The following is a 122,389-nucleotide window of genomic DNA, read 5'->3' as shown; positions in this document are numbered from 1 at the left end:
CAAGATAATGGCTCCACAGCCTGCTCCACTTACAACTGTTCCTGATGATCTTGGAACAGAGGAGCCAGCCCAGTTAAGCCTATAGAATCATACCCTAGCCGCAGGTTTTCTGTAAAAAAAAAAAAATAATTGTAGCAACTGGTTCATAGGAAGAGAGTGGCTGGAATACTCGGTTACTGCAGATTACTTCTTGGTCAAAAGCACTCAATGGTCTCAGCATTTGAACTTACATTTTTATTGTGGTATAGCGTGATATAAGAAGAATTCAATATAATTTCAATGCAAGAACCCAAATGGGTATAGCAACATATCGGTATATTTCATCATAGAAATAGATAGCCTACATTCTATTTTTATGGTAGCCTATTGCTTTTCGTGGTTGTAAATGGAACTGTACGTATACTGTACGTATAAACATAATTTATTGCTTAATTGATTACGTTGGTGGGTTGAATTTGATCCACAGAAGTGTATTGGGACATATTACAATGTGTTGCTGAACTAATGAGCTGCATGATTTTCCATGTTTTAACTTTTTTAGGATAGGGGGCAGCATTCGGAATTTTGGATGAAAAGCGTGCCCAAAGTAAACTGCCTGCAACTCAGGCCCAGAAGCTAGGATATGCATATAATTTGTAGATTATATGAAGAAGAGACTTACTTGGGCCAAGAAACATGAGCAATAGACATTAGGCCGATGGAAATCTGTCCTTTGGTCTGATGAGTCCAAATTTGAGATTTTTGGTCAGCTGTGTCTTTGTGAGACGCAGAGTAGATGAACGGATGATCTCCACATGTGTGGTTACATCCGTGAAGCATGGAAGAGGAGTTGTGATGTTGTGGGGGTGCTTTGCTGGTGACACTGTCTGTGACTTATTTAGAATTCAAGGCACACTTAACCAGCATGGCTACCACAGCATTCTGCAGCGATACGCCATCCCATGTGGTTTGCGCTTAGTGGGACATTCATTTGTTTTTCAACAGGACAATGACCCAACACACCTCCAGGCAGTGTAAGGGCTATTTGACCAAGAAGGAGAGTGATGGAGTGCTGCATCAGATGACCTGGCCTCTACAATCACCCGACCTCAACCCAATTTAGATGGGTTGGATCGCAGAGTGAAGGAAAAGCATCCAACAAGTGCTCAGCATATGTAGGAACTCCTTCAAGACTGTGTCGAAAAGCATTCCAGGTGAAGCTGATTGAGAGAAGAGTGCCACGAGTGTGCAATGCTGTCATCAAGGTAAAGGGTGGCTACTTTGAAGAATCTAAAATCTAAAATATATTTGGATTTTTAAACATTTTTCTGTTTACTACATGATTCCATATGTGTTATTTCATTCTACAATGTAGAAAATGGTAAAAATAAAGAAAAACCCTTGAATAAGTAGGTGTGTTCAAACTTTTGACTTGTACTGTATCTCTACAGCATATGCTTCCCTTCTCAACAACACCTGTCTGTTCTAACTTACCACCAATATGCTTATATTCACAATGTCGTGCACCAAAAGGGAACATTGCATTTCTTCAGAGGACTGCAATGTGTGTGCCGATTGTCACAGACCTAAAGGACTCGAGGGCCCACACCACTCTACATCAACCCAGGGGTTCCTCATCAAAGAGTGGCCCAAGGAAATGCCTGAGTGAAAATGAATTCCAAAAGATTTGTCAGAGGCCATAAGAACCCGAGGGTCCACTCTATACATCAACCCCGGAGGTCCACACTCCTCATCAAAGAGTGCCCAAGAATGTGCCTGCATGAAAATGAACTCCAAAAGTTGTTGCTCCAGCTGATACCTTTCTAGAGTCAGCTACTTTGTGACCACTGTGGTTGGGCCACCCCCATGGGATGTGGGCCCTGAGACCTCCCAAACAGCAACTCCATAACAACAGGCACTGTAGGGAGGTGATAGGTTCTGGTATTTGTGTGTGTGTGTGTGTGTGTGTGTGTGTGTGTGTGTGTGTGTGTGTGTGTGTGTGTGTGTGTGTGTGTGTGTGTGTGTGTGTGTGTGTGTGTGTGGTCTCTCTAGGGTTTTTCATGGTTCAGATGCAGGCATGGCTTGACCCCTCACTGACCTGTCTACCTCGTTAAATCCGGCAGTCACAGACGACACATTTGCGCTTCCACACTGTTTACAAGATTCCACGGGTCAAAAGGTGCAGGGGGTTTACGACAAGAACAGCGGACGCAAGTTGCACCACGTCGTGAATGGGAAGTGAGGTAGACATGACTGCCAAAGGCATCAGGCGTTTTACAGTAGTTGGATAGGTAATGGTAGAATAACAGACAACCAATGTTTGTCTGAGAATACCCAGATAAAATGACAAGCAAAGTCATAGAGGACTGAATTAGCTCTGTTAATTCCTGTTTTACCGTTCTCTATAAGGCTAACTCTTATGGCCTCTCCACCCTGTGAACAGGAATGTGATCTAAGAATAGGGTTGATATGGCAACATCTCCAGTACACCTATCAGCAGGCCGGCCGGGCAGCTCTCCGTCCGCTGATGAGGAGATAATAGACCGATAGATCAAAGTGATGTTGCCAAATCTGCACCGCCACTATGTCACCCAGCCCTGCTATCCCAGGAGTGTGAGTGGCATGCCCTAACTCTGACCGACAGGCACCTTTATCCTGCTCCATGTCCATCAGAGCCTCGTAAATCTAACGAACACACACTCTCTCTCTCACACACAAACACGCACAAACACCCACACCGCACCACACACTCTCTCTCTCTCTCACACACACACATACCTTCTCCTCTTTTCACCCTCCATTCTCTGAGAATTCATTCAGCACCTTGGCATTGCCCACTGCCCCGTCCATTACTCATTACTTGTCTGCTGACATCCGCCTAAAAATAGTGCCCCTCACCCTCTAGGCAGCACTATGGGCAAACTGGTTCTTGACTAAGTGGATGAAGAGAGGGAACACACTAAAGCTTGACTATGACTATAACATTTCTATTGAATGACTTTCTTTTATGACTGTCTTTTAGATATGTTTGGGATTTGAATGTGTGAATCGCTATCTCTCTATGACACACACTGTCTTTCTCTGGTTTCGCTGGTAGGCTACACCATTGACTGAGAGCAATGGAGGCTGGTGGGGGGAGCTATAGGAGGACAGGCTCATTGTAATGGCTGGAATGGAATAAATGGAACGGTATCAAACGTATGGAAACCACATTTGACTCCGTTCCATTAATTCCATTCCAACCATTACAATGAGTCCGTCCTCATATAGCTCCTCCCACTGGCCTCCACTGACTGAGAGAGCGGTCTGAGAGAGTGAACATGTGTGGGCAAATGTGATCTGTGGTTTGACACCTCTGTGTTGCTGGGCTGCCCTCTGCTGGGCCGGATGAATACAGCTGTTAAATAGATTTTATAGTGACTATTCTAATCTAAGCAACTGCGTCAGTCGGCTAGCTGTTATCCCAGTGAGATAAGATTTATACGGTTAGATCATGTGCTCATAAAAAGACGAGCCATCTAGTTTATACTCTACAGGGACACGTAACATTCTATCAATATTCACTGATCCAACTACACAGGGGAAGTTAAGTCAATAAGAAAACCATTACGTCATTGTTCCAAGACATGAATCAGGCCATACCCGAGTAACCAAACTGAATGTGATTCAAAGATAGAGAAGAGATTCTCAAAACATTACAGTGACTTCTAAACACACCAGTAGTGCGGGGAAGGTACCTCTGTGTTTGGGGTAATAAGTCAAACATACTTCTCCCTAGCCAAGTCCATTAGTGTCTAGCATTAAGTCATAGTCATTAGTCATTAGACTCGCCAAGGTGCATTAGCAGTTATAAGTCAAATTAGTCAAATGAGAGTTACGCGTGATGATCAGTACTGCATGCGTTTACGTTGGGGAGCGGAGGGACATAAATCGTGCTGGTAATATAGTCCGGCTGCTTTGCAGGGAAAACGAATGGCGAAACAGCAAATGGCGAGCGTTCATCAACATTGTCAGCCCCCTCTCACCACCAGTATGTGGGAGCAGTGATGGGGTAAGAGCATGGGAGGCATGAACACCCACTGGGTTTTGGGAAAAGAATACCAAATTGAAGGGGACAGCTGAGCTAAGTCACTGTACCCCCCTAAAAGATTGAGAGAGAGAGAGAGACTCTCTCAAAACCATCTCCAGATCTGGTTTGCTGGTGGTTGTGGCATTGTATTTTGTTGCTCAGGCTGTCAACAGCGTGTCTAAATGAGTTGGCATTGGACTTTGAAGGCCAGCTTAAAAGGGGGAAATATTTCCTAAATGGTCTACTTGGTGAAACGTCATGCGCTTTGTCCGATTTGTGTGTTTCTGATAAATGACGGACATTAAGAGAATCGATGAGCACATTCAACCTAAACATAGTCTACAGTGTGTCTGTCTTTTCAGCCTGGTCTCGCCAGTTTTTTAACAATAGTGTTTTCTTGGTCGTATTTTTGCTGGTTTCGAGTGTCATTCCAAATCTCATCCATCCAGATTGTGGACAGACTATATACAAAAGACAAGAAAAAAAAAAAATAAATAAGGAAAACTAAACCACAGACTACTGGACAACAATGTTCTCTTTAATAAGACTCCCGATACTCCCTTTGACCCTTCAATACACAACGAAATATATTTATAGCATATACACACACCAGCATTTCATTTTCAAACACATTCGAATCTGTGGAATTTCGATGGAGGTGGCAGCATATCGTGCTTCTTGCTCAGGTTTAGAAAAAAACTAAACTGCATTTTAAAATAGTGGGATGGAATGCCCTTGTGTACATTCTGTTTCAACACTGATTAAACTGAATGGATCACTGATTTGACCCAAGGCTTACCAATCCTGAATCTGGAGTACCCATGCGTGTGCTGTTTTTCGTTCAACTGATCCCTTGTTCATTTCTATAGTGCTCCTTGGAGACAGCTGACGCTGTGCTGCAACAATGTAATTCTTACATTGTCAAAACGTTGTCAAACGTCTTCTTCAGTATTTTGGAGACATTCTATTTGCAGTGTAGCTCCATTTACAGAACATTTACAAATACGTTTATAGAGACCATATCATTACGTTTCCAATACATATTAGTTACTGGGAAAACCTTGAAAGGCAGGAGTTAAGTAAACATTGGGATTCCTTTCATAAATTCACACACAATTTATTCCACAGACCACTCTCCCTCATTTAGTCCAACTCTCAAGTTTTCATTTACATTATTCACATACAACTGTACCCATTTCTCTTAAATAAACTAAACATTAGAAACAAAAAGCCAACTCACTTCTCTTTCAACTCGTCAGCATAATAATAACAACAATTACTCATTTGTGTCAAATGTGTATTTTTCACCCCCAGGGCTACTGAAATCTACCATGGATGATACTGCTGTGGAAGAATTGATGCCGCGATATCTTCTACCATCTACAAATGGTAACACTGATGCACCCTGTCGGGTGGCGATGACGTCATATCCTGTTTTTGTGTTTTGCTTGTGTCTTTTTTGCAGAATGCAGAGTTGTTGCTTCTTCTTCTGCCCTTTTCCCAGGGAAAGTTTATTTTTTGGGGGCCTAGAAAGCAGTCTGTGATTGGTTTGGCACAGATCATAGGGGATGTGCACATTCGGGAAGAGGGGGGCCCTCTACCCGTACGAGTGGAGGCTGGAATCGGGAAGGGGGGAGGCTAAGAATCGCCTTTGTGAGTGGCACACCTCACAGGACCTCTGGAGAGATAATAAACGGAGAGATGAGGGTCAGTTTCAACACAGTGATACACCACACAACAAGAAAAAACACCAGAGATCCAAAATGGTGTCCATTTAGAGCCGTTCTGAATGCGCCATCTGAATGGTGAGCCAAAATGGTCGCCAATTTGAGCATTTGTAAAATGTGTGAGGAGGACCCACCCTCACTGACCATGCTAAAGACGAGGCTTATAAACCCTTGACCTGGCAACATTACTACATTTTAAAAGGTCCTGAGTGCATGTCACAAAGGGCATGAACCCGTAAGGTTTTATAGGCTTGTTTTTATAGGGAAATGAAGAGGCTAATCAAACCAAGCACCAGAGGCTCCAGGCAGAATCCTGACTCCTTTTAATGACGGACCATCAACGACCATTCAGTCGCCCATCATGTGAGTGAGTGATAGCTAGCTGGCACTACGAGTGTGATAAACACAGTGTGATTGATGCTAACAGTAGCAATAGATTGACAGAGGCACCTGTCAGGCAGCTAAACGGTCCACCACACTAGCTCACGAATATCGCCATTTGAACTAGCCCCCGGTGGTATGTTTAGAAATAAACATGTCCCCGATTCCCAATCTATGGAATTACATCATAACATTCAATCAGTGTCGATACATTCATCTCCCCAGTCACGAACCCCCAGCCCCACGGCCATAAACCAAATAACCCCTCCAAGTCATCATGGTAAGAGAGTGCGGGGTATGCAGACAGGGCAGATTAGAAAATGTGATGTTAACTTGTGAAAGACTGTGACTTGAAGGCAGTGTGAGTGGCAGAGTGAATTCACTCGGATAAAAGTGGGTCATATTGTCGGAGCTCGTCTGGCTGCAGCTCTGCAGGCGGGTGACCCTCTTCTGTTTGCTTTGGATATAATGTATGACCTGCTGGCAGGCTGACAGGTGGGGACTAAGCCCTAGGGGGAGGGTGGAGGGGCGAGGGGCAGTAATGCTGACCCCCCCGTGGGGAGGGGGGTGAGGGTGACGGGGGTACATAACTGGGCCGGGGTCCTGTTTCCATTCCTGGCAGCTAGCTAGCTCCCCAACACTCAGGGAATTTGACACTGGGTGTTGAGCCTAGCGACCGGAGCTCTGGGAGTAAAAGCAGTCGGTATTAAGATACCTCACTCCCTCCGCCCCTCTGTGTCACCTTAGGCACTCTGGGGGCTGGAGGATTCCCCCTGCCACCTTCTACCTCCCTTTCTCTCCCCCTCTCTTTCCCTAGGGACACTCACGTACGCACGGGTGACGACTTGCATCTGACACGACACTAAACCGACCGGCTCAGTCGGACGGGTCTTCGTTGCCAAGGACAACACTACGAACCCATGGCGCCTCTTTGTGGCACGTTGTGAACCCTGGCCCTAATGTGAAAAGTCAACCGCCAGAGCAGATGCGAGGCCATTATTACTGCTGTATTTGAACCCCAGCTTAATCTATAGTTAAGAACACTGTCAGGGGTTGAGGATACTCAGATAAGATTCCTTGCTTGAATCCCTGGATAATATTGGCACAGCTGATACAATATTATTAGGTTATGATGTCATTTGAGGGCGGTTTCCAAGACACAGATTCCAAGACACAGATTAAGCCTAGTCTTAGACTGAAAAGCAAGTTCAATGGAGATTCTCTATTCAAATGCATTTTAGTCCAAGACTAAGCATAATCGGTGTCCAGGAAACCGGCCCTTGGAGTTCCCTCTCTCTCTGTCTATGTACCTGCGACATGCTGAGGCTTCATGGGGCCCACTTTTTTCAGGAAGGGCTCATCACTTTCAAAGGCCAGGATTGGTTCAGTGGGCATGTCACTCTCTGATTTCTCCCTCCCCCCGTTGCTGCTGTTGCCTTGATTGGCTAGCTGGATGACCTCCTCAAAGTGTGCGGTGTCCCCCTTGCTAGACAGGCCATTCTCGTGTCTGGCAGGCTGGACACCGTTGACCACATGGACCGTGGAGCTGTGGGAGGGTGAAACATGGTTACAGACAAAAGGACTACGGCCCCAAGTGGTTCAGTTGCAGATTTTCCCCTCGGGCCTGTTCAGGAAGATGTAACATTATACTGTAGCTATAACGTAGAACAGAAATGATTGTCAGATAGATAGAACGATGACAGCAACATTCATAACGTTTCACATCACTGAATACAACCCTGGTCTGCCCTCAGTGGCTAACTGAAGACCTCAAACCTTATATTACACTACCCCTCAAGAACAAAAAACATATTTCAATAGATAAATAAACAATATCTCTATTTTTCTACTGAAAGCCTATGTACTGAGACTCTCTGTTTTCTTTTGTGGTTTGAAACTATACAAATCGGCCCACGTCTTGATTAGAAGGCCACCCGTAGCACGCGCTCCAGCAGGTATATTTCACTGGTCATCCCCAAAGCCAACTCCTCCTTTGGACAACTTTCCTTCCAGTTCTCTGCAAAAATCACTGAAGCTGGAGTTGTATATCTCCCTCTCTAACTTTAAGCATCAGCTGTCAGAGCAGCTTACCTGATCACTGCACCTGTACACAGCCCATCTGTAAATAGCCCACCCAACTACCTCATCCCCATATTGTTATTTATTTTTGCTCTTTTGCACCCCAGTATCTATTTGCACATCATCATCTGCAGATCTATCACTCCAGTGCTAATGTTAAATTGTAATCATTTCGCCACTATGGCCTATTTATTGCCTTACCTCCCTAATCTTACTACATTTGCACACACTGTATATAGACTTTTCTATTGTGTTATTGACAGTACGTTTGTTTATGTGTAACTCTGTGTTGTTGTTTTTGTCGCACTGCTTTGCTTTATCTTGGACAGGTCGCAGTTGTAAATGAGAACTTGTTCTCAGCTGGCCTACCTGGTTAAATAAAGGTTAAATAAAAAAATGTATCAAATAAAAAGGCATCCAATACTGCTGGTTTCTGGTTTGCTTGTTTTCTAGCGCGCATGGTGGTCTTGTAATAACGGTAGTGCACGGCTTGCTATTTTACATTTCTAACAGATATTTTGGACAAGAGGAAATAGAGGACACGGTTTTTGAACCTTACCTGTCTCTCAAACCACTATGGTCGTTCTCTGTATTCTTGTTGATCTCTGGGCTTGGCTGGTAGTCAGCAGAGGCTGCGGAAACAAATAAAATCCACTGTAAAACACACGCACGTGCAAGCACACACACTGTTCGCAGGGCCACCCTGAAGCAAGCACAGACAGTGCTATGACAATATGCAGGATGGATCCAACCAGTGCTGGATTCATGATTACATCCTTGGGCTGTGGCTGTGTGAGTGTGTGTGTGTGTGTGTGTGTGTGTGTGTGTGTGTGTGTGTGTGTGTGTGTGTGTGTGTGTGTGTGTGTGTGTGTGTGTGTGTGTGTGTGTGTGTGTGTGTGTGTGTGTGTGTGTGTGTGTGTGTGTGTGTGTGTGTGTGTATTAGTGCGTCCGTATTTGAGCATGTGGGTGCGTGCGCGCACGTGTGAGTGTGTTTGTGTGAGTATGTCCAAAGGCCTGATTGAAGAGGAGCAACGCCAGCCAACTTGCCTGGACTCCCCACCACATCAGTGCCTCCAATAATGGTTTCCACCATACGGGAATCCTGGCCACATGTACTCAAATCCCCTATCCCCATTTCCTTCTCATCTGAAAATGTTGTGTGTGTGTGTGGGGGGTCAAATGGGGATGGGGGTTGTATAAGTAGGAGTAATATTTGTCTTATGTACATCTGGATGCACAGTGACTGTCCCTGCCGCGACAATAAAGATAGAATAAAACGAAATTAAATTGACGGGCTAAATGTGGTGAGTGGTCCATTTACAGTCACTAAGCCAACCCTGCAATGCAATGCACAGCCATAAGATATTCCCAGAAACTGAAAAGCCCCCAGACTGGGTTTGGACTGCAAACAATAAGCACACACATGAGTTATACTGTCCTAAATGAAAGCAGTGGGGCTGGGATTCTAACAATAGTATTAAATAGTCTTCATATGAAAAGGGAACATAATGCAGACGGCGATGAAACCAAAGACAAACATTCTAAATATCAGGAGGGAGGACAGGGACTGTTCATGGACCCTTTTTATCCGTTTATCCATTTTGTCCGTAACTATAGCACTTTACGAGCAGCACTACATATTTATTTAATTCATGCTTTTAGCCTAGTCTAATGAGATAATTGTGCTGCATATTTACAGTGACTCTTTTTGACTCTGCATGTTCACATGTATGTTTATATTGTTTTACTGTTTGCGAGCTCTTACGAAACGGGTATTTTAGTAGCTACAAATGGCTTAGATGAACTTGACTTGACAAAGTACTGAAGCTAAACTGTAGGGGTGAAAAGTAGAAGTTCAGTCCCTCCATTCTAAATCAATAAGATTCCTATTATATAGGAAGAGGTAGGGAATAGATCAGTGAGCTACTTCTCTTAATCCTATATATCGGGCCTAAACGTAAACAACACACAGTCAGCTAAATCCTACTTTAAGTTATGGGTGTGTAACTTGGAATTTGGCAATATAGGCAATGGGGATTTGGATTTTTATTTTGAGTGAACAAATGTCAAAGTTAACATTAAGACTGATACAGCCATCCAATCAAAGAAGCCAAATTATCCCACTGGGCACACACTGGTTGAATCAACGTTGAACGAACGTGGAATAGACGTTGAATTGACGTCTGTGCCCAGTGGGATTAAACTTCTCCATTAATGTGGCAGTGAAACACAGGCCGGAAAAGGACCAGGGACACAGCACACTGATGTTTGAATACGTTCCCCCCAGATATCATTGATGATATAAATGAATACATTTCCTTTCAGCATTAATTGAGACGAATTGTTTGACTCCGAGTCCAAACAGCAATTTCCTGAACACAAGAGCAATATAATGAACAAAGATGGATGCCGGTTTACGCTGCATTTCATTTTCTGCTTACCTTTGCTGCTCTTGGCCTCTTTCCCATTGACTTGGGAGGGAGGTGGGGACATGGTGTCTTTCTATAGAGAGATAGATTATCACGTGTTACATGTATTTTAAACCCGAGCCAATGTTGCAAAGGCATTGCCACTGTGCCTTTTCAACAAAAGTACCTTTTCCCCTCCGTCTGTCTTGCGTGTCCTCTTCATGATCTGCTCGAGACGCTAAGGAAGAAGGCACAAAGGTGACAATGGTCAGAGAGAGGGAATACACTGAGAATGTTAACAAGGTGGAGGATGCAGATGATGTACTCAAGTCTCCATGGGTTGAATCACAGAGTAATACAGTAAATGTGCAGTAACTTAATCTCAATGGACTCCTTGTTGGCACCGAACAGCTAAAACAACACCCAAATCCTACCTGGTACAAGATAACCATGATGCTAAGGGAAGAACTACCTGCCATAAATCAAGTAAACCATACAGATATGCCAGATGCGGGGTCGTAATACGTGCTATTGGTAAAGTGGAGAGTTAGGTGATCCGTGTGTGTGTGTCACAGGAGGTTGGTGGCACCTTAATTGGGGAGGACGGGCTCGTGGTAATGGCTGAAGCGGAATTAGTGGAATGGTATAAAATACATCAAACACATGGTTTCTATGTGTTTGATGCCATTCCATGTGTTCCGTTCCAGCCATTATTATGAGCCGTCCTCCCCTCAGCAGCCTCCACTGGTGTGTGTGCGTCGGTGTGCGTCCATGCATTCATGTGTGTGTGAGCGAGCTTCCACAGAACACAGAATCCATACTCAGTCAGGTATGTAAGAGCAGCTGTGGAGCAGTGTGCAGAGGCGTGTGACTAAGCAGGGGTTTGGGTAGAGGACATACTGTTCTTGTGCAGTAATACCACTAGAGCCTGGCTCAACACACAATGTGGAGCTGCTTTGGCTGGCAGCCTCAGATAAGAGATGGGAAAAAAGAGGGAGATGAGGAGAGAGTGAAAGAGAGAGAGAGAGACGGGAGAGAGGGAAAGAAAGAGGGTGAGGGAGATAAACAGACAGAAAGAGAGAGGGGTAGAGAAATAATGAGAATGGGAGAGCGAGGGATGAAGTTGGAGGACAAGAGACAGACAGAAAGGAAAAGAGAGGGTGAGTAAGAGCGAAAGAAAGAGCAAGAGGGAGAGAGAGCAGACTTAGCAGGTTGCAGCATTGTGTGACTGCGGGTGGTACACCAGGTGAGGGCAGAACACAAAACCCTGGGCTGCATACTGAACTGGGCCAGTTAGGACTCACTCTCCATCATTACTGTTAATATCTAGCCTGGGGTCTTGGACCTAGTATATAGTCTTCTGCTCACACAAATAGAGACTGTAAGCCCTATAAATCAAAACAAGTAGCCAGGAAAAGCCAACAACGTCATTCATTTTGGCGGCAAGAATGTGAAAGTCGATATTATCTTCAACAAATCCTGGTCTAAAGAGTGAAACAAAAATAAACGGAATTAGAAGCAAAATCAAGCATGCTTTCCTGTTGCTACTAGAACAATGTTATTTTTGACTGATCCCGCAATAATAACAGTTTTGATTGAATAAGGCCCCGTGTGAGCTTACTGTAACGTACACTCAACATTTCACTCTGTACCTTTGGAATATGTACAGTACAGGCAGCACAGAAGAAATACAGTAGTCTGCCAGTCTGTTTGGCATGACAATTCCATAAGGAGATGGCAATAGCGCAGAAACAGTCTGTTTGTGCTGTCTTGCCAACTCCTTTGGCATGACAATGGCTGGAATTAAATAGGAGTTGGCTACACAGCACAGATGTGGATACCAGGGTAGAGAGGACGCTGGTGGGGTACACTCATGTAGTAGAATGAATGCATTGGAACTTTTCTTACCTTCTTCCTCTCCAGTCTCTCCTGCTCCTCCTTCAGGAAGTGTTTCTCTCGGTCCAGACGCTGTTTCTCGGCCTCCTCCTTGGCCTTAGCCTCAGCCTCCTCTCTCTGGAAAGCATACAGATTACAATGTGGTATGCTCTTCCCTTACAGAAAAAAAAATAAATAATCACATGTGTTTTTGGAACACTTTACACGTGGTCACATGTTTACACGTGTGTGGTTTCATGTTATCACACGTTGCTTTACATGTTGTCACGTGTTATCACATTAGCTTCACATAAGATCACATGAAAGTGTGTTTTTTGGAACACTTCACATGGGATCACATGTGAAATTCATGTGAAATCCGTAAGGGTTACCATAGAGATACATTATATTACTGACCAAGATGACAACCCTTTTAGTCACACTGCTGGGATGCCAATGTCCATTCTAGTGTTCTATTTAATTGTATGGATTTTACAACGCTAATAACATGCTACTACCACCAATAGTGTTGTTGTATATACGTTATCCTGAGGGAGATAGTGACTGTATAAAACTACAGGAAATACTATCTTTTTGTAGTAGTAGAAGTGAACATTTTCAGCATTGTGAGAATTTTGTCACTGTATTATACACCTGTCATTGAACACAATACCCTTTCTAGGCTACTGTATTTTTTAAATACATAACTTTTGAAACGACGAAAGACACTTCACTGACAACGCACGAGACGGTATCATAGGGTCGCCAGCCAGAGAAAACAACCACACAAACCCAGGGACAGAAACCACACAAACCCAGGGGCAGCTCCTATCTCCTATCACACAGTCTATGTTGACACTGCAAACAAACACTTCTGTGAATCACAGTGTTTCCCGGGTAACTGACTGACGTCTGTTCCCCGGGGTCCTAGAGCTCGACTGCTCCTGAGCAACAGCGGTAAAACCATTGGTAAATACAGGAAGTCGACAGTGAGTCAAACAGAGTCAGGCCTTTTGTGCTGATTTCCAAAAAGTGAAAGGGGCCATTCAATGTGCATTAATGTCAATGTCTGTGGCCATTAGGAAAGTATTGACCGATGCTAATGACAAATCACATTGGTTGAAAGTGATTTGAACAAATATACGAAACAAGGTTGATTATGAGATATGCCTTATCAAATGAGGTCAGGTAGATGACAAACTTGGCTAAAGTAGTGATATGGGACAGAGAGGGTGTTAAATACAGACAGGGTTACAGAAGGCTCTCTGTCACAAAGCAGGTGGACAATAAGAAAAGCAGACGGACAGAAAGATGGACAGACACAGCCCCCTCTGTGTGTGTAGACTAGCCTCCCTCTCCCTCTGTGTGTGTAGAATAGCCCCCCCCCCTGTGTGTAGACTAGCCCCCTCTGTGTGTGTAGACTAGCCCCCTCTGTGTGTGTAGACTAGCCCCCTCTGTGTGTGTAGACTAGCCCCCTCTGTGTGTGTAGACTAGCCCCCTCTGTGTGTGTAGACTAGCCCCCTCTGTGTGTGTAGACTAGATCCCTCTGTGTGTGTAGACTAGCCCCCCCCTCTTTGTGTGTAGACTAGCTCCCCCTCTTTGTGTGTAGACTAGCCCCCTCTGTGTGTGTAGACTAGCTCCCCCTCTGTGTGTGTAGACTAGCTCCCCCTCTGTGTGTGTAGACTAGCTCCCCCTCTGTGTGTGTAGACTAGCTCCCCCTCTGTGTGTGTAGACTAGCTCCCCCTCTGTGTGTGTAGACTAGCCCCCCCTCTGTGTGTGTAGACTAGCCCCCCCCCCTCTGTGTGTGTAGACTAGCCCCCCCTATGTGTGTGTAGACTAGCTCCCTCTGTTGGCAGTTGTGGGTGCTTGTTCACCTGTTTCTGTAGGCGCTCATTCTCTTCCTGCTCTGCCCTGGCTCTCTCCTGCGCCTCCTTCTCCTCATCCACACGCTGGGCCTCGTCTCTCAGGCGCTGCTCCTCAGCCATGAGGCGCGCCTCCTCCTCTCTGCGCTTGCTCTCCTCCACCTCCCGCAGCTTACGCTCCTCTCGCAGGACCCTGAGCAAAGGATGACAAGCATTTTGCAATCCTACCTATAATACAGTCTCTTCCCCACCTTCGCTGTGTCGCCATGAGTATAACGAGCAATACAACCTATTATGTATCGACAACCACTATACCAATCAAAACATAGGCTCATTTACAAATGTACAGTGCCTTCAGAAAGTATTCAGACCCCTTGACTTTTTACACATTTTGTTATGTTACAGCCTTATTCTAAAATGTATTTATTTTTAATTTGGGGAAAGGCACACACCTGTCTATATAAGGTCCCACAGTTGGCAGTGCATGTCAGAGCTACAACCAAGCCATGAGGTTGAATTAATTGTCTGTAGAGCTCCGAGACAGGATTGTGTCGAGGCACAGATCTGGGGAAGGGTACCAAAACATTTCTGCAGCATTGAAGGTCCAAGAACACAGTGGCCTCCATAATTCTTAAATGGAAGAAGTTTGAAACCACCAACACTCTTCCTAGAGTTGGCCGCCCGTCCAAACTGAGCAATCGGGGGAGAAGGGCCTTGGTCAGGGAGGTGACCAAGAACCCAATGATCACTCTGACAGAGCTATAGAGTTCTTCTGTGGAGATGGGAGAACCTTCCAGAAGGACAACCATCTCTGCAGCACTCCACCAATCAGGCCTTTATGGTAGAGTGGCCAAATGGAAGCCATTCCTCAGTAATTGGCACATGACAGCCCGCTTGGAGTTTGCCAAAAGGCACCTAAAGACTCTCAGACCATGAGAAACAAGATTCTCTGGTCTGATGAAACCAAGATTGAACTCTTTGGCCTGAATGGCAGTGTCACGTCTGGAGGAAACCTGGCACCATCCCTACGGTGAAGCATGGTGGTGGCAGCATGATGCTGCGGGGATGTTTTTCAGCGGCAAGGAATGGGAGACTAGTCAGGATCAAGGGAAAAATGAACGGAGAAAAGTACAGAGAGGTCCTTAATGAAAACCTGCTCCAGAGAGCTCAGGGCCTCAGACTGGGGAGAAGGTTCACCTTCCAACAGGACAACCACCTTATGCACACAGTCAAGTCAACGCAGGAGTGGCTTCGGGACAAGTCTCTGACTGTCCTCAAGTGGCCCAGCCAGAGCTCGGACTTGAACCCAATTGAACATCTCTGGAGAGACCTGAAAATAGCTGTGTAGCAACGCTCCCCATCGAACGTGACAAAGCTTGAGGATCTGCAGAGAAGACTGGGAGAAACTTCCCAAATACAGGTGTGCAAAGATTGTAGCGTCATAATCGCTGCCAAAGGTGCTTCAACAAAGTACTGAGTAAAGGGTCTGAATACTTATGTACAGTGACAAGAAAAAGTATGTGAACTAGAGGTCGACCGATTATGATTTTTCAACGCCGATACCGATACCGATTATTGGAGGACCAAAAAAGCGGATGCCGATTAATCGGCCGATTTTAAAAAATGTATTTATTTGTAATAATGACAATTACAACAATACTGAATGAACACTTTTATTTTAACTTAATATAATACATCAGTCAAATAAATTTTGCCTCAAATAAATAATGAAATATGTTCAATTTGGATTAAATAATGCAAAAATGGTGTATTCAATATAGACAAGAAAAATACAATAATTTGTGTGTTATTAGTTTAAGCAGACTGTGTTTGTCTATTGTTGTGACTTAGATGAAGATCAGATCAAATTGTATGACCAATTTATGCAGAAGTCCAGGAAAGTCCAAAGGGTTCACATACTTTTTCTTGCCACTGTAAATGTGATATACGTTTTAAATGTTTTATAAATTAGCAAAACATGTGTGTGTAAAAACCGATTAAATCAATTTTAGAATAAGGCTGTGACCTAACAAAATGTGGAAAAAGTCAAGGGTTCTGAATACTTTCCAGAAGGCACTGTATACATCTAGATTTAGAATAAATCAGTTAACATGTGCTCTATCTTAAAGAGTGAATCTTTGTCTTTGTACAACATTGGCAATAGCTGTGTCAGGAAAATAAAAAGTTGAACACAATCAGGAAATGAAACTATTTTAAAAGGAAATAGTTGCCTGCTGATAAAATGGAGAGGAACAGAGAGTAACAGGAGCCCATTGCCCAGCCTGACAGCTGTCCCAATATAAATACCCAGTGGTCACATAGTAACTGTGGTCAACATGGCACAATAGGCTGACGCGGGAAATCCTTTTTAGCTCATAAACCTGAGCGGAGGGGGGCAACTTAAGCCGTTACACAAATGTCAACAGCTCCACACCTCTGGGGGTAACACGAGCACCACACATACTGTATCACAGACAGAGCTGAGTGGTCTAATTCTGCCATGCATATGATACGGTGGAGAACTGTACTGTATTCCATATGTTGATGAAATTATTCAAATTGTGATGTGCTGCCATGGTTACTTCCACCTTGTCCCTTCAAGCTGGTAAGAGATAAGAGATAGGTTGTCTTTACAGTAGATAGGATAATGGATATAAGGTGTTTCTGGAAGACCTGGGAATATTGGGGAAATTTCAGGAATTTTGCAACCCGACTAGACACTGCTCTGGCTCTCTCCAGTGTGGGTTTATGTACTGCAAATGAGGATAATATGATTCTCACTTCTCTCTCTCCTCCAGCTCGCGTTTCTCCTGCTCCTCCCGCTCCCTCTGCTCCCGGGCCTGCCTCCTCTTCTCGGCCAGGATCCGGGCGGCCTCCTCTGGGTTGTTGGTGCCCGCCATGGGCTTGGCTGACGACGAGGCTGGGGCTGGGGACGATGCAGGGACACTGGGGGTTGATTGGGCAGAAGGAGGGACCTCAGAGGGAGTGGCGGTGGCCGTCGTGATTGGTGTACTCAGCGAAGGAAGCGTGGCCGGAGCAGAGGATACCACGATTGAAGGAACGGGGGAGCCTGGAGAGAGAGTTGAACAGGAAAAGAGGAGAGGAATGGGAAAGTCCAATAAAACTATTTTTCTATAGACAAATCACTGTTCACACTATCGTCTTCTTTAAGCTGAAACCTTGATGAAACTGTGTAATTACACTATGACAAGTACACTAGACCCCTGGTCTAGATTCGTCTTGATTGATTCAAACAGTGGCAAAGCATGGAAACTTTGGCCATTTTTGGATTCTGTAAACTTGGGAGACTCGTAATTATAGCATTTTTCAGTAATTAGCACCACCTCTGCTGGTCTCAATGTGTGTGAAGGAGAGAAAGACAGAGAAGCTGTGTAACTCACTTAACGAGCTGGCATTGCTGGCGTGCCTAATTAACTACGACGGTAATCATCCTCTGGCTGTGCCGACGCTACTGCGCACCGACACGCGCGCGCACACATTCACTTTTTCCAGTTTGAGTTTCAAGTTCACTCTTCTCAGCAACGGGAACAACTGAGCCAAACCACAAAGAACTAAAGAAGCAAAGTATGAATCAGCCGTGGCAGGCAATGGCCTACAGGAAAGAGACACACTAAAATCCAACTTGTGTCAGGGGGAAATTAAATGGTACTGAATTGTATGGGTACACAGTGTTCTCTCATCCCCGTAAGAGAAGTACACTGTACTAACACATAACCCTCCACCTGGGGGTACTAACTAGCTACTGCATACTCACTCTTGCCTTTGGGCTCCTCGGGTGTGGCTGACCTACGGCCGCGGGTCTCCCTGGCCCTCTCCAGGGGTACGGGGGAGGAGGTGCGCCCGTGGTCCACCCGGGCCGGGGTCCTAGCCCTCTTGGGCCGGGCCTTGGGGGTGGAGGGACTAGCCCGGGCTGAGGAGGGGGGTTTGGGGGAGGCAGCAGGGCTAGGAGAGGAGGAGGAAGGTCTTGCTCTAGGAGTAGTGGCAGGTGAGGCAGCCCGCTGTCTGGATAAGGGACTAGGACTGGAGAGAGGGAGGGAGCGAGGGGGGGGGGGGGGGGGGGGTGTGAGAGAGAGCTATTATGAAAAACATGAATACATACAGTATGTCTGACAAATCATTAGAAATCCTTAGAAATATGTAAATAATAATAAACAAACAACAGTTAAGTAAAGTTTAGTCGAACATTTAGTCATATCCAGTCCTAGGGATGAAAAAATTGTCCGTCTCTATACACAATCAAGCAAGGAGACTACCACTAATACATCCATTGAAGTAATACTATTGAACTGTTTCTGTTACATATGTGCCTCCCTAACCTCAAGTGTCAGACAGCAGTCAATAAACATGACCTCACCAGGTAGCAAGGGTCAGACACGACACAACACAACATAACACGGGTAACATTGTGTGGACTGTGACAGAGCATTATGGGATGGTTTCCCAGCAGTAGAGAGTGTAATAGTCGCCGCTCGGGACGGGAAAGTTCCATTATACCAGAGTGATGTGTGTGTGTGTGCACTTCTCTTCTTCCTTACGGCATTTGGCATTCTCTCTCTCTCTCTCTCTCTCTCTCTCTCTCTCTCTCTCTCTCTCTCTCTCTCTCTCTCTCTCTCTCTCTCTCTCTCTCTCTCTCTCTCTCCCTCCCTCCCTCCCTCTCTCTCTCTCTCTCCCTCCCTCCCTCCCTCCCTCCCTCCCTCCCTCCCTCCCTCGACCCTTTTTTAAGTCAGAGCACTCATTTTTGTCTCTCTCTTCCCCTCTATCTGTCAGTGAGCCCATCTATTTCCATGTCCCGCGGCCGGCTATGCTAAACACACTGGATAAATATCCTTTGGCTCAGGGGCCTCATGCCTTTAAGTCTTAGCTCGAGTTCACTTAAACACACAGACACGCTGGTTTTACCATCTGCACTCACAGCCATGGTATCTTTGTCTTTTACTGTATCCCTAACCTCAGGAAACACTCTAAGCTCTAATTGTAGTATTTTACCCTATTCACACTATAATGTCGACCCAATCTATGTATGCTGTGCTGTCCTGTATATGTTCTTTACACATGATCCTTTCCAGCAAGTTTTCAACAACTATGGTGGATGTGTAACCAGGACAATACAGTACAGCCTTGGCTTGACTTGGTTCGACTCGGCTCAGTAGTGGATAAAGGGTGTTCAATGCTTTACTGTGCCAAAGGCAGATACAGTAGATCTGTGTGAGGGCAGGTTACCTGGGGTCCGGTTTGTGTCTCATACTGGGTAAGCACGGTCTCTTCTTCAGCACCGTGTCTTTGCCGAGAGCACTCTTCTCCTTCTCGTTCTCCCGCTCCTTGTCCTTCTTCTCTTTCTTTTTCTTCTCTATCTGCAGAGAGACAAGGGCAAAGACACAAACCGTCAGAAAGGTATAAATGATAAAAACATCTCTCGCGAAACCTAAAAAATATACGGTACATTCTAGCTTATTCATAAGTGCCAAACAGTGTTGCATTGCATTTAAACGGTAAGGGATGGTAGTAGTCGGCGCTCCAGATTTCGGACCACGCAGGCCTGCAGGCGACAGGTGTCGAGTCCTGTCTGTCTGTGCCCTTCACTGTCTAGGACCCTCTTCGTTTTGTATCTCTCCATCTACTCTCCTCTCTATCCCGTCAATGAAATTGAAAAACACGAAAGGAAAGAAAAAGGGGTGGTTGACGTACCGGCGTGGAGTCGCGTCGGCGCTGGGTGATGTCGGGCGTGCTGGACGTCACCCTCCAGCGGTCGGAGCAGCGGTGGTGAGGCCGGTGGGCACACAGCGTCAGCGGGCTGGCCGAGGCCGAACGAGGGCATAGGGGCGACTCTGGAGGGACGGGAAGGAGAGGCACATAGAGAGCAGGCAGGAGATAGAGAGAAGGGCGGGAGGAGAAATAAATACGACACCCATATCTAAAAACACAAGCAGAGCACAGGCGACAAAGGTATTCATTGCCGCACATCACGTCACATACGCTACATCAGAGTTCCTCAAACCTCTTATCGTAGATCGTAAGCTCGTTCAAGGGCTTGATGATTAGTTGACAAGTGGAATCAGATGTGCTAGCTCTGACTGGAGCAAATTGATCAAATACATGGAACTGCTGGGGGCCAAGAGGATAGGTTGGAGAGATGCTGTTCTAAATGACAAAGATCCCCACTAATAGCAGGTCTCATCTATCCCAGTGTGACTGTGCTAACTACTTACGGTCTTTACCGTTGCTGAGCACGCTGGCGACGCTGCGACTACGGGCCAGAAAGGACAGGGTGGGCGTCATCAGTCGGTCCACAATGCTGCTCTCCCACGGGCTCAGCTGGAGGCTACGGGCTGCTGGAGGGGCCAAACATTACCAATGTTAACGCATATATTCAAAATTCTACGGTGGCCCAAAGAGCAAACCAGCTTCATTTCCAAAGCTGGTTTGCCTCTTAGAGCCACCGTGAATGTCTCCACTTCTGTATCGCTACGTCAGACGACGTCAGTGTTCAAACAGTATTAATATGCACCTTATACCCACTAACTGTTTGATAACTATTGCAACCCAATTTTAGTAAATTACTCAAATGTAATGATCCAATCTCGCGTTCACATCACAGCATCACAGAAAGGCCTTTTGCTTCTCGTTTTATATAAAATAGTGACAATGAGCTAAGCTTTGCTCAGTTAGCTTTCCCACCTTATATATTATAATGACAGATCAAATAACACTATATCACCCGCAAAAACCCTTATGTCTCTAGTAAACATGCTCTATGGGGAAATGGTGGGTCCCATATTAGACTGGGAAAACGTCCAGACACATAATAACATGAGAGGGAGGAAGAACACAGCCTATATGCCAGAGCAGTTCAAAGTAAGCACTGCCAGAGTTAGCAACATCCTTTATTTAGAAAAACACCTCTGGCTGTGGAGGCAGCTGTTCAGAACATTGACATTGAAAACGAGGGAGGAGAGAGATGAAAGAAGTCCACTGCAGAGGTTTGCTCGGGGTCGTTTATGGTACACCAAATCACGTCCCACTTCCCTATTAAACCTGCCCTGAAGGATAATAAGGTTATCCAGCAGAGCGGGAAAGAGAGAGAGAAAGTCTGAGAGAGAGAGCGAGAGAGAGAGAGAGAGAGAGAGAGAGAGAGAGAGAGAGAGAGAGAGAGAGAGAGAGAGAGAGAGAGAGAGAGAGAGAGAGAGAGAGAGAGAGAGAGAGAGAGAGAGAGAGAGAGAGAGAGAGAGAGAGAGAGAGAGAGAGAGAGAGAGAGAGAGAGAGAGAGAGAGAGAGAGAAACTGAAATAAAGAAGAGAGCAGAGTGAGCTTTTGATAGACAACGAGTGAAACAAAAGTACAGGGGGTAGAGGAGAAAGAAGAGGAGTAGAGATAGGGAGGAAGAGACGAGAGAGAGGAAGAAGAGAGAGACGAGAGTGAAAGATAGGGGAGGTAAGAGAGAGGGAGAGAAGGAGAGGAAAAGAGGGAGAGGGTTTACGCTTTCACCAGAGTCACCTTAATCTATTTTCAAGCATCACAGTTGTTCCTGTGGAGTTTTCAGAATGCATTATCTCTCAAAACGCTGACTCATCCCTTAGTGGCTGACTTTTTACAATTTGAAACACTAAAGTTCCTATGTGTTCACACCGGTACACTGCAACCTGAAAGAACCCTGTACCTGCAGTGGTGTTCTAGGTGCACTGAAACACCTCTGACTTGTGTGAGTAACTCTGAATATGAGTTGCTAGATTCAGCTTAGTACAGTGTAGTTATTTCGGGTTAGCATAGGCCTGATAACCCATTCATCATCATCATCATCTCCCGTCACCATCACCATTCAAGACATCCTCATCACCGTCACCATTCGAGACCTCATCATCACCATTCAAAACATTGACCAAGACTTTCCAACGAGTGAAAAAAACATCTACTGACACACAACCCAAAGAGCATGAAATGACCATCACCAGCAAATGAATAACCCAAGAGAACACCAAAAAACGCGGGACATAAAATATAAAGACAGCGTAAATGAACCCATATATTCACACCAAAGTATGAAGTATATAAATGCAGGGACTGAACAAAATGCAGAGGGAGGGAGAGAAAGCATAACCCATGAACCACAGAAGAAAAAAAACTAAGGTGGATTTGAATTTGGAAGGTGAAAATGATACGGTAATCAACCATCGAACACAGACAGGCGATTGGATTGGAGACGGCGGTGGGGAGAAAAAAAAATGTGGAGAAAAAAATGTGAGAGAACGAATATGAAAAGGGGGCGTTCCCGGAAAAGGGGGCCTGACGTGTCTTACTTCTGTTGGGGGAATTCCAAAGGGTGGCGGAGGACTTGGAGAGTCTCTTGTTTATAACCGAGTCCACGTGTTTGGGCAGGTTGACCGCCGACATGGAGCATCTGCCTGTGAAGCCAAGAGAGTAGTCCACAGAGATGGTGGGTCACACTGTTTCACACAGGGGAGGGAGACCTCCAGGATGTGTCACGGTGATATCTATCCCCCCCACACACGCATACATACACACAGCAAACATCCAAATACCAAAATGGTGTATTTCCAGAGGGCAACTATTTCTGATTCAATAAAGAAACAAAATAATAAAATATCTGTATTGAACTTTTCTCATCTGACAGTGTTATTTGACATTCCTTTTGACATGGAGATAACGGGAAACAGAACTGAAATTCAAACTGTCATGTCAAAGTATACTTTGAGGAGCCTCCACCAAAAATCGAATACAAACTGAAAACAGACAATTGATGGTAGAGGGAAATAACACAGCTAGGGGGCTTTTTGTACGCACGGAAAAAATATATTCAAAGAAATATTGTGTTGAGTCTAGTGGGTCATGCATCATTCAGTTAGATCTTGATGTTCAAAATAGATACACTTGACAGTAGAAGTCAAAAGTTTGGACACACCTACTCATTCAAAGGTTTTTCTTTATTTGTACTATTTTCTACACTGTAGAATAATAGTGAAGACATCAAAACCATGAAATAACACATGGAATCATGTAGAAACCAAAAAAGTGTTAAACAAATCAAAATATATTTGATATTTGATACTCTTCAAAGTAGCCACCCTTTGCCTTTGTCACGCCCTGACCTTAGTTCCTATTTTATGTCTCTATTTTGGTTTGGTCAGGGCGTGAGTTGGGGTGGGCATTCTATGTTTTTGTTCTATGTTTTGTATTTCTATGTGTTTGGCCTGGTATGGTTCCCAATCAGAGGCAGCTGTCTATTGTTGTCTCTGATTGAGAACCATACTTAGGTAGCTTTTTCCCACCTGGTGTTTGTGGGTAGTTGTTTTCTGTTTTGTGTGTCTGCACCAGCCAGAACTGTTTCGGTCGTTATCTTTGTTATTTTTGTTATTTCAGTGTTCATTTAATAAATATGGACACGTACCACACTGCACCGTGGTCCTCTCCTTCCAACAGCCGTTACAGCCTTGATGACAGCTTTGCAAACTCTTGACATTCTCTCAATCAGCTTCACCTGGAATGCTTTTCCAACAGTCTTGAAGGAGTTCCCACATATGCTGAGCACAAGTTGGCTGCTTTTCCTTCACTCTGCGGTCCAACTCATCCCTAACCATCTCAATTGGGTTGAGGCCAGTTCATCTGATGCAGCACTCTATCACTCTCCTTCTTGGTCAAATATCCCTTACACAGCCTGGAGGTGTGTTGGGTCATTGTCCTGTTGAAAAGCAAATGATAGTCCCACTAAGCGCAAACCAGATGGGATGGGGTATCGCTGCAGAATGCTGTGGTTGCCATGCTGGTTAAGTGTGCCTTGAATTCTAAATAAATCACAGACAGTGTCAACAGCAAAGCACCCCCACAACATTACACCGCCTCCTCCATGCTTCACGGTGGGAACCACACATGCGGAGATCATTGTGAAGCAAAATTACAAGATTATATTATAATACTGTTATTGCATCAAATGGTTGTTTTATAGAATAGAATAGGGTTCTTAAAACACTCTCATCTGTGTGTGGTCTTCTGAGTTGTGCCTCTGGGGCTTAATGCTGACAGTGGATTTACGATGCCTTTGGTGATTAAAAACCTAAAGACCGCATTCCATAGCATGAGTTGGTGTTTGTGTACTGGGAGGTACCAGGGTAGAGATGGCTTGGGTATGGATAATGATGAGGGGAACCTTGTTTTGGGGGCCAGACCCTGGTTTCCACACAATGAGAGACGTCTTTACAGCAGATACTATACTGGCTGCTGTGAATGATTATTTTCTTTCATACGAAATCCTAACCTTGTGCCCCATTCCACACATCTGTTGTTTGTCATGTAAACTAAGGGGGTGTATCTTTGCCATATAAAAGATCTTGGTATTCTTTGTGACAGGGCTCTCAACACAACAGTCAAGAGTGTTGTGTCATTCACTTATGTGTGTGGTGTGACGTTTAAGTATAACTCTGACTTGTGTGATAAGTTTGTCTCTCCTCATTTGATAATAAAGAAATAACCACCACAATCATCCGTTCACCTACTCTGTGTTTCACAAAGACACGGAGGTTGGAACCAAAAAGCTCAAATTTGGACTCATCAGACCAAAGGACATATTTCCACCGGTCTAATGTCCATTGCTCGTGTTTCTTGGCCCAAGAAAGTCTCTTCTTATTATTGGTGTCCTTTAGTAGTGGTTTCTTTGCAGCAATTTGACCATGAAAGCTTGATTCACGCAGTCCCCTCTGAACAGTTGATGTTGAGATATGTCTGTTACTTGAACTCTGTGAAGTATTTGGGCTGCAATTTCTGAGGCTGGTAACTTTAATGAACTTATCCTCTGCAGCAGGTAGAGGTAACCTTGGGTGTTCCTTTCCTGTGGCGGTCCTCATGAGAGACAGTTTCATCATAGTGATTAATGGTTTTTATGACTGTACTTGAAGAAACTTTCAAAGTTCTTCAAATTTTCCGGATTGACTGACCTTCATGTCTTAAAGTAATGATGGACTGTTGTTTCTCTTTACTTATTTGAGCTGTTCTTGCCATAATATGGACTTGGTCTTTTACCCCCAAATAGGGGTATCTTCTGAATACCACCCCTACATTGTCACAACACAACTGATTGGCTCAAGCGCATTAAGAAGGAAAGAAATTCCACAAATTCACTTTTAACACTACCTCATGAAGCTGGTTGAGAGAATGCCAAGAGTGTGCAAAGCTGTCATCAAGGCACAGGGTGGCTACATTGAAGAATCTACAATGTATTTTGATTTGTTTAACACTTTTTTGGTTACTACATGATTCCATATGTGTTATTTTATAGTGTTGATGTCTTCACTATTATTCTACAATGTGGAAAAAAGTACAAATAAAGAAAAACCATTGAATGAGTAGGTGTGTCCAACGTTTGACTGGTACTGTATGTCTAACCTGCATTGATATGATTAGAATGTAAATGTAAAAGAGCATACGTCCCGTCTTTGTCCCAACCTGAGCCTGCTGTACACAAAGTAGTAACAGTGTTTTTGTTACCACAACCTGCTGTACTACACAAACTAATACCAATGTCAGTCAACACAACTGACACAAATGTAACACAACTGACAACCAGCGGAGTGAACTACTGAGACAACCCACTGATTAAACACCATTCCCCTCCAGACCCTCTAATAGAGACTAATCATGTGAACATTGTGCCCTTTAAATTAAATGCCACCAGACATACGAAAGTAGTCTGATGTTAATGGGGGAATTGGATGTCTCTGTCCTAAATGTCCCTCCTCAGATATGGGTCTGCTGTTGTTAGAGATGGGCAGGGAGAGGTTCTTTGTCTGCAGGCCAAGATAGAGTTCTGCTGCCTTTTCCTAAATAACTCTGATGGATTCTCAGTAGTCCACTGTATCCTGTTTGTTTACGCTTGTTACCGTTCAGTCTTTCTTTTCCTTCTTCTTTTTTCTACCTTTCAGTCTTTGACAGCACTGGGTCTGAAAGAGGAGGCTGGGGGCAGGTTGATTTGGCAGACAACATTTGCCATTACTCATGGCTCATAAGGGACGTAGTCTGGTCCCAGATCTGTTTGGCTGTCTTGCCAACGTCTATGGTCATTGTGAGCATAGACGCATAAACAGATCTGGGACCAGGCTATTAGTGATTCCATGACTTAAGATAATATACTGTATATGAGACCCCCTGAGATTTAGACTTGCAAAGGTGGAGAACAGCTAATGACCCTGAATTAAACAAGCAGTCAAGCAGTAGCCTACACTATGTGCCTGAGGTTGGTTGTGCGGATAAGGCCATAACCCTGCTTGCGTGGGTTCGAATCCCGGTCAAACCCAGGACTTTTCTTCACACTACGTATATTCATTCTATCTCTCCCCTTCATTCCTTTCAATAATATAAAATCCTTTTTTTTTTTTATTGTACACTGTAGAATCACCAGAGACCGTACAAAAACAGGGGGAAAGAAAATAAGGGGACGACTGTTGAGTATGTCGCACAAACGCAGACCGGAAAACATTGGTCAGAATTGTTTGTCTCTCGCAGGGCATCACTACATATCTAACACCATCACAGCCCCACCCCCCACCCCCCACACCACACATATACACCTCAACCATGCCTGGACATCTCATATTCACCTCAGCCTTGACATTACCCATCTATTTCCTCACGGAATGAAGCCAATGTTCCCTCCCTCTGCAGGGAAATTAGACTACTGTAGTGTAGCACATCCCAGCAAGAGCAGATAGGGATATCAACCCACCTGTCGTGTGTGTGTGGGTGTGTGTGGTATCTCAGAGTGATTTAATTCGAGATAACGATGTATCTGTGATGAGGTTGAGAGGAGCTGTTCAGCAGTGTAGGCTGTTTGATGCCAGACTGAATCATGGAGAACCACCTCTGCTTAATAGGGTTGAAGGTGACTGGAATTCAAGTTTGACTGTCACTAATTGACTATATACTTTAAAGTGAGTGACCTAATTTATGGTTTACTTTAGTGCAAAACAACCGAAAGATTGTGAAAATATGTAGACTGTGAATGTCTGCACAGTAGTACCATTTTCACACTACTGAAGCGAGCCAAAACGAGCTGTACTGCACTGGCCTGGTAACGCATCCACCAAAGTTGCTGGAACTGTGCTGGGAAGGACCATGTGAAAAGAAATGATCCAAGCCAAAACAGTTGTTTGGCTCAGCAAGATAGTGTCAAATGAGTATAGATGAGGCAGTTGTCTTTGAAGGAAGGAGAGGCTTTGGCCGTGTCTGGGTCAGTGGGCTCTAGTTCTGGGTTCCTGTTTCAGCGGTAGGTACTCACTTTCTCTCTGGCTGGAGTTCTGGCTGAGGCCTCCGGCCCAGGACAATCTCTGCTGACGGATCTCAGCCCAGGTCTTCTTAGTGGACCGCTGGAGGGCAGCCTCATATCGCTCCTTCATACCAAACATGGAGAAATACTAGGTTAGCACTAGTTAATAATTCTCTTACCCAATCTCTTCACCCACCTTATTCTCTCGTTTTGTTACAGTGAGTGGAATTTAACCTCTCCTTCAGTATTTTCTAACCTTCATTAAGACAGTGTGGAAATAGATATGGGAGACAAATCAAATCAAATTTTCTTGGTCACATACACATGGTTAGCAGATGTTAATGCAAGTGTAGCGAAATGCTTGTGCTTCTAGTTCTGACAGTGCAGTCACGCTTTCAGTTTTGCGCGAATGCTGCCATCAATCCACGGTTTCTGGTTAGGGAAGGTTTTAATAGTCACAGTAGGTACAACATCTCTGATGCACTTGCTAATAAACTCGCTCACCGAGTCAGCGTATACATCAATGTTATTGTCTGAGGCTACCCGCAACATATCCCAGTCCACGTGATCGAAGCAATCTTGAAGCGTGGAATCCGATTGGTCAGACCAGCGTTGGATAGACCTGAGCACGGGCGTTTCCTGTTTTAGTTTCTGCCTATAGGATGGGAGCAGCAAAATAGAGTCAGGGTCAGATTTGCTGAAGGGAGGGCAGCGGAGGGCTTTGTTTGCATCGCGGAAGTTAGAGTTGCAATGATCCAGAATGCTACCAGCTCGTGTCACGCATTCAATATGCTGATAGAATTTAGAAAGCCCTGTTCTCAGATTAGCTTTGTTAAAATACCCAGATACAATAAATGCAGCCTCGGGATATATGGTTTCTAGTTTACATCGAGTCCAGTGAAGTTCTTTCAGGGCTGTCGAGGTATCTGCTTGGGGGGGGATATACACGGCTGTGACTATAATCGAAGAGAATTCTCTTGGGAGATAATGCGGGCGGCATTTGATTGTAAGGAATTCTAGGTCAGGTGAACAAAAGGACTTGAGTTCCTGTATGTATGTTATGATTACACCGTGAGTTGTTAATCATAAGGCATACACTCCCGCCCTTTTTGCCAGAGAGATGTTTGTTTCTGTCGGCGCGATGCATGAAGAAACCGGTTTCCTGTACCGACTCTGACAACCTATCCCAAGTGAGCCATGTTTCCGTGAAACAGAGAATGTTACAATCTCTGATGTCTCTCTGGAAGGTAACTCATTCCCTAATTTAGTACACCTAGAGATTGGACATTGGCGAGTAATATGCTCGGAAGCGGTGTGCTCGCCTTCTAAGTCTGACCAGTAGGCCGCTCCGTCTGCCTCTCCTGCGGCGGCCACGTTGTTTTGGGTCGGCCTCTGGGATTAGATCCCATGTCCAGGGTGGAGGTCAGAACAAAGGATCACGCTTCAGGAAAGTCGTATTCCTGGTCGTAATGTTGGTAAGTTGACGTCGCTTTTATATCCAATAGTTCTTCCCAGCTGTACGTAATAACACTTGAGATTTTATGGGCTAACAATGTAAGAAATAAAACATATATATATTAAACATAGTTTCCTAAGGACCTGAAGCGAGGCGACCATCTTGGTCGGCGACATCTTGCAGGGAAAGCAGGAAAGGTGGACGTGGGGATTGAACCCATGATCATCAGGGCTCTAATATTGGCTTGCTGTGAGGAGTGCTACCCCCCGTTCTGGGGTGAAGTTTTTCCTAGGTACAGATCTAGGATCAGCTGCCCCTCCGCAAATACTAACCTTTGTCATTAGTTAAGAAAATGCTAAACTGACCTAAGATTAGCATCTAGGGGTACTTCACCCTTCTCCCTCACAACCCACCTTGTTCTTTTCTAGTTTTTGTTTCTGCCTCTCCTCCAGGGCAGAGCGACGTTTCTCTGTCTTGATCCGCTGCTCCTCCAACTTCCTGCGCCGCTCGTCCAGCTGGCTCTCCCTCAGCTGCCGGGCCTTTTCCTCTTTCTCCAGCCATTGGGACTTCTTCGCCGCTACGGGAAAACCACATCAGGAGGGTTAGAGAGGCAAGATAACAAAATTGGGATCAAGAGAGAACTCTCCCTCTCTCTCTTTGAGGCCCTGTTCAAATGTCTCAAAAGTGCATCGTTCATTTCTCCCTTCCTTGAGACAATCACTGATTGGAAATGACTAGACAAGTGAAAGCCATGTGGGGGAGCCCTCTTTCCTGTCCACTTATTTGAGAATCTTCTATTCTCTCTTTGAATACAATACCCTTGCAGCTGATAGGCAGAGCCCTGTTGCATTGTTAGATGTTGACCAACATTTTAACGTTGTGTTTTAAACTGTTTCAATAAAAAACAGTACTTCTTCCAAAAGCAAATCTGTGGTAAACAGTATTTTAAGTACTTTTAAATAAAACACAAAATGTCTCTTCACTCTGATCTTGACTGTGCTTTAAAATCTCAAATCCCTCTGAAGTGCGGGTGCGTGGAGCAGTGTTTCTTTTCAACAGGGAAATTCCACTTTCCCTCAGATATAAATTGAATTACTTCACTTTGCACAAAGCGACACAGAGGCAGCATTATGCAAGGTTCAGCTGATACCCCTGGACTGACACTTTACCACGTTAATCGCATCATGCGCCGGTTTCAATAAACCGCACGCTTTGATATGGTAAGCGTCCCCACCCCCTGAGCCATTCAAAGAGGGTGTATAAGGTGGTATTATGCCACCAACTCTATGACTGCTCCTGCATCTTAAATGGCATCTTATTCCCTACATAGTGCACTACTTTATGACCAATGCCCTATAGGGAAATAGGGCACTAAATAGGCAACAGGGTGCCATTTGGGACACAGAGTGCTTCTCTCTCTTTGAACATAAGCCCCCATGAACGATCAGCTTCTTTGGGGGGGGGTACTTGCTGGAACAAAAACGACTGGTGGTTATCAGATTACGTTAGGGGAAACTGGGGTAACATCGGAGGCAACCGCTTAGATTTATCGCAAGGCGCACAGCTGTGCTTTTATTTGAGAGAAGTAGGCTCAAGAAGCACCAGGAAACATGCCACGGCAGGCCAGTGGGCCCCAGCACTAACAAAATGAGTTACTACGTCTTATCTGCTACAGTCAGTGTGCATTTCGGTTCAACGTAATTACTTTTAATAACAGTACTTTGAATCCAGTAAGGCAAGGGCATGTTTGAGGTCTAGCAGTAGAGGTAATTGCATGCAGACTGTCTCGGGTTTCAACCTTGTGGAAATCTGAAGTATGGGGAGTGAGAAGGAGGGAGTGTGGGAGAAGGGAAGAGGAAGGAGAAGCAAGGCTTCGAGTGTCCACAGAGGCTACATTACATTAAGGGCTGACTATGGATGGAGAATTATACAGCTCTCGCCTCCACTGACTCAAAGGCACACTGACAAGGCCCAAATGAGATCTTGGCACATTGGCAGGGAGCAGCACAGTGGCCATGCTAATTTAGAACATGCATAGCATTGAGGAGTAGGAAAAAGATAATGCTATAGGGAACTTTTATAATGCTGGTGTCAAATAGACAATTATTTTGTGCAATAAACGCATACTTTCAGTTAACAACTGATCTTAGGTCATTTAAGTCATTTAATAAATGTTCCCAGTGATCTTATTTCAGTTTTGACATCCGTCGTCGTTTGAATAGGATGGTGTAGTGCCAGTTGTGCCAATTAAAAAGTAAGTGTGTGTGTGTGTGTGTGTGTGTGTGTGTGTGTGTGTGTGTGTGTGTGTGTGTGTGTGTGTGTGTGTGCATATTGAAGAGATCAACGGCACTACATTCCCCTTGTGGATGTGACTTAAATATGGTCCTCCTTCCCTTCATCTCCCCTAATGCTTCCCTGCGTTGACACTCAACATCCTGGTCTGCTAGGCAGCAACTAGAGACATTAAATAATCATTAACTGAGTCATGTTCCCTCCCTGTCCACATTAAGTATGCATTACACTCTACAGAGAGCCAAGAACGGACAACTCATATGGTCACAGGGCCAAACACGTCTTCTTGGGCCAAAGAGGACATTTCATGCAATACTCAGCAGAGGCCTATCAAAATACTAAAACATACAGGGAGAAAATCGGATCTCGTTTGAGGAAAAAAAAGGAAAACAATGGAACAATATAGCCTACATTTGAAGAAGACACGGTACGCGCCAGCTTTTGATACTTCAAAAGACTGGCCTTCTTAGCCCGGGTTTTCCTTCATAACTGGGATTGCAAACACAAATATAGATTGCATCTCAGTGAATGAAGGAATTAGATCCGGGAAAAACCCTCTGTCTGGACTCCTGCCCCAGTGGAATGACAATTACACTGATCCATGATGGTATAACGCATTTATCCCAGATGTACTACACTTTACTATGATGATGAAGGCTGGATTTAACAGAAGGCATATATATTACTTCTATGAGGTTCTTTACTTAAGCAGCTCCCAGCTTTGTACTCCAATTGTGACAATGGAACATATAGGACAATGAACATGACCTTTATAGTAAAAACTAGTCTCTCATGACAGACGTGTGACATAAATGTTTAGAAATGAAGAAGCTGGCCAGGGAATGTGAAAATTCGATCTGGTTTCCGAGATTAAGTATAAACACATTTGCCATTCAGCAAGGGTGACGTGACTTTTGATTCCTATCCCCTCTTTATAATTCCTGTATAAAATGGCAAAATAACTGCATTTAGTGGTAATAAATGATATATTATATGGTTATACAGGTAACTGACAAAATAAAGGAAACACCAACATAAAGTGTTTTAATAGGGCGTTGGGCCACCACGAGCCAGAACAGCTTCAGTGCACCTTGGCATGGATTCTACAAGTGTCTGAAACTATTTTGGAGGGATGCGACACCATTCTTCCACGAGAAATTCCATAACTTGGTGTTTTGTTGATGGTGGTGGAAAACGCTGCCTCAGCCGCCGTTACATAATCTCCCATAAGTGTTCAATTGGGTTGAGATCTGGTGACTGAGACGGCCATGGCATATGTTTTACATTGTTTTCATGCTCATCGAACCATTCAGTGACCACTCGTGCCCTCTGGATAGGGGCACTGTAATCCTATAGCCATAGCCATGGTAGCCAAAATGATGGCAAAAATAATGGCCTGCCCAGCATTTTTATACATGATGGGATGCTATAATGCTTAATTAACTCAGGGACAACACCTGTATGGAAGCACCTGCTTTCAATATACTTTGTATCATTTACTCAACATGGAAGGAAAACATGTGATGGAAGTAGACACTGGGCTGACGTCCTATGAAAAAAAGGTGCACACACACAATGTGGGGCTGGTACAATTACCGTATATCCGTGTAACCGACGGTTATGGATGAAGACCGCCATGAAATTAAAATAACCGTCATAATTTGTGGAACGAACAGCTGACTGAAGACCGACCGGCCGGGCATTCATGCAGTTGAGTCCCTTTATGCGGTAACATGGACTCTTTACAACGTGATGAAACTTTGTAGCTCTTTGTTGAAACAAGCAGGGTCTTGTACCAAATGAGTCGTCGGTTGGCTAGGCAACGCCCCCCCCCCCCCTGGCAGCAGCAGCACACATAGAAATAGAATGAATAGAACAGGCTTGGATCCTCTAACCCTGGCAATTTGACTGATAAACTCATTGGTACTCTCACAATGGCGGCCTGGTACTGTGATGCAATCATTTCCATGGTAATGTAGAAAGTTCATTCAAAAGATTTTTTGTAGAGAGTGATTGAGCGACAAACAGACACAGGTCAAAACTGCAGGTCATGACAACAATAATTCTCACCACTACCACCACCACCACTACCACCATGGACACATCGGTTGTGACTTACCTTGTATCTGGCCGAGCTTGTCTGGAGGGGGGGGGGGTGGGCGAAAGAGAAGACAAGAGCAACTGTCAATCATGCAAAGCAGTGCACGTCGCCAGTGTGTCACTAGAGCCAAGGACAGCGTGACTTGTGAAATAAACAAACAAAAAAACTCAAGCAGGTGACAGGCAGCCATTTTGACTGACAGAATAAATAGAGCCAGAGAGTGTTAAGGCAAGTGGAAGCAGGGCATTGACATATGCTACTATCAATTGAAAACGATTCTTTATCAATTGACGTTGGGTTAAACATATAAGTTCAGAGCTGGGGATCTTTAAAGCATTTGTGAGTTCCAAACAAAAAGGGGTTGGCTAGGCTATTGTTTTAATAAAAAGCACATGAACATTTATTTGGCGCATGCACGTTGAAAACTGTGTCTTGAAAGCCAAATACTAAATCATCATTGGCTTGGTTTTCGCTCTCATTGAAGTGCTCGGCTTGAGCTTGAGCCACAGTCCAGGTTGGTTTGACGTTCATTCAACGTTTCCTAAATGTTTCTGTGATACATGTGCACACCATATGTAGGCTTGAAAACAAAGCCAATGCCGACACAACCTAAAACAAAATCTGCCACCACCCTTTACCCCCCAACACTAGGGGGCAACCTCTCCCTGTGTACAGAGTTTCCTCCTCTCAACCCCCCCTCTCAGCTTACCCAGATATTTGGCCTTCTCCTCTCTCCGCTCCTTGGCCAGCTTCTGTCTGTCCTCTGACTTCACTGTGTCTAGGGTGAGAATGAGAGAACAAGAGAAAGAGCGAGAGAGAGGAAGTGAATGTGACAGGTCCTTGTACAGAGAGAAGTCCCAATCCAGCCCCGCATCGGCAGAGCGATGAAACGCTGGAAGCTGGCAGTCAAATCTGGCAACTATATCAGAGCCAGATAGAGACTCCACTCTAGTATCTAATAGATGTGAATGAGCAATGTGGAAAACACTCTGATTAGGACTGATGGTTAGTCACACCATGGCTACTGTGTCCTAGTGAGGATTCACGAGTGAACATGTAATTGCATTCAGTTAAGTAATGCACCTAATCCTAGACAAGATATGGCTAAAAACAGGGTTTATGTTCTTTCAGCATTCAATTTATCCGTTATTGACTTATGAGGAAATGCATACCACATAAACAATCATGCTTGAAAGGCAGAGATGGTCTTTGTCCAACCTCGAGTCAAAAACGTTGTACATCAGAACAATCCGTTTCTATAGAGGTCCTCGTCGATCTTCAAGCAGAGCTGTCTTGCAAGTTATTGTATGTGTTCAAAGTCCCTGATGGTGCTGACTGGAAAAAGGTGTGTGTATCTGTGTTACATTACTGAAAAAAGGGAGAGGAGTGTTGATCTTTTCCTACTGTAACATCTCTGGTGTCTGCATTCCTCTGAGCACCTTAACTCATGCCTGGGAAGCATAGTCCTACTGTTACAGGAATTCTACTGCACCCCTTTGGGTTGTTTGGTATAGATTCTTTGTGGAACATTTCCCCTGACCCATAACCAATTATCAATTTAACCCCAATTGGTTTTGAATGATCATTTAAAAAAAGATTATGTAATTAGATGATCATGTGATTCTCTGCATAATTATGACCAAGGCAAAACTCCCTGAATGAAAACACCATACTGTAATTATTACGATGTAATTCTCAAATGCCAAGCACCATTTACTACCTTTTCATGACAATTGATCGGCATTTAAGCGGCCAAGTTGAATTCTACTGTCACGTTCCTGACCTATTTTTATGTTATTTTGATTATGTTTAGTTGGTCAGGGCGTGAGTTGGGGTGGGCATTGTATGTTGTGTGTGTTTTGGTTAGTCTATGGGTGTTGTATGTGTATGGGATAGAGTATTGTTAGGTTTTCTAGTTATGTCTATGGCTGCCTAGATTGGGTCTCAATCAGAGACAGCTGTCATTCATTTGTCTCTGATTGGGAGCCATATTTAAGGTAGCCATAGGCAGTAGGCTTTTGTGGGTAGTTGTCTTGTTTAACGTTTGTTGCTTGTCTGGGCACTTGCGTTATTTAGCTTCACGATCATTTGTTGTTTTGTTTGTTTGTAATAGTGTTTTCGTTTCATGTTCATCTTCGTTCGTTTAATTAAAAGAAGATGGCTTATTTTCCTCATGCTGCGTTTTGGTCCGTCTCTCCTCCACACGATCGTGACAGAACTACCCACCACAACAGGACCAAGCGGATTGAGGAAGGAGGGAAGGAACTAAAGCAATGGAGAGAAGAGGAATGGAGTTGGGAGCAAATTTTCAATGGAGAAGGACCCTGGGCTAAGGTTGGTGTGAATCGCCGCTTGAGGGAGGAGAAGGCAGCCACAGCCCAGGAGCGCTGGTATGAGGAGGCAGCACGTAAGAGAGGCTGGAAGCCCGAGAGGCTCACCCAAGAATTTCTTGGGGGGGGGGGGCTAAAGGGGAGTGTGGCGAAGCCGGGTTGGATACCTGAGCCAACTCCCCGGGCTTACCGTGGAGTAGGAGGGCGTCGTACTGGTCAGACACCGTGTTATGCGGTAAAGCGCACGGTGTCCCCAGTACGCGTGCTTAGCCCAGTGCGGGCTATTCCACCTTGCCGCACTGGGAGGGCTAGGTTGGGCATCGAGCCGGATGCCATGAAGCCGGCCCAACGTATCTGGCCTCCAGTACGTCTCCTCGGGCCGGTGTACATGGCACCAGCCTTACAGGTGGTGTCCCCGGTTCGCCTGCATAGCCCAGTGCGGGCTATTCCACCTCGCCGCACTGGCAGGGCTACGGGGACCATTCAACCTGGTAAGGTTGGGGAGGCTCGGTGCTCAAGAGCACGTGTCCTCCTTCACGGTCCGGTATATCCGGCGCCACCTTCCCACCCCAGTCCAGTACCACCAGTGCCTACACCACGCACCAGGCTTCCAGTGCATCTCCAGAGCCCTGTTCCTCTTCCACGCACTCTCCCTATGGTGCGTGTCTCCAGCCCAGTGCCTCCAGTTCCGGCACCACGCACCAAGCCTCCTGTGCGTCTCCAGAGCCCTGGACGCACTGTTCCTTCTCCCCGCACTCGCCCTGAGGTGCGTGTCCTTAGCCCGGTACCTCCAGTTCCGGTACCACGCACCAGGCCTACAGTGCGTCTCAGCCGGCCAGAGTCTGCCGTCTGCCCAGCGGCGCCTGAACTGCCCGTCTGCCCAGCGGCGCCTGAACTGCCCGTCTGCCCAGCGGCGCCTGAACTGCCCGTCTGCCCAGCGGCGCCTGAACTGCCCGTCTGCCCAGCGGCGCCTGAACTGCCCGTCTGCCCAGCGGCGCCTGAACTGCCCGTCTGCCCAGCGGCGCCTGAACTGCCCGTCTGCCCAGCGGCGCCTGAACTGCCCGTCTGCCCAGCGGCGCCTGAACTGCCCGTCTGCCCAGCGGCGCCTGAACTGCCCGTCTGCCCAGCGGCGCCTGAACTGCCCGTCTGCCCAGCGGCGTCTGAACTGCCCGTCTGCCATACGCCGTCTGAACTGTCCGTCTGCCATGAGCCTGCAAAGCCGCCCGTCTGCCATGAGCCTGCAAAGCCGCCCGTCTGCCATGAGCCTACAGAGCCGTCCGCCAGACAGGAGCCGCTAGAGCCGTCCGCCAGACCGGATCAGCCAGAGCCTTCCGCCAGACCGGATCAGCCAGAGCCTTCCGCCAGACCGGATCAGCCAGAGCCTTCCGCCAGACCGGATCAGCCAGAGCCTTCCGCCAGACCGGATCAGCCAGAGCCTTCCGCCAGACCGGATCAGCCAGAGCCTTCCGCCAGACCGGATCAGCCAGAGCCTTCCGCCAGACCGGATCAGCCAGAGCCTTCAGCCAGCCATGACCAGCCAGAGCCGTCAGCCAGCCATGACCAGCCAGAGCCGTCAGCCAGCCATGACCAGCCAGAGCCAGCCAGCCAGGATCCGCCAGCCAGTCCGGAGCTGCCGTCCCTCAGCCCGGAGCTGCCGTCCCTCAGCCCGGAGCTGTCGTCCCTCATTCCGGTGTTGCCCCTTATCCCGGTGCTGCCCCTTATCCCGATGCTGCCCCTTCAGTTAGGTGGGTTTAGTTGGAGGGTGGTCATTGGGGGGGGGATACGGAAGCGGGGAGTGACTATGGTGGTGTGGGGACAGCGTCCAGAGCCGGAGCCACCACCGTGGACAGATGCCCACCCAGACCCTCCCCTAGACTTTTGGTGGTGCGTTCGGAGTACGCACCTTGAGGGGGGGGTTATGTCACGTTCCTGACCTATTTTTATGTTATTTTGATTATGTTTAGTTGGTCAGGGCGTGAGTTGGGGTGGGCATTGTATGTTGTGTGTGTTTTGGTTAGTCTATGGGTGTTGTATGTGTATGGGATAGAGTATTGTTAGGTTGTCTAGTTATGTCTATGGCTGCCTAGATTGGGTCTCAATCAGAGACAGCTGTCATTCATTTGTCTCTGATTGGGAGCCATATTTAAGGTAGCCATAGGCAGTAGGCTTTTGTGGGTAGTTGTCTTGTTTAACGTTTGTTGCTTGTCTGGGCACTTGCGTTATTTAGCTTCACGATCATTTGTTGTTTTGTTTGTTTGTAATAGTGTTTTCGTTTCATGTTCATCTTCGTTCGTTTAATTAAAAGAAGATGGCTTATTTTCCTCATGCTGCGTTTTGGTCCGTCTCTCCTCCACACGATCGTGACATCTACTGTATGTGTGAAGGTTTCGGCATCATCTTCCATCCATTCCTTCCATAAACATAAACAGCATATGTTCCACATCCATGTCACGATTCACACCTCAGGGGATTCTAACACATTATAACAATATCATCACAGTGCTGAAACAATCCACCAGATACGGAAGAAAAACAGCAGCCTCCCTAAAACATCCTCTGACCCACTTTCTTTGACACCACGTCTGATTCTGTATAGTGCTGTAAAAAGCTCTAGCGTGTGCGTGTGCGTGTGTGTGTGTGTGTGTGTGTGTGTGTGTGGGCCCTGACCATCACGATGAGTCACCCACAGGAGCCTCAGAGACCGAAACAGAATCAAGTTGACCCAGAAACACTGCAGCGTGTTTGGGTTCCAGACTGTTAGCAGCACACTCCTCAAATCTCAACAATATGGTCCTCTCTCATCTCTTTTACTTGCCTTTTTGAAAGGAATAGAGGAGCAGTTTTATACATAGCTCTCATGGCAGACTGTAGTACTAGCTAACGTACACAGAATTTGGTTCTGGGGTCCGAGTTTTAATGCATAGGGAACTTTTGTCTGGGCAAATCCAATGGGTATCCTTTAAATGGACCACTTCTCTCATTGGACGAAGATTTGACAGAGGAACTCTGCCTAGAAGGCCATCATCCCGGAGTCGACTCTTCACTATTGACATTGAGACTGGTGTTTTGCGGGTACTATTTAATGAAGCTGCCAGTTGAGGACTTGTGAGGTGTCGGGTTCTCAAAATAGACACTCTAACGTACATGTCCTCTTGCTCAGTTGTGCACTTGGGCCTCCCACTCCTCTTTCTATTCTGGTTAGAGCCCGTTTGTGTAGTACATAGTGTTGTATGAGATCTTCAGTTTCTTGGCAATTTCTCGCATGGAATAGCCTTCATTTCTCAGAACAAGAATAGACCTTTGAAAGAAAGATCTTTGTTTCTGGCCATTTTGACAATGTAATCGAACCCACAAATGCTGATGCTCCAGATACTCAACTAGTCTAAAGAAGGCCAGTTTTATTGCTTCTTTAATCAGAACAACAGTTTTCAGCTGTGCTAACATAATTGCAAATGGGTTTTTTAATGATCAATTAGCATTAAAAAATTATAAACTTGGATTAGCTAACACAACGTGCCATTGGAACACAGGAGTGATGGTTGCTGATAATGGGCCTCTGTAGATATTCCATAAAAAATCAGCCGTTTCCAGCTACAATAGTAATTTACAACATTAACAATGTCTTCACTGTATTTCTGATCAATTTTATGTTATTTTAATGGACAAAAAATGATATTTTCCTTCAAAAACAAGGACATTTATAAGTGACCCCAAACTTTTGAACGGTAGTGTAATTATTTTCAAAATGCTTCAAGCTCTGTCTAATTGGTTGTTGATCATTGCTAAACAACCATTTTCAAGTCTTACCATAGATTTTCAAGCAGATTTAAGTCAAAACGGAAACACGGCCATTCACTGTCTTCTTGGTAAGCAAATCCAGTGTAAATTTGGCTTTGTGTTTTAGGTTATTGTCCTGTGTACAGGCTTCCTTCTCTTCACTCTGTCAATTAGGTTAGTTAGTATTGTGGAGTAACTACAATGTTGTTGATCCATCCTCAGGTTTCTCCTATCACAGCAGGTTGCCTGAACGCCGGTCTTATTTCCATCACTACCTCAAGCAGACCATAACATGTATAATTCACACAGGTTTCGCTGTGTGAATTATACATGTTATGGTGTTAGACTAAACTAAATATACATGTTAGACTAAACTCTGTAACTGTTTTAAAGTCACCATTGGTCTCATGGTGAAATCCCTGAGAGGTTTCCTTCCTCTCCGGCAACTGAGTTAGGAATGACGCCTTTGTAGTGTGTAGAATGTAGATCTTTGTAGTGACTGGGTGTATTGATACACCATCCAAATTGTAATTAATAACTTGCTCAAATGAATATTCAGTGTCTGCTTTTTTATTTTTACCCATCTACCAATAGGTGCCCTTCTTTGGTAGACATTCGAAAACCTCCCTGGTCTTTGTGGTTGAATCTGTGTTTGAAAATCACTGCTCGAATGAGGGACCATACAGATATTTGTATGTGTGTGGTACAGAGTTGATGTTGTCATTGAAAAATCATGTAAAACACTATTATTTCACACAGAGGGAGTTCACGCAACTTATTATGTGACTTGTGCTTACTCCTGAACTTATTTAGGCTTGCCATAACAAAGGGAATGAATACTTATTGACTCAAGACATTTCAGCTTTTCATTTTAAATTAATTTGTAAACATTTTAAAAAATATATATATAATTCTTCTTTGACATTATGGGGTATTGTGTGTAGGCCAGTGACACAAAATCTCAATTTAATCAATTAAATTCAGGCTGTAACACAACTAAATGTGGAAAAAGTCAAGGGGTGTAAATACTTTCTGAAGGCACTGTATTTATGTTCATGGGAAATCCACAAGAAAGTGTTAGAGTAAAAATGAAGTCTCCATAGCAACAAATAACAAGTGCCATGGAGAGGGGTTTGGGGGAGCTGTGTGTGCGACATGCGTGTGTTGGCTGAACTGAAGCAGCAGGGCCCCCTGACAGTGATAGTGAAGAGTAAAATCCCTGGTCTTTTAAAGATCTCTTGAAAACACAGGGACCCTGAAAACCTCCCAGGAGGCAAGGGACCGCCGGTGGCCAAGTGCCACGAGCTGTCAGACCCGAGGCTGTGATGTAACAAAGTTTAATTAAAGAGGACATTATGGAGGTAGTGCTCCCAAATGCATGACTTGCCATTTCATTTAGCTAATTAAGAGCTGCAGAGTGTTTCTCGTCCTTTTCCTCTTCCTCCTACCCTCAGGGTAAGATTAAACACAGAGGTAAGCTTGCATGACTGAGCAGGAAGGCAACCTGAAGGAGAGGAAGTGACAGAAGTTGTTTGAGAATGTGCTGTCTCAGAGGTTTGTTGACTTATTGGTGCTCAAATGCTTCTAACAGACCTTCCAGAGACGCTTATGACAGGTTATAAAGCATTATACCTGTAGGCTTTAAGTAAAGTCTTACCAATATCTTTTACATTACAAAAGCTGATCTGAGATCTGTTGTCTACTGAGGGATCCTGCAGTTCAATTAGACCGTCACTAAAATGAGCTCCTTGATCTGACTATCTGATCTGGCACACCAAAACCAGTCTTCTACTTTGGAGTTACTGTGATATTTTCGGAAATCAGTCAGTAGAACTATTTTGGTTCAGCTCTGCCACCTCACGCTACTGTTAAATAGACCATGACCACAGTCAATAGATTACTGGGCAAAGAATAAAATGGGCAGAGAGAAAATAAGATTATGTTCACAAAACCCCCCAAACACATTTCTTAGTGTTTGCATTAGCCAGCGCTCGGGGCAGGACAAGAGTGGCATTGTGGAAACAAACGTGGTGGTGGTCCAACAGCGGGTCAAGCTAGTCTAAATGACCCCCTGGCATCACTCAGTAAAAAGTGATGCCCAGTCTGGTTAATTCCTCTAACTTTCATTAGACCGGAGGTGATTAGCAAGCAGGCTAGCTATAGCCCGTAAGCGACTAGCCTGTTAGCGAATAGCATTAGCCATCCACTCAACATTACATCAGAAATTACCCAAAAAATACAATTTTGGCTAAATTCTATAAACCCATAGCAACACAATTCTAGCTTAATGGATTTTGTCAAGTGAGCTGTAAGCGCTGTAACTAACCACCTGCACCATGTCTATTGGATTTATCCCCAGCACTGAAAGCCTGTGGTCTGGATAATTCTGGACTGAACCATTTTGTTTTCCCAAAGGGTCAGATGACATCATCTGAGCGCTGAGGTAATTGCTCAATACTCACAGGGCACTGCTGAAGATAGCCTTTATTACACAACCATGGATATCTAATGCTGTGTTCCTACCCCTGAAAATGGTCATAAACTACTTCAAATGCTCTATGGTAGATAGAAACACATACTAATGGGTAGCCATTTTCACACCATTTCCTTTAGTACCGGTAACACCACAGTATAGGGAGACTTACCTTTATTACGTTTGGGGCTAGAACTTGAGCCAGGCATGGGCGATGTCGGTGTAGCAGGTGACTTCGGGATGACGTCCAGTTTCGTGGGGGTCCCCACTCTCCTTTCTTTGTCTTTTTTCGTGTAGGTTTCCATTATCTGGGCTGAGCCTGTTTTCGGGTGGCTTGTCAACCCCTCAGTGTCTTCCTTTGTGGGGTTTGGGTCCTGAGCCGGGTGGGGAGCTGGTCAGAGAAAGAGACAAAAAGAAGCCAGGTGAGAAAATGACGGAGTGAGAAGCGTAACACACCACAGTATAGAGATGGAATTCAACCTGTCCTCATTCCAAAGCAACTGCTTGTCTGGAGGTGGGTCTGAGTGACGTTGTATTGCTCTACTTTATATTCTAGAATGTAACAGAACAGGTGCAACAGGTGGAATCAAGGTCTATTAAGGAACCCCTTCTCCATGGAAGAACTTTATATAGCACAATACCTATGATCATAAAATGCTTAGGATCATAATATGCTAATGATCATAATTCACATACCTAACAGTATACTGTACATACATACCGTACCAGCAAGTCATAGTACGAGATCAACAGAGAACACAGGCATTGTGCATTGTGGTCTCCGTTGAGCTACTCAACTAACTCTCAGCCTCAATAATGTAAAACTATAAACACACAAGAATGATAAAGCACAACATGACAAGAACGATACATCTCACCCACTGGCAAACCTTAAAGTCTAGCACTCTAATACAAGATCTCGGTTCTCTGTTCTCTGGTCTGGTTCTCTAACTTTAACCCACACTCCTCTCCCAGAACGACCGGCTGATTTATCGACAGTCAGGGCTGAGTGAATTCTCTCCCTGGCAGAACAAAACAAGGTAATTGCCTCTCTGCCTCTTGATGATTCTACCAGGGAGGAACGGATTGATTTAGTGAGAGAAGAGGGAAAAAATAATTGCAGGTTCCTCTCTTTATGACAAAGGTCATCATTAATTTAGCCCGAAGAACATTTTAAAGGCGTACTCTGTAGTTTCATACTAAAAAAGTCGTGTCTGGTCTTTTTGAGTATCTTTTTGAGTAAATTGAATACGGACTTACGTGGCACTACGTTTGTTATTGTGTGTGTACAGTTTCATTGGGCCTTGATTGTGTGTGCATTTCATCCTGTGACCACATAAGACAATGGAATTACAGGTTGCACCTGCAAAAAACCTATAGGAATAGAAACAGTTGGACAGGGTGTTGGTTACGAGAGCTCTACGGCTGGGTCAGTGTCTCAGTGGTAGTGTGACTCACACTTGGCAGCTTGAGCCTGAAGCTCCCTGCTCAAACATAACTTTGCCCAGACTTTGGAGACCTCACAAAGTCCTAGGGAGAAATGTTTGGCTCCTTTGTCCACTCAGCACTGTCGCCCTACATTCCCTATGCAACATTCAGCATTGAGCCGTGTTTCTTCCACATAGTCTCTCAGGGTAAACACTGGGGCAACGTGCTTTAAATGATTCATCCAGGGCTAAAAACAATGACGGTGGAGCAGGTATGTCACAAAGGACCATTGACAGGAGATTTACTCTCTTCTGTGCAACACAGTGGCAAGTATGATAATGCCACACAGTGCAGCAATGCTGGAAGAAGCAAATAGTGTATGACATTGGAAAGTCAATATGATGTACTTAGTATCGGATCTAGCTGCATGTAGCCTATACAGTATAGCTATACTGTTTTGAATAGTACTCTGATACTGAACAGTAGGTGTGTGTATAAAAATTGAATGACTAGAACGGACACGCCCATCTAGACATTCTATTTCTATGGGAACAGGTCTCCTCCATATTGACATTGTCGTTCTCAGTCACCTGCCATCTGTTGTACAGTCTACCTGGCACAGAGAGACACACACACAGCTAACCAGACCTCCTCCATCACATACACTATGCATTTTTGTGGGAAGCCGGCAGGCACCTGGCAGAGCGAAACCTGTGTGAATATAACATGTTATGGTCTGCTGGAGGTAGTGATGGAAATAAGACCGGCATTCAGGCAACCTGCTGCTTACCTCCACAAAGAAGAGAGAGTGGGTGGGCATGGGTGGCCAACCAAGTCAACAGGGAGTACCAATGCATTATTACCACAAAAAAAGAAGGACCCACTCCATGAAGCATATTGTATATATATATTGTATATACACTGCTCAAAAAAATTAAGGGAACACTTAAACAACACAATGTAACTCCAAGTCAATCACACTTCTGTGAAATCTGATTTCACAGAAGTGTGATTGACTTGGAGTTACATTGTGTTGTTTAAGTGTTCCCTTTATTTTTTTGAGCAGTGTATATTGTCTTATATATATATAAGACAGCGACAGAGACATCGATGGAAAGAGAGAGAGAGAGAGAGTGCTGGCATGCGAGGTGAGCTGAGACGAGTCTACGAGGGAAGCTCAGCTGAGACGAGACAGATACACAGCGGTCCTCTTCTCAAAGCCTGCCACTGTTAAATAAGTACTGGGCCAGCGAGGTGGATGAGCTCAGTGATGCACTCAGAGAGAGAGGAGCCATTGTTGGCGTCTCTGTATGGCAACGGGCCTGCTGCCAGACACACTGCAATGACAGGGAGAAGTGTCAGAGGGGAAGATATATAGAGAGGGGGAAACAGGAAGAGGGCAGAGAGAGTGTGAGAGAGAGAGAGAGAGAGAGAGAGAGAGAGAGAGAGAGAGAGAGAGAGAGAGAGAGAGAGAGAGAGAGAGAGAGAGAGAGAGAGAGAGAGAGAGAGAGAGAGAGAGAGAGAGAGAGAGAGAGAGAGAGAGAGAGAGAGAGAGAGAGAGAGAGAGAGAGAGAGAGAGAGAGAGAGAGAGGAGATATAAAAAGGGGGGATATATGGAGAAAGGGAGAGAGAAACAGAAAGAGGGAGAGAGAGAGTGTGCAGAGGATGGCAACTAGAATCTATGACTAGGGTGGCTGGATGGCAGGAAGCTTTTCCCCGGTGATGTACTGGGCCGTACGCACCACCCTCTGTAGTGCCTTGCAGTCGGAAGCCGAGCAGTTGCCATACCAGGCAGTGAGGCAACCCGTCAGGATGCTCTCGATGGTGAAGCTGTAAAACCTTTTGAGGATCTGAGGACCAATGCCAAATCTTTTCAGTCTCCATAGGGGGAAAAGGTTTTGTCGTGCCCTCTTCACGACTCTCTTGGTGTGCTTGGACCATGTTAGTTTGTTGGTGATGTGGACGCCAAGGAATTTTAAGCTCTCGTCCTGCTACACTATAGCCCCATCGATAAGAATGGGGGTGTGCTCCGTCCTCCTTTTCCTGTAGTCCACAATCATCTCCTTTGTCTTGGTCACGTTGAGGGAGAGGTTGTTGTCCTTGCACCACACGGTCAGGTCTCTGACATCCACCCTGTAGGCTGTTTTATCGTTGTCGGTGATCAGGCCTACCACTGTTGTGTGTTGGAGTCGTGCCTGGACGTGCAGTCAAGAGTGAACAGGGAGTACAGGAGGGGTTCTGAGCACGCACCCCTGTGGTGCCCCGTGTTGAGGATCAGTGTGGCAGATGTGTTATTACCACCTGGGGGCAGCCCATCAGGAAGTCCAGGATCCAGTTGCAGAGGGAGGTGTTTAGTCCCAGGGTCCTTAGCTAAGTGATGAGCTTTGAGGGCACTATGGTGCTGTACTCTGAGGGAGCATATCATAGCATACTCATTAACACCTGAGGACTATGGTCATAAAGAACACAACGGGTAGCAGTGCTGAGTGCGACCGCTCTGATAATCTGCATGATATATACAGTGTAGTGTCTATGATAGAAATTTGCAAGAAAGCCCCGTCTGGAGGCACATTGTGTATGCTGAATACAAATTAAACCGTATACTACTAAGCGTAAGAGTTGGAGGAAATGAGAAGAGGTGTTGTTTTGTGTTGTGGTGCAGGCTAGGGGAGGTTTGGCTGATTAATATTCCATGGTGTTTTGGTGCAGTGGAGAGAAACGAGGGTCATTATGGATGTAATATTGTGGCTGCCTGCAGCCCTGCACTTTCGGACAACAGAGAAGGGATTGCTAATACAAAGACCAAGAGAATAGACACTCTATTTGTCTCACTGAATAATATTCTATGGGTTATTGACATTTAGTCATCTGTGCCCGTACTCTCAGAGTAGGAGTGCTGATCTAGGACCAGTTTGGACTTTAATATGATAATGAATAAGATGACATGGACAAACAGGACCTGATCCTAGATCAGCACTCCTATTCTGAGATGCTTTATGAATACGGTCACTGAGCAACAAGCCTGGTAACCCCATGCCAGTTACCCTGACAGGATTGGGGCACAGCACAGCACAGCAACAAAATGTTAACACGCTAGCTGCAATTTAACACACTGTGGTTTTCAAAATGCAAATCTGATATTTGCACAGATGTACTCAATGAATTCCAACACTTACTGTCGAATAACCATTCAAATACTGCCTTCTGGCGTCGAACAGTGACCCAAGTCATCTGAGTGTAAAAACGTCTAAAAACAACTTCATTCAAAAAGTGAATGCAATAGGCATGTTATGAGGTAGACACTGCTATCCAGCTGTGTGTATATTCAAGTGCAAATTGTCTTAGAAATAACTGTTTCACAATCATTCAGTCACATTATTACTCACAGAATAAACTGGAACTCTGTTGAGTGAGCAGTAGGCACGTTCTTTGTTTGGTCTCTACATTTTGAAGAGACCAATTGCAGTGCGCATATACACATGCAAGCACACACACCGACTTAATGTGTTTTTATGCTTCTTGGAGTGTTCCTACCACTCTAAATGCCGCCTTGCACAGACCTTGAAAAGTGCCACTAGAATCAATCTAAATAATGAACACTATGACACTGCAGATTTCCATGTTGAAGGGTCGCTACTTTCTATCAAACCTGGGTTCACATACTATTTGACATTTTTCAAATACTTTGAGAATTTACTTCAGCCTGCCTGGAGCGCAAGATGGGCAGCGTTTGCACTGTTGCGACTATTCTAATGGTCCCATTGTACCAGACAAGCTCAGTAAAACACGGATAAAGTATTTGAAATACATAGTATTTGAGCCCAGGTCTGCTGTGGGTATATAGAGACAAACAGTGAAAAGCAGAGGGTTGAACAGGCCAGGCCGGGGCCCAGAAAGTGGGACAGACAAGCATCGGTAATCTGAGGCATGCTGGTCCTGTACACTGTCCAGTTCAGTTATTTTATTGTTGCTCTTTAATTATTTGTAATTGTTATATATATATATTTTTTTTTTTATAAATTTCTTTTTTACTTAAGTTTATTTAGTAAATACTTTCTTTAAAAAAAAAAATTCTTAAAACTGCATTGTTGGTTAAGGGCTTGTAAGTAAGCATTTCACTGTAAAGTCTACACCTGTTATATTCGGCGCATGTGACAAATAACATTTGATTTGATTTGTATTACACAAACAACCTCACAGTAGCCCCGAGACTGCTGCCCGGGGACTGCCGTGCAGAAGAAATATCAGCCCACAGAGGGAAGCACGAGATTGAACTACACTCAACTTTCTAGAGCAGTGGTCACCAACTGGTCGATCGCGATCTCCAAAGAATTCCTAGTCGGTTGCCAAATATTTATGTAAAAAACCCAATGATAAGGCCTAGAGCTAGAGGACTAAAAGTCGTATCCAGAGATGAGACCTATATTTCAACGGATGGTTGTGAGATCTCGATAAAGTTCTGTTACCAAAACTAGAATCCGTTATGAACAGAGTGGACAAAGATTTGTGGACTTTACACTTTTCCAAGGTTTTTTAAAATTGCGTTGTTTAGAAGGAGTGCAAAGGCGAATTGAGTTATTGTACACGGGCACTTCATAGAGTAGGTGTTTCCTAACAGAAATATGCACACGCACGCTAGAACGTGCCAATAGGATCTCAGTAGATCGTGCTTGGCTCTGCCCACCTCTTTGCTTGTTCTGACCACTATGATTCACTTGTTCCCATTGGAAACGACATACTGTGGTCTATCTTTGGTTAGTTATAAAAATCTCAGTCGTATCTGTCCCATTATGGCGTCTGTGAGAGCATGGGCAGAGCCATTGAGGCCATCTCCATTTTGAAGTAGTCCATTTTCTTCTAATACTTCTATGAGTTGGCAAACAAACTGAAAGGGAGCTTACTGCCACCTTGAGTGAATTGTTTAAACAGTTATATAGTTGGCGATTTACTGTCACCTGCAGTTATGTTTGCTCATGACACGAGTATAATTAATTGGCTAATCCCTCCTGGTGAACTGGATGGAAGTATGTGATCATTCCTTAACTCATAGGAAATCCCACCAAGTTAACTATTTAGAAATGGTGAAACTCATCAATAGCGCTGCCCATGTTAAGAGAGGATGGATTTTAGTAAGGTAGGATTTCTTTCGTATATTGCTAAGGTCATTAATTGTACTGCACAAATAGAACAGGAATCTCAGAAGATTGATTTGGTGGTAGCAGCAGCAGAGAAGGGTTTGGGTGTCAGAGATTTTAGTGCAGAACTACAGGGGGTTTTGAGAGAAGGGGTCCCATCCTCCCAGGCCGACGGCCAGGTGTTGGATCTGTTAGGGCCAAAGTAGTGGGAAGGGGTGATGGGTTTGTTGGGGATAGTGGCAGGGTTACCATGTCTGAGATTTTCTCTGAAAATTGGGCTACTTTGAAAACGATCGCGGGTGAAAACGTTTTGGACGTGGAATGCAGGTTTTTGGACTACACTCATTTGCACTGAGGCCGCCATCAGGCAGTGAGGCAACCTGTTGCTGTCCTACTTTGAACTGGACTGTGTTTACAGCATGAGCGGTCGTGAGTAGATGAGCTTGTTTTGATCAAAGCGAAAGCTGCATTTAGCCACATGTGCACATTGTGTTCATATCCTTTGCTAGTTAGTGAGTTATTCGCCCAGTTATAGAGCATTTGCAGTCAGCAATAGGGGAGTGATTGCTTTCTACAAGAGCCCAAAACGTGTACATTTCTAGACATCTTTGAAAAGTGAGTCAGGTAAAGAGCTTTTTTGTCTTAAAGGGGCAGTATAGTATTTTAAGACAGGCTTGGATAAGCTAAGTAGCCATTAGGCAGGGGGCAGCATGATTTGTATGATTCTCTGTAATAATGGTATGGGAGTAATAATGCATTTTATTTTGTAATTTCTTTTTTGCATCAAACAACACAACAACAAATCTGAATGACAAGTGGATAAACAGGTTAATATCAAGCCCTGCAAGTTTTAAGGAAGTCTTAAGGAATGTAAGGCCAATATTGAACACCACACATTGGCTGCTGCTAAAAAGCTGAATAATAGAATGTTATGGGATGTTAAAATGTAAAATTTTTTATGGGAGGTATTTTCTCCATTGTTTTTGATGGTAGGCCACTTTGGAAGCCCTACATTATGATCGAATAGCCACAGTAGCCTACTTGGCCACTGTTAAAACTGTAACTTATTCAGCCTCAGTGTTCACAGTAAACGCATGCTGGAAATTGCACAGAATTTTCACAACGTTCAAGTTTTTGAGCTAAGCAGACCTGAAATTTGCTAAGTGCCTAAATTGTTTTGAGCGAATATTGCTCTGTAGCACCTTGCAGTCAGATGCCAACCAGTTGCCATACCAAGCGGTGATGCAGCCAGTCAAGATACTCTCAATGGTGCAGCTGTAGAACCTTTTGAGGATCTGAAGGCCCATGCCAAATCTTTTCAGGCTCCTGAGGGGGAAGTGGCGTTGTCATTCCTTCTTCACGACTGTGTAGGTGTGTGTGGACCATGATAAGTCCTTAGTGATGTGGACACCGAGGGACTAGACGCTCTCGACCCGCTCCACTACAGCCCCGTCGATGTGGATGGAGGTGTGCTCGACCCTCCGTTTCCTGTAGTCCACGATCAGCTCCTTTGTCTTGCTGACATTGAGGGAGAGGTTGTTGTCTTGGCACCACACTGCCAGGTCACTGACCTCCGCCCTATAGGCTGTCTCATCGGCGTTAGTGATCAGGCCAACCACCGTTGTGTCATCAGCAAACTTAGGTGTTGGTGTTGTGCGGAGGGAGGTGTTCAGACCCAGGGTCCTTAGCTTAGTGATGAGCTTGGGGGGCACATTGGTGTTGAACTCTGAGCTATATTCAAAGAATAGCATTCTCATATAGGTGTTCCTTTTGTCCAGGTGGGAGAGGGCAGTATGGAGTGCAATAGAGATTCCGTCATCTGTGGATCTGTTGGGGCGACATGCAAATTGGAGTGGGTCCATGGTGTCTGGGATGATGGTGTTGATGTGAGCCATGACCAGCATTTCAAAGCATTTCATGGCTACAGATGTGAGTGCTATGGGGCGATAGTAATTTAGACAGGTTACCATGGTGTTCTTGGAAACAGGGACTATTGTGGTCTGCTTGAAACATGTAGGTTTTACAGACTGGGTCAGGGCGAGGTTGAACATGTCAGTGAAAACAATTGCCAGTTGGTCAGCGCATGCCCTAAGTACGCATCCTGGTAATCCGTCTGGCCAAACTGCCTTGTGAATGTTAACCTTTTTAAAGGTTTTACTCACATCGGCTATGGAGAGTGAGATCACACAGTCGTCCAGAACAGCTGGTGTTCTCATGCATGGTTCAGTGTTGCTTGCCTCGATGCGAACATAGAAGGAATTTAGCTCATCTGGTAGGCTCACTTCACTGAGCATCTCACGGCTGGGTTTCCCTTTATAATCCGTGATAGTTTGCAAGCCCTGCCACATCCGATGGGCGTTAGAGCCAGTGTAGTAGGATTAGATCTTAGTCCCGTACTGACATTTTGACTGTTTGATGGCTCGTCGGAGGTCGGATTTCTTATAAGAGCCCGGAATAGCGTCCCGCTCCTTGAAAGCGGCAGCTGTAGCGCTTAGCTCAGTGCTGATGTTACCTGTAATACATGGCTTCTGATTGGGATATGTACGTACGGTCACTGATAGAGTTATGATCAGATTTGCCAAATGGAGGGCGAGGGAGAGCTTTGTATGCGTTTCTATGTGTCGAGTAAAGGGGAACTTGAGTTTTTTGACCTCTAGTTGCACAGGTGACATGCTGGTAAAAATGAGGTAAGACAGATTTCAGTTTACCTGCATTAAAATCACTGGCCACTAGGAGCGCCGCCTCTGGTATCAGAATACAGCGATATGGTCTGTTTAAAGAGGCTGAGGACGTCAGGGCTTTGCTGCACTGCATCTTCTCCAGGTCCAGAGGTAAACTGTAAATTCACTGCTCTAGCTCTTCTAAGTGGCTTTCCATATCATGGTCTGAATGGAAATACGGCTGCATATAGTAGGTGAGGAGGCCACTGAGATAAGTGCAAATGGCAACATTGCAACTGAAAATGTCAGTAATTAAATTTTCACACAACATTAGTGTTTTGTTTCTCAGAGGAGAAATCACTGCTTTTTTCGTAATCAATGTGCTGCTCCCAACTTGCTTCCTGGGGTCTGGTGAGTCATACCAAATAAATGTCTCAAATCAAAGCACTTTACATAAAAATGACTGATGTGAAATCTTTGATTAAAAATTAAACAAAAAGCCCCACGGCCTGATAAAAATGAAAATATAATTGTATTATCCCAAAAATTTGGCAGCCTGAAAATCAAAAAATACAAAATACATTTATGCATGCATGCTTCTATTTTCAAAGCCCAAAATAAATATGAAAGCTGTAAATGCCATCAAACCGGAAAAACATGTTATCATTGTGTCCTTGATAAGTTGATCCCATTAGAATGTAAGGTATGTCATATCTCAACACTGTTCACTCAGGCCTTAAGTAACTGCCTAAATGTGCTGTGCCAGTCTGGTTGCCTGATACCCTGGCAGTCGTGAAAATTGGGGACTGTGTGTGTTTGTGTGTGTGTGTACAACACCCCTTTCTGTTGGCTACCTGTTCTTCAAACTCCGACTCATGTGATTGTGAGATTGTGAGGCGGTGTCATCATACAGGCATTGAGGAACAAAGAGCGATGAGGTTGTCTCATCCACAATGCAAACATATGACTCAAACGCCAAAGTATGACTAAACATTACTCAATTACACCTGAGAAGGGATTTTGTCTTTGGAAGCAAACCATCAACTAAGGCAATGGGAATGTGAAACTCATATGGTCATTGTCACGCCAAACAATGACCATAGGATTTAGCAAGAAAACAGATATCGGACCAGGCTTGGATTCCCACTATCCACAGAAAAGCACATGGGTAAAACCCATGTAGATCCTGGTCCAAGGACATCAACCAATTAGATCAGATAAACACAGTGAGTCACTCAACTGCACCCAAACATAAAATCCTGGGTATTAGCATTGGCACTGGCATGGCCCAGGACATGATGGAAATATAGAACAGGGAGGGAATGAAATATTCATAGAGCAAAGTATTGCTCTCTCAAGCACATCTCTCTTCCCGTCTCCTGCCAAACCAGGCAAAAAAGGACCGAGCACAGCAAGACAACCACTGGTAATAGTGGCTAGTGATATGTGGACTTGGAAGCCCAAGCATGAAAATAGACTTCAAACTGAACTTGCCAGAAAAAGATCACTGAGTAAACAGGGTGGGAACTCTCTCTTGGTTCTCTTGCAAAATGGAAATGAGACAAACAACAGTCTAGGAAATAGCATCGGGTCCCGAGCTGTGAAATCAGAGAGTGGAAAGGGAAAAGGGCTGCTCCGACAAAGAGTAAAGAGGAACTCGGGAGGCCGAAAGAGAATAGGTCTGCATCTCATTTGAGCGGGACAGGGAACTAATTAATTACCTCACCGTCACCCCCCTCGCTCCTCTCTCGGCCCTCACACTCTCACCCCGGATGGGGTGATGTAAGGGGCTATGGTGGGGCCTCAGACACACTGGAAGCGCAGTGTAAACAACAACCACCAATTCTGCGCCAAAAGGCTCTCACTGTGTGTATTTGTGTGTGTGTGTGTGTGTGTGTGTGTGTGTGTGTGTGTGTGTGTGTGTGTGTGTGTGTGTGTGTGTGTGTGTGTGTGCGTGCGTGCGTGCGTGCGTGCGTGCGTGCGTGCGTGCGTGCGTGCGTGCGTGCGTGCGTGCGTGCGTGCGTGCGTGCGTGCATGCGTGTGTTTGCGCGTACTCATGCCGGGGTTTAAGAGTTCCAACTATCGGGCTTGCCAGCCTGCGAAATGAGTGTATTTGTACTTTGTTTTCAAGTTCCTAGAGTTCAAGCGACGACGGGTGTGAGAGAGAAATAGATAAAACAGATAAATCACTAATTCACGTGTACACAGTTTCACTCCGCATTAGCACAATCAACACAACATTGCAGGTTACCTTTTAACTCCACAAAATATAATTGCTTGCTTGTGAGCATTATTACACATACAACAAATGAGAGAAGAGATGTGTGCAGGGTTTACAATGTAACTAAACTGAGGTTGAAACATTATTGGGCATCCAACATCTAGAAATGGAAATTTATGACCTAGTTAAGCAACATAATTCTGATTTGGGGCCGAAAACAACTTTTAAAGGCGGTGTCACGTGTGCTCCCTCTCCGGCCTCTAGGTCAGTAGTCTGCTCGTTATGGCGCACACCTGTCACCATGGTTACGCGCATCTGCGCGTCATTAGACTCACCTGGACTCCATCACTTCCTGGATTATCTGCCACACTATTATATGTCACTCCCTTTGGTTCCGTCCCCAGGCGTCATTGTTTCTGTTTCATGTCTGTGCGTTGTTCGTGTTTGGTATTATGTTACGTTTACTTATGAAAACACTCACTCCCTGATCTTGCTTCCCGACTCTCAGCGCACATCTTTACAGGCGGTCTCTCATAGCATATAAATGCGCCTGTTAATAGTCATGTCTCTGTTAGGGTCTCTGCCACGGCTTTTCTACTGTCACCTGGCCTGGATGTGGAACAATGCCTGGCATTTTGCTAGCCGCTTTCCTCCCAAGCGCTGTCATCCTTTTCAAAGCCATCGTGGTGATGAAATGCCCAGCGGACGCACACGCACACACAAACAAACACACACCAGTATTTCATTGGTTGAGACGCCCAGCAGTAATAGGGAGTGATAGGACCTTCACACACAAGCCACCCTCAACTGGATATCTGGGCCATGCAGCTTGGCTGCCATCCATTCATAACTGAGCACTCTATCCGGCATACCGACCAGTCAGCCGTGGCAACCTGCTCCACCTCCCCTTGGGGGTTGGGAGCAGCAGCCCAGTCTAATCCTCCACTGGTCTATGCGAGGTGGCCTCATGGCACTAAATACACCCCTGTCACAACGTGTTTACACGGCGGCAGGACGGGGCATTAGCTAGGAGGAGTAACTGTTTAGTAGCTGTAAATGGTGTGGATTTAAGTTTCGATGTGTACAAACCCTCTACAAACAAACTCAACTGATTGTGCCAAAGTCCCCTTAATTGAACTATCAATATTTAATGGAGCATTTGTAAAACAGTCCTCAAGATGTATCTGACTAGCAGGGATTTCATTGACAACTTCACTGTTCTAGGAAGTGAGTAGTGACTGGCTGGGTAATGGACACATCCAAAAACAATACGAAAAATAAATGAAAATGGAAAGAAAAGGAAAAACCAGTAACAAAGTGCAATGCAATCGTGAAATTACCGTAACATCACATTCCAAGACCAACACAGCCCTAGAAGAGTAGATAGAGGGGGTTTACATCCGATAATCAGATACAGTTTAAACAGTCATGCTTACAATGGAGAGACTTCAATCGCATGACCTTGTTTTTGGCCAGATGCCCATTACAAAACACAGCTGTGTCTGGATGGCTGGTCAGTCATGACAAAACCACATTGAACATCTCTGCTATCTGCTATTCCTCTTCTCTCTGTACATCACCGACGAGTGACACAGCCAAAATTCCTATACTCTCCCAGAGGGTTAGGTTTCTAACTCAGCAGTGATTTGGCGCCAGCAGACAGAGAGATGAACAAAAGAGCTGGTTTCAAAAGAGCTGGTGGAAAACCGAACTACAACGCCAAATTCCACAAGCTCGCATAAACTGTAGCTAGATCATACATTGATGAAAACCAGGCACCACTAGTGGTGTAATTTTGTGTCATTATGACTTTGTTGACAGTTTCTGGAGATAGGGATGTCTGGGACTGTGTGTGTTCCCGCGTGAGGTACTGTAGGTGGGAGGATGACGGAGGTTGTTTTGTCAAACATAGTCATTTTCAGGGCCATTACTTCAGGCAAACAACATCAGGTTCCAGCAGTAATCATGTGAACAGTCTCAACACCAAACATACAATTAAGGAGAGTCCCAAAGTCCTTGTTTGTTACTGTATAGTGTTTGGGTTTTTAAGGTCCCACCCAACCGTTCAGAGATTCTCTGCATAATGACAAGAGCTCTAATTATAGCTTCTACAAGAACACAACAGACCATAAGAGTCATCTCTCAAGGCCTAGACTCTTAGAAAAAAGGGTTCCAAAAGGGTTATTTAGCTGTCCCAATAGGAGAACCCTTTTTGGTTCCAGGTAGAAACCACCTCAAAAGGGTTCTAACTGGAGCCAAAAGGGTTCTACTTGGAACCAAAAAAGTTTCTTCAAAATGTACTGCAAAAAATGTGAGGTTTAGTGCCAAAAGGAGTAGGGATGCACGATATATCGGTGAACATATCAGAATATGGCCTACCTGGTTAAATAAAAAAATTATAATCGGGAAAAAATAGCTAAAAATGCCAACATCGGTATCGGCCGATGACTAGTTTAACGCCCGATGTGCAAAACCGAAGTCAAAGCTGACGTGCATACCTATATAACGAAGGTACATGACGTAATGACGCCACGTTGCGATATACGTGCAACACAGCATTCCGAGGAGTCGAGGAGTCAACAAGTCCAGCAGTCATTTGAAAGAGTAAGGACATTTCAGCGAGACAACTCAAAGGGAAAATCCATTAAAGCCAAGATAATGGAATTCATTGCCCTTGACAATCAACCGTTCTCTGTCGTGGGTGATGTTGGCTTTCGCCGACTGGTTCGAGCACCGGTTAACACTACCAAGTGCGCTATTTTTCCAATGTTTCCCTTCCGGAGTTACACAGTAATAGCTTCACTGCTATTAGCTTCACGACATACATACTATGGAACGCCGTTTGGGTCTTTGCGTGTCAAAAAAGATTCAGTAGCACTGTCAAAGCTGCACAAAAAAGTCAGCAAACAAGCAAACACCGGCCACGAACGATGTGTTTACAATACCGCGTTGGTAATAAAGCATCATTTGTTCGACCACAACTTCTGGGGTAGCTAGCTTTAGCTTTGTACCTAGCTAGAACCAATACAACAAGCCTGAAAACAATGACCAGTAAAAACTGCAGTAACTTTCATTATTCTTAGCAATGATTTAGGATTCCTTGTGAGTAAGTATTAGCTAGGTTGCCACTTGTTGTTCGCCTATTGAAATTGAACTTCAGTTCATGAAAATAAATAGCTAGCCAGCTACTTAACCCTGTTGCCCAAAGCTAACGTTATAAGCAGCCAGCTAGCTTCATCTGGCTAGTGAGGCTTGACCGGACTGGGTTATGTGTAGCCACAATAAGGCACAAAAGTGGAATTTGTGGTTTGCCTTCAAAATAAAAGTATGTCATTGACATTGATGCAAATGAATACAAATAGTAGAATTATGCCATACTTTTATTTTGAAGGCTAACCACAAAGTCCACTATTGTGGCTAGCTTCACATAGCTGGTTCATCACAACAAATCAAATCAAAGTTTATTTGTCACGTGCACCGAATACAATACTTACAGGCTCTAACCAATGGTGCGAGAAAAAAAAAGTATGTGTGTGTGTGTAGGTAAGTAAAACAACAGTAAAAAGACATTTGAAAAAAGAGTAGCAAGGCTATATACAGACACCTGTTAGTCAGGCTTATTGAGGTTGTATGTACATGTAGGTATGGTTAAAGTGACTATGCATATATGATGAACAGAGAGTAGCAGAAGTGTAAAAAGATGGGTTGGCGGGTGGTGGGACACAATGCAGATAGCCCAGTTAGCCAATGTGCGGGAGCCCTGGTTGGTCGGGCCAGTTTCGGTAGCATGTACATGAATGTATAGTTAAAGTGACTATGCATATAAGATAAACAAAGAGTAGCAGCAGCGTAAAAGAGGGGTTGGGGGGGGCTCACAATGCAAATAGTCCGGGTAACCATTTGGTTACCTGTTCAGGAGTCTTATGGCTTGGGGGTAAAAACCGGTACCGCTTGCCATGCGGTAGTAGAGAGAACAGTCTATGACTGAGGTGGCTGAGGTGCTTGACAGGCAGCTTTGCCCCAGTGATGTACTGGGCCGTACGATCTACCCTCTGAAGTGCCTTGCGGTCGGAGGCCGAGCAATTGCCGTACCAGGCAGTGATGCAACCAGTCAGGATGCTCTCGATGTTGCAGCTGTGGAACCTTTTGAGGATCTCAGGACCCATGCCAAATCTTTTTAGTTTCCATAGGGGGAATAGGCTTTGTCGTGCCCTCTTCACGACTGTCTTGGTGTGTTTGGACCAATCTAGTTTGTTGTTGATGTGGACACCAAGGAATTTGAAGCTCTCAACCTGCTCCACTACAGCCCCGTCAATTAGAATGGGGACGTGCTCGGTGCTCCTTTTCCTGTAGTCCACAATCATCTCCTTAGTCTTGGTTACATTGAGGGATAGGTTGTTATTCTGGCACCACCCGGCCAGGTCTCTGACCTCCTCCCTATAGGCTGTCTCGTCGTTGTCGGTGATCAGGCCTACCACTGTTGTGTCGTCAGCAAACTTAATGATGGTGTTGGAGTCGTGCCTGGTCATGCAGTCGTGGGTGAACAGGGAGTACAGGAGGGGACTGAGCACGCACCCCTGGGGAGCTCCAGTGTTGAGGATCAGTGTGGCAGATGTGTTGCTACCTACCCTCACCACCTGGGAGTGGCCTGTCAGGAAGTCCAGGATCCAGTTGCAGAGGGAGGTGTTTAGTCCCAGGTTCCTTAGCTTGGTGATGAGCTTTGAGGGTACTATGGTGTTGAACGCTGAGCTGTAGTCAATGAACAGCATTCACACATACTGTAGGTGTTCCTTTTGTCCAGGTGGGAAAGGGCAGTGTGGAGTGCAATAGAGATTGCATCATCTGTGGATCTGTTTGGGCGGTATGCAAATTGGAGTGGGTCTAGGGTTTCTGGGATAATGGTGTTGATGTGAGCCATTACCAGCCTTTCAAAGCACTTCATGGCTACGGACGTGAGTGCTACGGGTCTGTAGTTATTTAGGCAGGTTGCCTTTGTGTTCTTGGGCACAGGGACTATGGTGGTCTGCTTGAAGCATGTTGGTATTACAGACTCAATCAGGGACATGTTGAAAATGTCAGTGAAGACATCTGCCAGTTGGTCAGCACATGCCCGGAGCACACGCCCTGGTAATCCGTCTGGCCCCGCAGCCTTGTGTATGTTGACCTGTTTAAAGGTCTTACTCACGTCGGCTACGGAGAGCGTGATCACACAGTCGTCCGGAACAGCTGATGCTCTCATGCATGCCTCAGTGTTGCTTGCCTCGAAGCGAGCATAGAAGTGATTTTGTTCGTCTGGTAGGCTCGTGTCACTGGGCAGCTCGCGGCTGTGCTTCCCTTTGTAGTCTGTAATAGTTTGCAAGCCCTGCCACATCCGACGAGCGTCGGAGCCGGTGTAGTATGATTCAATCTTAGCCCTGTATTGACGCTTTGCCTGTTTGATGGTTCGTCGCAGGGCATAGCGGGATTTCTTGTAAGCTTGAAAGTGGCAGCTCTACCCTTTAGCTCAGTGCGAATGTTGCCTGTAATCCATGGCTTCTGGTTGGGGTATGTACGTACAATCACTGTGGGGACGACGTCCTCAATGCACTTATTGATAAAGCCAGTGACTGATGTGGAGTATTCCTCAATGTCATCGGAAGAATCCCGGAACATGTTCCAGTCTGTGATAGCAAAGCAGTCCTGTAGTTTAGCATCTGCTTCATCTGACCATTTTTTTATAGACCGAGTCACTGGTGCTTCCTGCTTTAATTTTTGCTTGTAAGCAGGAATCAGGAGGATAGAGTTGTGGTCGGATTAACCAAATGGAGGGCGAGGGAGAGCTTTGTACACGTCTCTGTGTGTGGAGTACAGGTGATCTAGAATTTTTTTCCCTCTGGTTGCACATTTAACATGTTGATAGAGATTTGGTAGAACTGATTTAAGTTTCCCTGCATTAAAGTCTCCGGCCACTAGGAGCGCCGCCTCTGGGGGAGTGGTTTCCTGTTTGCTTATTTCCTTATACATCTGACTGAGTGCGGTCTTAGTGCCAGCATCTGTCTGTGGTGGTAAATAAACAGCCACGAAAAGTATAGCTGAGAACTCTCTAGGCAAGTAGTGGCATGCAATCTATCACAATATACTCTACTTCAGGCGAGCAAAATCTAGAGTCTTCCTTAGATTTCGTGCACCGGCTGTTGTTTACAAATATGCACAGACCGCCCCCCCTCGTCTTACCGGAGTGTGCTGTTCTATCCTGCCGGTGCAGCGTGTATCCCGCTAGCTGAATATCCATGTCGTCATTCAGCCACGATTCCGTGAAGCATAGGATATTACAGTTTTTAATGTCCCGTTGGTAGGATATTCGTGACCGTACCTCGTCTAGTTTATTGTCCAATGATTGCACGTTGGCGAGTAATATTGACGGTAACGGCAGCTTTCCTAGTTGCCTTCTGCGGGTCCGGACGAGGCATCCGGCTCTTCGTCCTCTGCGTCGCTTCCTTTTGCGAATAATTGGGATGTCTGCCCTGTGGGGTGTTTGGAGAATATCGTGTGAGTCCTGTTTGCTGCTGTTGTTGTTGTTGTTGAAGAAATCTTTGTCTAATCCGAGATGAGTGATCGCTGTCCTGATATCCGGAAGCTCTTTTCTTCCGTAAGATACGGTTGCAGAAACATTATGTACCAAATAATTTACAAATATTGCGAAAAAAACAGATAACAGATGAGATCATTACACTGCCTGATACACCAGAGCGTTCTTTGCGCTTAACTCAGCGGTGAGTAAAAAAAAACACCATGGACTCAGTTATGGCTATCATAAACTTTATGCAGTCAACATCTAGCTTGCAACATTGCTTGTTGCTTAGTCTGCTGAGCACCATGATCTACTTTTACGCAATGATGCTCGGGGGCTAAGCAAGGGTAACAATGGTGTCAAGAGAGCAGCCCATGTGAACTTAAGGAGGAGATAAGTTTCTTTTCGCCGTGATTGCCGCCACAAGAACGCCAACACATATCTAGCGAAAATGCTTGATGAGGAGTTTGAATCAGATGTTGTTGTTTTTTGTGACATCTTCAAATCAATTGGATGCACTTCATTTGAGACTACAGGAGAGGGATAAAACAGTCATTGACATGATTGACTTGCATTTTTGTATTTTCTCCTTTGATTTGAGCCCTCCCCCCAAAAATGCTCAAATTCTCTACACTGCGCAACTACATTCAGTCATCATCAGTACAAATCACTCCTGTGATGTCTGAGTTTTTAGATAAACTGAAAGATAACTTTGCAACGAAATTTGAAGAGTTTAAGTCCCCACAGAGGTTGTACTGTTTGTTATAGAGACCAGTTCTCCACTGATGCGGAGGTAGAGAGACTTCTCCGCAAAAGCTAGTCAACTGAGATATGCCATGCATAAAATGTTTCTATATGTAACAAAAAAACATCTGGACAAAGAAAAGAACGAAATGATAAAGAAATAGAAAACAGAACAGAACATGATGCTGGTCAACTGAGATATGCCATTCATAAAATGTTTACTATGTGTCAACAAAAACAAAAGATGAAGCTATGTATGTAAAACGGACGGGAAAGTAGAAATTATTTAATGTGATGCAGGTCAACTGTGTTATAAGTACAAATGTGTTCCATTATTTAAACAATTTGATGCACTGAATAAGGCTAATCTTAAATCACTTAAAATGAACTTTTAGCATCATTTAATTTGAATAAAAGTGCTTTATAAGATTATAATTGTGTTAGTGCATAGTTTGTTATACCGGTTTTAGGAAGAGTAATCTCATGTAGAAAATATCTGTCCCCCTTGTAAAAAAAATTAACGTTTTCAAATCTGTCTCCTGTAAGAATATGGTTGAATAGCCCTGGTGTACAGCCTCCATCATCCACAACATGGGAGGCTAGTGAAACTCGTGACTATTTTAGGACAGTTTACTGCAATGACAAGCTTGGCAACTATCTTCCATGGAGCCAAGGTTCAGGACTATGAACCTGTGGATCAATAATACAACAGGACACTTGGTGGACAGTCAGAGGTTGAGTTCAAAGTGCTTTATTAACCAATAAATGACTACCACAACATTTGGTTCAAGATATTTCTGACAAGATGGCCACCACCATCAAGTGATCTTTCTGATCGGTGCAGAGGGGAGAACACATTGAGGTGGCCTATAAAAACAGTACCAATTCCTTTAGCTGAACAGGGCCTGGCTCTAATGTTAGCTGATGGGTCTGGTGACTGGGACTTTAAGAAGACCAAGAGAGCATAGAGCAGCCTGTCTGGGCTATTTTGAGAGGAGTGGAAATGGCAGGATAGGAAGCAGCTATGGAGTTCAGAGCTAGTTTCCTACCATAGCCCTTCACATTCAGCAACGACCTAGTCCGGGAAGTGGAGTACAGCTGTTTGGTGATATAATTAGGGCACGGCACCACGCCATGGGCTCAGAGTTATTCTGAAGTTACAGAGGAGTGACAGAGACAAAGAAAGATAGAGAGAATGAGAGAGTGGGAAGAGAAAATAAAAAAGAGGAAGGTTTGTACATAGCTGATGTGTGCGTTTCAGGGGCCCTCGTGTTTTGAGAGTGAGGGGTCAGGCGGCTATTAGACAGCATGAGGCTCTGGTATTCGGTCACTTCCTCTCTGTGTCCTTTTGGTTTTAAATTCCTGTGTAGCACTCTGTCGAGACCCTACTACGGTGTTTGTCCAATGTTTTGGATGACAAATTCATGAATGGATGAGCTCTTCAGACGATCTACATTTACAAACCTGGGTGTATACAGCAATGACCATTACTTTATAGGGAACCACTCCGCCATAAATTAGCTGTTGGTATTAGATTATATGTTACATTTAACTCAGCCACTCAACTTATTTCAAAGCACTTCGTTGTCATCTGCTATTAGCCTTTAATCACTATACCTGGAGCTTTGGAGTTACAGGTCCACATAAAGGAATTATAGGTCTGGAACCATCTGAAACATCAATGGTCTCCTATTTCAGAAGGCTAATATTAAGTGGGGAAGACCAAAGAGATTGAAGAGGCTACCGCAACTGCCAAGCCCCGTTGAAAGCGTGACTAATAACATATTTAATGGAGCTGTGAATGAGCATGAATATGCATACAACTTAAGTGCTTAAGAGACCAAATTAACATCATAAGCATGGTAAAATCATAAGCAAAAACGATCACATTCATTTTAAAAGCAATGATCTTGCTCCTTAAGTAACATAAACAATGACTGGTTATAGTTCTGACAGCACATTTCCGAGCATAAAAGGTTGAAAGGTAACTAACTATTTCCCCCGTTTTCTGTCTAAACATTAATGTTTTTGTTTACCTTTGAGCGTGTCTGAGGCGGAATTCCACAAAGGTTCTTCAATAAAACCTATTATCAGCTAAATTTAACGACGGTTAGTCATTACCTTAAGTGAGGTCAAAAGTTCACAAAAATAAACAGAAACTGAGTCTGATTAATTCAGTCAAAACATTTCAATATCCACACACAGCCTGATAAAATAGTAAGAAACCTTAAGAGTTTGCACACTTTGAGTGCCGGTTTCCAGTGAGGTGGGCTGGAGGGCTGCCTCCACTCCCCTGTGAGAAGTCAGTGACTGAGGTAAGTGTGAGTGGTGTGATTTACACCAGCTGGGTGCTGTAGAGGGGACCCTAGCTGACATGATGCTATCTCTATGTGTGGGGATTCGGAAGGTTAGCCCTGGGGAAGATATCTTTTCACTGAGCTCTCCTTCATCTCTTTACCTCGTCTCCCCATCTCTTTGACTCGTCTTTACCTCTTCTTGACCCTCACTGAAACTCTTCCTCTGAGGGAGAAACACCCCGCTGAAAACATACACATAAGCACACACACATGCCCGCTAGCACGCACACACACAGACAGGGAGGCCCCTGCACCAGAAGAAAGAGAGAAATGCCACCCAAACATTGTCAACATTAGCCTCTCTAGCGACACAGACTTGCCTGTTGTTTAATTAAAGACCTGACTCCAAACACTACGAATCTGGCATGACTTCTGTCACTCTGTGGCCTCTCCCTCTCTTTTCTTCTTTCTCTCCGGTCCTCATTCAAAACCCACCTCGGCTGCGCAATACACTGAGCATGGACTTTTTGAACATGTGGGAGAGGAGGACTACTTCCTAACACTCTATCCTTCTGAATCATCCTCCCTCCTGCACCAACAACATACCAGCATTACTAGGGCCCAGAGCTTTCCCTGGTTAGGTTGAGTGGTCTGGAAAACTCCTGTTCCTATACTACAAACTTAGAAGGGTAACCCATTCCGTCAGCATTTGAGCAACGAGCCATACCTCTTAAATAGGATAGCAAAGAAAAGCCTTCTCCTTATTCTGCTGATTTTATTTCCAAATTCTATAGAGGATTTAGGATTTGCCTAATCCTTTTAACCATGCAAATGCTTTTTAATTCTTCCCAAAAAGTCAACCGGATTAATATGTTGGGAAACGAGGCATTTGATTGGCAACATAATCTTGGGTAGAAGAACCATACATATGGAATTAACTGGATTATACTGGATATAGAGCCTTCATCCTTCCGGTGGGTCTTCCTTCTGCACTGTAACCGCTAATAAATAAATTAGATTATAAAACAGAGGAGTGAAATTATGAATTAGAACAAGACTTTCTATTTGCTCGCCGTCTCTCCCGTCCTCCCTCAAATCAAGAGATAGAAAATGGGCCCCCTTTTGAAATCTCACTCTGCGAGCAAATTGAAATCTTCAGAGGATGAATTATTTCTGTGCTAGCCGGAAGCTCGTTGACACACACAGCAGTAACAACACGTCTTTTCTAGGCCAGCTTTGATGTCGATGAAGCGAAGGAACACTGCAATCACTAGGCTATAGTAGGATGTACAGCCTACATAGTCTCACCCACTCACTGACTCATTCAAAAATGTGGAGGGAAAGAGTATGGTCATGTCCATATGTCCAGTTGAAATAAAGTATTTTCTTTAGAAAGTTATGCAAAACAATTTGATTCAACAATGACATTGTTAGAAGCTCAAGATGATCAGTAAGATGATCACATTGCCACAAATATTACCCCATATATCAAATCTGACAGAAGACCAATCTTAGGCTACATCTCTATACGACAGCAATGTTTACATTTGTGATCACCCTTACAAAACAAATACTACAAAAAAATAACATTAAAAAAAAAATCATATTAAAATTTTGGTGGATTTCTTTCTCCCCCCAACACATTTATTTTTCACATTTTCACCACTTTAAGCTACATCTGGTCTCTGGTTCAGGGCTAACCAGAACCAACCCTGTTTAGCTTCAGAAGCAAACCAGTAGTGGGATGCTATGTTGCTGGAAGGAATGTTCCAAAACAGGGAAAGCAAAGGCCAGGGTAACATAACCAAAGATAAGTCAAATTGCAGGGAAGAGGGAGGCGTTTTATTTAGTTGCGCATCATTTTTCTTTTAACTAAAATGTAAAAAAATTGCATCCATTTACAATTCATTTGCTCTCGCATTTAAAAAGTATTTCCTTGCTATACTATACAGTGTTTGTTTACATTTACTTTGTTTACAAACATTGGAGTTTTCTTACATGTGAAACTGGAAATTGGATTTTCACTTTCTCATATGGAATTGCAAGTTCACATGTGAAAAGCAATCACGTGTAAAAATCGAACTTGCAGTTTCATATGTGAAAAACTTTCACATGAAAATATCACTTTCACATGTGGAATTGCAAGTTTGATATTTTATTTTTGTGAACATGCGAAAGTGAGGTTTTCATGTGAAAGTGAGGTTTTCACATGTGGACTTTTCTTACATGTGAACCTGAAATTTGCTAAATCCGCCAAATCTTAGACGGCATTTGTCTCCAGTCCACGAACCTCAATTTCCGTCTTTCTCACGTTCCTTCTGAAATAGCTGAGCCTGGAAAGAGTGTCAACTTTCCAATTTGGGGGGCTCCTGAGTGGCGCAGTGGTCTAAGACACTGCATCTCAGTGCAAGAGGCGTCCCTGCAGTACCTGGTTCAAATCCAGGCTGCATCACATCCGGTCATGATTGGGAATCGCATAGGGCGACACACAATTGGCCCGGGGTAGGCCGTCAGTGTAAATAAGAATTTGTTCTTAACTGACTTGCCTAGTTAAATAAATAAAAATGTGAGACTCCTAGCACTAATTCACTAATGCAGCTTTCTCTCCAGGACACTGGCTTCACATAGTCTCCTAATTATGTAAGAGCTGTGCCTGTGTAGCTAGCTGAGTGATCCTGTTCACTGCAGGGGTGGTGCTTGGCTGGTGGCTCCCTGACTGGGTTACACAATAGAAAAAGTCCTGTCAAATGCTACAATTTGTTTCCCTGTCAACTCTGCTAAGACTCTTTATCCTCCGGATACAAACGAGCGTGTTTGTATAAACTAGGGTTAGTAACAGTAGGCTACAACATGGAACTCAGTGAGCAAGCTATGAAGCTTTAGGCAGAAGACACTCGCTCAGCTAGGCTCAAATATCTCCATAACAATGCAAGGACAGTCACAGCAATATTTGCTGTTGATTAATGAGGCAGCTTACATGTATAGTGCCATTTGGAATAAACGCACAACAAACAGTATTGACCTTAAAGATCATTGATCTGTTGGTTAGATCTATTGACCATTACAGTGCATCAGCAAGTGCGTGACCCAATATTACCCAATATTACACACGTTGTCAAGATTTAAAGTAGGCCTAAACTGTGATACTATGGCCAACCCTCAATTCGTTTAAAGGCAGTTACCATTAGCTGTGCAGTTACACACTTGACATTTACAGTAAATATCAGAACATGCCAGTACGAAACACATCAATATTCACATGATCTGCCTCCAGAGTTCACATGTCAAGATGGCTTCTCTTCACTTTGCTCCTTACAGGTACCTGACAAGTTATTCAGAAGGCCTGAATTCTATATGATATATCCTGTACTGTCTGTGATGTCTACAGTAACCATTTCAGACAAGTGTTATTTTTATAGCCCTCTCTGATGGGTAGAGCATACTCTCTGTCTGTGTGTGTGTGTGTGTGTGTGTGTGTGTGTGTGTGTGTGTGTGTGTGTGTGTGTGTGTGTGTGTGTGTGTGTGTGTGTGTGTGTGTGTGTGTGTGTGTGTGTGTGTGTGTGTGTGTGTGTGTGTGTGTGTGTGTGTGTGTGTGTGTGTGTGCACGTGTTCGTGCGTACACGTGAGTGAGTACACGTGAGTGCGTTCGTGTGCGTTTGTGCGTGTGTGATGGTTAGAGTGCACTAGCAATGGTATAGCTAGCCTCGAGAGAGAAAGAAAGCTCTTGATTCCAGTCAGCCTGCCTCAGATTTTCAGGTTAACAACAGAGAACAGATTAGATCGAAAGACCAAATGGTTGCCGACTCCAAGGGCATGGAACGAGTGGCAGACTGGCGGTGCAGAAAGAAGGAGAGCTCAGAGGGGCGAGTGCCTGAATACAAATCTAGGCTGCGTCCCAAATATTCCCTGTATAGTACCCTACTTTTGACCAGAGCCCTATAGTGCACTACATAGGAAATGGGGTGCCATTTGGGACACAGCCCTAAAGAAAATAAGGATTAGAAGATGTTCTTCAAAAGTCCTGACGGAGGCAGAATTCCACAATGCCTGGGGCGGACTAAAGAGACTACTACAGCAGCTCCACTGCAAGGGCCTCTGATTCACAGTTCACACCGATGAGTGGATCCTATCAACGCTATTCTACGCTACTTGCTTGTTGAACGTAGTAGCGTTAGCAGTCATAAACAATGCACTCCAGAGGCACACTGTGCTAACACGAATGGGTAACTCCCTGATTCTTCTGAAGTGATGACACAGAAAAACATGTCTGGCTTTGGTTAGCAACAAAGCTGGTCTGTCCTCCAAGGTGTGAAAGAATGACTGCCCCAACAACCTATTCAAAATCCTTAGATATCGAACAATTCTCCAACCAGACCAATATAAACAACGATGGCATTAAAATATTGATTAAGTGTCCCACTGAAGAAAATCCCTTCTATAAAATGTTCTCACATGACAACAGAGTTCCGCTAAGGCTTGACAAATAGGTCACCCTTCATGCTTGAGGAATGCGACGGTGAAGATTGACTAAGATCATTAACAGGACCTGCCGGTCAGAGAGGGCTGCATGCATGAGCCGTCGCTTTGGTACATTTTTAGCCCATGTAACATGTTCCACGTGAATCCTTCCAGACAGCTTCAGAAACAGCTTCTGACCGTTGTCAAAGGGGGGCGGAGATCAGAGAAGAAGAACACGGCTACAGTGCACATAATGAAGATGGCGCGTTTCCTGGACACGGCCTTCAATGACACAGCCCGGTTCCAGATTGGTGTGTGCTGTAGCCAACTCCTATTGTCATTGTCATCCAATGACCGTATGAGTTGGCAAGACCACACAAACAGATCTGGGACCAGGCTATCAATGGCATAGCTGCTCGATAGACACAGCAGAGTCTGGTCAAGGTTCCCACGGTCGACAGGGTGGCGCTCCATTCTTATGAATCTCAGCCAGAACAAGTAACAACCCACCCATCCAGCAGCCCACAAGAAGTAGGAAGGAAGCTCTTGGTTGGACATTGTTGTCCATGGTGTGTGTGTGTGTCCTACTAGCAGAGCGGGGTAATGGGTCAATGCAATGGTTCTAGCTCTTAGACAACCTCAGTTCTAACCAGTGAACACCACCTCCCCTGCATTATGACACAACTACATCCTCTCATGAATTGCCTGAGAGTTCCATCTTCCTTCTGGGGAGGATTTGTTTTGAGGAGCTTAGTTATCCGCCCCCCAGCCGCCCCTATTCATTACTGGGAGTATTATTACTCACACAGAGGTAATTGGCCAACAGGCTATTGCACAAAATAGCCCTGTTGATTATCAGGTATGTCTGATTCAGAGAGAAAGTGCACTGTCTACTATTTCCCAATAAACCTATCTTCATGTATTCAAATAGAGCTGCTTATCTGGCTGTGTAAAGCGCAACATTTAAATAGCCACTGACACTCTCTTAACTGGATGACATCCATGGCTGTGCTCTGGTCGACGCCAGGTCAGCGGAGTCAATCACCACCTTCCGGAGACACCTGAAACCCCACCTCTTTAAGGAATACCTAGGATAGGATAAAGTAATCCTTCTAACCCCCCCCCCCCCTTAAAAGAGTTAGATGCACTATTGTAAAGTGGTTGTTCCACTGGATATCATAAGGTGAATGCACCAATTTGTAAGTCGCTCTGGATAAGAGCGTCTGCTAAATGACTTAAATGTAAATGTAATGGTCTTCAGTCAAAAAGTCCTCCACTCGCTCATAAGTATACTTCATAATAGTCCTTATGCATTATGATGACACATGAAAAGCCATCGAGGCGAGGAGGCATATCCTGAACAATGCGACAATCCATGCTACTCTGATCATCTCTCATCTGACAAATAGAGGGTTATGGTGTGTGTGTGTGTGTGTGTGTGTGTGTGTGTGTGTGTGTGTGTGTGTGTGTGTGTGTGTGTGTGTGTGTGTGTGTGTGTGTGTGTGTGTACGGCACTTGTGCCTGAAGGGAATGCACAACTGCACTCATACTCCTGCCACATCCGTTTTGACTGGTCACTGTTAAACACTCTTATGCAAAAGCCCACTGACAGAATGACAGCATACTGCTTATGATATCTAGTGGATAACTTTGTCCGTGAACACTAGCTCTCCGGGACAACACAGTCACAGATTGTAATTGCACATATGAAATCATAGCACTTCAAGAGTAAATCAATCAATCTGGCCAGATGATGAAGATGGCACCTGCCTGCACTTTGGCTCTGCACTTCTGATTAAAGGGCATCTGATCTCAGTAGGCTAAATCACAGTACTCACCTGTGTATCTATTTACCGATCAGAAGGCACCTGGATTAAAGATATATGATCCATGAATCGCTGCATTAGAACTAGGCTAGTCAATATCAAATGGCACAGAACAGAAGCCGATCATTATCCCGGTTGATGAGTGCTCGTGTGATATGCCGGTTGAGGGGGAAACGGAACGGATGCCAGACCGGTGACCGCATAATGTAAACATGTGAGGGGGAGGGGACAGAGGTTACCTCATCAAACGCCGCTGTATTATTTATTATTAATTCCGTTTTGATCGAATGGGCAGTGTTTGGGTCAGGCTTTTAGAGACACTCGTCATACATTTGTTGAGAAACCTGTTGAGGAAAATCCAATGATTTAAACCAAGCATATTCCCATGTGCTGTTGTTGTTGTCATACGGATTGGATTAGAGAAGAATTCGCAGTGTGGCAGTAGACTAGGCTGTACTGTGAGGCTTTTTGGACGGAAGTCAATCCGGACAAGTCTATGCTATTATGGATTGTTTGTGACTGTGGTGAATGTATAGCTCTGCTTCCTTCCTTTTGACCTGGCTAATAATCAACATTTAGACAAATAATCGACATGTGTTATTACACATTTATAGCGTGGAAATAACCCTTATTAGACTACTCCACACATAGCCTAACAATGATACAGATAAGAAGAAATGAAGCTCGTTTGATCTCAAACAATTTCACATTCACAACAACCGTGCAAATTACCGGTATGATGATCATTCGATAAAAAGTTTGTCGGGAGATACGTGAGAATGGCCACCAGAAACTCCTCGAATGCATTGACAGATCGAACAACAAACGTTTCAACGCGCGTGACATTTTTACGAGTTTCAATAAAATAATAGGTAACTTACATGTTGCTTCAGGCAACACATTTCCCACCAAATCGGTGTCGAGGTCTTTGCTTTCCATTTTATTCATTCAATCATGCGCTTTTCGGCTCGTCCTCTCCCCGGCTCGTCCTCTCCCGACCGTATGTATACTCATTCCTCAGACAGAAGGGAAACTTGGTTGAGTCACTCTAGTTGTTCACCAGCGCGCGCAGTCTACCCCCATTTCCAAATGGAAAACGCTGGAAACGCACCGGGTAGGTAGCGCTCTTTCAAAAAATAAAACCGGTGCCACACACAGAGCAGCAATGTGTTTGGTTGGAAACTATTTTGGCTGCAATGCCATCAACGTTCACAAATTGCTTAGGATCGGAAAGATATTGAGGGAGAGGAGAATGGGGAAATAAGTTAAACCCACACAACAGCTGACGGTATGCTCATTGTACGCACAGTCAGATGCTGACCTCCGGATCGGACTGTTCCATAGCCAGTAGGGGTGTGAATATGTTATGGAGCACATTTATTTTCAATCTTTATACCGCATTATCTAATTCACAAAGAATAACATATATTTGTATTATTATGTTGTAATTACTTATATTTGAATATGTACATGTTTAAACGTGTTTAATCAAATACTTCACATATGATACAAATGTATACCCCTTTCATACCCCCAGCCATCCATCTATAAAATAATACAACCTCTGGTCCATTCCAGTGTAAAGTAATTCAATGCTTTTCATGTGTTGAATTCCTGACCTCTGCTTCAACGATGCTATCAAATCAAATGTATTTATATAGCCCTTCGTACACCAGCTGATATCTCAAAGTGCTGTACAGAAACCCAGCCTAAAACCCCAAACAGCAAGCAATGCAGGTGTAGAAGCACGGTGGCTAGGAAAAACTCCCTAGAAAGGCCAAAACCTAGGAAGAAACCTAGAGAGGAACCAGGCTATGAGGGGTGGCCAGTCCTCTTCTGGCTGTGCCGGGTGGAGATTATAACAGAACATGGCCAAGATGTTCAAATGTTCATAAATGACCAGCATGGTCAAACAATAATAATCACAGTAATTGTCGAGGGTGCAGCAAGTCAGCACCTCAGGAGTAAATGTCAGTTGGCTTTTCATACCCGATCATTAAGAGTATTTCTACCGCTCCTGCGGTCTCTAGAGAGTTGAAAACAGCAGGTCTGGGACAGGTAGCACATCCGGTGAACCCAAACAACATTGAAAACAAATGTTTTCAAAGGCATTTTTTTGGAGTCACATATGGTAGCCTAATTATTAGTGCATCCATCACCTGGTACACACACACTTCATACTCACACACGCACAGGTAACGCTGCTGTCCCATGTCATATAGAGAGACATTGAACCACTGGTCACTTCCCGTTTCACACTGAGTATTTATTAACTGTATTCGCGACATAGCTCATTCTTATATTTATACCACTGTACTTTGTATTCAGTTACATTGTTTATGCACACCACATATATATTAATGTAATGGATTATTGACATAGCTCACTCTAATATAGCCCAGGAGGAGTATTTCTGTCTGTAATAAACTAATTCCAATTGGCTGCGTCTGGCTCCCCAGCGGCTGGGATTGTCTCCCAAGTGGCTGCGCCCCTGCCCAGTCATGTGAAATCCATAGATTAGGACCTAATGAATTTATTTCAATTGACTGATTTCCTTCTATGAACTGTAACTCAGTAAAATCTTTGCAATTGTTGCATGTTGCGTTTATATTTATGTTCAGTATATTTTGGCACACTTATTGTCCTGCTATTGACCACAAAAAAAGTATAACCTAAAGTATAATTCACTCTCCCCAAGTGTGTCACGATCGTCAAAGGGACTGAGAGAGGACCAAGGCGCAGCGCGTGGAAAGTACATCTTCTTTTTATTTAAAGAAGGAAAAAACAAGACAAACCAACAAAACAGACGACCGTGAAGCTATACAAACATAAGTGCTGACACAAAACACTTCGACATAGACAATTCCCCACAAACAGCTAAAGCCTATGGTTGCCTTAAATATGGCTCCCAATCAGAGACAACAATAACCAGCTGTCTCTAATTGAGACCCAATTCAGGCAACCATAGACTTTCCTAGATACCTACACTCAACCATAGACACAGCTAGACTTCTATACTAAACATAAACCCAACTACTCTAATAAACCCCCTAAACCTTACAACCACCCTAGACACTACAAAAACACATACATTCCCCATGTCACACCCTGACCTAACTAAAATAATTAAGAAAACAAAGAATACTAAGGCCAGGGCGTGACATAACCCCCCCCCTTAAGGTGCGAACTCCGGGCGCACCAGCACATAGTCTAGGGGAGGGTCTGGGTGGGCGTCCGTCCACGGCGGCGGCTCCGGCACTGGTCGTGGTCCCCACCCCACCATAGTCACTACCCGCTTACGTAGCCTCCTCCAAATGGCCACCCTCCACATTAACTCCACTGGATTAAGGGGCAGCACCGGACTAAGGGGCAGCACCGGACTAAGGGGCAGCACCGGACTAAGGGGCAGCACCAGGATAAGGGGCAGCACCAGGATAAGGGGCAGCACCAGGATAAGGGGCAGCACCAGGATAAGGGGCAGCACCGGGATAAGGGGCAGCACCGGGATAAGGGGCAGCACCGGGATAAGGGGCAGCACCGGGATAAGGGGCAGCTCCGGACTGAGGGACGGCAGCTCCGGACTGAGGGACGGATCCTGGCTGGATGACTGCTCTGGCGGATCTTGGCTGGACGGCTCATGGCTGGCTGACGGATCTGGCTGCTCATGGCTGGCTGACGGATCTGGTTGCTCATGGCTGGCTGACGGATCTGGCTGCTCATGGCTGGCTGACGGATCTGGCTGCTCATGGCTGGCTGACGGATCTGGCTGCTCATGGCTGGCTGACGGATCTGGCTGCTCATGGCTGGCTGACGGATCTGAACGCTCATGGCTGGCTGACGGCTCTGGCAGATCCTGTCTGGTTGGCGGCTCTGGCAGATCCTGTCTGGTTGGCGGCTCTGGCAGATCCTGTCTGGTTGGCGGCTCTGGCAGATCCTGTCTGGTTGGCGGCTCTGGCAGATCCTGTCTGGTTGGCGGCTCTGGCAGATCCTGTCTGGTTGGCGGCTCTGGCAGATCCTGTCTGGTTGGCGGCTCTGGCAGATCCTGACTGACGAATGGCTCTAGCGGCTCCTGACTGACTAACGGCTCTGACGGCTCGGGACAGACGGGCGGCTCTAATGGCTCGGGACAGACGGATGGCTCAGACGGCGCTGGGGAGACGGATGGCTCAGATGGCGCTGGGGAGACGGATGGCTCAGATGGCGCTGGGGAGACGGATGGCTCAGATGGCGCTGGGGAGACGGATGGCTCAGATGGCGCTGGGGAGACGGATGGCTCAGATGGCGCTGGGGAGACGGATGGCTCAGATGGCGCTGGGCAGACGGATGGCTCTGGCCGGAATAGGCGCACTGTAGGCCTGGTGCGTGGTGCCGGAACTGGAGGCACCGGGCTAAGGACACGCACCTTCAGGCTAGTGCGGGGAGAAGGAACAGGGCATACTGGACCCTGGGGACGCACATTAGGCCTAGTGCGTGGTGCCGGAACTGGTGGTACCGGGCTGGGGACACGCATCTCAGGGCTAATGCGGGGAGCAGCAACAGGATGCACAGGACTCTGGAGACGCACAGGAGGCTTGGTGCGTGGTGCCGGAATTGGTGGTACCGGGCTGGAGACACGCACCATAGGACGAGTGCGTGGAGGAGGAACAGGGCTCTGGAGACACACTGGAAGCCTGGTGCGTGGTGTAGGCACTGGTGGAACTGGACTGGGGCGGGGAGGTGGCGCCGGAAATACCGGACCGTGCAGGCGTACTGGTTCCCTTGAGCACCGAGCCTGCCCAACCTTACCTGGTTGAATGCTCCCCGTCGCCCTACCCGTGCGGGGAGGTGGAATAACCCGCACCGGGCTATGTAGGCGAACCGGGGACACCATGCGTAAGGCTGGTGCCATGTATGCTGGCCCGAGGAGACGCACTGGAGACCAGACGCGTTGAGCCGGCTTCATGACACCTGGCTCAATGCCCAATCTAGCCCTACCAGTGCGGGGAGGTAGAATAACCCGCACCGGGCTATGAACACGTACAGGAGACACCATGCGCTCTACTGCGTAACACGGTGTTCGCCCGTACTCCCGCTCTCCACGGTTAGCCTGGGAAGTGGGCGCAGGTCTCCTACCTGCCCTCGGCCCACTACCTCTAAGCCTCCCCCAATAATTTTTTTGGGCTGACTCACAGGCTTCCTACCGCGTCGTCGTGCTGCCTCCATTCGCCGGTATCCCTCCTCACACTGCGCCAGAGAATCCCAGGCTGGCTCCGGCACTCGCCCTGGGTCGATCGCCCACCTGTCGATCTCCTCCCACGTAGTGTAGTCCATATTATGCTCCCATTTCCATTCCTCCTTGCGCTGCTCCTGTTGCCGCTTTTCACGCTGCTTGATCCCGCATTGGTGGGGAATTCTGTCACGATCGTCAAAGGGACTGAGAGAGGACCAAGGCGCAGCGCGTGGAAAGTACATCTTCTTTTTATTTAAAGAAGGAAAAAACAAAACAAACCAACAAAACAGACGACCGTGAAGCTATACAAACATAAGTGCTGACACAAAACACTTCGACATAGACAATTCCCCACAAACAGCTAAAGCCTATGGTTGCCTTAAATATGGCTCCCAATCAGAGACAACAATAACCAGCTGTCTCTAATTGAGACCCAATTCAGGCAACCATAGACTTTCCTAGATACCTACACTCAACCATAGACACAGCTAGACTTCTATACTAAACATAAACCCAACTACTCTAATAAACCCCCTAAACCTTACAACCACCCTAGACACTACAAAAAACACATACATTCCCCATGTCACACCCTGACCTAACTAAAATAATTAAGAAAACAAAGAATACTAAGGCCAGGGCGTGACAAAGTGTTTAAATTTTATTATCTCTCGCCAGGGGTGCAACTTTGGTTTCAGAAGTGGGGGGAGACATAATTATTATATTTTTTTATCCAGTCGGATAAACACTTCAAACAGACTACCCGACCACTCTGAGGCGTCCGCATGGGCCTAAAGCACACCATTGCCTCGTTTTCTATCATATTCCAATTAAAAAACTTTGGGGGACAAAAATGCAATTTCACAATGTCGCCCCGTCCCCAGTGAAAGTTGTGCCCCTGTCTCTTGCAGAAATGAAAATGAGACTGCTGTCTAAACTCAGTTGTTACTTTATGTTGGCATGGCCAAAAGTCAGGCCAGGGTTTTACCCTATGATTAATGCCTTGGTCTTAGTCTGTACAATTTCAACACAACATCAAGACACCACAGTGACCACACTCTCTGGGACTACACGTTTGTAGAAGTTTGTGAAAGGCCCCACCAGTTCAGGGCCATCATCGATGGTAACTAACCATATACAATGCAATATTGTACCATGTGAGAATGATATTCTCTGAACACATGTACTGTTCAAAACTCTCATGTGTGCATCTCAGGTAGGCCTAGACTGACCCTAGTCCCTAGGAATTAGGTTGCCAACATGCACAACCTTTCACCCCTAAATCTCTTGACCTTTGACTCAGGAGTGGGATGTACACTCACTTTAATTAGGATTCTCATCACAGTGTGTAAAAGATGCTGATTCAGTCGACCATTCCAGTCTGAGGGATTAGAAATTAGCTGAGGATTTGGACTGTGAGGGTGCATGCAGTGATAACAAGAGAAGAGGGTGCACAACAGCACAATTATTGGCACATGGTTTGGCATATCAAACACAATAATTGGCATGAAACATGTTTCTCCTTTATAGTAAAATAAATGAAAATTTCAGCAAATTATATGATAAAGTTATCCTGCATACATTGCTACGATATATATAAACTCAGCAAAAAAAGAAACTTCCCTTTTTCAGGACCCTGTCTTTCAAAGATAATTCGTTGAAATCCAAATAACTTCACAGATCTTCATTGTAAAGGGTCTAAACACTGTTTCCCATACTTGTTCAATTAACCATAAACAATTAATGAACATCCACCTGTGGAACGGTCGTTAAGACACTAACAGCTTACAGACGGTAGGCAATTAAGGTCACAGTTATGAAAACTTAGGACACTAAAGAGGCCTTTCTACTGACTCTGGAAAACATCAAACGAAAGATACCCAGGGTCCCTGCTCATCTGCGTGAACGTGCCTTAGGCATGCTGTAAGGAGGCATGACGACTGCAGATGTGGCCAGGGCAATAAATTGCAATGTCCGTACTGTGAGACGCCTAAGACAGCGATACAGGGAGACAGGACGGACAGGTGATCGTCCTCGCAGTGGCGGACCACGTGTAACAACACCTGCACAGGAACGGTACATCCGAACATCACACCTGCGGAACAGGTACAGGATGGCAACAACAACTGCCCGAGTTACACCAGGAACGCACAATCCCTCCATCAGTGCTCAGACTGTCCGCAATAGGCTGAGAGAGGCTGGACAGAGGGCTTGTAGGCCTGTTGTAAGGCAGGTCCTCACCAGACATCACCGGCAACAACATCGCCTATGGGCACAAACCCACCGTCACTGGACCAGACAGGACTGGCAAAAAGTGCTCTTCACTGACAAGTCGCAGTTTTGTCTCACCAGGGGCGATGGTCGGATTTGCGTTTGTTGTCAAATAAATGAGCGTTACACCGAGGACTGTACTCTGGAGCGGGATCGATTTGGAGGTGGAGGGTCCGTCATGGTCTGGGGCGGTGTGTCACAGCATCATCAGACTGAGCTTGTTGTCATTGCAGGCAATCTCAACGCTGTGTGTTACAGGGAAGACATCCTCCTCCCTCATGTGGTACCCTTCCTGCAGGCTCATCCTGACATGACACTCCAGCATGACAATGCCACCTGCTATACTGCTCGTTCTGTGCGTGATTTCCTACAAGACAGGAATGTCAGTGTTCTGCCATGGCCAGTGAAGAGCCCGGATCTCAATCCCATTGAGCACGTCTGGGACCTGTTGGATCGGGAGGGTGAGGGCTAGGACCATTCCCCCCAGAAATGTCTGGGAACTTGCAGGTGCCTTGGTGGAATGATGGGGTAACATCTCACAGCAAGAACGGGCAAATCTGGTGCATGAGGAGGAGATGCACTGCACTACTTAATGCAGCTGGTGGCCACACCAGATACTGACTGTTACTTTTGATTTTGACCCCCCCCTTTGTTCAGGGACACATTATTCCATTTCTGTTAGTCACATGTCTGTGGAACTTGTTAAGTTTATGTCTCAGTTGTTGAATCTTGTTATGTTCATACAAATATTTACACATGTTAAGTTTGCTGAAAATAAACGCAGTTGACAGTGAAAGGAAATGTATTTTCTTTGTAGAGAGAAAACTCTATTCAGTGTTCTTGTGTGTGAATCTGACCTTTTGTTTTGCTGTGATGGATCTGATTTATATCAGGACTTGTTAAACAAGCCATGTTCCACCCAAGATAAGAGTTTTTACTGCAGTGTTTATGCTTACAGAAACACCATGCCAATCTGTGCCAAAACAATGTTGGAAAAGTATAACAAAATGATTCTTCTTCACAATTCTTTAATATGATCTAATACAGTATTCCAATAATATTTGTTACGCAGTCTAATGGGCCTCATAAGGTAAATAAGCAAACGGCGACTGCATGCCAAATAGAAGCAGAGTAGAAATCCATGGTTTGATTTCTTGATTTCATTAGTTCATCATGCACTGAAAATTATACAAAGTGTACAAGCTTCTCCATAATGGATCTCTCCACTCATTCCAACTGAAGCACGCTATCCCCCACCTGTGGATTTCAAGGAGCATCTGCCAAGGAGGGGGCTGCGATGGGGGGTAATCGGCACGCTTGAGAGGGGACACCCCCCCCAAAAAAGACCCAGTGGGGCTCCTTTGTGCAGCTGTTCAGCCATTTTAGCACAAACCCCCAAGTGCCACCTATCACTACAACTCGAAAGGAGAGAGGCAGAGAGGGGGGGTCTGTGTGTGTGCTGGGGAGCAGGGGGCTTGTGTGTGTCTGTGCACATGCTTGATTGTTAGTTTGCATATCTGACACTTAATCTTTTGAAGAGGGAATTTCAAATGAAAACGGAGGAGACAGAGATATTCAGTTGGACTTGGCTTGGGATGAATCCAGAAACCTATTCAACAATCTTGCATTCATTTTATGATTTGGTCCCAGTACTATACCCAAGAGCCTTTTTACAAAGATAGGAGATGAATAGGAGAAAATGAAGCACTTTCTATTGCCTGTGGAGGTCTTTACCACACATACGAAATGAAGATAAAATGAAGACTGATGTGGAAAAAAACTTCTAATAGGATCGAGGGAAGAGCATGACATTTCATTTTCAGGAGATGAGTAAATTAAGAATTAATATCCTTCTGCCTTGCAGTCAGGCATAGATTCATGTATACTGGAGAGCAATAAGCTTATAAACATGTGAGATTACTATTAAAAATGGGGGAAATACTTTACATTTGGTGTTATCAATTTGATATAACATAAGAGCTCATGTTACATAGACTGGGTTGGACATGCTCATAGCTCAATGTTGCATAGTGCAGCAATAACATTTACATTTTACATTTACATTACATTTAAGTCATTTAGCAGACGCTCTTATCCAGAGCGTCTTACAAATTGGTGCATTCACCTTATGATATCCAGTGGAACAACCACTTTACAATAGTGCATCTAACTCTTTTAAGGGGGGGGGGTTAGAAGGATTACTTTATCCTATCCTAGGTATTCCTTAAAGAGGTGGGGTTTCAGGTGTCTCCGGAAGGTGGTGATTGACTCCGCTGACCTGGCGTCGTGAGGGAGTTTGTTCCACCATTGGGGTGCCAGAGCAGCGAACAGTTTTGACTGGGCTGAGCGGGAACTGTACTTCCTCAGAGGTAGGGAGGCGAGCAGGCCAGAGGTGGATGAACGCAGTGCCCTTGTTTGGGTGTAGGGCCTGATCAGAGCCTGAAGGTACGGAGGTGCCGTTCCCCTCACAGCTCCGTAGGCAAGCACCATGGTCTTGTAGCGGATGCGAGCTTCAACTGGAAGCCAGTGGAGAGAGCGGAGGAGCGGGGTGACGTGAGAGAACTTGGGAAAGTTGAACACCAGACGGGCTGCGGCGTTCTGGATGAGTTGTAGGGGTTTAATGGCACAGGCAGGGAGCCCAGCCAACAGCGAGTTGCAGTAATCCAGACGGGAGATGACAAGTGCCTGGATTAGGACCTGCGCCGCTTCCTGCGTGAGGCAGGGTCGTACTCTGCGAATGTTGTAGAGCATGAACCTACAATAACCTAACAACTGTGTTGGCAAAACAGGTTAACTTCGTATGTTCTCTTTCTGAATACTAGAATGTGCTACTGTGAGTGCTGCAAAGCTGGAGTCCTAGAACATTGTACAGTTAGACCTTTCAGCATGACTTCCCTGCATGCAGTATTTGGAGAGATGTGGGGGTTTAGTGCAACAGTTTGAAAGGATAATTCACTACCTCTTTCGAGCTCCTTGCTTTGGCTTTGTCATTGTAATCACAATGTTTCTGCCAATCTAGCAATGTTGCTGTACTCGCACAGAACAGTGAAGAGCAACTTGCCATGGGTAATTTAATGAGGAACACTGCTTTTCTCAATTAGCCCTCTCCGTGATAAACTACTCTACATACTTTGCCTGTGTTCTAACTACCCATGGCGGAGCAGGGATGAAATGGCAATGTGAATAATTTGATCAACAATACAAAAGCACTCTTTTCTTATTTCATCCTGTTTATTCAACTTGAGAAACCATTTTAACATCCTTGAATGTTTCACATGGACTGTAGCTGAACAAATGCTAAATGCTAATCCTAACCCTAACTATTATTTTGTCACATGCTTTGTAAACAACAGGTGTAGACTAACAGTGAAATGGTTACTAACGGCCCTTCCCAACAATGCAGAGAGAAAAAAGAGAAATAGTAGAAGAAAAAATAGATTTTTTTAAAGAAAGGAGAAGATTAAAGGATCAGTGTAGAGTTTAGCACACAGAACAACGTTGTGTTTATGCCATTTCAAATGTGTCAATTTTTTGCAGAGGAAACAAAGGAAATCCGGTCCCAGATCAGTTTGTGCTGTATAACCAACTCATATGGTTGTTATCAAGGCTATACAGCACAAACAGATCTGAGACCAGGCTAAAGTGAACTCATTGGTTTGATCACACATTTGTCATGTTCTGACCTTAGTTCCTTTGTTATGTCTTTATTTTAGTTTGGTCAGGGCGTGAGTTGGGGTGGGCATTCTATGTTTTTCTATGTTTTGTTGTATTGTTCTATTTCTATGTGTTTGGCCTAGTATGGTTCTCAATCAGAGACAGGTGTCAGTCGTTGTCTCTGATTGGGAGCCATATTTCGGTAGCCTGTTTTTCATTGTGTTTTGTGGGTGATTATATTTTCTGTTCTGTGTTTTGTTTCACCGTACAGGAGTAAACGTTTGTCGTTTTATTGTTTTTGTTTAGTGTTCTTTATTCGTATTAAAACAATATGGACACTTACTACGCTGCGCATTGGTCCTCCTCTTCTTCCAACCACGACAAGCGTTACAACATTTTTATTTATCTCAGTTCTGATGACAAGAAAAACACGCTTTTAAAGAAAGGTTTGTAGATTGGGCCAATCTATAGGCTCATAATACATAACTGTGACAATGACAGTAAAAGTAATATACATGTTTTAGATAGTAAGCTTTTAATTTCAAGATACTTTTTCTACTGCCCTCTCAAACCCAAGCTTGAGGGAGAAAAGCAGTCTTGCACCCTTTCATTCTATGTGCTGGAGCTCACTTCTTTTTAAACCCCCTTTTCAAGAGATCTGCATATGCACCTAATCTTTTGTACCCCCTCTTTCCAGGGTATTCAGACCCCCACCCCTCCCCCATCATTCCATCTGTCTCTCAATGACCCCACGCGCGCAGTCAAACACAGGCTTAATATTTTGGATAAATCTTTTGAAAAACATGCATTTGCTAATGCCTGAAGTGCCAGTGAACTTATTTCAACTGAAGGATCTTGATTGCGTCATGCACTCGGTGTGCAGTGGCTCTAAGTCCTCACCCTATCTTAAAAAATATGGGTATGACTTTCTCTATGCGCTGAAGTAATGGTTGGTGATAAGGCCACACAAAGGAGTCAGTGACACTTGTTATAAAGTTGTCCTCCAAAAATACAGTACCAGTCAAAAGTTTGGACACACCTACTCATTCCAGGGTTTTTCTTTATTTTTACTATTTTCTGCATTGTAATAATAATAGTGAAGACATCAAAACTATGAAATAACACATATGGAATCATGTAGTAACCAAACAAGTGATAAGCAAAACAAAATATATTTTACATTTGAGATTCTTCAAAGTAGCCACCCTTTGCCTTGATGACAGCTTTGCACACTCTTGGAATTTTCTCAACCAGCTTCATGAGGTAGTCACCTGGAATGTATTTCAATTAACAGGTGTGCCTTGTTAAAAGTTCATTTGTGGAATTTCTTTCCTTAATGCCTTTGAGCCAAATAGTTGTGTTGTGACAAGGTAGAAGTGGCATACAGAAGATAGCCCTATTTGGTAAAAAACCATCAAGCGATATGATGAAACTGGCTCTCATGAGGACCGCCACAGGAAAGGAAGACCCAGAGTAACCTCTGCTGCAGAGGATAAGTTCATTAGAGTTTACCATGCTCAGAAATTGCAGCCCAAATAAATGCTTCAGAGTTCAAGTAGACACATCTCAATATCAACTGTTCAGAGGAGACTGCGTGAATCAGGCCTTCGTGGTCGAATTGCTGCAAGGAAACCACTACTAAAGGACACCAACAAGAAGATGAGACTTGCTTGGGCCAAGAAACACGAACAATGGACATTAGAGTGACTTGATTCAGGAAACTAGGCGTATGTCACAAGACAACTTCACAGGAGAGCCGTTTCAACGTAAAACGATTTTTTAAATCAAAATGCGTTTCTTGACAGAAATGCCTTCTCAAACATGTGAACTTCCATGTGCCTTAATAACAAACTTGTATGCCATCTGTCAATACAAATATATTTTTTTAAATTACTAGAGCCTTGTTGGTTAAGCCACAGAAAAAGTTAGCAACCTTTCCACTAGCCATGATTGATAGAGATAATGAGTGGGCTGGACATGCCGAGAGAGGAGTTCGGATTGGTCTGCCATATAGAAGGCTTCTGTCTATTTGAGCTTGTCAGTCTGTGTTGGTGATCCTGTCGAATGCGGCTTTTAAAAAATGTATTGTGTAGTGGAGCTGCATAAGTGTTGCTCTCCACTTTCTGGAGGATCAAGTTTTAAAGTCAGTGGAATTAGAGTATGATAGCTAAAGAGATGGAGAAAACACCTGTCTCCGGATTACATCTTTAAACTAAGGGCAACCGTGGTATGGCATTCCTGACAGGGAGACACGTCCATCATGCATGATGATGTATACAGGTAAGATAGTCTAGCGTTAGCTAGCTACCTTTTTAGATATTACACATTTCTAATTTTGACAAAGTGGTTTCAATTCAAGCTAAAGTGTACTGTTAGCTAGCTAGCTAATGTTAGCTGGCTGGCTCCCTAGCTGATGTTATTATTCGTTTCACAGAGCTGTATGCTTTTCTAGTTAGAGCCTGATGTTTGCTAGCTAACATTGAACCTGGTTGATTAGCTCCCAGCACTGTGGCATTGTTGGCACTTTGTTCATTGTTGTTTAACTAGCTAACGTTAGTTGGCTGACCCGTTAGCTAACATTACGTGATATTTAGGCTGGGAGGCCAGTAAATATAAAAGTAGTCATGACATTACTTTAGTTTCTCACTCAATCAAACATACTGACAAGCTTTGTCATTCACCCATTGAATATGACAGGTGTCAGTAAACGTCTGCAAAAAAGCGTAATGAAATTGTTGCCAGCGGAGCTGGTTAGGCTGTTTTATCAAAAAGGTCTGCAATGTATTTGTCTGGTTATTTACACTAAAATATTACTGTTCTGGATCAGTCACTCAATAAACTTGTACTGCTTTGTACATAAGCTATGTAGATTAGGTTTTAATGTATTGGGGGTCTGTCCTTAATGCCTACAGTTGGACACTCATTCTCACCGCTGTACCATAGCAATATAGTCCTCATTGAAAGGCCACTACACAACACAATGTTAGGTAAATGTTTTGAGGTCCTAGCCTCCAAGGAATATGACAAACTAAAACAACAAGGATGAAGGGACTGTCATTATGGTCCTCTTTATTGTGATTTGTAAAGTGTGACTAAGAAAAACAGCTAAACCAAGTGTGTAGCTCACAACATGATATATATAAAACAGTCATCAACCAGACGAAGAGAACACATGTGTGCACATATTTTCCAAACCACATTCCAACATTTACTGTAGGGTGCCACGCGTGACAGCAGCAGCATCCTGGAAAGACACTTTGACCGTTGTGGAGCACGTCTATAGCAACTCTGGTTGCCCTGTATGCCGACATGTTTCTTGGGTCCAGGAAGCTGGTGTCCCCTTTGTACCAGTTGTCTCCAATCTCCTGTCCCCAGTGGGTGTGGAGTGGTCAACAAGCGTGGGGGCGAATGAACCGTGTTGATGACTGTGTTGCCAGTGTCTACAGTGCAAAGGTAATTGTGGAGTGCCACGCAGGACTTCACAATGGTCTCAGCTTTCTCCGGGGCAACCTCAAGGGCTCGTTACAGGATCCTCCACCTTGCAGCAAGGATCCCAAAGCAGTTCTTTGAAATTGAGAGTGGTGGTAATTGTAGATATTCTTGGCGTAATAACCGTGTGGCCTATGCTTTGGACATAGGCCTTTATCCTCTTACTGGGATGCCAGATCACTTTTATGTGAGGCATATAATTACAACATCTATAATGATATAATTTTCACATCATACTGTATGTATAGTCACATGTATTTAGCATATCTTACCTGGATATGGTCGCATTAGGTTTACCATCAGAGGGAATGCTTCGTCTCCCACGAAGACATATGGGTCCATCGGCAAACACTCTGGCCTTGATAGCGGCAGCTGGCCGAACTTGCTCCAGACTATGCGGCAACGTCGATCATGGTGAAGCCCATTTTGCCAAGGAGGGATCAGCAACAAAATCCTCCTTCAGGACATGCCAGATGGCACGGCACACATCCGTGACGATGACACAAACTGTTGAGATTCCTAGCTTATAACTCACAGCAATACTTTGCTGTTTGCTGCCAATCGCCAAAAGCTGAAGGGTCACAGACAGCCTGCATCAATTACGGGCAAGCTGTGAGTTCTCTCGCATACACGATGTGAGGGGCAACCCGCTGAAGCAAGCCATCAGATCTGGCAACAGACAGCCGAAAGTATTGAAAATGTCTTTCCTCGGTAATGCTTTGAATAGGTTGGACAAGAGACGTGTATTCTCCATCGTCCCCTCTTGTAGGGTTCAGTTTTGCAATTGCAATTCATAGGGAGACATGTTTGCTTCTGTAGCTAGCTAGCTTTCGTAAACAGACATATGACACCGGGTCCCGAAGTTCAAATGTTGCTGCTAGCTAGAGTCAAAAAGAGTGCTCCGGCCCCTCTTGCTTGGTAAGCTACACTGGCTTATCCCAAGCCCCCTAGTGGATATATACTACACAAGGCAGACTTCTTCTCTGGGTGTAACGCAACGAAAAGAGTCTATGCACATAAACCATGTAGCCTGCCTTTAGACTTCATTGCATTGCACACACTTCACTGCACACAGGAAGCGGGGTCCCACCCTCCCCTCTCTCATCCCTCGCTTATTCACTCACTGCTCAAGAAAGGGCTTGATTTGAGAGTCGCAGCTGCACTCTCTTCACCCAACCACTCAAAGAGAGAGGGAGAGGCCCTCAAACTCAGACACATTCATAATCACTAATAGGAACAAGTGCACAAGCAAGCAGGACAGTAAGCAAGCCAAAACACACACATGCAATCACACGTCGCTCATTAAATTGCTACTGATTGCTTTGAGTGGCGCAGACCTGAGGCCCAGCAGTTAATTATGGAAATTGGGGAATAGGGGGGTAAATAAAATGGCACTGAGATTTTCAAACTATCACTGAGGAAACAAATGAACAACAAACAAACAATAGGAAGACAATAGAAAGAACGATAGAAAAGCAGAGGAAATACAGATGATACATGATGATAGCAGACAGACAGATCACAGATCTTGCCATAAAATTATGGAGAGCCTTTGCAGGGAGACTGAAAAGCGACTGATACCACAAAGAATGAAAGAAAGCCACACAAGATAACTTATCTACAGACAGATAACACTCAAAACTCGCCTGATCTGATTATTTCTTTGTACAGGTCCCTTTTGAGCATTATACTCTTTGAACATATTGGCTATGGTTGTCCCTAATGGGTAAAGATATAGGCCACAAGTAAGGTTGGTTAGGTTACTTTCTAAATGTAATCTGTTACAGTTACTAGTTACCTGTCCAAAATTGTAATCAGTTATGGAACTTTTGGATTACGCAAACTTAACTTAATTTTTCTTTCAGTTCCTTTTGGATTACCTAGAAGACAGGGTTCCAACAAACGCATTTGGTGTGCCATCATAGTCGTCTCTGACTTGTGGTCAGACTCAGGTGGAACAAATTTAAAGTTGCGCCTTTTTTCAATGCTGAATTGAATGTCATTGAGGAAAGAGAAAGGTGTCATAATGTATTTTTTCACAAACATCCTTTCTGAATTTAAAAGTAATCTAAAAAGTAATTATCTAGTTTTTCAAAAGTATCTGTAATCCAATTACATTTTTACTGGTAACGAAACTGATTACAGTTACATTTTTGGGGGGTCAGATTACATGTTACTCCTCAACCCTGGCCAGAAGATAGTTTAAATGCTGTCATTTTGTAAAAAAAAAAAAAATCTGATAGCTGTGTGTGTCCGTGTGCGTGCGTGCGCGCAAGTGAGTGAGAGAGCACTCGTTTTAGAGGGTGCAGTGCAGTGGCCACAGACTTGTTCTGGTCTCTATTCCACGGAGCCTAGTGTCCACCGCCACAATGAGTTTGGACTCTGGAGGTCAGCTGCTGTGAATGGCCGAGGTCATCCGTGGCCCCTTAATGGAATAACAATAGCAGGAATGTCCAGAATGTCCCAGGAGAACGTACGCCGAGCCAGCTCGTATAGTCTACTGAACATGCTATCTCTGACTGTTGCCAATGCTTTCTGTGATGCGTGGGTAGAGTAGCATCAAGGAAGCTTGGTCAAGACAGTAGTTAGCTGTCAGCCTAAATGCTGGATTTCATGGTGTCTGAATTTATTTTCATGCTAACCTGAAAAGCACAAATTGCACAATTATTGCTATACAAAACTATTGGTCAGAAATAAGTGTTTCGTTCATGTTTTTTATTATGTGTTATATCCTATAATACAACCCTGAAATTACTTACTAGCAACAGACACTGGTGTTTGTACAATGCCTTCGAAAATTATAAGCATAATTACACAATAGCAGCACATTGAGCATGTTAAGACCTGACAGATACGTGCGAGGTGAGCCATCCAAACACATGAGTTTGCTTTTAAATGACAGGTCTGGACGTGCAAAAGACCCATTTTGCTCTGATATTGTTCTGGCTGCCCACCTCTGGAACAATCAAGTGCAACGCGTCTCTAGTAATGTTAACTATTTATGTTGTGAGAGGATAGCCTAAATATCCTGTAATTAACATTTTATACTATGTGTAGGAGGCAGGGGTGGGCAACTCCAGTCATCGAGGGCCTGATTGGTGTCACACTTTTTTTCCATCCCTAGCAAACACAGCTGATTAATCAAATTGCAATTGCAGATCATGATTAGGTGATTATTGGAGTCAGGTGTGTTAGCTGGGGCTGGGGCAAAACTGTGACACCAATCCAGCCCTAGAGGACTGGAATGGCCCACCCCTGGTATACAGGGAGTACAGGAGGGGACTGGTAACTCACCCTTGTGGGGCCCCCGTGTTGAGGATCAGTGTGGAGGAGGTAGTGTTCTCTCCCTTCACGACCTGGGGGCTGCCCGTCAGGAAGTCCAGGACCCAGTTGCATAGGGAGGAGTTCAGACCCAGGGCCATGAGCGCGGGGATGATAGTGGACATCTTTTTCTTTTTTTATGTTTTTTTTTTTTTTGAATATTCGAAACATACAATATACTTGCAGTGAAGCCGCTCAATAACTACATCATACCAGTCATCCAACAGATTCCCATTCAGAGCGACACACAGAAGCATCCAGGGTCAATGCCCTGCTCAAGGCCAAAAACGTGAACCCGAACCCTCCAAGATCCCCCCACAGTTCCCCAATAGCTGTCCCTCAACCATTCGAGACCCCTCCCACAGTCACCCCCTCCAGGAAGAAAAAATGAATAAAAAATACAATTAATTCCATTCCGCACCCCGAAGAACCCCCCAATGCACCAACAACCAAGAGAATGAACTAAAGAGAAAAAAGGAAACGACAGAAGAAAACAGCAAACAACAATGCAAAAAAAATAAAAAATAATAATAATACATTTAAAACAAAGAACATCAAGGACAACTAGAATCATAACAGCAATGCCAACTGTATATGTTTGTATGCATGTCTGGCACTATTACATGTATGTGTGTGTTCTTTTATGTGTTTATTTGAATGAGAGTGTGTGTGTAAATGCATGTGTACAAACACCTGCACGGCATCAGCCTCAGGCAAACCGGCATTAGTTGTAAAAACACTGCCACTTAGTGTCATTCAAATGTACTTTTTATTATGTTTTCTTTTGACTTATGTTTTTAAAAACTTTTATCTTTTACCATCATTCTATCTCTGACACAGCAACTCCACTCCCACTTGTCTCCAATTCCACATACCAACCCTCAGCTTCCCTCAGCCCATCCCATCTATCTCTGCTGGCCACCCACTTCGGGTTTCTACGCAACACATACCTTTCAACAATGCTGTGATGTTTAATGTACAATTTCAATCTATCTAATCGAATAGAATCCAGATTGCGAGTTGAAGATAAATACTTTACTAAGAGTATTAGTAATTGACTGACCCGGTCTCTCCAGATCTCCTAACAGTACTATTTCTAGGGTCAATTTTATATCAATGCTATGCATTTTCAGCCATTCCTGAACCTGAGACCAGAAACAGGCTACCTGAGGGCAATACCAAAATAAATGGTCTATTGATTCTGTATCCTCACAACAAAATCTGCAGAGCTTCGATGATTTCATGCCCCAAATATTCAACATTTTGTTGGTGGCAAAAATTCTATATAATAATTTTAGCTGAAAAGCACGAAGTCTTGAATCTTGAGTTGTTTTATACACTGCTCAAAAAAATAAAGGGAACACTTAAACAACACAATGTAACTCCAAGTCAATCACACTTCTGTGAAATCAAACTGGCCACAAGTGGCTCAGGTAGTGCAGCTCATCCAGGATGGCACATCAGTGCGAGCTGTGGCAAGAAGGTTTGCTGTGTCTGCCAGCGTAGTGTCCAGAGCATGGAGGCGCTACCAGGAGACAGGCCAGTACATCAGAAGCCGTAGGAGGGCAACAACCCAGCAGCAGGACCGCTACCTGTGGACAACCCCCACCTGTGGACGTCGGGCTCTCATACCACCCTCATGGAGTCTGTTTCTGACCGTTTGAGCAGACACATGCACATTTGTGGCCTGCTGGAGGTCATTTTGCAGGGCTCTGGCAGTGCTCCTCCTTGCACAAAGGCGGAGGTAGCGGTCCTGCTACTGGGTTGTTGCCCTCCTACGGCCTCCTCCACGTCTCCTGATGTACTGGCCTGTCTCCTGGTAGCGCCTCCATGCTCTGGACACTACGCTGGCAGACACAGCAAACCTTCTTGCCACAGCTCGCACTGATGTGCCATCCTGGATGAGCTGCACTACCTGAGCCACTTGTGTGGGTTGTAGACTCCGTCTCATGCTACCACTAGAGTGAAAGCACCGCCAGCATTCAAAAGTGACCAAAACATCAGCCAGGAAGCATAGGAACTGAGAAGTGGTCTGTGGTCACCACCTGCAGAACCACTCCTTTATTGGGGGTGTCTTGCTAATTGCCTATAATTTCCACCTTTTGTCTATTCCATTTGCACAACAGCATGTGAAATGTATTGTCAATCAGAGTTGCTTCCTGAGTGGACAGTTTGATTTCACAGAAGTGTGATTGACTTGGAGTTACATTGTGTTGTTTAAGTGTTCCCTTTATTTTTTTGAGCAGTGTATATCAACTCATACACCCTGTACCATGGAATCGGTACATCAAAAATCTCTTCCCAACTATTTTGCAATCTGTATGGCACAGTTGTCAACATCCTGGTCCTCAAATGAAACTAGTATACTTTTCTATTTATGCTATTTTTATTCCTCCGCCAGTTTTGATCCTTTATAAATGGGCAGACAGACCAGTTCCCTACCAGTTCCCTACCTCCTCCCGCTGCCACCCGCCTCCTCCATTTTTGGGGCAATGCTGTAATCAATTGGTTGTACTCTTGGATTGAGCAGACCTTTCCGCACAATTCTGATAACTCCATGAAGGACATTACCATTCCAATTTACAATATCATTTAAGAACAAAATGCATTTTTCAAACATCTTTCCCATAAATACAGGTATTTTATCAACCAGCACATTTGAGTTCAGCCATAATATTTGTTGTAATATAGTGGACATCTTGAAGCAAGTGGGGATAATGGCCTGAGTTGAAGACTGATTGAAAATGTCTGAAAACTTGATGATAGCTGGTCTGCGGCTATGTTGCTGTCTGGGCCGGCAAGGTTAACAAATTTGCTATCAGTTATTTGTAATCTAACTATTTAGTTATAGAAACGTGATACCATCAATGCAAGTTGTAAAATGACTCCCAATTTAGAACACAGCAACCTTAGTAATATGCAGTGCCTTCAGAAATGTATTCACATCCCTTGACTTTTTCCACATTTTGTTGTATTACAGCCTGAATTAAAAGGGTTTAAATTACAATTTTGTGTCACTGGCCTACACACAATACCCCCCAATGTCAAAATAGTAAAAAATAAATAAAAATGTGGACTTTATAATAGTGTTTACCATGATTTTTAAATAACTACCTCATCTCTGTACCCCACACATACAATTATCTGTAAGGTCCCTCAGTCGAGCAGTGAATTTCAAACACAGATTCAACCACAAAACAGGGAGGATTTCCAATGCCTCGCAAAGAAGGGCACCTATTGGTAGATGGGTAAACATAAAAACAAGCTTACATTGAATATCCCTTTGAGCAGAGTGAAGTTATTAATTACACTTTGGATGGTGTATCAATACACCCAGTCACTACAAAAACACAGGTGTCCTTCCTAACTCAGTTGCCAGAGAGGAAGAAAACCACTCGGGATTTTACGATGAGGCCAATGGTGGCTTTAAAACAGTTGCAGAGTTTAATGGCTGTGATAGAAGAAAACTGAGGATGGATCGACAGCATTGTAGTTACTCCACAATACTAACCTGAAAAGAAGGAAGCCAGTACAGAATAAAGATATTTCAAAACATGCATCCTGTTTGCAATAAGGCACTAAAGTAAAACTGCAAAAAATGTGGCAAAGAAATGAACTTCATGACCTGAATACTAAGCGTTATGTTTTGGGCAAATCCAACACAAAACATCACCAAGTACCATTCATATTTCATGCGTGGTGGTAGTTGCATCATGTCATGGGTATGCTTGTCATCGGCAAGGACTGTCAAGCTACCAACCCAATTTGCTAGGTTTGTGTCACAACCCAACACACTGGGTTGATTTAACCCAGTAATACAGTCTAATTTACCCAGCAGTTGTCAAGCCCTCAACACAAGGCACTGGGTTGAATTAACCCAATTCTGTGTTTGTCCGATATTGACCCAGCGCTGGGTTGTCGAAATTACCCATATTGGGTTATTTTTAACCAAGCATTTTTTAAGAGTAACAATAAAAAAATATATATATAATATGAATTGCCATATAGGCATAACTAAATTTGTACCTTTTAAGACGCCAAAATATACAGATTTTTCAGTAGTTGTTTTCAGTATCCTACTTTTGTTTTGATTGTTTCAGTGCATGCATTCAACAAGCTTTGGATGAAGGACTTGGCCTTCATCTCTCCTCTACTCTCTGAAGTTCACTCAAAAAGACAATAGTTCTGAAATGGGTTTGATTCAGTTTTTGTTGTTTTAGTTATTAATATTTTGTTGATTCTCTTTTAAACTTCCATTGGTTAATCTATTGCTCAGTTATCATTTGGCTCATGTAAATAATTCTGTAGTTGTCCCTTTAAACATCCTAAGGTCAACATCCCCATAGTGTTCACACTTCTCTCATGTAAATGTTGAAGCTACATAAAAAGATGAAACCATTTATTTGTCTTTGCTATTTTCTTCATTACCATGCTGCTGATTTCAAGTTGTATTGGATTTATTTTTTATATGTTAAAAGACATTGAATACATGTTGTAGTAAATATATACAGTATATTTACTACATTTAGTATGTTTCGTTTTTTTATTTGAAGTAAGTTCATTTAAAGTTATGTGATTCGATTTATTGAGATATATTTCATGTTAAACACACAGTAACCAAAAACCTGGTTCGCAGTAAGTGGAAAAAATTACACACATTTCAGACTAATGTGACGCCAAACGTGTTTTCTGTTGGGCAACAGGGCACAGGAGGCTAACTCCAGACCACTCCACAACACGTGGGCCTGCATGGCTCTATGCACTCAGTCCACCTTGCCTGCCCTCAGGGTCCCGCGCCATACTCCCTTTCCACACCCTTTTTCCTCCTTCTGCTTCAGTGCACTCCACGTTTATATGACTGCATCGCTCCATTTCACCGGACTCCCCCCCTTCACATGCACACAACCCCCCTCAGCAGCAGCTTAAAGAGCCTCCCTCAGTGCCTTCATTACCATGACAAACCAGAGAGAAAGAGAGAGAGAGAAAGAGGTAGAGAGAGGGAAAAGTAAATGAGAGAATGGCACCTCCTTCCCTTGACCTCTGGTTGCAGCTGAATACTTGGATTCTCCCTCCTCTCCTACTGGCCCTAACAGAGTATTCCTTAACCTCCATTGTTCAGCACATTTATGAATTGTTGTGTGTCAAGAAATGTAATTGCGTGTATTTAGATACACTCTGAACAAATCATTTAATTGGAGCGGGAGTACATCAGTGCTTTTCATTTACAAGGATGATCAAGAGAAGGACAGATTCATGCTGTTAGGAAAGACAAAATGTTTTTTAAGGAATGTATTCATGTAAATAATTGTCATTAAAAAAGAAAGAGACAAGGAAGCGTGGTGCACTGGGTTTATAGACTGAGCTATTAGGTAGAAATGCTCACATTTGCTTTGCCGTCTGAGGCCAACTGTTGGGCTTAGGTCACTGTTCTGTGAAAAAATGTATTGATTAGATGTCACATGGGCAGACAAGTGTAAAAGTGTCACACAGGCACAGCAGGTTGCGATAACTAAGGGGAAAGGTTAAAAGGTCAAGCCCTGGTGACTGTGACGCTCCATTTCCCATTAACCTTCACACACACTGTAACGGCTCTCTTTCGGTGAGTGAGTAGACCAAGGCGCAGCGGGTGATGAATACATAATGACTTTATTGTAAGACGAAGACAGACACGAAATACACTTGACTAAATATACAAAATAACAAAACGAACTAGACAGACCTAAAACTACGAACTTACATGAAACGAAGAACACATGAACAGGAACGGCCGAGACGAGACAGTACCGTGTGGTGCAACAAACACAGACACAGCGACAATCACCCACAAACAAACAGTGAGAACAACCTACCTTAATATGACTCTCAATTAGAGGAAAACGCAAAACACCTGCCTCTAATTAAGAGCCATACCAGGCAACCCAAAACCAACATAGAAACAGCAAACATAGACTGCCCACCCAAAACTCACGCCCTGACCATCACACACATACAAAACAACAGAAAACAGGTCAGGAACGTGACACACACACACACACACACACACACACACACACACACACACACACACACACACACACACACACACACACACACACACACACACACACACACACACACACACACACACACACACACACACACACTCTACGGGTACATTTGGACAGCTGGCAGATGAACAGCTTTTCTTATGACAATGTCTGTTACAGTAAATAATTATCTCTCATCATTGTCCATATATCATACCATTGCCGCCAACATGGTCATTAAAAAGTCCCATTCCCTATTAACTGGCCACCACGAGACCCAACTGAAATATAGGCCAACGTCCCTTACCCACGGGAGTAATCACATTCTTATCATCAAAAGGGAATGACGACACTGTGAGGAGTGAGCTCACACGCTGCCTGCTATATGCCCTCGCTACACAGTTATAGCGTACACACTCAGAAGATAAGAGTCTGTGCTCTGTGTAGAATATGGTGTCCGTATTAGGACATCTTCCACCTTGGGATACGATCTCATTAGGAGTAAAAAATAATGAGGATGATGTCCCTGACCTGGTGTGCACCACATACACACAAGATCTCAGTAGAAGCAACACAGCATTTTATTGATTTTGAAAATTGTCTGTAGTTTGCAGTATGATTAGGCAGATGAGTTGGTTATTTACCAGCTGTGCCCCTCAATATGACCCACGAGGGGTATGTACTCAAGAGGATGCAGTCTTTAGGATGCAGTCGTACAGAATACACTCTACTTTTATACTATTAGTCCAAAGAGATGTTTACAAGCAGTACACCAGAAGGATCTATTTTAGCATAATCCCCCCCGTGTTAGTCCCCAGTGGTTTAGACCGGACTCTTAAAGAGACCCCAATCCCCTTGACATAGATTCTCATTATTCGCCTATCAATGGATTAGCCCCACCCTCCAGCCAGCACTGCAGAGGGGGAGGATGGGGAGAGAAGAGGATTGAGGAGTGTTATAGCTATAGGTTATAAGCAATGAAAACAGAGCTAACTGTTGTCCTTAGTTTACCTATACACTTAGAAATGCAAACAGTACTGTCCTTGAACATTTTAATGGGATACATAGTGTATCAAATATGAGAGCAAGAAGAACGCTGCAGGCTTAGTATTCAGTTTTCAGTAGATACATACGGTCAATTGGTCCTGTCCAACATCCACTGGTGCAGTGTTGGCAGCTAAAATGAGTTTATAGAATGTTCCGTCACTCAGAGTAAATAAAAACCATTGAAAAAGCCGCACTATCAACCAACCATCTCACATTGAATTTCCTCTCCACTTTACTGTCAATTAGTTTTCTGCCCCACATCAGATTGGACGCAATCATGTTTACACAGAGAAACTCAACATACAGTGGGGAGAACAAGTATTTGATACACTGACGATTTTGCAAGTTTTCCTACTTACAAAGCATGTAGAGGTCTGTAATTTTTTTATCATAGGTACACTTCAACTGTGAGAGACGGAATCTAAAACAAAAATCCAGAAAATTACATTGTATTGTATGCATTTTATTGCATGACATAAGTATTTGATACATTAGAAAAGCAGAACTTAATATTTGGTACAGAAACCTTTGTTTGCAATTACAGAGATCATACGTTTCCCGTAGTTCTTGACCAGGTTTGCACACACTGCAGCAGGGATTTTGGCCCACTCCTCCATACAGACCTTCCCCAGATCCTTCAGGTTTCGGTGCTGTCACTGGGCAATACGGACTTTCAGCTCCCTCCAAAGATTTTCTATTGGGTTCAGGTCTGGAGACTGGCTAGGCCAGATGAATCAGCATATAAAAATTGGCTTAATTATTTATTTACTAACTAAATAATAACACAGAATACACACACACTTACATGAGATAAAAGTCCCTAGTAGACTGACAAGATATGATGGCTTTGGAGAGGGAGGGGTAGGTAAAGAGAGGGAGAGACAGAGAGAACACTTAGATACATTTGGAACCTATGCTCAAAGGAATAGTAATACTTTGTACAGGAACCACAGCTCATTCGGATAAGAAATACAATATATATATTTACGCGTAGATGTCTTTCTCTGTCGTCTCTCTGTTGAAACCAATCGAGCCGTCTATGGGGAGTGGCTCGATGTAAGGCTCTGGTTGTACACTAAATGTCATAAATGCCTTTTAGGTTGTAGAGCTTCTCTGGTAGTGAAGCGTTTGTTAGGACAGATACTTCAGATGTACCAACGGTTGTCGGATGGGATTCTCCTTCCCACCTTGTGTCTTTAGGCAAAATTCTAGATTACTTTACATGCCAGCTGCAGACTGATATGATAAGGTCTAGTGAGTTCATCTTCTTGTGTAGAGGTTGAGAGCTTCAGAGTTCCTAACCATTTCAACCTGTGGACCACAGCCTCACGTCTTTTGGTCTCGTAGTGGTCTCAATGATTGATTATTCAGGGTTCAGCTCCCGACCACTCTACACGCCAGTAGTAACCCGGCAATGTACTGGTCTCACCATTTTCAGCCACCGCTCCACGCTTTCTGGTCTTGTTGTTTTAACCATTCGTGATGTCCGGCTTACACCGTCCGTCTGCTTGGTCGCACTGTACATCGGCTGGCCTTTTATCCTCGGGTAAAAAGGGGACGTTCCATCACGCCGACACAATGTCTGTACTCACTTGGGCGTGGTTACTGACTGGGCACAAGTTTAAATGATAAACTATCTAATTTAGAAAACTAAAATCACATTGCTATCTTCACAAAAGTATTCTCATATTTAATCATATATTTTATACAATATTTAAATGTAAAGTTGGTACACTTTCAGAGTTACAGTTACTTTGTAATACCATCCTTAATGACATCACAAAATAATAAACAATATGATATGATTATCCTTTTGATCCCCACCAACGATTCTTAACATTTGGATGTCAGGAATAATGTTCCAATGTTTCCCTTTTATTGACGTAAATGTTTTGGTGGCAAAGAGTCTCATTATTCCTCAATCAAACTTTACAGTTGGCACTATGCGTTCTGGCATCCACCAAACCCAGATTCATTCGTCGGACTGCTAGATGTTGAAGTGTGATTCATCACTACAGAGAACGTATTTCCTCTGCTACAGAGTCCAATGGCGCCAAGCTTTACACTACTCCACCCGATGCTTACCATTGCACATGGTGATCTTAGGCTTGTGTGCGGCTGCTCGGCCATGGAAACCCATTTTATGAAGCTCCCAACAAACAGTTCTTGTGCTGATGTTGCTTCCAGAGGCCGTTTAGAACTCAGTAGTGAGTGTTGCAACCGAGAACAGATGATTTTTAAGCGCTACATGCTTCAGCACTCAGCAGTCCCGTTCTGTAAGCTTGTCTGGCCTATCACTTCGCGGCTGATCCGTTATTGCTCCTAGACGTTTCCACTTCACAATAACAGCACTTACAGTTTACCGGGAATGGTCTAGCAGAGCAGATATTTTACCAACTGACTTGAAGCAAAGATGGCATCCTATGACGGTGTCACGTTGAAAGTCACTGAGCTCTTCAGTACGGGTCATTCTACTGCCAATGTTTGTCTATATAGATTGCATGGCTGTGTGCTTGATTGTATACACCTGTCAGCAACAAGTGTGACTGAAATAGCCGAATCCACTAATTTGAAGGGATGTCCACATACTTTTGGCCATGTAGTGTATGTTAAGAATCCAATATGCCCACCATAAACACTCAAACACCTTTGTCTGGATATATAAAAAGGCAGCAGACTGCTTGGCGTGGCAACACCAAGTATTCCAAGTCACAAGTCCTCTTTGAGGATCAATGAGGCAACAGGGAGGCTCCAACGAATGGAAAGAGATTCCCTAGCTCTACAACGAATGGAAAGAGATTCCCTAGCTCTACAACGAATGGAAAGAGATTCCCTAGCTCTACAACGAATGGAAAGAGATTCCCTAGCTCTACAACGAATGGAAAGAGATTCCCTAGCTCTACAACTTGCCCCTCCAGGATTGTTAACTCTTAAGTCACCTCCTGATCATTTAGAAGTGAGCTTTGATTTATTTATAGTCCAATATTTCTGCCTGAATCCATGACCTTCTGCTGGCTCACTACAATTGTGATGCACATTTGGATGTTCTGGTGCACTCATCTTGTTTGGGTTGAGCTAGCACATTGCTTCTGCCAGACAATCATGTCCACCACCCTGGCTGTTTTATGCTGGGGTGACTCATACATTGGTCTGGGAAGTAATCACAACATCCCTATAAGGACAAAAAAAGAGGTAAAATGTGCTTTATGTGATCGTTTCTGGTGGCTGGGGATTGACTGTGAGATAGTGGTCTTTGGGCACCATGCTTGGTCAGCTCTACCTCCTCTGCAACCATTTTACTGTCCATTAAAGCCAATTGATCATCTTCAAATGTATATATGTGTGGAGCTGTGCTATGCCCTTACAACCAATGCTTCTTAGGTCATAGTCTTTGACCTAACTACAGACTAAATAACCTCTAAGTAACTTGAGGTCACCCTCACAGGTTCTGCCACTCTCAACATCTCCTGCTGGGCGAGCCCCAGTCCATAATCAATGCCAACCATCCACAGTTCATATCATCATCATATGTAGGACGTGACCTGCACGACTTTTTGCAACATTCAACATAAAGTACTCTACCCACAGGCCAATTAGGCGTTGGAAAGATCTAAAGGCAAGTCTGTTTTGACAGCCCTTTTCACAGACTTTCCTTCACAAACAGACAACCAACCATTCCACCCCTGGAGTGTCCCCGGCATCATTCAGGCTTGGATAACATTCCAGTTAGTCAATGGGTCTCTTTGGTATGCAAGATGCATCTTCTGACTGCTTATAGCAAACTGTAGAAATGGAAACTGGTCACCCCACAGCCCCAATACCCTGCCTGTCATACAGGAAGGATATTACCCTTGTCGCTGCAGCTTGCCCAGAATGACCAGTTAGCTGTGCAAGCTGGTCAGGTCCCAGAACTACAACCACCACTGTCTATTTAGTCTCCTCACCCTTTGAGGACACACTCATGTCCTGGTCACCTCAAAGACCTTGAATCAACCTTGCACACTTAGTTTAAGTGGGGAAAAGAGGGGCTGTACATATACACTACTAGAGTAGCTGACTGTTGTATTACAGGTTGCTTTCCTGTAACATGGTTACGCTACTGTGTGCTTGTGTCGTGAAAGGCTTGTATTTGCATTTTGTGGAATTGCCCATTGTTGATATGCTGTGTGTGAATGAGATTAAAACATGAACACACATTGAAAAACTAGTTGGCTTCGGCTATTCAAACACAACAAAGGTATGGCAGTGCCACTCATAGTCCTAAATATACCAAAATATGTATGAAACCATTTTAAAGACAGAAAAACACAATAGAAAATGAACAACGGCTACTTATATGCAGGCAAAGGTGTTGGGAGTGTAATCACATTGGCTGTATTGGATTCAGAATAAAATGCATTCACACCAACAGTCTTTATAGGCATTGTTGATATTTCTACTATAGTATCTGTGTGTTTATAGGTCTATATTTCCAAGGTGCATGGAAATATCCTAATGCTGTTTGTTTCTGTATGTAGGGCAGACAGCTGACTACCTGTATTTCCCGAATTTGAGCAATATGAGAGATTGCAGTATTGGGCTACATTATTCTGCACTTTTGAATTAATGGGGTGTGTCACAATATTTATCAATTTAACCACTTTTGCATGAAAATATTTCTAATCAACCACATTGTTGTGTTTGTTATACCTCGGGTAGGGGCATCTCAACATTTTGGGGGCCTTGCCACTATCCTAAATGTGAACTAATTCCAGATAATCAAAGGAAATGTATGCCATTTCCTAAACACTCTCTACCTTCTTTTTGATTATCTTCCAAAGCCTTCCTTTTTGTACTTGGTTAGGCTGAGGATAGGCTGGGATCGGCAACGGCCTCAACCCTGGAACCACTGGGCTGGTCATTTGGGTTGGGATCAGAGTTCTTCTCCTTGGGAATTTTTTTGAGAACTGGGTTAGTGCAATTAACAGTTTCTTTACAGCTCTCATTGATGGAGGAGAGGTACAATTCACCAGTCAGCTTGGCATCAGGAATCAGAAGCACAGATGTCTGAGACAGTGTCTCTGCCACATTTTTAGCTATCACTTGCGTGAAGAGAGATTGACTACTCCTGGGCAGATCTTGGCTTAGAACACCGTGACCTGGCCTGTATGTGAATATGAAGTGGGTGTCAGACTCGCAATGGGTCTGAGAAAGGGAACACAGAAGGCCACATCAGTATCTCCTGGTGGAAGGAGGAGGTATTTGAGGAAGTGCTCTAGAAGGGACTTGAGAGACGGCTCTGTGAAGGTATAGACTATCTCCCAGTATCCCTCTGTCGACAGCTCCCTCTGGATCTCACCTGTGTGCCTTCTGCTGGGCAGAGCGGATTCAGAGTTGAACCTGCAGGTCACTGAAGACAACCGGGTGCTGTTCTGCAGAAGGAAGCTGCAGATCTGCTCCACCAGGTGGTCTATGAATGGCCGGATGATGCCTGTGGATAGAAGGGTCTGAAGGCTTCTCTCAGCTGAAGCTGCATCCTTCCCTGTAGCCAACATATTTGCCATGAGGTTGGATACTGCCATGTTGGCCTTGTCTAATAGCTCTGACTGTGAGACTGAGCTGATTGTGCGAACTTCCTGCCCTTATCTCCAGTGCTTCAATGACCCTAAGGGTTCTATCCGTGAGTGAGGGTCTTCCCTGAGTCTTGAAAGCTCTGCGTGTAACAAATACGGTATCAGGATAAATAAAAAGCAAGGTCTGCTAACTTTCTTTAATTATGTTTAATTAACGCAAACAATAAATGGCAAATGCAATTTTCGTATATACGGGTTCACTGTAGGGTAGAACAGGGAACTGGCAGGAAGTACGTAAACAGCTGTTCTTATACCGTGATGATGTAGTTCCAATGCGTCTGTTGGCCTATCACAGTAGAGGCTGAGCGCGGTTTAAACTTTGCCCAGCCTGTGCTGGCACTCGGACTTGTCCAAGTCCCTTAGTGCTCTCCTCTGTCCGCATCTGATTGTTGGGTAGATTAGATCCGTCTTGTGTCTTCCCGTCGATTCTACACTCAAACAGTTCCTAATATGGTATTGATCAGTGTTCTAACCTCCCTGGTTGGCCTAGAGGTATGCACCCCTCCCCTCTCCAGATTGACCACAGCTTTTATGGCCTGTGTTGGTCAGTCTTTACACACCTACACACACACACATCTGTACTGTTTGTGTGTGTGTAACAAAACAATATTCATCTTCAAACAATATGGTAGCAGGCTATAGTGCATAAACATAAATCCTAACAGTCTTACAGATGAGGATGTGCTTTAGATAGCCTGGAGAAGGAGCTGTCTCTACTCATTGTATTGTCACAAAGTCCAACACTAGCTTTCTCTGGCTTAACGGTCAGGCTGCTGCTGCCATTTTGAGAAGTGGCAATGGCCTTCAGGGTACCATCAGAAGAGAAGATAGCAATGGTGGATGTTGGCTGGTCATATGGGATTATGGGCATGGTGGAAGAGGTTGTACAACTCATGATAGATTTACAACACTTCTGAGGCCACTGTGTGATCAGACACACTTCTTGTCTCATTCGGATGTAACACAGGGGAGTTGTTCAGTGGTGCTTTTATGTATTTCTCAACAGAGGCATCATTGTTGAACACCGTTCCAACGCTGTAGAGCATGGAACCCAAACCACTGTTTGTGAGCAGGGAACGATCTGAATCTCTGCCTTAGTCTGAGGTCAATCGTGTTTTGATCCACTTGTCTTTTTTGGAGGTCATACTGTAGTTGCATCACTCCTGCATCTCTGCAGACTAGCAGCAGGTGCAACTACCTCCATTGAGTCAAAAGCTGAGGATTTATGGGGACGGATGAACTTGTCCACCTTGACCCTCACTTTGCTATAAAATCAAGCAGCAGAGCGCAACCAGTCCTTTGGGAACTCAGGCCCAGTCTAGGGGTGAAAACATATTGAGCTCTTGGAAGGCATGAAAGTGGTCTCTGAGATCACAGCTTCACTCTGGTCTGCACTGACAGGTGTGGGTACAGACTTCTTGAGCCTGCGCAGGCGGACTCCTCCTCATGCTGTATGGCCAGTGATGATGGTGCAGCTGACAGAGTATCACTCTGGTCACTAATAAAGAAATCAGAGTCTGTAGAAGAACTAAAGAGAATCTCGCTTACTGCTCTTACAGCTTTAGCCTGGAAGTTACAGTGATGCAAAATAATAGGGAGACTCCAAGAGGACCCAGTTCTAGCACTAATAGTGATATCGTCAAAGTACGTCTCCAATCTCACAGAGTACCAATAAGTTGTATCAGAGGAGGATTAATCCTTCATGTGGGACAACAAACTGTTCAGAAATATACTGACCTCCATGGAGGTTTCAGATTTTCTCTCCCAAAGATTCCTCTGTTGTATTCTCTGATAAGTAAGAGAGGACAATAGTTCCAATAACCGTTTTGGTCCTCGTGTCTGTGTGGCCTTGGTATGCCTCCTGGCCATTGGCAGACAGGGAATGAGAACTCTTGCTGAGTTTCTCACAAAGGGCCCAATGCCTTTACCTGGGTCTCTGAAAGTTTATCATTCTCCCTGGATGGAAGTATATAATTGATATATAAACAATGGTAATGGCAGCATGGTTCAAGTCATCCTGAAGCTCCTCGGGTGTGCCTGTGTCTTCTTGAACTGGAAAAGGCATCTCTAAGTCCAAGACTTTATCTAGTCTCAACATTCTGGGAAACTGATGACAACATTTGGAGTTTGGAGTGTCATGGGGCACTGATCTTGGTGGTGAGTAAGGCTTGTTGAGGATCAGACAAGGACCTCACTGACACCACTAATGGCCACGGTCAAGTCCTCCATCGATGCCTGTTGTGCAACATGTTGGTCAACAAGGGAGCTGAACAGTGACTACTGCCACTGGCTGAGCAGCTATCTGGGCATTAGCCGTTCTAGCCATGTTGCCCTAAGCCCACCAAGGTTGGCCAGGGTCTGCTGTATACGGTCCGATATAAAAGCATTGATCTGCTTCACCACAGCTATGAGCGGTCTGATCTCCCAAAACAGATCTGTTTCAGCTTGGAGAAGTGTTGTACTCACCATCCTGTCCACTATATACTCACAGCCCTGGCCTTAAAAATGTGTCCTTGGTGACTTCGAAAAGCTTGTTCAATGGGTCGGCCAAAGCTCAGACGCAAATTGCTTTGCTCTCCGAGTTTCCAACATCCTAATTGTGAGCCTGGTCTTCTTCCGTAAGTGGTCTGCAACAGACATTCAAAATCAACATAGTTTTGTTTTGGAATAGGTTAGGTAGTTTAGACAGCACAATACAGCTCAGTACCACACTCAATTCTCCCAGGGGGCAGGAGCAACCTGGTCCAAGTGCTGAGCCTGGTTGATAAGCACATCAGGTGCTTATCAAAATGCCCCTGGTGGCATGTCTGGTGGGGTGTGTGTGTGTGTGTCAGAGCTGTGTGTAAGGTGTGTGTAAGGTGACTACGCAAACTATTTGGGATTTTTAACACATTAATGTTTCTTCTAAAAAGAAGAAGTGATGCAGTCAGTCTCTCCTCAGCTCTTAACCAAGAGAGACTGGCATGCATAGTATTTATATCAGCCCTCTGATTACAAGGAAGAGCAAGACGTGCCGCTCTGTTCTGGGCCAGCTGCAGCTTATCTAGTCTTTCCTTGCAGCACTTTCCTTGCACCACACGACAGGACAATAATCCAGATAAGACAAAACTAGAGGCTGCAGGACTTGCATTTTGGAGTGTGGTGTCAAACAAACAGAGCATCTCTTTATTAAGGACAGACCTCTCCCCGTCTTCACAACCATTGAATCTATATGTTTTGACCATGACAGTTTACAATCTAAAGTAACGTCAAGCAATTTAGTCTCCTCAACTTGTTCAACAGTCACACCATACATTACCAGATTCAGCTGAGGTCTAGAACTAAGGGAATGATTTCTACCAAATACAATGCTCTTATTTTTAAAGATGTTCAGGACCAGTTAATTACTGGCCACCCATTCCAAAACAGACTGCAACTCTTTGTGATGGAAGGTCCTTTACATGGGAAACTATCCAACATCATCAGGACATCTTCGGACTTGGCTCCTCAAGCCTCTACTTAGAATTTGTATTCTGAGCTCCCATTGAGGTACAATAGGACACTGCAAATGCAAGGGACACTATCTGTATAAAGAGCATGATTTATAACTCTTACATTGGTCCTTGTCCGTCATTGACTGAACACTTTGTTTACTCAAAAAAGTATATGTTGGTTTGTATTTCTAATACGGTTATTCACCTGACTCGAAACTTGATGTGAACCCGAGCAACAAACCCTAGAGACACTATTGACCTGGACCTATCAGAGAACAGAGGGACACATTTTAATTGTGCAATAACTTCTCAACTATACTCTGTGCAGTCCTTATCTACAGAACACTTTTGGGTGACATTGTAAAAAAGAACGTATTGGGTTTGAGAATAGCCTGATTAGATGTGTTTGCTGAAGGCAAGAACAACTATTGGAATCCAACATGATTATTATTTGTTTTCCTCAGTCACCTGTAGCGCCAAAACAGTAAAAGCTATCAATACCAAAACAACCTTAAAACATGAAGACGGACACTGCTACTGTTGCTTGAAAAAAACTCACTCCCCAAGCACACATCAAAATCCAAAAAGAAACGGTTAATTGACCATAAAATCATAATTTTGCAATGGTCATCTCAGTCTCCGGACTTGAAACCTATTGAACACCTGTGGTTTAAAAAGAGGGAATTCTATAAGCGCAGGCAAAGCATATCAAGGATCTGGAAAGATTCTGTATTGAGGAATGATCTAGGATTCCTCCCAATGTGTTCTCCAATCTCATAAAACACTTTAGGGAAAGGCTCCGGCCGCCCAGAGCAGTTATCCTTGCAAGGTGAGGTATAGAAAACTATTGAAAACAGGGGTGCTAATCATTTTGACGCCTATCTTTTTGAGAGAAAAAAATATTACTTGTTAGAAAAATCTCTGAGCAATTGTATTAATATAAAATAATAAATTCCCCCCCCCCAAAATATAGCATACAATATAGCTTATTATTTGTATTATTTATTTTATACAGTACTTTTTGCTCATCTTCATCAAGGGTGCCAATAATTCTGGACCTGATTGTACATATTTAGACATTGGGTCATATAATTGACGTCCCACGAGCGCTCTGTGCAACAACCCCTGCGCCTTGTTTTCCAGTGATGATGAGTAATTCTATGTTCTTATTTCATTTCTTGAGTAAGACTTAGGGTATCATGGGGTTTGCCACTTAATTGGGAGGGAAACCAAGGGTTAGATGTTGACACCTGAAAAACCTGGGGAACCCCAAGATGTGCATGGTGTACAATCCTAAACAATTCAGCACTATGGACTGTGACGCGACCATATACAGTTGAAGTCGGAAGTTTACATACACCTTAGCCAAATACATTTAAACTCAGTCTTTCACAATTCCTGACATTTACGTCCCTGTCTTAGGATCACCACTTTATTTTAAGAATGTGAAATGTCAGAATAATAGTAGAGAGAGTGATTTATTTCGGCTTTTATTTCTTTCAACACATTCCTAGTGGGTCAGACGTTTACATACACTCAATCAGTATTTGGTAGCATTGCCTTTAAATTGTTTCACTTGGGTCAAACATTTCGGGTAGCCTTCAACAAGCTTCCCACAATAAGTTGGGTGAATTTTGGCCCATTCCTCCTGACAGACCTGGTGTAACTGAGTCAGATTTGTAGGCCTCCCTGCTCGCACATGTTTTTTCAGTTCTGCCCACAAATTTTCTATGAGATTGAGGTCAGGGCTTTGTGATTGCCACTCCAGTACCTTGACTTTGTTGTCCTTAAGCCATTTTGCCACAACTTTGGAAGTATGCTTGGGGTCATTGTCCATTTGGAAGACGCATTTGCGACTGAGCTTTAACTTCCTGACTGATGTATTGAGATGTTGCTTCAATATATCCACATAATTTTCCTGCCTCATGATGCCATCTATTTTGTGAAGTGCACCAATCCCTACTGCAGAAAAACACCCCCACAAGATGATGCTGCCACCCCGTGCACGGTTGGGATGGTGTTCTTCGGCTTGCAAGCATCGCCCTTTTTCCTCCAGAAAATAACGATGGTCATTATGGCCAAATAGTTCTATTTTTGTTTCATCCGACCAGAGGACAATTCTCCAAAAAGTATGATCTTTGTCCCCATGTGCAGTTGCAAACCGTAGTCTGGCTTTCTAATGGCGGTTTTGGAGCAGTGGCTTCTTCCTTGCTGAGTGGCCTTTCAGGGTATGTCGATATAGGACTCGTTTTACTGTGGATAGATACTTTTGTACCTGTTTCCTCCAGCATCTTCACAAGGTCCTTTGCTGTTGTTCTGGGACTGATTTGGACTTTTCGCACCAAAGTACGTTCATCTCTAGGAGACAGAACGCGTCTCCTTCCTGAGTGGTATGACGGCGGCGTGGTCCCATGGTGTTTATACTTGCGTACTATTGTTTGTACATATGAGCGTGGTACCAAGGATGAACCAGACTTGTGGAGGTCTACAATTTTTCTCTGAGGACTTGGATGATTTCTTTTGAGTTTCCAAAGATGTCAAGCAAAGAGGCACTGAGTTTGAAGGTAGGCCTTGAAATACATCCACAGGTACACCTCCAATTGACTCAAATTATGTCAATTAGCCTATCAGAAGCTTCTAAAGCCATGACATAATTTTCTAGAATTTTCCAAGCTGTTTAAAGGCACAGTCAACTTAGTGTTTGTAAACTTCTGACCCACTGGAATTGTGATACAGTGAATTATAATTGAACAAATCTGTCTGTAAACAATTATTGGAAAAAGTATTTGTGTCATGCACAAATTAGTTGTCCTAACCGACTTGCCAAAACTATACTTTTTTAACAAGAAATTTGTGGAGTGTTTGAAAAACAAGTTTTAAATGACTCCAACCTAAGTGTATGTAAACTTCCGACTTCAACTGTATCACTGATTCAGCTCCACGGTCATAGACAGCGCCGAGTACAGTTTGGCCAAGATAGCTCGCCTCTTTATTGACACTGCTGCCAGTTCCCATACCGCTTCCACCTAAACTTAGGTTGTAAAATGGCGACACGCATCCCTACGTGCCTGGCAGATATCTCAGCTTGGATGTTGGCCCATCACCTCAAGCTCAACCTCGACAAGACGGAGCTGCTCTTCCTCCCGGGGAAGGCCTGCCCACACAAAGACCTCTCCATTACGGTTGACAACTCCACAGTGTCAATCAATCAATCAATCAATTTTATTTTATATAGCCCTTCGTACATCAGCTAATATCTCGAAGTGCTGTACAGACACCCAGCCTAAAACCCCAAACAGCTAGTAATGCAGGTGTAGAAGCACGGTGGCTAGGAAAAACTCCCTAGAAAGGCCAAAACCTAGGAAGAAACCTAGAGAGGAACCAGGCTATGAGGGGTGGCCAGTCCTCTTCTGGCTGTGCCGGGTGGAGATTATAACAGAACTATGCCAAGATGTTCAAAAATGTTCATAAGTGACAAGCATGGTCAAATAATAATCATGAATAATTTTCAGTTGGCTTTTCATAGCCGATCATCAAGAGTTGAAAAACAACAGGTCTGGGACAGGTGGCGGTTCCATAACCGCAGGCAGAACAGCTGAAACTGGAATAGCAGCAAGGCCAGGCGGACTGGGGACAGCAAGGAGTCACCACGGGCGGCAGTCCCGACGCATGGTCCTAGGGCCCAGGTCCTCCGAGAGAAAGAAAGAGAGAAGGAGAAAATTAGAGAGAGCCAAGATTTTCAAAATGTTCATAAATGACAAGCATGGTCAAATAATAATCAGGAATAAATCTCAGTTGGCTTTTCATAGCCGATCATTAAGAGTTGAAAACAGCAGGTCTGGGACAGGTAGGGGTTCCATAACCGCAGGCAGAACAGTTGAAACTGGAATAGCATCAAGGCCAGGCGGACTGGGGACAGCAAGGAGTCACCACGGCCGGTAGTCCCGACGTATGGTCCTAGGGCTCAGGTCCTCCGAGAGAAAGAAAGAGAGAAGGAGAAAATTAGAGAGAGCCAAGATTTTCAAAATGTTCATAAATGACAAGCATGGTCAAATAATAATCAGGAATAAATCTCAGTTGGCTTTTCATAGCCGATCATTAAGAGTTGAAAACAGCAGGTCTGGGACAGGTAGGGGTTCCGTAACCGCAGGCAGAACAGTTGAAACTGGAATAGCAGCAAGGCCAGGCGGACTGGGGACAGCAAGGTGTCATCATGCCCGGTAGTCCTGACGTATGGTCCTAGGGCTCAGGTTCTCAGAGAGAAAGAGATAACGAGAGAATTAGAGAGAGCATACTTAAATTCACACAGGACACTGGATAAGGCAGGAGAAGTACTCCAGGTAACCAACTGACCCTAGCCCCCCGACACATAAACTACTGCAGCATAAATACTGGAGGCTGAGACAGGAGCGGTCAGGAGACACTGTGGCCCCATCCGAAGAAACCCCCGGACAGGGCCAAACAGGAAGGATATAACCCCACCCACTTTGCCAAAGCACAGCCCCCGCACCACTAGAGGGAAATCCTCAACCACCAACTTACAATCCTGAGACAAGGCCGAGTATAGCCCACAAAGGTCTCCACCACAGCACAAACCAAGGGGGGGCGCCAACCCAGACAGGAAGATCACGTCAGTAACTCAACCCACTCAAGTGACGCACCCCTCCTAGGGACGGCATGAAAGAGCACCAGCAAGCCAGTGACTCAGCCCCTGTAACAGGGTTAGAGGCAGAGAATCCCAGTGGAGAGAGGGGAACCGGCCTGGCAGAGACAGCAAGGGCGGTTCGTTGCTCCAGAGCCTTTCCGTTCACCTTCACACTCCTGGGCCAGACTACACTCAATCATATGACCTACTGAAGAGATAAGTCTTCAGTAAAGACTTAAAGGTTGAGACCGAATCTGCGTCTCTCACATGGGTAGGCAAACTGTTCCATAAAAATTGAGATCTATAGGAGAAAGCCCTGCCTCCCGCTGTTTGCTTAGAAATTCTAGGGACAATTAGGAGGCCTGCGTCTTGTGACCGTAGCGTACGTATTGGTATGTACGGCAGGACCAACTCGGAAAGATAGGTAGGAGCAAGCCCATGTAACGCTTTATAGGTTAACAGTAAAACCTTGAAATCAGCCCTTGCCTTAACAGGAAGCCAGTGTAGGGAAGCTAGCACTGGAGTAATGTGATCAAATTTCTTGGTTCTAGTCAGGATTCTAGCAGCCGTATTTAGCACTAACTGAAGTTTATTTAGTGCTTTATCCGGGTAGCCGGAAAGTAGAGCATTGCAGTAGTCTAACCTAGAAGTAACAAATGCATGGATTAATTTTTCTGCATCATTTTTGGAAAGAAAATTTCAGATTTTTGCAATGTTACGTAGATGGAAAAAAGCTGTCCTTGAAACAGTCTTGATATGTTCGTCAAAAGAGAGATCAGGGTCAAGAGTAACGCCGAGGTCCTTCACAGTTTTATTTGAGACGACTTTACAACCATCAAGATGAATTGTCAGATTTAACAGAAGATCTCTTTGTTTCTTGGGACCTAGAACAAGCATCTCTGTTTTGTCCGAGTTTAAAAGTAGAAAGTGTTCAGCCATCCACTTCCTTATGTCTGAAACACAGGCTTCTAGCGAGGGCAATTTTGGGGCTTCACCATGTTTCATTGAAATGTACAGCTGTGTGTCATCCGCATAGCAGTGAAAGTTAACATTATGTTTTCGAATAACATCCCCAAGAGGTAAAATATATAGTGAAAACAATAGTGGTCCTAAAACGGAACCTTGAGGAACACCGAAATGTACAGTTGATTTGTCAGAGGACAGACCATTCACAGAGACAAACTGATATCTTTCTGACAGGTAAGATCTAAACCAGGCCAGAACTTGTCCGTGTAGACCAATTTGGGTTTCCAGTCTCTCCAAAAGAATGTGGTGATCGATGGTGTCAAAGGCAGCACTAAGGTCTAGTAGCACGAGGACAGATGCAGAGCCTCGGTCTGACGCCATTAAAAGGTCATTTACCACCTTCACAAGTGCAGTCTCAGTGCTATGATGGGGTCTAAAACCAGACTGAAGCATTTCGTATACATTGTTTGTCTTCAGAAAGGCAGTGAGTTGCTGCGCAACAGCTTTTTCTAAAATTTTTGAGAGGAATGGAAGATTCGATATAGGCCGATAGTTTTTTATATTTTCCGGGTCAAGGTTTGGCTTTTTCAAGAGAGGCTTTATCACTGCCACTTTTAGTGAGTTTGGTACACATCCGGTGGATAGAGAGCTGTTTATTATGTTCAACATAGGAGGGCCAAGCACAGGAAGCAGCTCCTTCAGCAGTTTAGTAGGAATAGGATCCAGTATGCAGCTTGAAGGTTTAGAGGCCATGATTATTTTCATCATTGTGTCAAGAGATATAGTACTAAAACACTTAAGTGTCTCTCCCGATCCCAGGCCCTCGCAGAGCTGTGCAGATCCAGGACAGCTAAGCCCTGGAGGAATACGCAGATTCAAAGAGGAGTCCGTAATTTGCTTTCTAATGGTCATGATCTTTTCCTCAAAGAAGTTCATGAATTTATTACTGCTGAAGTGAAAGCCATCCTCTCTTGGGGAATGCTGCTTTTTAGTTAGTTTCGCAACAGTATCAAAAATACATTTTGGATTGTTCTTATTTTCCTCGATTAAGTTGGAAAAGTAGGATGATCGAGCAGCAGTGAGGGCTCTTCGGTACTGCACGGTACTGTCTTTCCAAGCTAGTCGGAAGACTTCCAGTTTGGTGTGGCGCCATTTCCGTTCCAATTTCCTGGAAGCTTGCTTCAAAGCTCGGGTATTTTCTGTATACCAGGGAGCTAGTTTCTTATGACAAATGTTTTTCGTTTTTAGGGGTGCAACTGCATCTAGGGTATTGCGCAAGGTTAAATTGAGTTCCTCAGTTAGGTGGTTAACTGATTTTTGTCCTCTGACGTCTTGGGTAGGCAGAAGGAGTCTGGAAGGGCATCAAGGAATTTTTGTGTTGTCTGAGAATTTATAGCACGACTTTTGATGCTCCTTGGTTGGGGTCTGAGCAGATTATTTGTTGCGATTGCAAACGTAATAAAATGGTGGTCCGATAGTCCAGGATTATGTGGAAAAACATTAAGATCTACAACATTTATTCCATGGGACAAAACTAGGTCCAGAGTATGACTGTGGCAGTGAGTAGGTCCAGAGACATGTTGGACAAAACCCACTGAGTCGATGATGGCTCCGAAAGACTTTTGGAGTGGGTCTGTGGACTTCTCCATGTGAATATTAAAATCACCAAAAATTAGAATATGATCTGCTATGACTACAAGGTCTGATAGGAATTCAGGAAACTCAGAGAGGAACGCTGTATATGGCCCAGGAGGCCTGTAAACAGTAGCTATAAAAAGTGAATGAGTAGGCTGCATAGATTTCATGACTAGAAGCTCAAAAGACGAAAACGCCATTTTTTTTTGGGTAAATTGAAATTTGCTATCGTAAATGTTAGCAACACCTCCGCCTTTGCGGGATGCACGGGGGATATGGTCACTAGTGTAACCAGGAGGTGAGGCCTCATTTAACACAGTAAATTCATCAGGCTTAAGCCATGTTTCAGTCAGGCCAATCACATCAAGATTATGATCAGTGATTAGTTCATTGACTATGACTGCCTTTGAAGTGAGGGATCTAACATTAAGTAACCCTATTTTGAGATGTGAGGTATCACGATCTCTTTCAATAATGGCAGGAATGGAGGAGGTCTTTATCCTAATAAGATTGCTAAGGCGAACACCGCCATGTTTAGTTTTGCCCAACCTAGGTCGAGGCACAGACACAGTCTCAATGGGTATGGCTGAGCTGACTACACTGACTGTGCTATTGGCAGACTCCACTAAGCTGGCAGGTTGGCTAACAGCCTGCTGCCTGGCCTGCACCCTATTTCATTGTGGGGCTAGAGGAGTTAGAGCCCTATCTATGTTGGTAGATAAGATGAGAGCACCCCTCCAGCTAGGATGGAGTCCGTCACTCCTCAGCAGGTCAGGCTTGGTCCTGTTTGTGGGTGAGTCCCAGAAAGAGGGCCAATTATCTACAAATTCTATCTTTTGGGAGGGGCAGAAAACAGTTTTCAACCAGCGATTGAGTGCTGAGACTCTGCTGTAGAGCTCGTCACTCCCCCTAACTGGGAGGGGGCCAGAGACAATTACTCGATGCCGACACATCTTTCTAGCTGATTTACACGCTGAAGCTATGTTGCACTTGGTGACCTCTGACTGTTTCATCCTAACATCGTTGGTGCCGACGTGGATAACAATATCTCTATACTCTCTACACTCGCCAGATTTAGCTTTAGCCAGCACCATCTTTAGATTAGCCTTAACGTCGGTAGCCCTGCCCCCTGGTAAACAGTGTATGATCGCTGGGTGATTCGCTTTAAGTCTAATACTGCGGGTAATGGAGTCGCCAATGACTAGGGTTTTCAATTTGTCAGAGCTAATGGTGGGAGCCTTCGGCGTCTCAGACCCCGTAACGGGAGGAGTAGAGACAAGAGAAAACTCAGACTCAGACTCCGACTCGCTACATAATGGGGAGAACCGGTTGAAAGTTTCTGTCGGCTGAATGAGCGACACCGGTTGAGCATTCCAACAGCATTTCCCTCCAGAAGCCATGAGAAAGTTGTCCGGCTGCGGGGGACTGTGCGGGGGGATTTATACTAACGTTACTATCTGTACATACTGGTGGCACAGACGCTGTTTCTTCCTTTCCTACACTGAAATTACCCTTGCCTAACGATTGCGTCTGAAGCTGGGCTTGTAGCACAGCTATTCTCGCCGTAAGGCGATCGTTCTCCTGTATATTATGAGTACAGCGACTGCAATTAGAAGACATCATGTTAATGTTACTACTTAGCTTCGGCTGTTGAAGGTGTTGACGAACCATGTCCAGATAAAGCGTCCGGAGTGAAAAAGTTGAATGAGGGAAAAAAGTTGCGATGGAAAAACTAAAAATATAAACGGTAATTAAAAACAAAAACAAAACAAAAAACGTAAAGTTGTCAGCTAGCAAAGTAAAGTTGGCAGCAAAACGCACAGCAACACGTCTGCAGATTCAACAGGAAGTGACATCCATCATCTCACAAACACTGCTCTAGCTCAGCCCCGGCTCTAGCTCAGCCCTCCCAGAGTGCGAAGAACCTTGGCGTGACCCTGGACAATCTTCCCAAGTTCTCCCATGTCACGCCGCTCCTCCGCAACCTCCACTGACTTCCAGTCGAAGCTCGAATCCACTACAAGACCACCTCTGGTCTCTCGGCCCTCCCACCCCTACAGGGGGGCAGCTCCCACTCAGCCCAGTCCAAGCTCTTCTCTGTCCTGGCACCCCAATGGTGGAACCAGCTTCCCCCTGAAGCAAGGACAGCAGAGTCCCTGCCCATCTTTCGCAAGAACCTAAAACTCTACCTCCTCAAAGAGAATCTTAAATAATAACCCTCCTCACCTCAACCACCCCCCCCCCCCCCCACCCCCAACAAAAACAACTTCCTTAACCAACACTTCCACTTGACTGCCCCCACTTTCTAACTTTCTAGCTCTTATTTTGCTGACAATTACTTAATTGAGGAAAAGTGTTCTTACTGTGCCTGTGATATGTGGTTGTCCCACTTAGTTATCTTAAGATGAACTGTAAGTCGCTCTGGATGAAAGCGTCTGCTAATTGACTAAAATGTATATCTTCTTATGGCTGAAGGGGCAGTATTGAGTAGCTTGGATGAAAGGTGCCCATATCAAACGGCCTGCTCCTCAGTCATAGTTGCTAATATTTGCATATTATTATTAGTATTGGATAGAAAACACTCTAAAGTTTCTAAAACTGTTTGAATTATGTCTGTGAGGTTAACAGAACTCATATTGGCAGGCAAAATCCTGAGTTGAAATCAAAACAGGAAGTCAGAAATCTGAGCTTGTATGTATTCACCAGAGTCCCTAAAGAAATCCCCTTGAGCTATTAATGATGTTGCACTGCCTAGCGGTTCCACTAGATGTCACCCATCAATAGAAATTATAATGAGACTTCTATGATGTTGTGGGAGAGAATGACAGCAGAATCAGTCAGGTGTCCATCAAGCAGCCATTTTCTGATCATGCTTTTTCCTCGTGGAAGCCACTTGCGTTCCATGGCTCACGAAGACAAGAAGGAATACTCCGGTTGGAACTTTATTGAAGCTATATGTTAAAAACATCCTAATGATTGATTGTGTACTTAGTTTGAAATGTTTCTTCGACCAGTAATATCACTTTTTCAAGTTTTTGTCCGATATAACGCTGACCAGAATTAGCATTTGGATATGTAAACCAGACGCGCTAACAAAAGAAGTTATTTGGACATAACGGATTTTTTCGAACAAAACAAACATTAATTGTGGACCTGGGATTCCTGGTGTGCTTTCTGATGTAGATCATCAAAGGTAAGGGAATATTTATCATATATTTTCTTGTTTATGTTGACTCCATCTTTGCGGCTGTGGTGTTTTACTTTTGAGCTCCGTCTCAGATTATAGCGTGGGTTTCTTTTTCCGTAAAGTTTTTTTGAAATCTGACACAGCGGTTGCATTAAGGACAGGTATATCTATAATTACATGTGTATAACTTGTATTATCATCTATATTTATGATGAGTATTTCTGTTGAAACGATGTGGCTATGCAAAGTCTTGATGTTTTTGCAACTAGTGAATCTAGTCGCCTCAATGTAAACTCAGATTTTTTTATATAAATATGAATTTAATCAAACAAAACATGCATGTATTGTGTAACATGAAGTCCTATGAGTGTCATCTGATGAAAATAATTGAAGGTTAGTGATTAATTTTATCTCTATACTGGTTTTTGTGAAGCTATCTTTAGCTGGAAAAAATGGCTGTGATTATTGTGGTTTTGTGGTGACCTAACATAATTGTTTGTAGTGCTTTCGTTGAAAAGCCTATTTGAAATCGGACACTTTGGTGGGATTAACAACAAGATTACCTTTAAAATGATATAAGACACATAAATGTCTAAGGAATTTTAATTATGAGATTTCTGTTTTTTGAATTTGGCGCCCTGCACTTCGACTGGCTGTTGTCATATCGATCCCGTTAACGGGACTTCAGCCATAAGAAGATATCCACTTGACTACCTGTTGCCCAGATCTCCACAAGTGTCTAGGGGAAGGGGTTGTTTCTGGACAGGACTCCACAACCCTTCGGATTTGTGGTGGACCTTCAGCACAACACTTGATGCATGGTTGGATGTTTAATTCCATTGCTGTACACACGGATTAGCACAGGGTGCCGTGGGTGTGTCCAGATTACACCTATCAGGCTGATCAGGTGTGACAGGTTAAAGGAAATACTAATAGCCTGTTATACATTAAAAAGTATTAGTAAATTCATAGTATGTGAGGATCTTAAAACATCTAAGGTTAAGAAGATCATGCAGTCAGTATTAGTTGATAGATTGATAACATTTATATAATTCTGTTAAAATCCGTCAAGCATACAAAGGGTACGAATTGTGAGAGGAATGTGTAAACGTTATGTTGATTCCTTTATGTTGTCGTGGATAAAAGTGCTAATCTGTGATCTACTAAATGCTCTTAATCTATGAGCCTGAGATCGATTGCTCTGGTCTCCACTCAAGTTCACGGAGAATTCGCGGTCTTTTTCTCATTGCACTAAACGTTCAATGAGTAAACATTCCGTATCACTATCGTGATTCTTTCTACCCTTTTTCAGGGGTGTAACATTTTTGGAGGCTCCGCTGAGATAGCTGCTCAGATGTCCAGTTTCCACATCCTGGTCGCTGAATTCCGAGCCAGCTAAATCCCCACATAATAACTCAGGCAGGCTGCAGTGAGGAAAGTGTTGCTGTTCGAGGAGAGCTGGAAGTTGGTGGTTAAGTACGTGTCACCTGAGGCCATTGATCGACCATCAGAGACAGTAAGGACCATCTAATTCAGAGTCAACTCCTGCACAGTAAAAGTTCCTCCTGTTCTGTCAACATGACAACCGCCTTGGAAGAACTACAGGAAGAGGTAGTAGGAGAATTGCACACCCTGACTAAAGATAAGTTACTAGAGATATGTGATTTCCTTGACATATCAGGCGAACAGAGAAGAGATGTTCAAGACAAATCCCGCATATCATTGATGACTCACATTATGAGGTTCCTTGAAAGAGAGGAAGTTGCGGAGTTAGAAGATGGCGGCATGTCGGAATTGTTGCTACTTAAAGAGACAATGACAGAGATAAGTGGCAAAGATAACAAAACATGGCAAACTGACCATGATATTGAAACAGACGGAATACATCACAGAATAGAGGAACTGAGAACTGTAACCCCACAACAAAGGGTGGGAACTGAGCAGATTACTGCAGCCAAAGCCAGTGATTCTCTGCGTCAGCCCCAACCCCATGCCAATCTTCAGGGGAGCGTGCCGCTCTCACCCAATGCACAGCCCAGCTCATACTGGCGCAAAGAGTTTAAAATTTCTGGTCAGATAGGTGAACCGGGCCAGAAAGATAAACTGATTTTTTCCAGCCTTGCCCATCAGATCGAGAATGGACTTAACAGAGGCTATCCTGAGGTAGAAATAGTAGATGCAGTAGTCAGGGCTATTTCTCCAGGCTCACAGCTACGCAGTTACTTGGAAGGTAAACCCCAGCTAACTCTTACCACACTTAGATGTATCCTGCGTTCCCACTTCCAAGAGAAGAGTGCAACAGAGCTTTACAAACAGCTAGCTTCAGAAGCACAGCATAGCAAGGAGACCCCTCAAAGCTTCCTGATGCGCGTCTTAGATTTGAGGCAAAAAGTACTGTTTGCATCCCAGGAGTCAGAATCAGGGCTTAAGTATGACCCTGCTCTAGTCCAGCGCATGTGTTTACACACAGTCCTTACAGGTCTCCAGAGTGACAGTATCAGGATAGACATGCAGCCTCTCCTGCTAGATAGCGAAACATCAGATGAGGTTTTGCTAGAGAAGCTTAACATTGCTTGTGCTAATGAGATAGAAAGACGAAACAAAAAGCGGTTTCATGCCCCACAGCCTGCTACAACTGTAAGTGTAGTCCAGTTTGAAGATACGCCATCCACAAAGTGTCCTGTGAAGGAAGCCGACGTTAAGATACCCGCAGAACTGTTAACAGAGTTAGCTGAACTTAAGACAGGTGTAGCTTCTCTAAAAGGTCTCAGTGCAGAGATTGCTCAGATTAAGGAGACATTACAGCAGCCTATGTTTCGGTCACCGCCTTGTGCCTATGCCCCACCTCCAGTTAGGAGGCCAGATTGGGGCCCCCAGCCACCTGTTTCCCAGCAGCAGTATTACAGCAACTACAGTCAGTCCCAAGCACCTGACCCTGTGCAGCATCAATATGCACCTAACCGGTATGCCAACCGCTCTGCTCAAGCTCCAAGGAGGTGTTTTGTCTGCCAGCAGGCCAGAACAGATGCACGCTGCACCCACTGCTTCCGATGTGGGAGTGGAGAACATTTTCAAGCTGGATGTAAAATCCGGGGAGTCAGACCATCAAGGGAGGCCCATTTAAACGGGGAAAGGTTACCGCTGAGGGACGAGTGTTAACCGTAGCTACCAAAAAGTCCCAGAAATGTGCAAATTGTGCCAGAGAAGATGCATTTGAGAACCTGAAACAATGTTCATCATGTAAAGAGACACTGTACTGTTCCAAAGTATGTCAAAACCAACATTGGATTAAACATAAGGAAAAATGCACTCACCTGAAAATTAACTCTACCAGTGAAAGGTTTTCCTGCACAGAGGAAAATGCCCACTCCTTACCATCCCTAGCTCAAGGTCGCCACCCCCGTAAGGTCACGTCGCTAGTCGGCAGACAGTGCCTTATTGAGTGTCACCTGAATCGCCACCACCTCCAAGCTCTATGGGACACAGGCTCTCAGGTATCGGTCATTGATGAACGATGGAAAGAGGAATCTCTCCCAAACGCAAGGCTGAGAGATGTTTCAGAAATCCTGGACTCACCTGCTGATCTCAGGTTGACTGCAGCAAATGGGACTGAAATGCCGTACCTGGGATGGATTGAAACAACTTTTCGGCTAGCCTCTGAAACTGACGAAACAAAGGAACTGATCATCCCAGTGCTGGTAATGAAAGGCTGTCACCTATCTCATCCCATCATAGGTTTCAATGTTATCGAGCACATCCTGACAATGACCGAAAAGACTAAACGATACAGTACAATAAAAACAGCTTTCCCAAGCCTCAAAAGAAACAAGGTGAGTGCTTTTATACAGGCTGTTAGCGCAGAACAGACAGATGAATACGCAGTGAAAACCAAGAAAGAGAAGGTTGCTGTACCAAAACACAGTAGCATTCAGATTGAGTGCCGTGTAGCTTCCCAGCCTTTCAAAGAGGACATGACAATGCTTTTCCAGCCAGACCTGAACCCGCAGTGGCCAGACGACCTTGAGTTCTTTGACACACTAGTCAGAGTCAGGAAAGGTGCTTTTCCAGTTATCAGGCTTGATGTCTCTAACCCAACTGACCACGACATTGCCCTGCTAGGACGCACAATAATTGGTACAGTACAAACCATTATGACTGTGTTACCTGCCCAAGTCTTTGAAAAAACTGTCACCCCAGCCACAGTGAATCACACCAGCGTTCGAACCCCATGTACTGCTACTGAACAGTGGGATCCACCAGTAGGTTTAACTCACCTAACCGAAGAGCAGGGAGAGGTTGTTAGGCAAATGCTTAGAGAAGAGTGTCACTCCTTCTCCAGATCAGACAATGACATTGGCTGCATTGAACGATTGAAAATGACTATTTCTCTAAAGGACTCTGAACCAGTCAAGCGCACATACATGTCAGTGCCCAGGCCACTGTATCAGGAGATGAAGGGTTACCTTTATGACCTCATAGCCCAGGGCTGGGTTAGGAAGTCAAACTCTTCATATTCTTCACCTGTCGTGTGTGTTCGTAAGAAGGATGGGACCCTCCGATTGTGTATAGATTACAGAGACCTGAACAGAAAGACACATCCCGACCGCCAGCCCATCCCTCGGGTCCAAGACATCATGGACAGTTTAGGTGGTAATTCCTGGTTTTCCCTCTTAGATCAGGGAAAAGCGTATCACCAGGGGTTCATCTCTGAAGAAAGCAGACCACTGACAGCATTTGTGACCCCGTGGGGACTCTATGAGTGGATACGGATGCCATTCGGCCTCATGAACGCTCCTGCAGCTTTTCAGCGGTGTATGGAGGAGTGTTTGGAAGGGCTCCGGGATGACATCTGCATTCCTTATCTGGACGACACGCTTGTTTTCAGTAAAACTTTCGACAGCCATGTGAATGATGTGCGAAAAGTTTTGCAGCGTCTCAGAGAGTATGGCATTAAACTCAAACCAAGTAAGTGTGATCTCTTTAAACTCCAGGTCCGTTATTTGGGCAGAGTAGTGTCTGCAGAGGGCAGCCGAGTTGACCCAGCCGATTTTGAAGCAGTAAGAGCATTGAAAGAAATCAGACCAGGGACTGTGGGCCAGCTCAGACAAATGCTGGGTTTACTCACTTACTACAGACAGTACATCAAAGACTTTTCTAGGAGGGCCAGCTGCCTGTATGACCTCCTGAAAGCAGATTCAGAGAAATTACCTGACCACCCACGGAAAAGAAAAACAAAGAAAATAAGTCATGTGGTGCCCTCAAACAAGCCAATCCTGTGGACTGACCAGCATCAACAGGCTCTTGAACAGCTGATTGAGTGTTTGCTTCACCCACCAGTCTTAGGTTTCCCTGATTTCACTCAGCCATTTGTTGTACACACTGATGCGTCACACCAAGGCTTGGGAGCAGTTCTTTACCAAAAGCAAGATGGGAAGCTTAGGGTCATTGCTTATGGCTCTCGAACCTTAACAGCAGCTGAGAAGAACTATCACTACCACTCGGGCAAGCTAGAATTTCTAGCTCTAAAATGGGCAATCACTGATAAGTTTTTGTCTACTGCGAAACTGAACGCAACCACTTCCAGGTGGGTTTCAGAATTGGCTGATTTCCACTTCACAATAAAGTACAGGCCAGGCAGAGAGAACGGTGATGCAGATGCGTTGTCAAGGATGCCACTGGATGTAGAGTCACTGATGAGAGAATGTTCTGAGGAACGTCCACCAGACACCATTTCCGCCACGATACAAGCAGTTGAGGTACAGAAAGAGGCTGTTGTACCTTGGTCACTTTCAGCTGCAGCTATGTCAGTATCAGCTGAAGGTGAGACAACCACTGCAACAACCAGCTCGATCCCAAAAGATGGGATAAGAGAAGCACAAGAATCTGATCCGGTCATCCGTCCTGTGCTCAATTTCAAACTGTCGGGTTTCAAACCGCCAGTTAAAGAGCAAAAGGAATTCAGTCCAAAGACAAAATGCCTATTCAGAGAATGGGACAAATTGACAATAGACAGTGATGGCATTCTGTACAGAATCACTACAGCCCGCAAGCAATTAGTTCTACCAGAGCAGTACAAAGGTAAAGTGATGGAAGAGTTGCACAATAACATGGGACACCAAGGTACTGACCGCACTGTATCACTAGTACGTGACCGCTTCTTCTGGCCATATATGCAATCTGACATCGAGCACTATGTGACTAAAACTTGTAGCTGTGTCAAGCAGAAAAAGCCAGCCCATGAAGCAAGAGCTCCTCTGACAAACATTGTGACAACACAGCCATTTGAACTGGTATGTATAGACTTCCTTCATCTCGACAGATGCAAAGGGGGATATGAGTACATCCTCGTGATTGTTGATCATTTTACACGTTTCACTCAAGCCTACGCCACCACATCAAAGTCAGGTAAAACTGCTGCAAATCTCATCTTCAATGACTTTGCCCTGAAGTTTGGGTTCCCGTCCCGCATCCACCATGACCAAGGGGGAGAATTTGAAAATCAGTTGTTCCATCAGTTAAAGAAACTCAGTGGCATGGCGGGGTCCAGAACAACACCCTACCACCCGATGGGGAACGGTCAAGTGGAACGCATGAACAGAACATTGTTGCAAATGTTAAAGACACAAAAGTCAAATTGGAAGGAGTCTCTGAACAAACTGGTTTATGCCTATAACTGCACCCGTTGCGAAGTGACTGGCTATTCACCATTTTATCTTCTGTTTGGGAGATCACCCAGGCTTCCAGTTGATATGCTCTTTGGATTGTGCACAGAGGCAGGTTCCAGTAACCATCGAGACTACGTGGAGAACTGGAAACGAGGGATGGAAGAAGCATACGCCATTGCAAATGAAAATGCTCAGAAAGCCGCTGAAAGAAGTAAGAAGTACTATGACACTAAAGTTAGGAGTTCAGTGCTACAGCCTGGCGAGCGAGTTCTGATTAAAAACCTGACACCAAGAGGAGGACCAGGCAAACTCCGTAACTATTGGGAAGATACAATTCACACAGTAGTGAGACAAATGGGTTCAGACCTGCCGATTTATGAATTGAGACCAGAAAAGGGTAGGGGACGCTCCAGGGTCCTGCACAGAAACCTGCTCATGTCCTGTGACCACTTACCTTTTGAGACGCAACCAGAAATGACCAAAGATGACAAAAGTCAGAAAAAAAGGAGACATCAGCCTGCATCACAGCCTCTAGATTCTGATGAAGACAGCGGGGATGAATATGACCTTCATCATGAGCCGCTACAGGTTCCCACATCTCCTACAGTACCTGAGGAGAGGAATGCTGAACCAGCGAGAGAGTGGGAACACAGGCCCCCACCAGTGAAACAGACAGTTGCGGTGCCAGTCCCTGATACGCTACCAGCACAGCCTCTTGTTGAAAAGCGGCTGGAGGAGACAACAACAGTTCAAGACCTGCCTGCTGAGGAGATGAACTTGCCTGCTGAAAATTTGCCTGATGATCGTCCACCAAGTGCCCTTCCTTCATTAACTGATGCTGCTGAACCTGAGGAACCAGCCTACCAGCTGCCACAAAGAGAGAGACACCCTCCAAGTCGTATCACCTATGATCAGCTTGGTATCCCTTCCTGCTACAGTATCCAGCCACAGCCACAGTTGTTCCCTGTCTACTCTGCACCAGGACTGGTTCCATGGCTGCCATTACTACAGCAATGTTACTTTCAGCCACCTTACATGTATGGGCTTCAGCAAACATGAGGCTACAGAGTTGACATGTTTGACCATGGACTACTGACTGATTTCACAGACTGTCACAAGAGACAATTTGCAGACTATGCATTTAGATCATTAAAATTGATGGACTGTTGATCAATAGTATGAGAAAGGACTGTTTATGTTATACAGCTGGTCAACAGATATGGACTGTGAATAACTTGTTAGTTATATTTGAACTGTGACCCTTGACCTCTGCTCAAGTACTACCTTACAGAAGAGGATTTTCTAGGTCCAGTGCATACAGACTGTTGAAGAAGACAATGTTGGTAATGTTGGGACAACATTTATTTTGTCGGGGAGAGTGTGACAGGTTAAAGGAAATACTAATAGCCTGTTATACATTAAAAAGTATTAGTAAATTCATAGTATGTGAGGATCTTAAAACATCTAAGGTTAAGAAGATCATGCAGTCAGTATTAGTTGATAGATTGATAACATTTATATAATTCTGTTAAAATCCATCAAGCATACAAAGGGTACGAATTGTGAGAGGAATGTGTAAACGTTATGTTGATTCCTTTATGTTGTCGTGGATAAAAGTGCTAATCTGTGATCTACTAAATGCTCTTAATCTATGAGCCTGAGATCGATTGCTCTGGTCTCCACTCAAGTTCACGGAGAATTCGCGGTCTTTTTCTCATTGCACTAAACGTTCAATGAGTAAACATTCCGTATCACTATCGTGATTCTTTCTACCCTT

The 122,389-nt window shown here is 44.5% G+C and overlaps 1 protein-coding gene across 12 annotated transcripts; it reads right to left on the bottom strand.

Moving 5' to 3' along the window:
* Positions 1-4,565: 4,565 nt before the first annotated feature.
* On the bottom strand, positions 4,566-70,702 carry LOC139573878 (MAP7 domain-containing protein 1-like). Of its 12 annotated transcripts, none has more exons than XM_071397818.1 (19): positions 70,294-70,702; positions 42,266-42,484; positions 34,223-34,291; positions 33,532-33,552; positions 29,534-29,697; positions 27,677-27,788; positions 22,692-22,796; positions 20,608-20,730; positions 20,087-20,226; positions 19,622-19,752; positions 18,156-18,421; positions 17,162-17,450; positions 14,393-14,573; positions 12,552-12,656; positions 10,831-10,881; positions 10,677-10,737; positions 8,795-8,867; positions 7,467-7,702; positions 4,566-5,726 (listed from the first exon to the last, which is right to left on the bottom strand). In XM_071397818.1, exons 1-19 carry the CDS (start codon positions 70,358-70,360, stop codon positions 5,716-5,718), a joined length of 2,424 nt encoding a protein of 807 aa, XP_071253919.1. In that variant the 5' UTR covers positions 70,361-70,702; the 3' UTR covers positions 4,566-5,715. The 12 variants fall into 12 exon arrangements, with proteins under 12 accessions (XP_071253919.1, XP_071253918.1, XP_071253920.1 ...); XM_071397817.1 differs by having other exon boundaries at positions 20,617-20,730; XM_071397819.1 differs by having other exon boundaries at positions 20,617-20,727.
* Between the last annotated feature and the right edge of the window lie 51,687 nt (positions 70,703-122,389).

This window comes from Salvelinus alpinus, chromosome 4 (genome assembly GCF_045679555.1).
Source record: "Salvelinus alpinus chromosome 4, SLU_Salpinus.1, whole genome shotgun sequence".
Classification (NCBI taxonomy): domain Eukaryota; kingdom Metazoa; phylum Chordata; class Actinopteri; order Salmoniformes; family Salmonidae; genus Salvelinus; species Salvelinus alpinus.
This window is presented reverse-complemented; position numbering and strand designations above follow the sequence as displayed.

Bases quoted from the DNA above. Each gene is read 5' to 3' on its own strand.
- LOC139573878 (XM_071397818.1), bottom strand. From the start codon at position 70,360: ATGAATAAAATGGAAAGCAAAGACCTCGACACCGATTTGGTGGGAAAT. The intron at 8,868-10,676 runs GTAAGCAGAAAA...TTGTTTCCGCAG, and splicing joins AGAGGCCAAGAGCAGCAAAG to CCTCTGCTGACTACCAGCCA. The intron at 7,703-8,794 runs GTAAGGTTCAAA...ACCCTCCCACAG, and splicing joins CATAGTGGTTTGAGAGACAG to CTCCACGGTCCATGTGGTCA.